Raw genomic sequence first — 144179 nt, 5'->3', positions numbered from 1 at the left:
CCTCCCTGTCCCCACCCAGTCTCAGCGGTCACTCCATATGGTCAAGATTATCCTATTAGTCCCTGGGGCCAGCAATAAAAGTCCAACCCTCAGGCCTTCACAGCTACTACCATACTCCCGATGTCAGCACCCCTTCCTTGATCCCTTAGTCCAAATCCATTTAGCCTCATCTCTTCCCAGGTCCTCTCTAGAACACAGGAGGAGCTGCTCCAGGATGCTCCGTTTCGCTCTATCACGCCCACTATTATGTGATTCAGCATAGCCAACTGATCCCCTTTCTTCTAGATGGTCTAAATAAAGACTTCAGCTTCCCCCAGAAGAATAACCAAGACCCAGATCTTGAAAGGTATTTAGGCATCTAATTCCCAGCAGAATTAAGTGCCTTAATACCTTTGAGGGTCTGGGCCAAACTGCCTCCATCCAGTGCCTTGGAGGAGAGAGAGAGAATTCCAGAACTGCCCAACTCTTGCACCCACTGGGATATACTCCATGCCACTGGATCCTTGCAGCTTCATTAGCAACACATGAGGCAATGGGGTCATTGTGCCCAGAACATCAGGTTAACCACTGGCCAGATTTCTCCAACCACATGGTTAGTATTCTTCATCCCAGTGCCTAGACAGCAACACATCTTGATAATAAAGTTGCTGTTTTGGAATAATTTAGAAAATGTGTGGGCTTGGTAATTTATTGTCTTGGCTGCTTTTGCTTCTGGCACCCTGCTTATTCACTTCCATTTACTGATTAGTGCCATCTCTCTGCCCTATCACACCTGTCTTTTTGTTTGGTTCCATTTATTCATTGCTGCTAGTACTCATCCTCCACCCCCCAGGAACCACTCCTTCCCTTCTTGCCTTCCACCTCACCAATCCTCCACTACATTGTGGTTTTCCTTTCTCAAACCTTATTCTCATCCATTGCTTCCCTACCTGTATCCTTTCTCTTGCTCACCTTGGAACTCAAATTCCAACACTAACACACTCACCACTATTCACGCCCTCTTTCCTAAGTCAATAGTATCTCCTCATGCTCAAAGGAGCCTCCCTCTATCTTCTCCATTTTTTTATATGGAGCCACTTCACTTTCAGTGGACTCATTTCCTCCCATTCTTGTCAATCAGAGGTGATAGACTAGAAATGTTCCTCTCTCCTTTTTGCTGCTGCCAACCCATTTCCCTCCCTCCTCCCTCTCCCTTCTTCCCTATCTTCAAAATCTAGTCCTTTTCTCACCTATTTCTCGATGGCCATAATCTATGGCACTCCAGATGTGTCATTGCCCTCCTTCAACTTTGACTTCTGGCTGCCCCTCTTCCCTCAATCTTCTATCCTCATTCAGGGACATTCAGCTTCCACACTGATTAACAGCCTGACCCTACTACCTCATACTTCATTATTGCCTTTGGTGGATCATCTTATTTCCTCCACCTCCACCCCACACACTTTAAATGTCCTTCAGGTTGTACTCTTTTTCTCCCTCTATGCTTGTCTGTTGGGTGAGCTCCATCAAGCTGTCCTGCAGTGACTCAAAAACATGAGTACCCTCCTCAGGCCAGATTATTAAGAAGCAAGGCACCAGATTGGGAATCTATACTTAGTTTTCAACAAACAACTAAGTGTAAACTCTTCAGGCACTATAACCAGGGCTGGCTCTAGGCACTGGCTAAAGAAGCAGGTGCTTGGGACGGCCAATACTAAGGGGTGACATTCTGGCCGCTATAGGAGTGGCATGTCGGGGTCTTTGGCAGCAATTCAGCGTCAAGTCCCTCACTCCCTCTCGGAGCGAAGGACCAGCAGCCGAATTGCCACTGAAGAGTGGAGCGGTGCGATTGCGCTGCCGCATTTTAAAATTTATTTATTTATTTATTTGGTTTTGGCGCTGCTTGGGGCGGCAGAAAACCTGGAGCCAGCCCAGACTATAACAGCCAAACCAAGGAGTCATAGATAATCCCCCTGATTTATCTCACCACCCATGTAAGCTTACCTTTGGTGTAGATGAACCTTACACCAAAAAAAATCACAATATTCATGTTACTCCCAGTCCAAAAGGACCAGTCACTCATCCCAGGTCAATTGTACCTTAGATCTTACACCAAAGACAACTCTTGTAGCCAGTCCTATAATTAGCTATCTAAAGATTTATTAGCTAGGAAAAGGAAATGAGGGTATTAACAAGGTTAAAGCAGGTAAACATATACACAATAGAGTTCCAATCTTAAGTTTCAAAAAGTAATAGATGCTATTATAATAAGTAAATTCTATCTACCCTTTAGGGCTAATCTATGCTGAGCACTGGGGATCTCGGTTTTATGCCTAGAAAACCTTGCCCTTCAGAGTCCAAAGTACAAAGATACAGTTTCTTCTTGTTAGGTGTTTTTATCCCATTCCCCATTTGTGCTTATCAGCTGATTGGAGAAAATCACTTGCAAGACTCATCTCCAAGGAGGAGGGAAGAGCGATCAGCAAAGTCTTTTGCCCCCTTTAAGGTTTGACAATAGTTTGTCTGACATTGATGGGCCTTCCCTGTTGAGCAGAATGTAACACCTTCTGCTGGACATCTGCATTTCACACTAGTTAAATCATGTTTGGTGATTTGCATAGTTCCTGAGGATTAAAATGCAAACATTGAAATATTACCTTATAATATGGCATATATTTTAAGTGAGATTAATGCATGCAGCAATTTACAAACATTCCCTAGAGTCTAAACACTTAGTTCGTCCATTTATCCGAGGAATTTTTGTTATAATGAAGTCACTTGCGCATCAGTATTGAAATAAGGACTGAAAATAGTATGTCTTATTCATCAGGCGAATATGTATTTGCAGCTCTGAATAGTCTGTGGAGGATCTGCATGTGAATATATGAAGGAAAAATTTGAACTGTAAGGTGTTCACATGTAAGAGCTGATCAGTAAACAAATAACTCCCTCAATTGGATGCATGCTGCATTATTCTAGGATTAAAATGAATGTTTACTACGTTGCTTCACTAAATGTATGCTGCAGTATTCTAAGAATTGTGTAGTAATAACGGGAGGACTTTAAAAGTGACTATTTGGTAATTTTGCATTTTTTCCTAAGAGTTTCTAGTGGGGTTGGGTTGTTGAGACATTTATAGAGTTCAACTATTCCTGACCCAGTCATATTTTAGGGGAAAAATCTAAACAGAAAGTTAATGGATAGACTCTAGAAGGATGGAGTGAAGGGGACTTGAGCAAACTGATAATCAAATAAAATTACTTTAGCTGCAGTGTGTTGAATACATTGGAGTGGGAAGAGATGAGGCTGGAAAGTGGTCAGTAGTCTCTATGTAACAACAATTCAGCAACGAGGGACAGGGAGGAATGCAGGGAGTCAGAAGATGTTGTAGAAGGTGAAGCAATGTGATTTGGTGAAGACCTGGATCTGAGGGGGGAATGACAAGGAGAAATTAGAAAGTGAGCTTGAGTGACAAGGAGGTTGCTGGAATTGTCTGTAGAGATAGAGAGTAATGGGGGCGGGGTAGGGGGGAGAGCAGATGCTTTAGAAGGGAAGATGGGTAATGCAGGTTTAGACATGTTTTATTTGAGAAAGAAATGGGAAACCCAGGAGAAGATATAGATGTGTCTAGTCATGCTATGAGCCTGGAGGGAGTGGGAAATGTACATCTCAAGATGTACATTTGAGAGGCAATAGCCTAAAAGTACTAGTTGAAACCATGGAGTCTGATGAGCTTGTGATGCTGGCAAACCACGTGCCAGCTTATGCCAAGGTCCCCATGCCTCACTTCCAATAAACACATAGCTGGAATCTGTCTGCTTCACCTGTGTTAGTATAGGTGAAATAGGCATTAGAGTTATAAAAATGACTCCTACTCAGGCATCTTTATTGACCACAACTTAGCAGTATTGCATAGAGAGAGAGGCAGTCTCTCAAATAGGCAAGTCCCCATCCAGTTCTATATTGCAAGTAAATAATCTCTCATCAGAATATGTGCTACTCATGGGTCTATCATATTTACCTTTCTTCTTGATCTCCTTTCCCTCTCACTATTGCCAGGAGTGGTCTCTTCCTTTCTCTAGCTCTTGTCTCAATTTGAATACATTACTTTAATTGCTATTCATTGAAATTGTCTCTTCTATTCATTCTTAGTTATGACTCTATGCAAATTGAAAATTAGTAAATTTTTAAGCAAAAAAGAATAACTTCCAAGGGCTGTTCATACAAGAATTTAATGCATGACCATCTTTATCTCATTAACATACCGACTTTCATGTTAATAACATAACTATTATTACAGTAAGCAGATCCACCTTAAAAGAAATCTAAAAGGAGACTAATTTTGTCTGTGAAGAATACAAACTGTTATCATAGAAGTTTGTGTATCTGGGTACAGTATTTAATTTTAATGTAAAAAAATCACAGAAGCAGAAAAAGGACATCCATAGCAAGCGATTAAGATGGTGTCTTTCAGTTGACAGCATGTGCAATAGTCTACTCCAGAAGAAGTACCAGGGCAGCCAGCATGGCAGGAAACAGTGACACAACAGGGTAAAGTGAGAATCTAGAGGGCTTCTTCCTTTCTCTACTAAATGTGTGGCAACAGGTCATGATCCAGATAGGCAGCAAGCATGGAGTGGGAGCCTACACTGCTTGTTTTTAGAGCAGCATTAAAGAATGCTGCTAAACATATTGTCCTCAAGCGTCCTTTAAACCACCCTGCCCTGCATATGCAGAATGTCTTAAGAACCCTCCACTCTGCCACTACCACCCTACTCTTGCCCTCTCACTTTGATAAGAAAAGCCAGAGTATCTACGGTATGTAACAAAACAAAGATGATGATGACAAAAGACACATTGGGTTAAAAAGAAAAAGTGCAGTACTAGAGAGATGGCTGAGTCCATTCCATTTAGAACCCTAAGGAAAAGTACTGCAAAGCACATCAGAAAATACCACATCACTGTGATCTAGGATATTACTGAGGGAAACAAGAGAATGAAACATGACTGGTGACTGGGAAATAGCAGATGTTCCCCCTCAAGGGCATGAGTGGAACTGTAATTGAACAGAACAACAGCATCCTACCAAGCAGGAGAGTATTAAGCAGGCAGTCTAGAAGAATACAAACAAACATACAAGTATTATCATCATTCCCCTTCACACTGAGACATGGAGAGGTAAGACCCAAGAACAACCCCATCCATTAAGAGAAGGACACAGAGCAAACAGCTATGAACATAAGAAAGGCGAAATATTCTGACTAACATCATAAGGACACAGGATGCCCAATAGCATATCGATCTGCAAAATTTTACACAGCATACATTTGAGATGAGACAACTCCATAGTCAGCTGAACAGGCTATTGGATGGAATTAATAGTAGTGACTATTCTACCCAAACCATTGGCTAATGGCTATATATCATTGAATGTTCCTGGCAGAGTCATATAAAAAGGCCAGATACTTCTTGCATAGAGTAGTCCCATTGGAGCTGCTTATGTATGTAAGGTTATTCAGGTTTGTGTTTGTAGTACTAGTCCCCAAAAATGTGTGAGTAAGGTCAAGTGCAAAGATATGAATATATTCAAAAATCCATTCTTTGCCTGGCAAAGAAAAAAGACTTCCATACCAAAGCAAGGCACTACACCTCAGTGGTCCCCAACCTTTTCGTCTGGCGGGCGCTAGACGAAGGACCACTGCGGCGGTGGAGCACCCGCCAAAATGCCACCGAATTTCAGCGGCATTTCGGCACGACGCCTCTTGATGACGCCACTTGCCGTCGACAAGTGACGTCATCGAGAGGCATCACTGCCGAAATTCAGGAGCGACGCCTCTCGATGTCGTCACTTGTCGATGGCAAGCGGCGTCATCAAGAGGCGTCCCGGCCAAAATGCCGCTGAAATTCGGTAGCATTTCGGCGGGTGCTCTCCCGGGGCCCAGGACGCGGGCGCATTAAGATGCCCCCATGGGCGCCATGGCACCCGCGGGCTCCGCGTTGGGGACCACTGCCTTATGTGTTATTCTGCACAAGTTCATTCTCATCATATATATTAGTGCAGTTTCCATCTCCACCAAACAAAAGTCAACAAACAGCCCAACATCTTCCTGAATGGCCACAGGCTGCACTATGACCCAAAGCTTGTGTATTTAGGTGCGGCGCCATAACATTCAAGGAACACCTTACCAAGTCCTTGCTGAAAATAAAGACAAAAAACAACCTGGTCAGCAAACCGGCTGATTCAACCTGGGGGAGCCAAATATGCTGATCCTAAGAAGCTCTGGGCTTGCCTTACATTATTCTGTAGCAGAGTATTGCTCCCCAGTGTGACTTAGTTCTTCTCACAGAGAACTGGTGGACATTCAGGTGAATTAAGCTATGTATTAAATAATTGGTAGCATGAGTCCAACCAACCTAGCCTGGTTGCCTGTACTCGCCCACATAGCCCCTTCTGACATCAGGCAACAAGTCATCTTGCAGAATCTGCTTCCTAAGGTGCAAGGCATATCACATCTACCCCTCTTTAAAGAGTGTCTAATCGACCAATCTACTATTTTAGCTGAAGGCTCCCATTTGGACAACTCCTTTAAAGAACTTCAATGTCATCTTCAGATGGTGTACTAAGCAGGGCCGGCTCCAGACCCCAGCGCGACAAGCACGCCGGCGGCAAGCACAGGCGCAGGCAGAGGGGGGCGGCAGGGCTGCAGACCTGCCCGTGAGGGAGTCCACCGAGTCCGGGACGGGGATGACACGGCGTGACGGCGCGCGGTGCGCTGCGGGTGGTCGGCTGGGCTGGACCTCCGCGCGCGCACACGGCAGCTCGCAACGCGCGCCGCAGGAGCAGCGCCGCGCCCAGCTTCGGAGCGCCCAGCGACGAGCCGGCGCCCCGCCGCCCACCAGTCAAGCCCGCCGCCTGTCAGCCGGCGCCGCGGCTGCTGCCTGCGCTCTTGATAGTACTAAGTGGCAAGAACAAACTTCAAACAAAGCCAATGCCTACTTCGCGACACATCCAACAGTCCAGCAACCTTCCACACCATCCGTGGGCAAAGCTCAATCACTTCAGATATACAATGATCAGATGTGCCGCAAATGACTATTAGTTGGGCCTCTGTAAGTCTCCCTTTTGTTGCTGTGGCCACCTAAAAGATGTATATCACATACTTGCGGGCTACATCCATCTGCAAGGGGTGCCTGTTTCCTTCAGGGACTTGCACAATGCTCTTCAATTTGTGACTGAAGGGGGAAAATTGTATGTCCCCTGCTCTGTTTTACCCACATTCTGCCATATATTTCATATTATAGCAGTCTCGGATGATGACCCAGCACATGTTGTTCAGCTATTGAATGATTAAGACATTGAGACTAATATGCTTGACTTGAATGTCCATGTAAATGCAATCACAATAATGAAAAAGTTTTCACTAGTTAGCTAATTAAAATGACGTTGTTTTATATGGATTCTCCACAGCTATGAACAGTTTGAAAACAGCAAATTACCAAATCCAGGTTTTATTTGCACCCGGGCAACCACTGATATTAATGAGAGTTACAAACCGACCACTCAACCAAACATCTCCTTTGGAACCAGAAGTATGCAATCAGGCAGCAACAGAGACCAAAAAAAGAACCCCAATAATTGCAAATACAGTTCAGTACAGTACTGTGACTGTGTTAAATGTAAACTATTAAAAAAAAGGAAAAGCAGCATTTTTCTTCTGCATAATAAAGTTTCAAAGCTGTATTAAGTCACTGTTCATTTGTAAACTTTTGAAAGAACAGCCATAATCTTTTGTTCAGAGTTATGAACATTTCAGTTACGAACAATCTCCATTCCCCAGGAGATCTTAACTGTGAGGATCTACTGTATGCAAAACCAAATGTGTCCATTTTACCCTTGGATTGTTGGTTTAGTTTGCAGGACTGGTGGTAAATTTTGCTTCCAAACTGAGCAAATTTAATATGGAGTCATTGGACACAAAGTGGAAAAGTGAGGTTTAAAAACAGAATTATTTTCAGAAAATGACTGTGTACAAATGGCATCTACTAATTCAATGGATCTGTCCCATCCGAGTACATAGTCATATCTGCTTACTTTAGTGGCAAAATGTTTGTTTTGACTTCTTTTGACTCTTTTCAGTATTGCAGGCCCAACATAGCTATGGGAGAGCTCACTCATCATACAGAGTGTGACTAAATTCCAATTGTGAGGTCAAATTCTGTCCTCCCTCATACTCTTTGATCTGTGATGACAAGGGAGTTGCAAGCTGCACAAATATTATTGAGGCCTGCAGAAACTTCACTAGCCAGTGATGCTGAATAAGGCTGAAGTAGACTAGCTTGACTCTCAGAGCCCATTGATAAGTTTGTAGGACTGGTAACTAGAAAAAATATGTCTGAGCAAATTTTATATTGGACACAAGAATCAGGGAACCTCATTCTACCAGTTTATGGTCACTTTTCAGAGTACAGCTGTGCTTTAAATTTAATTGATATCACATACATATCCAGGTAATAAAGCTGAAATTGGGAGGTTGCACTGGTACATGAGTGAGAAGAATTTGGTTCTATGTCCTTTAAGAAGTGATTGAGGCTGCTATTGTACTTTGTTAACCTTCATGAGCAAAAACATCCCCAAAACACCACAAAGAGAAAAATAAACCTGGAGCTGTTGTTTACATTTCATTACTGGGTCTGGCCACCCTATTTTCAAGTGCAATTGACAAGTTCAAAAAATAATACAAAACAAAAGAAAAAGCTCTAGTTCTGTAAAGTATAAAATAGGCAAATTTTACAAAAACAATATCCTAAGGGAGAGAGAAAATTTCACTGGCATTCTGTCAGCTGTCAATCATACACTTTTATTATCCTTGTCTAGCTTCTATGATTTGCCCTCTGTGTGATTTATTAAAGAAACTTAACTCTCTTTACTTCTTTTTTGCTTGTGAAACAGGGAAATCTCATTACAAGCTCCATACAGCTGATTAGCTATATTTTACTGAAAGGTGCAACAACAGTAGCACATAACACACTAGTACACTGGGAAACAACCCACAAAGTAAAATGACTAGCAACCCCATCTCAAACACAAATGAATTGTAAGCATTCATAAATATCTTGTGCTTCTTCTGTACTTAATTCTCTGGCAGCCCAATAACCATCTTCTGTTCTGCAGAATGCCTGATAGATAGCAAGAAAGATACTTTAGAATGGCAACCTATGCTATCTCTGTTAATAGTGCCTTTCAAATTACACCTTCCAGTTGACCTAGCATGTTGGAAATTGGAAACTATTGGATTTGAGATACTGTGAACTATGGGTAGAATTTTTAAAAGTGCTTGGGGTATGTCTACACTGCAAAATAAATTCTGCAGTAGAGAGTCTCAAAACCTGGGTCAGCTGACTCAGGCTCACACAACAGGGCTAAAAATAGCAGAGTAGATTTTCCTGCTGTGAGACCCTTCCTCCTCTCTGGGTTTCAGAGGCCAGGCTGCAGCCCCAGCCCAAATGTCTACACTGCTAGTTTTAGCCTCATAGCATGAGCCTCACAAGCCCATGTCAGTTGACCCAGATTCCAAGTCTCACTGCTGCAGGTTTGGGTTTTGGGGTTTTTGTTTGCTTTTTTTCCAGATGGGTTTTTTTGGTGTATGGATATAACCAAGTCTTATTTTCAGAAGTGACTTAGGCACTGAGGCACCTAAGTCTCATTGAAAGTCAGTGGGGTTTAAGCTCTGAAGAGACAGGATTTTAAAGGTGTTTGATACCTAAAGATGCAGATGAGTGCCTTGTGACAGGTGCTTTTACCACTCGGCACCTATCTGCATCTTTAGGTACCTAAATATCTTTAAAAATCTGGACCTAAGTCCCTTGGTTACATTTGAAATTGGCACTTAAGACATTTGGAAAACTTTACCCTAAGTTATTTTTGCCATTGTGGGAGGCAATTTTTTGCAACACCTCAGCATCATTACATTTCAGATTCATGACCAAACTCCAGCTCCAGCCATCTTCTTAGCTACTCTAAAAATTGTGAAAGAGCTTTGGTTGTCACTGTGTCAGGATGACTGCACTTCTATTCCCCTCCATGGTCCACTCCAAGAGTGCCCAGTCAGGTCTCAGGTCTCCTGTCATCACCTGTCTCTGGGCAGGGAGCTTGACCCATTCCCTTCTGACCAAGGGTTTAAAGGTTGCACCTTACTATGCTATTGCCAGCAAGCTAGTCTGCCTAATGGGCAGCACCTGTGTGTTGCTTTCTCTCTGAGGGCTATGACCTGTGTATTGCCAACAGTTACAAGGTATCGCACAGCTCTTTCTAGCAAGCACATTTACTCTTAAGGTGAAAGCATTACAGTGAAAACATAAAACATAACAAAAATAGAAGTTCCTAGACACATGCTAAAAGCTTACCAGAGGTTCCTCATCAGTCTTATGGGGCCTTAGTAGGCCAAAGTCTTTCCGACCCTTCTGCTCGGATTGGGGTTTCCCTTGGATAGAAAGTCCTGTGTGTTTGCTGGATCAGAAAGAAGGCCCCAAGGCAGTTTAAACCCAGACATTTAATATGAAAAGCCCTTTCTTTGTCTGTTGATCTCGGAAAACTAGGTTTGAACCAGTATGCTGAAGCCTTCCCAAGGGTTTAGTATCTCTCTGGAGATATTTACAACCTAAATAATTCAGCTCCTACTGCTTTTGGTTCCTGGAGGAGCTGTGATAACTCTCCCTACTGAAGTGCATACAATCCCTGGCCCACAGTGATATACAAACTTAACACAATATAGTCCCCAAAGATATTGCACGCGGTTGCAATATCTGTCACAAATGGCTCCTCCACATTCACTGTTCTTGCATTTAACCTCTTCTAAGCCACAATGGAACAAGTCATTCAAACAAAGAACAAGACTTGTCCATTCCCTTCACCCAGGATGGAAGTTTCCCTTCCATACATGTATTACACACCGTCACAGGGTCTACTCACTGCAGTGGCCATCCTCAGGATTAGCTCTGCTAGTTGGCTTGCCCTCTTCAGTGGTGCCCCTCCCGTCATCCTCTTGACCTGTGAACCTGCCTCACTCCAGGAACCGCAGCGTCCTCTTCATGTTTCAGCCCTCCAGCTGGGTCACCATCTATGTTTTTCCCTTCTGGGGTTACCCAAATTCTTGTTATGCAAACCGTTCCAGGCAGTCTTCTCCTGTGCTGCCCTGATGGTGCCACTTCCCCAGTGGTGAGTTGGGGAACCCAGGCCTGCCCTCTATTCTGGGCTCCAGTCCAGGGACTCTCAGCTCAGCAATTCTGGGTCTACCTTCTCAGCCCTCACTGCTTCTTCCTTGGACTGCTTCCTGTTCTTCCTGATCTCCTCCCTTTTCTGAGAACACATGTTCCAAACCAACTCCCTCCTCCCTCTTAGCTCTTCCCAGGGAGTAACTTCCCTTTTCCCCAGCAGCACTGTCTGTTCTCAGTTCCTGGACCTTATAGGCCCTGCCTACTTCTGCCCAGCTGAGCCTCCTTTAACCTACTTCCTGCGCCCTGGCTACTCTTCCAGGTGCAGCATGGGCAGTTAATTGACCTACCTGGCCACCTTAACCCCCTCTAATCCTGTGTGGGGTGAACACCTCATATCACACACAAAAAAACTACATTGAAAGCAGATATTCAAAATGTAACATTTTTATCAATTATCTGGAAAATATATAAAATAATTACTGATAAAATTTACAGATAACATAAAGATTCAGGGAATAGTTAATAAAGAAGAGGACAGATAACTGATACAGAGAAATCTGGAACACCTGATAACATGGGCACAAGCAAACAATATGTGTTTTAATATGATCAAAAGTAAAGTCATACATCTGGGAACCAAGGATGTAGGCCACACTTACAAGACGAGGAACTCTATCCTTGAAAGCAGCTACTCTGAAAAGGATTCAGGGAATATAATGAATAATCAGCTGAAGATAAGCTCCAAAAGAGACCAAAATATGATCCCTGGATGTATAAACGGGAATCTCAAGGAGGAGTAGTTAAGTTATACTCTCTCTGTATTTTGCACTGCTGTGACCTCTACTGAAATATTGTGTTCACTTCTGGTGCCTACAATTCAAGAAGGATGTTGATACATTGGAAAGGGTTCAGAAAAGAGCCACATGAATGATTAAAAGATTGGAAAATGTGCCCTATAGTGCTAGATTAAAGGAGTTCCATCTATTTAGTTTACCAAAAATAAGGTTAATGGGTTACTTGATCACTGTCTGTAAATATCTGTATTTAAATCTAGGCTAAAAATAAGGCACACATGTTTAACAGTGAGAGTAATTAATTGTTGGAACAATTTACCAAGGCATGTGGTGAAGTCTCCACCACTGGCAATTTTAAAATTAAGATTCAACGTTTTTCTGAAAGATATATTCTAGTTGAAACAGGAATTAATTCAGGGAAATCCTGGGCCCCGTGTTGTACAGGAAGTTAGAGCTATCTGATCACAATGGTCCTTTCCGACCTTAGAAGCTATGAAAAAATGTGTTTTCTACTCATTGTTCAATGCGTGGCCCCATGCCTTATTTACTGCATGCTGTTTAAACCCTGCTTGAAGTCAGAAATAGTAAGTTGTGTTAAGTGATAGAATTATGTGCATATCACAGATTTTCCTTATTCCTGTTACACAGGAAACTTCCATCCATTACTCCCCAAACTCTCTTCAGAAATGCATATGCTCATTCTTGACATATTCCGTATTGCTTTCCCATTGCTTTACTGGCTGTCATTATGCCACCGTCTTTTGAGGCAAATTGTTTCCCGCTGAATACTGTCCTTTTAGTGGAGATCCATTCATAGAGTTTAATAAGGGTCTAAGCTTTTCTTGAACAGATTCTGAGGCCAGGACCTTTATTAATGGCTTTTAGGATGTTAGAACAGTGGTTAGAAACAAATTCATTTAAAAAGATATTAAAAATGTTCATGAATAAGTTCATAATTCCATTTGATGAGGTTTTTTCCATGTGGGCAGTGGTCCTGGACAATGCTACATTATATCTAGAAGCAAAATCTTGTTAAACCTGGAGCTATTAACCTGAGCTGCATAGGTGATGGGTTGGAAATGAATAGTATGGCTTTGATAACCTTTTCTATGACTAGCCTAGCACTGCTGAATGTTTTCCATCCATGGAGAGGGACACAGCATCATTTGAAGACAGCTTCATGTCAAAGGTTTTGTGTATATTTAGAACATGCAAAATCAATGGAAATGCACAATGAGAATCCTTCTGCAGAATAATTTACATGCCAAAGTCATTTGTCAAGGTTTAATATCTAGTTATTGATATGTCAAAAGTGATTACATGCTGGATTGCTTTTTGGCAATTTTTTTTTAAAGAAGCCCAATTTTTGTGTTGGGGGGCAGATCACCTCTAGGGAACCTAAAATCCCACGTTTGGTAACTATTAGAAATGAATTCACTAGGCTAACCCTATTCCTCATTTGTCTGCATTGCAAAATCATCACAATCCAGCACAACATGAAATCTGTGTTTAAGAGAAGTACACCAGTGAAAGTTCAGAGGTGTTACACCAGGTCACAACTGACAAGCCAGGTACATTGTCAGAATTACAGATGAGAGGTTGCAGAACATCTGCTCATGCTTTGTATAGCTCAAGCCTATGCTATTAGTCTTTCTTTTTAATGAATTTACCCAGTAAAAAAGTGCAAAGAGTAGCAATTATACCTCAAGGGAACTGAAAACAGAATTGCTTAACTGGATTCCACAATGAATTCAGAAATATTATTCCCCATTTAACAATGAATCACCTTAAGTTCCTTCTTTTTCATGATCACTTCGTCTCAACATTGCCTCTTGACCCCCTACTGTCCTGCTATATTCACTTCCTTCAAATGAAGCTGTATCCATATCTTGTTACGGCTTTCTCCATAAGAAGATTTCGAAGATCTACCCATTGACTTCTGTCCAAGCAGCTAAAACTCTCATCCAACCCCTCGGCATGTCCTGATTTGATTGCTGTAATCTTATTCTCTCAAGACTACAGCTGAGTGAAATTATTTGGCCAAACCAAATTTCCACCAAAAAAATAACATTCAGGTCAATAAAAATAGTTTGTGAATTCACAGCAGATTTGCCAAATTATTTTGGCGGAAAACAACCTTTTCATTTAAACTTTTGCTTCAATTTTTTTTTAAGGTTAAAAAAATCCTTGAAAATTAAACAAAGCATTTTACTTGACCAAAAACAAAACATTCAGTCTAACCTGAAACACGTATTATATTTTATTTACTTTTTCATTTCTGGTTGACTTGAAACTTCCCTCCCTGCCTCCCATTGTTTTGGTTCAGGCACTGAACTGTAAAACTGGTTATTCATACACTTGTACACAAAACCTACATAACCATCTCTGGTCTATACAAAACATAGCTGATAGATCACCCTTGCCTATTGCTCTGACATCATCCATCTCTGTGAATCCCTTTCTTGGCAGCAAATTTAAACTTCTTATCCTCATCTTCAAGGCCTTTTATAACTGTGCCTCTAATTAGCCACTTGTCTCTAATCAAATCCTCCAATCCGCCAATGATACCATCCTACCACATCCATTTGTCAGCTGCGCATGCCATCACCTCTGTACCTTCTTCCACTTGGCTTCTTACACATGAAGGGCTTGTCTTCACTGCAGGCTAAATCAACACCGCTGCAATCGATGCTCTGGTGAAGACACGATAAGTCGATAGTAGAGCCCTCTCCCGTCGACTTAAGTACTCCACCTCAATGAGCGGTGGTAGCTATGTCAGTGGGAGAGCGTCTCCCGCTGACTTAGTGCACTGTAGACACTGCGGTATGTCGATGCAAACTACATTGACTTAAGTTACATAACTTAAGCTGCATAATTTACATCGACTTACCCTGCAGTGTAGACAAGGCTGAAATTCCCCACCCAACTGATCAGAAAGACCACTTCCCTTTCCTGCTTTAGATCCCTCATCAATACCTACCTCTGGCATCATGCCTAGGCTGAGCAGCAGTTGCGGAGAACTGACTTTTGCTTTATCTGTTTATGACAAAAGAAAGCAAATGTGTCTCTGCATAGGAAATGCATAGATTTGAGTATTTCTTTCATCCTTCGTATGTCACTTAGCTATAGACTGTAAGTCCTCGGTGCAGTGACTGACTCTTTCCATATATCTGTATAGCATTCATCACTCTCTGGCCTCATTGGGACCTCTAGGAATTGCTGCAGCATAAATGTTAAATGATAACAATAGTTATAATAATAATTGCCAAATTACATTTCCCAGTTTACAGCATTATCATTTCCCCTGTGGAACAAATCAATGAAGCAATATCCCAAGGCCTGCCTCATCTTTATTCCAAATTAAATTCATTCTGATAGCTGCAAAGCTGGGTGAAAATGAATGCAGCCTTGAATTATCTCTCTCCATAAGCACACACTATTCAGAACCAGTATTAAGCCTGTAAGCACTTGCAGTATAATGGGTATCTCCTGCCAGATGTATGTGTTCTTTACCTCATCTAGCCTTCCATTTTTTTTTCTTTTTACAAGTCATCCATATGGCAGGACCATTAAACATGTCATAAAAAGACTGCTCAAGTGGCAGTCTTGTTACCCTAATGAAATTACATGTTTTTTAAATCCTTATCGTTCCTACCACCATATGGTATGAAAATACAGGCTTACTAGGATGCCATTTCATGTAAAGTTCAAGTGTCCCACTAGTGAATACATTTAACTGTAACAGCACTTCTGTTAACCAAAGCTAGAATGCAAGTGTGAGGAATCTGCTAAGCAGGAAACTATTATTCCCATCAACACCTTCATTACGGACCTATCGTCCTCCAGGGTGGACACACAGGCACATCCCTGGCCAATAGGGAAAAACTCTATAAAAGATGTTGACGCAGTAAATAATCTTTATCTATAGGGAGGCAGTGGCAAACTGGGAGCAAAGCAGGGATGCTAACTACAGGTGGAGCTGCTGCAAAATCCAGTGAATTGGGCGGCAGCAGGGTATGTGTGGAGTAGACCAGTGCCTCTCAACTTTTCCAGACTACTGTATCCCTTTCAGGAGCCTGATTTGTCTTGCATATCACTTAAAAACTACTTGCTTGCAGCACACTATTACTGAAAAATTGCTTAGTTTCTCATTTTTTACCATATAATTATACAATAAATCATTTGGAATATAAATATTGTACTTACATTTCCGTGTGCTGTAGGTAGAGCAGTATAAACAAGTCATTCTCTGTATGAAAGTTTAGTTTGTACTGACTTCGCTAGTGCTTTTTATGTAGCCTGTTGTAAAACTAAGCAAATATGTAGATGAGTTGAACCACTGGAGTAGACAGTAACTGGCATGCATTGCAACCAGATTCAGGTCTGTGCAGTACTTGTGGGAAACAGATTTAATTTATGTGCAAAACAGATCTAATTTATGTACAGTATGCAGTTCTCCAATGGCTATAGTATGTGCTTTCCCCCAAACAAATGTTTCAATAGTGTTCCTATTCCAATAATATTAAGAAAACATTAACTAGCTAATCAGTAGTCACCTTTGAAAATCATAACCCCAACCCACTGGAGGTTTTATGGTCAGGGGAATTGCCAATTAACTTCATGTTCTCCAAGTCTGCACTGGTCCAATGTCTACTAGTAAAAAAAAAACCACATATTCTTTAGTGTCTCAATGATATCAGTATTAATGACATCAGTGGGTAATTTATGTGTTAATGTGACAGAATGCACCTCTGTATTCACACCCTACACACTATTTTAATAATCTTTGTACAAAATATGCCTTGTAAGGCATCATTTGAAAACTAATAACTTACTAGTCAATAATATCTTGGTGAAATGTATGTAACAATACTATATATAAAGTTATGAACACAAGCTGAAATCATGACAAGTGTGTTTACCAGGCAAGTTTGGGAAGTGGGTAAACCTGTTTCTCAAAGACAAAGGACAAGTTGATGCCTGGCCAATGCCCTCAAAGTGGATGGGCCATGACCTATCAAATGGCCATTCTTTGGCAAGGAAAGGGGGTAGCAACAAACAGATCTGAACAAACAATTTAGCAAACTTCCCCCCGACACACACACACCAGACTCCGTATCACCTTGCTCTCAGTTGGAAAGAACTTTATCTAGGGGTCACTCTCAGGGAGATTCATTTCAAAGGGTGACTGAACTATAAAAGTGAGGAGCAAAACCCCCTCAAGTTATCTCTTTCCCTGTCCATCTCCCTCTTTGCACTTAAGATAAAAGATACAGCTGTTGGACTTTGGGGGAGGGGTCCTGACTGGAAAAGTTTGGTCAGTAATGCTGTTAGAAGGATGTGGTAAGGACTTGACTTTGAATTAAGTATAGTTTATTAAGTTAGGTACTAGGAAGCATTGTATCTTTATTTTTCATGTAACTATTTCTAACTTTTATGCCTCATTACTTGTACTCACTTAAAATATATCTCTTTGTAGTTAAATACATGTGTTTTATTCTTCAATTGAAACTAATAGAGCGTGTTAAGTTTAACTGACTGGGTAACTCCATTTAAGGTGGCATTTTGTATTGTTTCCTTAAAGTAACAACAGACCTACTATCTCTGGACTGTCCAGGAGAGGGCTGGACAGAACAGAATAGAGTTTTTTGGGGGGAAATCTGGGACTGGGAGTGTCTTGGGGTCAAACTCAAACACTCAGGGGCACCTGCATGCTGGAGGCTGTTTGTGAGTGGTCCAGGTGGGGAGCTACATGCTGGATCACAGCCCGATATGTCACATTTACACAATTTATTTCTATTTTTTTTTAGTGCCTGCAAGCTCCTTCTTGAAACTTTTCTTGTTGAGTGCTACTGACCTCATGGCTCTTGATTGAGTCCATAAAAATGCATAGCAGTGATCTCAATCTTTTTGCCGTTATGCTTAAGTTTTGTTTTTATTTATAAATATATACAGAGAGAGAGAGAGATTTTTATTAATAAACATTGCTTTTCATGTCTGGTTAACATTTTTTGAAAAATATGATAGGTTATATGTGAAATGTTTAACCCAGCTACTGTACTTCCTAGGTCTTTCGCTAGTGATGGGGGAAAATCTTGATTTAAACTCAAAATTGAAAAAAAGATTTTTTTATATCAATGTTCAACGATGTTTCAAAGACATAAGTCAGTGGAGTTGTTGTAGCTCTGTTGGTCTCAGGATATTAGAGCGATATGGTGAGTGAGGTATTATCTTTTTTGGATCAGTTTCTATTGGTGAGAGACATAAGCTTTTAACCTGCACAGACCTGAGCAAGAGCTCTCACCAACAGAAGTTAGTCCAATAAAAGAGATTAGCTCACCTATCTTGTCTCTATAATTAAGTGGAGAAAGTTTGAGTATCAATAGAATTGAAGTAGAAGGAACAAGTTTAGCTGGCCAATGCTCCTCCATAAATTAGGCCTTACACTATGTGATCAATGCATATTTAAAAAACAATTAATTCATCTTATTTATTCAAGTCCCAGTTGAGTAAACATGAGTAGTCCCATTGACTACAATAACGCTACTCATATATTTAAATTTATGCACTGGCTTAATCACAGAACCATAGAAATGTAGGTCTGGAAGGGACCTCAAGATGTCTTCTAGTCCATCCTGCCATACTTAGGCAGGATTAAGAATACCTAGATCATCCCTGAGAGGTGTTTGTCTAACCTGGTCTTAAAAGCCTCCAAGGATGGGGATTCCACAACCTCCCTAGGTAATCTTTTCCAGTGCTTAACTATCCTTGGAGTTAGAAACATTTTCCTACTATCCAACCTGAAGTCTTTGCTGCAAAACAACATGATTCAGAACCACAATGCATGAGACAATGAAAATGGCTGAAGTTGGTGTGAAACTTTTGGAGACTATTTTATTACATATGGTCTGATTCCGCAACTCTTATTAAAGCTCAGCACCTACCCAAGAACAAGCCAACTCAAGATCCAATGGCTGGAAGCTAAAGCTAGAAAATTCTGACTGGAAATGAGAGACATGTTTCTTTTCACTGAGATGGTAATGAACCACTGGAACAACTAACCTGGGGATATAGTAGCTGCTACATCACTTGAAGACTTTAAATCAAGATTGTATGTCTTTCTAAAAGATATGTTGTAGTTCATCCAAAATCTATGTGTTTGATGCTGGAACCACTTGGTGAAATTATATGGCCTGTGCATACTAGATAATTACAATGGTCTCTTCTGGCTTTGGAATCTATAAATACTAAACAGAGGCTCTTATATTAATTGATCTATGATGTCACTGCACACAATATTTATGAACCATCCAAAGACATTTTAATGGAGATTTTCAGTAGGACCTGTAGCTTGGAGCGGAAGGGACTTCCTTGTTTTGTCCATGCTCTGTAGAACTCCCCAATGCACAGCAAAATCTTGTCCCAAAGCTGTTGCAATCATGTGGGTAACTTTATTTACATGAGTGTTCCTACTGAAGTTAATAGACCACTTGATTTAAGTGAGCCAGGTTACTTCCACGCACAAGTGTTTGCAGGGTCAGGCCCGAGAAACAAAGGCAAGACAAGGCATGGAATAACTGTTCAGGAAAGTGAGAATATAGGGAATATTAGTGAGGGGAGCAGCATTGCAAAGATTCCTGGAAGAACAGGGTTCGAAGGAGGGATTTTTAGGAGAGCTGCTCTTGGTTAGAGGTAAGAATAGGGAGCTAGTTACAAGCATGCAGAGGCAGGGAGGGGATTAATTGAAGGTACAAACCTGAGAATGAGAGGAGGACATGAAAGATTCAGTGAGGGGAGAGGATTAGGAAGATAGTGGAGGCATGTGGGAAAGCAGAGGTGTAATTGAGGACAATTTTAGGGAAAGGACTCATACTCTGTGATGGCACAAAAGAGGGAATCCAACTTATTAGATTCTTGACTAGAGCAAGACAAATAATTCAATTTTTTGTTTGGTGGTTAAACTGAAAAATTAGGGTGCGGAAGGAATACAGATTGACCCAAAATTATATTTTTTTTATGTTTCTCACTGAAACAAAAAACTGGACAAAATTGAAAAATAAGGAGGTCATTAGAAGACCCTAGCAGCCTTCAGGGTATTCCTTTAAAACTTAAATAAAAAGCATCTGTCCTCTCATTCAAGCTCTAGAGGTGAGTCTGCACAAAAATCCCAGAACCAAAGAAACCCTATATCGGGGTAGGCAACCTATGGCACACGTGCCAAAGGCGGCACGAAAGCTGATTTTCAGTGGCACTCACACTGCCCGGGTCCTGACCACCCATCTGGGAGAGGGGGGGCGGCTCTACATTTTACTTTAATTTTAAAAGAAGCTTCTTAAACATTTTTAAAACCTTATTTACTTTACACACAACAATAGTTTAGTTATATATTATAGACTTATAGAAAGAGACCTTCTAAAAATGTTTAAATATATTATTGGCAAGCGAAACCTTAAATTAGAGTGAATAAATGAAGACTTGGCACAGCACTTCTGAAAGGTTGCCAACTCCTGCCCTATATTATGAGATGTTTGAAATCTTTGGCATTTGGAATGTATCTGATTTTACATATGATTTCTGTGTTTATAGTGGTCAGAACCAAAACCATGGATCTAACCAAATCCAAAATTTGCTATGTTTACAATCCAAATCCTGTTATTAATTTTGTGGCATGAAACCATCTTTTACAAGGTTGCCAGCTTCTTTTTGCTTTACAAGTCACTGCAAATGAAGGGGTTGATCCTGCTCCCACGGAAACCAAGGATAAACCTCCCATTGAATTAAATGGGAATGGGATCAGTCTCTAGGATTGCTTTTGTCTTTTCCTGTTTATAAACTGAAAGACAAGATTATCATGAATTTCCCGATGCAATCACTACACACTTCATTTATTTACATTTATTTTAGATTTTTATAGCCCACTTGAGCCTACCCAGAAAATATGTGATAGTGAAGAATCCACATAATACACTATTCAACAATAATAGCTAAAACTGTATGTGTCACTTCTCAAGTCACAGAAATGACGGTATAAGACTAACTGGTCTAAACTAAACCATAGTCAATTGTCAGGCACGATGTCAGAAGAAGGGAAAAGATAAGAAGATAAAGGAAAAAGGAGAAAGCTAACAATGAAAGAAGGAAGTGGGGAGCAGGGTGGAGATGAAAGGTTCATTTTAAAGAAAAAGAGAAGACAATATTTTGAAGGAAATTAATGTGTTACAGTTGTTCCTGAAAAACAGTGTCAAAATCTGTGCAGTGTCACATGCTGTGAGACCAGTATGCTGTGACTGCATCTTCTTGATGCCATAGACATTAAAACTTGACAGCATCAAATTAGGCCTCAATAAAGACTGGGAGTGGCTGGGTCACAACAAAAAATAATTTTCCCTGTGTTGATATTCATCCCTTCTTGTCAACTGTTGAGAATGGGCCACATCCACCTGGTAAGGCAACTCCCATCTTTTCATGTGCTGTATATTTATACATGCTTACTGTATTTTCCACTCCATGCATCTGATAAAGTGGGTTTTAGCCCACGAAAGCTTATGCCCAAATAAATTTGTTAGTCTCTAAGGTGCCACAAGGTGGATTAAATGGCAAGAGGCAAAGAAGTTTGATTTATGGATAAAATGATTCCTTACGTATCTTTCAGTTTAGTGTCAAATTTATGTACGTCTATAAAGATCTCTGGGAACATTTTGAATGAAGATTGTAAATGTAAGTTATAACAGAGATGTGTGACCAATTAATAATGAACTCAAAATCTAAGTTCAAGGTATTTTTGCATTTCATTGTAAACTCAAAGTGGACTTTGCTTTTTCGAGAAAATTTTGTAAGGTACATGAATATTTCACGTAAAACTGAGCTCACTTTCCAGTGAAAATCTGATGGTGTTTAGCCAAAAAAATGACTATTTCTGAGTAAACATTGGCCATTTTTAGAATGATTTTTTTTCTCTTGATCTAAAGAATTCTGAACATTTCTAGTTTTGAAAAAAAAATTGAGGCCAAAAAAAAAAAAAAAAAAAGAGGCTATTTAGGAAGATAGGAATGGCCAGGATGGATCAGACCGCAGGTCCACCTTGTCAAGTGTCCTGTCTCTGACAGTGACTAGCACCAGATGCTTCAGAGAAAGGTGTAAGAACCCATGCTAGGCAGATGTGGGATAATCTGCCTCCCACATAGGTCTTATCCTGATCTCAGATAGTTAGAGATGGCTTAAGCCTGGAAACAAAAGGTTGAATATCCCTTCCACAATTTTTGTTGACATTAATTATAACTCTGGAGGGTCTTCAAAATTATGGATGAAATGATGTAAAAGTGTATCCTTTTGATATTATTATATAAGCACGGGGCCATCTTTACTTAGATTTAGGTAAACAAAAGGAAAACATTATGTATCTGTATATTTTTGTAATATTTAAACAGAGACCATTGCTTATTATGCTGACCAGTGTTGTCTCATTGTTTCCCTGTATTTCCCCATCTATCTATCTGCATCCATTTGTTATCTCTTGTCTTATCCTTGTGTTGTAAGCTCTGTGGGGCAGAGACTGTCTTTTTGTTCTGTGTCTTTGCAGCACCTAGCACAATGGGGTTGACATCCTGACAGAGATCCACTTGTTTGTGCACCGAGTTGACTTTCCACCTTCCGTCCAAATCCAATTCCTGATCAAAATGGCAGACATCGAGCACAGACTGGCCGCAGGTACAAGCGAGAAGATTCAGCTAAGCTCCCTTATTACTGCTGTTCAGGTCACTAGGGACTTGATTGTAGCTGAGGCTTAGGTCCAGTGGCTTCCTGCGAGCACAGTTTACACCCTCACCCCTCCCGCTAAGAAATAATCACTAGGGAAATAATAATTTACAATACTAAGTGGTAAAAAAGTATGACTTTTTCAGGGAAAGTTCTGTGAAACCATTTTTTTTTAAACTGCTTCTAACTCTAGTTATCACTTTCAACGAATGCACAAAAAAACCGCAGATCAAGGAGAAGAAATATGGCACTCACAAAATAGTTCTCTTTGCACATTATTCTCTCCATATTTAGCTTAAGTAACTTTTGAATTGGTGAAAATCCTAACCCTTAGTTAGCAGAAGTGCCTAGTTATATATACAACATGTAACACATTGCAGTTGCCCATTTTGCAGCATGCACTAAGACACAGTGATTAGAATCGTGAAAAAGAAAAAAAATGTTACAGGGCCAACAGCTAAGCAATTAAAATAACACCTATGTTATGCAAATGGAGATATTTTACATATGAATGCTCTGATTGGGAAAACAAGCTTCCTGGATAAAGTTCCCTATTGTATCTTAAATGCAAAAAGCTGCTTGACGCAGCAGATAAATGGTACATTGCTGCCACTGAACTAGCAAACTGAACACAATCAATGAAATCAAATGAAGCATTAAGCACCATGGCCTACCTGCAAGTGGCCTGATACTAATGTGATATGGCAGCTGAGAGCAGCTTCATACAACTTTCTCAGCCTCCCTAAGTAATTGGTAACCTCTGACCTCATCTCACATGAGTAGCTGGGGAGAACTACTCCCAGTTAAGCAGACAGGTCAAGCCAAAGCCTGATTGTCTGAACCTTCAAACATGTGACCCTCTTCCTCAAAACTTTCTTTCTCACACCTAAAGATCATGCCACTGGCCCCTGGTACTGCACTTTGATCACTGCTTGGAGTCCTTTGTTTACCTTATATATTAGCCCAGTCAAATGTGCCTGAACTGTACACTATCAGTTTTTCCCTGGTCCTTTAAGTTTGTGTAAAGAGAAACTAGCCTGATCTTAGCAAACTTCTATCTTGTTTAGCACTGATCTTAGATATCTGCAAAACTGACAGCATCACTAATATAATCCTGATGTTGGCATCTGTGACTTTAACACTTGGAGCATCTGAATGTAGTTTAACTGAAGTGATTCACTGAACTTTGGGTACCAGTGAAGAAAGGATTGCTCAGATTTGGGAAGCAGATTAGGTACAGTGATCTGCTTTGCATATTCAACCTCTAGATGGAATATGGCCATATGTATCAATCATGTACTAGTTCTGTGAAAGCAGAATTGTAGTCTAATTGGCCAGTATTCATTAGTACACACCGTAAAAGCATGCTCCCACTGAAGTTTTGCAGCTGACTTCAATGAAAGCAGGAGCAGGCCTTGGAATTTGAAAGGAGAACACAAAGGGTACATCTACACTGCATCTGGGAGTGCTTCCCAGCAAAGGTAGACAGACATGCACTAGCTCCGCTCCAGTTAGCACTACAAATAGTAGTGTGGCCACAGCAGCACTGGAAGTGGAAGCTGCTCAGGTTAGTTGCCCAAGTACATACCCAGGGCTCAGAGGGGTTTATACCGTAGTGGCTGGCCCAAGCCGTTGCAGCCAGTGTGCTGACTCAAGCAGAGCTAGCTAATATTTGCCTCCCTTGAATGGGGAGCAGGTTCCCAGTAGTAGTGTAGACTTATCCCAAGGTTTTGAAAGAAGCCAAGGAAAATTAGGTGCTCAACTCCTATCCAGTTCCAAAGGCTCTGGGTGCCTTTAGTCTCTTTGCAAATCCCATCCAAAATATCTATAAGTGATGCAAGAAAGTTTGGCATCTCCTCCTCCTTTCCAACATCCCCCCTTACTTGTGGGTAAGTGCTAGGTTGGAATACTTTGTGTAGATATGATTTAGTCTCTGCTCATGTACCTGCATTTAAAATAAGCTTTTGCTCTGTGGTTTTCTAATGCACAAACCCTCTCGTTACACAGAATCCTCTGCTGTGGCTCATGTTAAATAACTAATTTTCTTTAATAATTGAGCAGACATTTTGAAGGTAATTATTTATATTTGCTTCATAAAATAAGGAGAAATGATATTTGTCTGCGCTGCCATAATTTACTTTTCCTTTTTATAAATAGCTCTCAAAGCAGGCCAGTAATAAACTAATAAACAATACTGTTTGCAATGTTGTTAATAATCATTTCTGTTGTTACACAATGGTGAATTTCACATAGGCAATCACTAGTGGTCTTTATCCTCCTATGTCACATACTACTTCAGTTTAGCACAAATGCTATCAGCCTGATTTTACCAGTAAATATGAAACTCCAGGACTCCAAAAATTTAGTACTCACTTAAACTAGTCAAATCCTTTCATAGTTTAGAAAGCCAGCTGCCTTGCAGTGACCGTCAATTTTATTGTACGAATCAATTTGTCTCCACTGACGGAAAATAATTGCAAAGCAAACAAATTATCCATGGTACATTGAACTCCATTCACTCCAGGGACTCTGAGCTTCCAGCTTTAGAAGATTTTTCTAAGCATCTCTCAAAAAATGACCCCCTCTTTAAAAAAACAAAAAACCAAGACTCTTATTTCTGGTAGAGATCCTCAAGATTTTTATCCCTGCTTAATTTTACAATATTTGACCAGGCATAAAGATACTACGCAATACAACTAATCTGGATACAGTAAGTCCCAAATCTGCAGCTTTGTGTGGTAGAAGTTTTAGTAAAAGCAAAGAAAACTGTAGCTGGAAATGAAGAATCCACATGGAGAGTGAATGTTTGAAAGGCCACACTCAACCTTCTGTATAAATACAATCCACAGGCTGCATATAATATTACCTAACCTTGACTGATACAGGTTCACAAATATGGGTTTAGGTACCTACATTTCTGGGCCTGGGTCTGAACATTTTGGCCTTATAACCTATCTTTGATTGTTGAGTAGTACCACTGCAGGGTTCTCAGGGCACTCCAGTTTCCAGCATGAAGTCTTTAGCTCCACCACTCAGATTTCAATTGGTGGAGGTGAACTCATTCCTGGCTGCATGACCAGGTCACTTCCTGATATCAGCTGTGGGGGTCTATTTACTTCTAACCAACACCAAATGCAGGGGTAGAGGGAAACATATGGCATGTAGGGTGCTCTCTGACATTAGTTAATTAGAAGAGAACATTAAAGAGGCAGTGCCTTAAAAATGTATTTCAGAAAAGAAAAAATGCAAACATGGTCTCATTTCCATTCTTTGCAGTATACAGGCCCAGTCCTGCCATCCCTTTATAACAGTGGCAGTCTCTACTATCTACTGTGACAATTCTCCCCTGTGTAAGGACTACTCACATGAGAGTTATAGTAAAGCCTTCTCTTTGGTACTTAAAACTGAATTTTTGGGTGCAGCTTACTTTGAGCATCAGTGCTTCTTTAAAAAAAAAGTGGTTCTGTAAACATCTTTAACCAGCTGTGTATTTAAAATAAATAAAGTAATGGTATTTTTTACTGTTTCCCCGTTTATTGGAGGAAGTGTGATCTAGTGGTTAGAGCATGAGCTTGGGAGCCAGGGACTTCTAGACAGACTTCCATGGCAGTGGGAGCCAGGGCCTGGGTTCTACTAGTCTGGCACTGACTCTCGGTGTGACCTTAGGCAATGGATACAATAATACAGGTATAATAATAATAATTAATACTCACCTACTTTGCTCTGTGTTGTCTTATTTAGGGCCAGTTAATTAGGGACACATTTTGTTCTCACATACACTGATGTGAATTGAGCATAATTCCATTGAAGTCAGTAGAGCTACTCTGGATTTAGACTGATATAACTTACAAGAGAAAAAAAGTAGGTGATGCAATGCCTATAGAAATACAAAATATTAATAAACATCCTACTTCCAATCATCCCCTAAATAAAATGAAATATTGCTATAAACCTTTATAATATACTATATATATATATATTATATATATATAACAGTATATAATATATATTGTACACTTACTCCTTATTTAAGTGGTAACAGTTAAGGTGATGGGAATTTATTAGAAATCACTAACTGGCATACGAGAGCAGGTGGACAAACAGATAACCAAAAGTCATTCATTTCGTCTAGTCCTTAATTCCAGGAGAGGACATTCACTGACCTTATTATGGCTGTAAATTGATAATACTAAATATAGATATATAGGTTTAAGGATATTTTAAAATGTACTGGAATTAATTTTGATCTGTTCTGGGCACTTTTCAAGAATTAATGGTCATATATTAAATTATTAGGCATTTTTTATCCATCTTCCACCATTCAAATCAGCTGATAAATACAGAAACCTGAATTGTGTGGTGGTCATCATAGGTAACCCGACACTATTATGTAACAGAACCAAAAGGTGTCTGCGTCTAAACTCTGATATGTATGAAGTGAATAAACCACAATCTGGCAGATGGTACATTAGGGACTGATTCTCCTCTATGTAATCATTTACTGCTTTAAACCAAAAAACTGTCTCCACCTATGCTTTGTCAATGTCACTGGCTTATCTAAATCAGTTTAAAATGGCACCTTCATTTAAACAGCTAGGACTCTACATGGTGATTGTCCTGCTTATCAGGCTATTATAAGAATATGCTGGGCCTGATTATTCACTGATTTACAGCAGTTTAACATCAGCATAGCTCTATTAACTTTAGTGTACTGCAGTTACCCCTGATTTATACTTGCAAGAGTGAAATGATAATGACAGGTTTCAGAGTAGCAGCCTTGTTAGTCTGTATCCGCAAAAAGAACAGGAGTACTTGTGGCACCTTAAAGACTAACAAATTTATTTTAGCATGAGCTTTCGTGAGCTGCAGACCATTGTGCTCATTTCAAATTCATATTTATTTTATGGAGTTTTTAAAAAATAATTTCAGGGGAAACACTTTACTACAGTAATTTTGACTCATTTACCAGCATAAAATGAACAAGGAGCCAAACAATTACAAAATTAGTGATAGAAAACACCAATTCATGGCTCTTTGACTACTGTGAATAGACTACAGACAACTCCAGGAATGAAATTTAAACAGACTTTTCCATTGTTTAGAGTCATTGGTTTCCCTCACATCGGTTTTTACCCTAAGCACTCATCATAATTAATTGGGTGTGCCATTTATCATGGACTAATTAAGTGGCTTCTACTGTATTTGTCATTGCCAGCAAAGGAAAAGAGCTCATTTCAGCTTAAATTTTTATCACGGGCAAGCAATTTAAAACAAATAGCTTCACAATTTCCAGATAAAAGACATGTTAACTCCCAGCAATAAGCCCTGCCCATGGCAGAGGGGTGACAGCTCATTCCGATGCTCTGCATCTGAGCTATTTGCATTGCAAACTAATTTTTACAGCGTCACAACTTTCTGCAACTTTCAGCAGGATTCACTCTGATGGTGCTGCTATGGGAATTTTTCCCTGAATGCTCTGGTGTTTCGTTGTTGCAAAGTTAGAGGAGGAGATAATAACAACTACAAGAGTTGTAATAACAACTACAAAAGAAATCCCTACAGGTGACCCAGACCCATGCCTTGCCGCTGTATCGCTTAAAGGCATGGTGGGCTAGTGGTAACTGCTGCTACTTCTATTGCTCCTTTTGTAGTCATGACAAGGCAGTGTTGTTTCTAAGGGCTTGTCTACACTAGAATGTTTTACCCACAGAAGTTCTGCCGGCATACTGCTGTTGCCATAGCTATTTCACATTTGGCTGCCTTTGACTGTGCAGTGTGTACTTTCTCATAACATCAGGTTGGATCAGCAAAAGATGTTTGACACTGTGGGTAGGCATCCCAGTGTCCCCACTGTACCATCTGGTGCACTGTCTTTTGGGAAATTTGTGCAGTGTATTGTGGGATAGCGTCACTTCTCTCAGGGAACTGTGGTAGACTGGAGTCAAAATTCTCACAATTCTCTCTGCTTGCACTGTTTTAAAAAAAATTCCCACAGTTCCTTCCCATAATCCACTCTTTTTTTTCTGTTTTCTGCCAAAGATACGGATGCAGCCCAGATCAGAGGAGCTCTCTTGTCTATTTTAAGGCTCTGCCAAATTATTTTTATTTTCAGAACCAAAGCAACTACTACAGCAGACAGTCATACAACTGGGCTACTGAAGAGGAGTGGATGATAAAGACAATGAATGAAACTGACCAGCTGTGGATGGTGGAACAATGGTTCTGGGCCCATGAAACGAACATTGTGACCCCTTCCATAACCTTGCCTCTGAGTACATATGTTGAAAGGTTTCAGAGTGGTAGCCATGTTAGTCTGTATCAGCAAAAACAATGAGGAGTCCTTGTGGCACCTTAGAGACTAACAAATTTATTTTGGCACAAGCTTTCATGGGCTAAAAACTACTACATCAGATGCATGGAGTCGAAAATACAGTAGGCAGGTATAAATACACAGCACATCAAAAAATGGGAGTTGCCTTACCAAGTGGGGGGTCAGTGCTAATGAGCCAAATCAACCTAGGTTACACTACTTCAGTTACATAAGTTAGATAACAGAAGTCGACATAACTTAGGTCAACTGACAGCCGTGTCTACACTGTGCTTCCACCTCTCGGGGAGGTGGAGTACACACATCAACCAGACAGCGCTCTGCCATCTACTTAGTCTTCACCAGACCTACTAAATTGACACCTCAGTGTCGATCGCAGCAGTGCCGATTTAGTAGGAAGTGTAGACAAGCCCTCAGTATAAAGATGATTTATACTGGAATGTTAGTCCTCTTCCAGTATGGGAATAGCTATATTGATATAAAGTGCCTTTGCATTGATAGAACTGCCTCCAGACATGGAGGCTTGTATGGCTTTAATTATACTGGTATATTTAAAGTGGCAAAAATTTCTAGTATAGACAAGACCTCAGTCACAGTATCTTCAGTTCTCCTGTACGGTACAATTTATTTAGGGCTAGATTGGGTATCCTTTACTCACCTTGGACTACTTGAGAGTGTAAGTGTTCTCCATGGTGAGTAATGGCTGCATGATCTAGTTCTTTAATAATTAACTAATGATTTTAAAAAGACTTTTTTTCTCCATTACATTCATAGACTATATGTGCCACCTGAGTTTCTTTCTTTGTGTGTGTTCAATTCTATTTATTAGCAATTTACTCCTGCAATAGATTGAAGGTTTCACCTTTACAGTCAGATTTTATGGATTATTCGTCAACTGGGTTTTGAATGTGTGAGGCAAAAGGTGATTGAGCCAACCAGAATGTGACTTAGGAACATTCATTTGAATACCGGACACTTTAAAATTAAATATACATTTTGCTGTAATATCATTGCAGCAACCTTCTATCAGCATAACAGCGATAGTGCATGGTCTTTGTTTTAGCTTTGAGGTTTGCTATTTACTGTGCTAATTTGATTGTGATTTTTATCTATGCAGTTTTATCTTCTGCTGACAAAAGTTATCTTTATTTCCAGTTAAAGATGAATAAAGCAAACAGTGAGTACTGAAGTCATTTTTTATTACTCTAACTTATGTAGATTTTATCAGTCATGTCCTCATTAACCATATATTATTGGTGTCATCTGCAGTCACTGTTATATGTTTTGCTGGAATATAAATCATCATTTTTATATGGCCTTAAATGTAATTACGGTTATTGGACATAAATTTAATATTGTTTAGAACATTTGGACATCAGTCTGCAGTAAGAATTGGTTGCACCTGGCTAATTACGTCTTTTCTCTATGAAGCAGAAAGGAGATAAGCAGAAGGGTAACTATGGGGTTGTATTAGCTAACGTATCAGTTATCAGTTGGTTACTGAATAGACATTGAAGCAATGATCCTACTGCACCAACTTTGCTGAGCTGGGCATTGTGTGTGGATGCTAGACTCTTGCCTCCCAAAACAAGTCCTCTACTCTCAGCTCACCCCTGGTCAGAGATCCCATGGTGGTCAGAGGAAACGCTACAAAGACACACTGAAAGTATATCTAAAGAAAACGGATTTGGACATTGCAAGTGGGGAAGAGCAAGCCACCAACCGACCCCAATGGCGCCATAGCTTCCATCAGGCAGTGGCCCACTTCGAGGAGAAGTGCCTTGCCCTCCAAGCTGAAAAGAGAGAGAGGAGAAAGGAAAAAGAAATAACTTTCTCCCAACAGGCCGCTGGCCTGCCACAAAATGTTTGTACCTACTGCGGGTGGATTTGTAGTTCCAGGATTGGGCTCCTGAGTCATCTCAGGACCCATATGTAAATCTGTGGTAGAGATCATCCTCGAATCGAGGGATCCCCAATCACTGATTAAACAAAATCATTGACGGACTTACGTAATGGATGAAATCCCAGGTGTTTCGCCATTTACTTCAATGAGGCAAGGATTTCATCCAATAAGTTAGAATAGAAACTCATAAAAACATAAGAACGGCCATACTGGGTCAGACCAAAGGTCCATCCAGCCCAGTATCCTGTCTACCAACAGTGGCCAATGCCAGATGCCCCAGAGGGAGTGAACCTAACAGGTAATGATCAAGTGATCTCTCTCCTGCCATCCATCTCCACCATCTGAGACATAGAGTCTAGGGACAACATTCCTTACCCCATCCTGGCTAATAGCCATTAATGGATTTAACCTCCATGAATTTATCCAGTTCTCTTTTAAACGCTGTTATAGTCCTAGCCTTCACAACCTCCTCAGGTAAGGAGTTCCACAAGTTGACTGTGCGCTGTGTGAAGAACTTCCTTTTATTTGTTTTAAACCTGCTGCTTTTCAATTTCATTTGGTGACCCCTAGTTCTTGTATTATGGGAATAAGTAAATAATTTTTCCTTATCCACTTTCTCAACATCACTCATGATTTTATATACCTCTATCATATCCGCCTTTAGTCTCCTCTTTTCCAAGCTGAAAAGTCCTAGCCTCTTTAATGTCTCCTCATATGGGACCCATTCCAAACCCCTAATCATTTTAGTTGCCCTTCTCTGAACCTTTTCCAGTGCCAGTATATCTTTTTTGAGATGAGGAGACCACATCTGTACGCAGTATTCAAGATGGGGGTATACCATTGATTTATATAAGGGCAATAATATATTCTCAGTCTAATTCTCTCCCCTTTTTTATGATTCCTAACATCCTGTTTGCTTTTTTGACTGCCTCTGCACACTGCATGGACATCTTCAGAAAACTATCCACGATGACTCCAAGATCTTTTTCCTGATTTGTTATAGCTAAATTAGCCCCCAACTCAGACTTCATATAGTGAACTGAGCATGGGAACAGAATCCAGAAGCTCCCAAATTCTAATCTGGGCTCTAACACTTACTTAATATATATGGCTTCAACAAGTCATTTAACCTTGTCACTGGACCATTCATTGGAAGGATTCCCACAAATCAGTGGGAGTAGTTTCAGTGTGTGACACTGGCAGGCCAGCTGCCAGCTCATTATTAGGTCCCCATGTCTGAAATGAATACTGACAACTACATAGCTGGAATCAGTCTAGCTCACCTGTGTGTTAATAGTGTTAAATGGGTATTAGAATTAGAAGAATGTGTTTACTGTTTAAACTCTATTGAATATTTGTGAGTTGCTGCATGCATTAATCCAGGGGTTGGCAACCTTTCAGAAGTGATGTGCAGTCTTCATTTATTCACTCTAATTTAAGATTTTGCATGCCAGTAATACATTTTAATGTTTTTAGAAGGTCTCTTTTTATAAGTCTATAATATATAACTAAACTATTGTTGTATGTAAGTAAATAAGGTTATGAAACATTTAAGAAGCTTCATTTAAAATTAAATTAAAATGCAGAGCCCCCGCCCGGATGGTTGGCCAGGACCCGGGCAGTGTGAGTGCCACTGAAAATCAGCTTATGTGCCACCTTTGGCACGCATGCCATAGGTTGCCTACCCCTGCATTAATCCCACTTAGATAACATCTGTATCCCATACTGCAAGATAATATTTGAACGGTTGTATTGTAAACCTCTGTGACTATATTAATTAGTGTGAAGGGTTGATCTTCAACAGAAAGTTTTATGCCCTTCCCAAAAGGAAATGTCCATCAATACCAGCTGGACTATTGTGGGATGTTACAACTGGAATATCCTACATATTGTCAACAAGAGGACAAAAGCCTTTATTCTGCCCTCCTCCCTGTGAAGGTGAGTCATGCAAGTGGTCTCTTCCCATCACCTGAGCTTGCAGCTCAGAGCACGTGGCAGGTGGGGAATAAAACCCCTAACAAGAAGGAACTGATTATCTCTGCTGCTTGGACCTGGGGGGCAAAGTGTTTCTAGCCATAAGAGAGAGAGATCCCCAGCTGCTTAGCCTGGGTTAATCCCCTAAAGGACATAGAGAGCTTGCTTATTATAGAAGCTTCTGTTACCTTTTGAAACATAAAACTGTAAATCGTGTGTGTGTGTGTGTGTGTGTATAACCTGCTTTCATCTTGTAAATAACTCATTTATTTTTTTAGTATTGTTTTTGGTATAGAATCTAAGATGCAAATTGACCTGGGGTAAGTGACTGGTCCTTTGGGACTGATGGTAACCTGAATATTGCTGTGTGTCTTGGTGTAACGGACCATCTATCACAAAAGTGCACTCACCTGAGGAGTAAGATAGAGCAGAGTACCGAAGGGGACTGTCTGTGACTCCATGTTAAGACTGTTATAGTGCATGAGGCATTTTCACTTGGTAATTCATTTGGTGAAATCTAAGTATAGAACTCACAACCAATTTGGGGTTTGTGCTCTGGTTCCTAGCAGTCTGCCTTGAGGCAGGCATTCAAGCTTTTGAGTCACTGCAGGTTGTGTTGCACAGGGCCTTAACCTCTCTGAGTTAAATACATATATCAAATACAAACACGCTGATTAAGACTTAACTTCAAAAGAAGGGAAGGCCCATATACATAATTACAGTTGCCTTTCAAATATATACTATAGTTATATTACATCCCCTTCAGTAATTCATGTTTTCAGTAACATACTGCAGTGATGAGTGCCCATAAGTAATATCAATAATGTAACAAATTTTCTTCATTTCAAAATGTTGTTTCCCCGTTCAAATAGTTTCACATACATTTCTAATAACTGGCCTTTCGTACTACAAAAAGTTTGAGGAAAAAGTCAGAAGTGGAGGGGGAAGTGACACTAGTGGGGGAGGGATAGCTCAGTGGTTTGAGCATTGGCTTGCTAAACCCAGGGTTGTGAGTTCAATTCTTGAGGGGGCTACTTAGAGATCTGGAGCAAAAATCAGTACTTGGTCCTGCTAGTGAAGGCAAGGGGCAGGACTCCATGACCTTTTGAGGTCCCTTCCAGTTCTAGGAGATAGGTATATTGCCAATTATTATATTCTCCCAAGCTCTGCACACAAACCAATTTGGCTCACTCATGACACCAAAATGTGACACCAATTCACAGTATACTGTGCAGATCTTAATAATATAATCATCCCTCTTCTTTCATGCAGGCAACAGTGAAAGAGTTAATGGTGACATTTAGAGTAGCTTCACCTGGTTCTGGGGTTAACCCACTGAGATGAATAAGGACAATGCCCATCTCTCAGAGATATTTTTTCAGTCTGTTTGCAGCCATCATTGGATCAGTTTACATTCTGCTCATATTTTGAAGGCTGTCTTCACTGCCATTTAAAGCAATTATGTAAAAAAAAATTAAACTAAGATCCTAGCAAATGATTGCTTCTGGGAAAAGGGACTGGCTTGCTGAGCTGCTAAAAACCTGCCCACTTCAACAGCTACTTCATAGGATTTTATCAGCATGCAAATGGAGAGGTCATTTGAAAGCAGCCCAGTTCACCTGTGTGATGGAAGCAAAGTAGATAGGTGTGAAAATTAGGAGAGCTCTGCAAATATAAACATTATATATTATATTCAAAGAGAAGTGGTCAGTCAAAAGTGGCTAATGATTTTGGGTGCCTCCATTTTTGGATGCCCAGCTTGAAACATTTTCTCCTCCTTCCCTCTTTGGAAAAGCAAGAGAATCCTTCGGGAGACTGCAGGGACCATAACTGTGGCCACCTCCTGCACAGGGGGGACAAAAGAAGACATTTCTGCCTGCCTTCCCCCATCACATTGGTGCAAGGGACAAATATAATCTGACCCAGAGTTTCTTTGGAATAATAGGAGTTTTCACAATTCTTGTGACATAGAAATTAATTTTCCTTTTCCCTTGGCATTTTTGCTTATTCTAAATGATCTCTACTGTATAATTAAAAGAGAAACTTCAAATATAACATTAGCAAACACTTCTCCCTGTTCTTCACCTTTTTAAAGGCTGTTAATTACATCTGTATATTGTGCATCCATTGCGGAGTTTCTGCACCGGTATATTAATGCTGAAGCTCTCTGAAGAGTGTTCCCTAGACCTTTAGCAGTTCCAAATGCCTGTTAATGAAACAAGCTTTGTGCATGGCATCCTGCTTGAAATGAACAAAGATAACAATGGAGACTGGGAAATTAATTATTAAGGAGGATGCTACAAAAACGTAGGTCAATAATGTTCAATATGTGGTTGGAAGGTAATTGAAAAAACCATAGGCTTTGACTTAGAAGGAAAACGAGTCGCACTAGCATGTGCTGTAATTCACATATAAGATGAGCTATGTTTGGGTGTGGAGTTTAGACTGATAGGATAGTCCCTCTGGGGGACATGTCACACTCCAAAGTAGTTCTGACATTCTGAAAAAGAGACTTGCCAAGTCTAAATGGAGGCTGTCAGGTAACTTCCATTGCTCTGAATTTCTTTTCTGGGTTCCTAAACTTTTGAGCTGCATGAGGCCCCCAATTCATCAAAGCACTTAAACACCTTTGTAAATCCATTCCTGTTCAGAAAAGCAGATAAGCATGTACTTAACACTTCTCCCTGTTCTTCACCTTTTTAAAGGCTGTTAATTACATCTGTATATTGTGCATCCATTGCGGAGTTTCTGCACCGGCATATTAATGCTGAAGCTCTCTGAAGAGTGTTCCACTGGAAATTTAGCAGGCGCTTGAAGTTAAACACACATATAAGGGCCTTCCTGAATCAGGGCATGAAGTTGTTTTTCATAGTGTCCGTTCTCATGCATTTATTATAGTAGTGCCTAGAGACGCCCCAAATGCTGAGCACTACATACACATAGGCCAGGTCTACACTCAAGCTAGGGATGTGATTCCCCTGCTCGTGTACACGTACTTGTGCTAGTTCTCATCAAGCTAGCACGAGTATAAATAGCAGCATAGTCGCAGTAGCACGGGTTGTGGCAGCAGAAGCATGGCTGAGGTATGCCAAATACAAACCCGTCTGAAAACTGGTGGCTATGTACTCAGGAATCATACCCCTAGCCCACAGTGTAGACATAGTCATAATAAGAGACAGTCCCTGCCCCATAGAGTTTACACACTAAATAGATAAGACAGACCCAGGGTGGGAAATATCATTACTCCCACTTTATAGATGAGATGAAGATCTCAATTCTAGGGACTACAATCATTTTTAACATCTAACTGGTAATGCTCTGAAACAAATCGTCAGCTTGCTCAATAAGTGAGTTTGATGGCCTCTCATCACTACATTTAAGCCTGCTACTTAGAACATGTCCACTTGTAATTGTCAGGAAAAAATAGCCCTTCACAGATTTTAGGGTTATTGGCTATTCTCTTTATTTGTGGTCCTAAAAGAAAATCCTTTTTGTGCTTGTCTATTTAATGTGGAAGCTATTGCATTCTCAACAAGGCATGTCTATTCTTCTTGATTTTAAAAAATATTAAAAAAAAAATGAAAATGATTTTTTCCCCAGAAAATTGTTGTAACTGAAAAGTGAACTGTTTATCTTCCGGAGAATGAAATAACTTAGGAATTCAGGGAGGTTCAGGCTCCATTTCCAAGATTCTATCTGTTGTTTCCTGCTGGTGTGCCATAACCCAACCCCTGTATCTGGATTACCGTTCATGAAACCCATTAGAACTTCAGTTCAACTTAAAACTCCTGATTGTGGTCTGGACAGACATAGCACAGGGAAGGTTATCCTCGCTCTATTTCACACCTAATTCAAATTAGGAAACCCTTGAAATCTCACTCACAGGAAAAGCTTCTTTGCAATATTTTCTGTCAAATTATCTTGTTACATTTTTTGCTGCTGTTTGCCATTTCAGGGGAGGAAGTGGATTTTCTGACATGGTCATGGTGCTTTCAGGTTTTCTATGAGAGCTTGCAAAAGGTCTAATTAGCTCTGTGACGTTTTGGAGAATATTAAAATAGCATATAAGGGAAACTGCCATAGAGAAAGTGAGCAGCTAACAGTAAGTAGTTCTGTATAAGTTCTGAGTTTGTCAATTCTACCACTCAATAGGACGGTGGCATTGAAAACTCTTTTATAGTAAATACTCAATTGAAAGGGGAGACAATTTTTTTGTCCACTATAGGGAGACAAGAGAGCATTTTTAGTTTGGAGACAGAATCTTTTGTTTGCTTAGTTTTGTTAAATTTATGTTTCAATGATTCATCTCTATCTCTTAGCTAATCATGGGCAAATAACAGTGGTTTATATGGACTGCAGTGTGCTACAAAGTTCACCCTGTACACAAGTCAAAATGTTCTTTGTTGTTAACACTATAAAGTTGTGTTCTTTCCTTCTATCTTAGACTCCGATCCTGTGAACACTTAAGCACATGAGTAACTTTACACATGTGAGCAGATGACTCAATAATGTCAACTGGATTACTCAGGTGAGTAAAGGTATGCAGGATTGGAGCTATGAAAGCATCTCTCTGTGTCTCAGGTAACCAAGGCATGAGATGTGTGCACATACCATTCATCATGAAAGATACAGCCTACGCACCATTGACAGAGATGAGGAAACCAGGCTTTAGAGATGACAAGGTGATCTTGAGTCCAGTTAATAGAGCAGTATCTGCATGAAGTATAACAACTCCAAACAATCAGCTTTTTCAGAAACCATGATTGGGGCAGATCTGCACATGGTCTGAATTGATGTAGTTCCCCTGACACCAGTTCATGCCTGCTGAAGGTCAGGACCTCCTCGTTTCATCCAAATTAAAGATATTTTTAATGGTTCCAAAGAAGATACTTACATCAGCATGTCTTATAAACCCAGTATTCACCCAGCTTTTCTTGTGACTCTCTTGAACAGAAGTTTTATCTGATGATCTTGTAGATTTCTTTGATGTTTACTAAGTTCCATTAACAAATATGTTGAATCCAGGCACACTTCTACAATTAAGTCATTGATTACCCTGGTATGACATATGTCACATTTTTACCTAGTTCCCTCATGAATTAGGCCATTTAGTTTTCACCTCCTAGTACTTTTTACTAACAAATGTTTTCAGAAATACAAATATACCTTTAGTATTAAAACTATAGTAGGGTCAAATACTCTGACTCCCATGAATAGTACCATACTCTCCAAGTATTCCCATTTACTTCAGTTGTCTACTCACAATGTAAGGCACTAGGCCACACATGGGAGAATATCACAATCTGGCCTTTATCACTTTTATAAAATTGTATGGGTCCTTTTCAAGCATTACCAGATGGAAACTGAATGAGAATTTCTCAAATAGAATTTGGGAAAATGTGACTTTGTTCAATAGGTTTCTTTATTAAGAAATGTCTCTTTCACAAGTAGCTCATCCTACTGTAAATGTTCCTAATTCAGAAACACAGATTTCTTCTTTCCATATTTCTCATTTCTAGCGAGTCTTTTCCAAAAAATAATCCTGAGATCAAATGAAGATTTTTTTTCTCTAAAATCATTTTAATCTATGTTGGAAGATTTAATGTACTAAACTTAGTATGCAGAAATAATGTATAAAGAAGAAAAGGCTTTTCCAAATTTTCCTAAAGGTTGTTTTCAGTTTGCAATAATTAATGTGATAAGACATGTATGAAAATGCATTAAAAGATCAGGAAGATTCCTCTGCAGGTACTTTAGAATCTAATAAATAATAAATCTGATGATTAACTGCATGGGCATAAAGAAAGCACATTACTAGGAAACTGAATAGAACCCGTCCTTTGAACAAATGCGTACTGTTTTTTTAATATATAAAAGTACTTGAATATAGTCAATTCTATGAAAAGAGAGAAAAAAAGAATTACAGAAAGTGATATTGAGTTAACACTGTATTTCCAAATTAAACAGATTTACATATTGCCATTAGCAATCAGGGTATTAGGATTTTGATGGAACAGTGTCATAATAAGGCGAGCAAACCAATGATCTGACTTAACGCTGTTTGAGCAACCACAGTGGCTTGTGTTGGCCTAGAGAGCTGAAGTAAGACCACCACCAAGGCTTCTCATTGTGCCGTGTAGGCTGCCCTCTTCCTTCGCTTGCTTCAGACTGTGCATGTTGGGCATGAGGATCAAAATGTTCCAAAGGGTCGTATAGCTCATATATGTTTTCCATGGGCCCTCGGAGAAAATTTTTAGGCTTTGTATCTAGAGCTCGAAGGACAAAATCTACCCTCCCAGCTCTTTTCATCCTGGCAGGCAGCGTGACCCTCTTCATCACCTTGCTGTAGCCGATAGCATGAGCACTGATTATGTATCTTCCCGGAGGCAGGAGTCTCCAATAGTCTCCATCAGCAGCTAAAGAAGACAGGTATCTCAGTCCTTTGTCCAGCGGCATACATGCATAAACACATCTATACACAGATAAGCATTGGACATATAAGGGCAGATTTTGAAAAGAGCTCAGCACATTGGGTCTTCCCCTCTTTTAAAAATCAGGCTGCAAGTGTCAGAGTGGGAGCTGCTGGGAATTAAAAATCTGGCCCTTAGAAATAACTATATTTCCGATCTTGTGAATTGTATTAATATCAGGATAGATGCTGTGTATGTATTACACAGTAGTACACCATGGCAAACAAAAATGGTGCCTGATTCTGTTTTTGCTTGCAAAGGTATGTATACGAAGTAGCTCATGTGAAGTCAATGGATTTATACCTGTCTGTAGATGATGTAAGTGACAGAAGACTCAAGTCCAATATAGAGATGTATTGTATGTCCAAGGGCATAAGAAATTCCTATTTGTAATATATAATACACATGAGACATGGGGCCAGATCCTCAGCTGGTGTAAATAGTTTGTCTCTGATGCTGAGGTGAAAATGTCCCATGAAATGACTACCTTGAAATCCTGCATGTTGGTGGGCCATTGACTTCAGTGGAACTACAGCAATTTCCTCCAGCTGAGGATCAGGCCTGTGTTTTAATGCATATGCAAAAGGAGGCAGTGCAAAAATGAACATTTATGCATAACTTTATATTTCCTGGATTTTTAACGTTTATCAGCTCAGTGAACATTGTATTAATGCTATTTTTCATAGAAATTCAATGTCTATCTGTTTTGGTTTTTTAAGATGAAAATAAAGGAAGAGGAGGGGAAAGAGAGGAAAAAATCAGAGACATTCAGCTCCGGGCAATCATAATTTCCTTCATTCATAGGTGCTGGAACTAGGGGTGCTGGGGGTGCTGCAGCACCTCCTGGCTTGAAGTGGTTTCCATTATTTACAGAGCTTATAGTCTAGTTTTTGGCTCCCAGCACCCAGGGGCGGCTCTACAGTTTTGGCCGCCCCAAGCAGTCATGCGGGGCGGCGCGCGCAGCGGCGGCAGCAGCGGACCCTCCTGCATGGGCATGACTGAGTCCCCTGCTGGGGTCTGGCTGGGCGCTGCCCCCCCCGGGGCGGCGCCGGATCGTGGCTCCGCTGGCTCTCGCAGCGCAGTGCGGCAGCCTGCCGGAGCCGCGTCCAGCCGAGCTCCGGCCGCTCGCTCCGCTCCGCATGCTCGCGGCAGGTCGGTCCTCCCGGGGCGGCGCACCTCCGCGCGCGCGCAGGCATGCGCCCCCCCGCCCGCCCAGCCTGCGCCCCCAGCCCTAGGCACCAGCTTGTTTTGCTGGTGCCTAGAGCCGCCCCTGCCAGCACCCCCCACTCTACAAATTGTTCCAGCACCCCTGCCTTCATTTCAAATATTTTGGCTTTGCAACTGTTGGGCATATTCTCTCTTAACTAAAGCCTGGTCACCATGAAATTTCAGCTATACAAGCTCTTGTCCATTCGGAAATTAAACTTAGCACTCCTTTTTCCTTCATATGGGCACAATATTTGTAGGTTAATTCTTTATGGGCCTTATTCATAGCCCATTGATGTTAATGGGAAGTCGTTGTCTAGAATGAGGTTTAGAACAGGCCCTAAATCAGGGGTGGGCAAGCTTTTTGGCCCGATGGCCACGTCAGGGTTGCGCAATTGTATGGAGGGCCAGGTAGGGAAGGCTGTGCCTCCCCAAACAGCCTGGCCCCTGCCCCCTATCCGCCCCCTCCCACTTCTTACCCCCTGACTGCCCCCCTCAGAACCTCCAACCCATCCAACCCCCCTGCTCCTTGTCCCTTAACTGCCCCCTTCTGGGACTCCCACCCACTACCTAACCCCTGCTCCCTGACTGCCCCGCCCCTATCCACACCCCGCCCCTAATAGCCCCCAGGACTTCCACCCCTATCCAACCGCCCTCTGCTCCTCGTCCCCTGACCGCCTCCCGGAACCCCCCACCCCTAACTGCTCCCCGGGATCCCATAACACACCCTGCTCCCTGTCCCCTGACTGCCCTCCAAACCCCTATCCACATCCCCACCCCATGACAGGCCCCCCGGGACTCCCACTCCCAATCCTCCCTGTTACCCATCCCCTGACCGCCCCCCCAGAAACAACACCCCATCCAACCACCCCCTCCTCCCTGACTGCCCCCCAGCAACCTCCATTTCCTTACCCAACCCCCTTGCTCCCCGCCCCTTTACCTGCAGCAGGAGCTCACAGCTGCGACACCTGGCCAGAGCCAGCTGTGCTCCCCATGCTGCCCAGCGGGAGCGGTGGGTCAGAGTGTGGCCTGCACGACAGCGTGGCTGTGTGGGAGGGGGATAGTGCGGGAGGAGCTGGGGACTAGGCTCCTTGGCCGGGAGCTCAGGGGCTGGGCAGGACAGTCCCATGGGCTGGATGTGGCCCGCAGGCCATAGTTTGCCCACGTCTGCCCTAAATCACGCCCCAATTTCAGCTTCAAAAATTTGCACCATCTCCAGTTTTGTATCCACTCTAATTTTATAGGTTTACTCAAAGTAGTGCAGTATTCACTACATTATAAGCCACTCTGGCTTTCCACACTGCTATAACAGCCACCATCAGAGCAAAATTTTACCACACACGTGACACAATGTACTTCTGGGGTCTAATCCTATTCCTATTGAAATCAATAGCAAAATTCCCATTGATTTCAGTGGGAGTAAGACTGAGCCCTAAATGCTCAGAGCTTTACAACTGCTGAAAATTAACAGTTATGTATGTTATTGATTAGTTAATACAACAAACATAGTGTGTAACTCAGTATTCCACTCTTTTTGCCTCTGACCTACATACAGTCAATCATTCATATATATTTGTAACATACTATTCTCCTGTGCACAGAGACCAAAATATTGCTCTATCTGAAGAAAATTTCAGTTTACTTAGCCTAGCAAGAAATTTAATATGAAACTAGAGAGATTCTGCGAAAAATTCTGTGAAAAATTTTGCACTCAGTTACGCTCATGCAACTTCATTGGCACTGATAATAGTGGTGTGTGTGGGGGGGGGTAGATTTTGACCTATGTTTTTTCTCATAATTCTAAATAAAGTCACACAGCCAAATCCTTCAGGCAAAATGTCCATTGAATGTAATAGAACTTTTGCCTTAGTGAGGACTACGGTTTTTCGCTCATAGTACATACCATCATTATCATATGAGAAAGATCCAACCAAAATAACATTACCTGTGATAACATCATGTCGGATCCCTTTGACTGAAATTCGGGCATTTTTTATTGGGTTACCAAATTTATCAGACACAATTCCCTTTATCCCACGGTGCACCTAACAAGGAAAGGACAAGTTACATCAAATGGTCATATTTTTGTGCCCGCTCATCTTTTCCTGAAAGAAAACCTACAGGAAGAGGAAGTGTAAGAATCTGCAAGGGGTACTGAGTTGCTGCCACCTCTACGTCAACACAAAAGCATAGGCTAGGCTCTTGCAGGACGACCTTGTGAGGTGAGGCTGCACAGGAAGTACTGCCCAGCAGGAGCTGAGTGGCAGATCCTTACAGCCCAGTGATTGGCTGGCACTAGTACTTAAGCCAGGAAGCCATGACAGGAAGCTGTCTGAGCAACAACACAGACTGACTGCCTGTCTCTGCTTCAGACCCTGTGTGCAAGAGACCCCAGAGTCTGACTTCTGATTCTGCCTGTCTACAGATGCCTGACTCTTGGTTTGCCCTCTGGCCTGCATTAGACTCTGGCCTTCTAGTACCTGATGAGGCCTGACTCCTGCTCTGACCATTAGGTCTCACTGCCCATGTCCTGGTTGTGACAGGAAGCAATCCTCATGAGATTCTCCTCAAAATGAGTCAACATCCTTCTTATTGAGAAGGGTGGTTTGCCTCCTAGGGCAACAACTTAGAGGCCTGTGTACAATCTCAGATCACTCTCCCACTCATGGATCACCAACCTACGAGCAACTCTTTATGGGGCCTGGGGGCAAAGGGAGATGTGGAAGCAAATCACCCCCCTTTGATGATGGTGGAATGTGCTCTATGCATGGAGGGTCTCACCTGTATGTAGATCATGGGTGCATGACCCTATAACCATTATATTCAACTAATATTTTAAAATGTATGACTTAAACTCGACACAGAAAAGAAATTTAGTTAAAGTTTTTAAAAGTGACCTGATACTCCCTATGTAAAGGAAAAACACACTTTCATAAACTACGGAGTAAATGAGGCCAATTTACACAAGGTGAGGATCTGACCCTCTAATCTACCAATTGAATTTACTACAAGGAAAAATGCAGCATTAAAGGATATATAGAATAACTAAATAACTAATAACTAACAGTCAAACAGAATGCTGCCATCATGACGGTGCAACCAATTAATTCAGCTCACTGCTATGAATAATATTTGCATAAGAAAATCAGAGGCATTAAAACTTGTTGCAATAAAAATAAACAAGCAAATATTTTTCAGTTATATAGTACCTCATATTCAAGGATCTCAAAGTGCTGTAAACTGTGCATTAATTAACTGAACCCCTCAGCAATCTTGTGAGGCAGGCATGCATTATTACTATGTTAAAATCTCTCCCTGTCCAAGAGAACAGTGATGGAGATACTAGAACAATGACAGATGTCAATAAAAAAACCTGATGTGAATATTTATACTTTATAGAGAGAGAGAGAGAGAAAGAGAGAGACACTAGAGCAGCAAACTTGGACTTCAGGGTTGTCATTGTGCTGAACAACATGGCCACTCAGAATGTCATGGTAATAGTGGGTATAGGATTCTGAGGGCTTGTCTCCACTTACCGGTGGATTGACGTTGCAACAATCAATCCACCGCGGGTCAATTTAGTGGGTCGAGTGAAGACCCGCTAAATCGACCTCAGATCACTCTCCCATCAACTGTGACACTCCACTGGAACAAGAAGAGTAAGGGAAGTCAACGGGAAAGCATCTTGTGTCAACATAGCATAGTGTGGACCCCACAGTAAGTAGATCTAAGCTACATCAATTTGGGTCACACTACTAACGTAACTCAAATTGCGTAGCTTAGATCGACTTTCCCCCATAGTGTAGACCTGCCCTGATTCTCCACCTCTAAAAGTACAGGATCCTACTGCTTGAGCTAAAAGGAAATACCCCTATCTCCTAGCAAGACAAAGCTGGTGACATACATCAGATTAGTTTTACACAAGAGGGCAAAGGTGCAGAAACAAAATTGCCAGTTCATAACAATCTGAGATGGTCAAAAAGTGGGGGGGGAAAAATCATTTTTTTAGCATTTTAGTCATTTTTGTTCTGCAGGCTCCACAAATGGACAGTTTTTTATTTATTAGAAATTTTCACAAATATTTATTGAAAAAATTCAATTTCAAAATTCTTTTTCTGAATGTTTTCATTTTTCTGAGTTTTGTAGGTTTCCTATTTTCCACTCCTTTTTCTCCTCTTTTCCTTTCCCCTTCATTGTTTCTCCTTTCCTCTTCTTTCCCCCCCTCATTTTTCCCCAGGAAAACCCAGAAAAGCAGGAAAACTAATAAACAATGAAAAAAAGATGATTTTTTTCCCCCAGTGGAATTTAAAAAATGAAAATTTAAAAAAAATCATTAACATATACAATTTTTTAAAAAGGCCATTTTTTGGATGAAAAGTTTTTTTAATCTAAAAATGCTGACCTGTTCTAATTACAACACTTATTCAGAACCAGATTCTGCCGCTCCTACTCACGTTGAGCACTACCTTACCCCTTCCATAGTTTAATTTATTTGAATGGGACTGTTCAAGGTGTGAGGTACTATTGAACAGAAGGAACCAGAATCTGTCCCTTAAGAATTATTATAGCAGATTGGTGCAGTTTTCTTTCCAGTCATCCTGCAGCATCAAAGTATGGAAAAATCTTAAATCAGCAGGAGGTGTTAAAAATAGTGGGCCTTTCTCTCCACTAATTTGCACCCTCATCATTAACACTCATGCAAAGTGACTGGAAAACACTTCCAAATCAGAAGGACAGAATTTCACTTTCTGAGGAGCTGTACATTCTCTATACGGGGTACAAGGAAAAAAGAAAATCTGCCCCATAATGCAGCAATTCTATTTCAACTTTGCTTTGCTGGATTTAGGACAGATTCTGTTTTAAGTCCCTTTTCTGACATCTTTTTCTGACATTACTTCAATAATTACTAGGCAGTGCAGGTAAGAGTGACAGAATTGGGCCCTTAATTACTTTATTGCTATTGGGTTTATTTTGTTTCTATGAATACAGCCCTGATCATGTATCATTACAGACAATGGGAGTTTTGTAACTGCTTTCAATAGGAGAAGGATTAGCACATATAAATATATGTTTAACTTTTCCTTGTTAAACCAAGTAGATTTATGCGCACACCTAATAATCTGGTAAATATCAGAATGAGAAAAGTTTGAATTGCTTATGGCAGACTTAATCCTTATCAGGAGTAATTCAGTCAATCTTATCTAGAGAGTTTTCGCTTACTGTTCTGCATTTGCTCAAAAGGCTTTTCCAGCATAGACTTCTACAGTATCTCACACTATAAAAATCTTTACATCTTAAAGGCTTCAAGTGCAATATATATGGATTTAATCCAGTCCCATTTGGACCCACTAAAACTCATTTTCATCAGACAGCTGTAAAATGAAATGAGGTTGGTGGTCTGGATTGTAGTCTTTATCGAATGATGATACTTACCACAAGTAGCAAGAGGTTGCTTAAAAAGGCCATAAAAAAAGCTAACACACTCCTAACAACTTTAAATTACTACATAGTCTATCAATATAAGGCATGACAGAAAGCTGATCTGCTAATGGCTGAGAGAAAGATGTCTGCCTTGAGTCTCTGTGATCAGTTACCTGTTATTAGTGAGGCATTTGTTATTGCTGAGTGAGCCTACATAAATTTGGTTTGGTTGTTCCTCCATAAGTTCAGGGTCTAGACGTTTATCCTAACAACTTTTGTTCAGAAACTGAGCTGAAATATTATAGGAACAGGATTTCCAATGAATTGTTCAGTATTTCCTAGTTCCAGATGGGTCAAAAACAACACTTAAAAGGTCTCTGTTACAGAATAGTGGAACTTCAGACCAAAAACATGGAATCGGAGAAGCATGTAAAAGTGAAAAATTACCTAAACTTTATGGAAATTTAAATTAAGTTTGGTTTAGTTCTTTGAGAGAGAAGTTGAGTCTTATTTTTCTGAATGAGTTGGTCTGTCTCTAATATTGGATTTTGAAGAGTTATTCATAAACCCACCGAACTATTTATAGACATTTCTCCGGTCCTATTTTGTGTTGTACTTAAGCACATCTCAATCTTCAACCCACCCACATGTGAGTTAGGGAAATAATATCCACTTTCTTAGACAGCCAAACTGATGGTGTGGGAATATCTGAAGATCAAATGCTGTCATAAGCATCCTCAACAGGGAAAAAAATAACAATGGAATCCCACCAAAGAATGCAGAAGAAAAGCCACAAGCACTAAAGGAATATATATAAAAGTAGAACTCTACCATTTCCATAAAAGTCAGAAGGGATTCTTTGTTTTCATGCCAGGCTGAATACAGTTCCTCTTCCAAAGGAAACTTTTCACATCCCAGCTCCAAGGTGATTTCAAAACAGTTTGTGTGAAGGTAATTAAAATCTGCCATACCTAAATTAATAGAAAGGGAAAAGGGAAGATTATGAACAATCCATGTCACATTTAATTAGAACTATGTTGCTGCAATTAGTTGATTACCAAATGCAGCCCTGTGGACAAGGATGTATATGTTGTGTAGAATGACTGCATCTACCATATGCACAGTATTCGGTATCTTTGGAGTTTTACTAGCATTATTTTAAACATCAGTTAACTAATTAATGCTCACAACACCTCTTTGAGATGGGTAAGCACTATTATTATTAAAACTCATTTACATTTGTAGAAGCTAAGGCAGAGGGATGGGAGTTGTGCATGATCAGCTTTATACCATAAGGGACTGCCCACGGTCACAGGGAAATCAAGGTCAGAGCTAGGTTTAGAACTCTGGAATTGACTTCCAGGCCTGTGGTCGGAGAATGAGACTTGTTCTTGGTCTGGGGAATAAAGAAAATGTCTTTGCTGTCTTATGGTATCTTCTTCATTATTATACCATCTAGCAAAGGTACCATACCCTGTCAGCAGTTCCTTTGGTGGCAGCAAACCTCTAAGAGAAGCTAACATCATGAGAACCCTGTGCCTCTAAAGGAAAGCTCATGACATTATTATGTACTAAAATGTTAATCACAGATAACAGGCACAATTTTCAAAAGCACCCCATTTTCAAAAGTTATTAATCACTTAGGAGTCTAAATCACTTTTGAAAATAGGACATAGGTGCTTTTGAAAATTTTACTCACGTATCAAAAATTGAACAAGCTGAAAAACCAAATAATGCTAATGATAAAATAGCATTGGAAACTTGAACACCAATGAATTGGATGTCAGTTGTGACATTTTTGCTTATCATGCCTACTACTAATAATCAATTATAGTAGTCAATACAGATTAAGCACACTTCAAATCCATAATGTAGAATATATAAAATTCTGCATTATGGAGCTGAAGTCCAAATTCATGCTGCTGTTGAGGCATTAATGTTTCATTCCTATCTGCTAGAAAATTTCAGATTTTAACACCAGAACAGCATTTCATAATTACACAATGCCAAATTCATCCCATGCATAACTCTATTGATTTCACCGGAGTTACGTCAGGGATGAATTTGGCCTGCTCTATTTGAATATAGACTTTGCCATTAAAATCCTCTAACGACATTTTTGTGTACTGGAGGCAGGGTCTGATTCAAAGCCCACTGAAATTAATGAGTCTTTCCATTGAGTTCACTTGGCCTTGGATCAGGCCCTTCCTTGTCTCTCTTAAGGGTCTTACTCAGGTTTTGCTTCACATGACATAATGGCAAAGAGATTTACCTCCAGTAAAGCTATACCACTGAGCACCGTTTATAATGCCTCCTCGTTTTACGAAGTTTCCACCACAACGGGCTTCCGATTTGTCTGAGATGACTGGATGTGCACCTGCATATGCTTTAGCCAGCAATCTGAACATCTGAAATGAAGGATTTTGAAAAATATTTACTTCTTCTGTGAACTGTAAGCACTTCTTCCACTTACCTTCACATCACTGAGATCCACTCCAGCACTATCTGTTCCTGCCTGCCAGATGGTGTCCTCTAGACCTATGTGCACAGAGGGAACCTCTATACAAGGATATCCTTCTTAGATAAAATTGACAGAAGTTCCTGAGTCACCTAGGAGTCCAAATTCTGAGACCTAGGCTCCTAAGTCACCTAGGTGCTTCCAAAAAAAATCCATTATCTGCAATGCAATGACAAAGGATTCTAAATAATGGAGCCACTTTTACCCTAGTCTCTACTCATCTGTGATTTGAGGAATAAATAATAATAACAATAGTAACTTGTTTTCACTTTATCAAAAGTGCCAAATGCTCTGGGGTCTAAACAGTTTTTCCACAATGCCTGTAACTTGAGGTAACTAATGCAAGTTACAGGCCTCCTTATTTCTCCCGGCACAAACTAAAATGTTTATAACACCTCTAGCTTAGTGTCATTAATACTCGGTTGCATGAATGCCGCTAACAGAGACTGAAAAGTGTTACAGAGAGACACTTAGCAGTGCATGTGACCAGGTAGAAGATTCTGATGGTGAAGAGTCTGCTTGAGGGAACTCAGCCAATGCTATAGGCCCATAAAGAGCAAATGTGCCATAGTGATTAAGAAGTGGAGACAGCAAGTCTATGAGTACATGTGACTTCTGAGTCAAGAGCCCGTCTGCAGCTTGGAGGGAGACTGCAAGGAGAGGACAGGCTGCAGCAAGGAAAGAAGAGGTTAGCCTGCAGCTTACAGGGGACGTTTTCTGTGACCTTTCATGCTAAGTGAGGGGGAGTCAAATGGCCCTGTGGGTGAGAACTTGGGGATTGATTCACAAAGGTACTTAGGTGTCTGACTGACTCTTTAGGTCCATAAGTCTAACATTTAGGCACCACTGACATTTTCAAAATGACTGCTCAGGTGCAGCCTAACTCTGAAGGTTCCTGCCAGTAGACAGGTGCAACGCCACATAAGTCCTGCTGTTACCCCACAGTTAACGAGCTGCTGGGATCCCTAGCACAAGCTGAATCCCATTAGGAGTCTCAAGCTAGGGGTGGTTCTGCCTACCTTGCCTGTGGGGACCAATCCATTAGGTGTCTTCTGACCCCCTAATGCGAGTCTGAGAATTCCACTAGGTGGCAGAATGCCTTGGAGTCAGGTGTTACAATGCTTAAAGTCCCTTTGTGAATATAGGGATCCTCGTCCTTAATGAAATAAACAATGAGAACAGCAGGCAAATCAGGTGAAATGCAGGCTTCAGAACCCTGTCCCTAACCTCTGTTTGCCAGAGGCAGGAAATGGGCGACAGGAGATGGATCACTTACATAAGAACATAAGAACGGCCATACTGGGTCAGACCAAAGGTCCATCCAGCCCAGTATCCTGTCTACTGACAGTGGCCATTGCCCGGTGTCCCAGAGGGAGTGAACCTAACAGGCAACGATCAAGTGATCTCTCTGCTGCCATCCATCTCCACCTTCTGACAAACAGAGGCTAGGGACACCATTATCATCCATCCTGGCTAATAGCCATTTATGGACTTAACCACCATGAATTTATCCTGTTCTCTTTTAAACGCTGTTATAGTCCTAGCCTTCACAACCTCCTCAGCAGGGCCGGCTCCAGACCCCAGCATGCCAAGCGCGCGCTTGGGGTGGCATTTTGCCGGCAGGGCGGCAGGCGGCTCCGGCGGACCTTCCGCAGTCATGCCTGCGGGAGGTCCACCGGAGCCGCGGGACCAGTGGACCTCCCGCAGGCATGACTGCGAAGGGTCCGCTGGTCCCGTGGTTCAGGTGGACCTCCCGCAGGCATGCCAGCGGATGCTCCACCGGAGCCGACGGACCAGCGGAACCTCCGCAGGCACATCTGCTAGAGGTCCCCCGGAGCCACGGTACTGGCGACCGCCAGAGCGCGCCCCGCGGCGCGCCGCCCTGCTTGGGGCAGCGGGATTCCTAGAACCGCCCCTGCTCCTCAGGTAAGGAGTTCCACAAGTTGACTGTGCGCTGTGTGAAGAAGAACTTCCTTTTATTTGTTTTAAACCTGCTGCCTATTAATTTCATTTGGTTACCCCTAGTTCTTGTACTATGGGAATACACTTGATAATTACCTGTTCTGTTCATTCCCTCTGCAGCACCTGGCATTGGCCACTGTCAGAAAACAGAATACTGGGCTAGATGGATCTTTAGTCTGACCCACTATGGCCCTTCTTATGCCCACTAAACCCCTAACAGAAATTGGCTTTCACAGTGACTAGGGCAGAAGAGGTAATTGTCCTGGTTTATCAGCTCAGAGATCATTGCTTGGGACAAAAAAACAAGAACATTCCAATCACTGGCAAACAGAAAGCCAAGCAGGGGACTGAAGTGACAGATCATCTCTGGAAAAATGTGGGACCTTAGAGGTCCAGACAAGGTCTTTTAATGTATTCAGTGTAACATAGTTATCCACAAGGTTCAGAGTGGGATTTTCAGAAGCTCTCAGCGCTGACCTGACTTCACCCATTGAAAAGAGAGTTTTACCACTGCCTTTGATGGAAACAGAGTCAAGTGAACACTGAACATTTCTGAAAATCTCACCCTCGATACCTCATTGGGGGGCCAGACTGAATGAGTGAAGGGTTTGGGTTTGTTATTTATTAGTATTTCTGCTAACTGCGTATCAGTGTTGGCAAAGGGACAAGCGAGATAATTGTTGAATGAGGACAAATGAGTATTCATGTAAAATTTGAAGTCCATCACATTGTTTCTGAGTTACAGGACATGAAAAACTACCCCCATTTCAACATCTCAGACAAAATGTTTTTGAGTTTCCCTCACGCTTAACTGTGATTTGTTGCCACTCTGTGCACCTTCCCAGATAGTTCAATCTCCTTCATCGTTCAAGGCTCTGTTGGAAGAAAATAGCTAATAATTAAGTACATTTACAAACAATATTTGTGGATAGTTTGGGATCCAATCCTACTAACTTCTACTAAGGGAGTTATGGGCTCAATCCTGCTCCTACTGATGTCAATGGGAGATGTGGGGTAAATTTTTTAGAAGTGCCTGAGGGCTTGTCTACAGTGCCTTGCTAGTGGCTGGTGGCTGCCTTGCTGGTGGCTCCTACTCTGCACTGGGCTCAGCTGCTGGTCCCAGCTAGACTGGGGAGGATGGGACTTTCTCTTCTCCTGCACAGCATCCAGGGCCTGGTCAGACCCACCCCCAGATTTTCCCCTCAGTTGCAGGAAGCTCTACAAACTCCTCCGCCCCTCCGATGCCCCTCTTCCTGCACTCCTCACCTGCAGGGGAAGGGCTCTATGTACGGAGAGCTGCTCCGCATCTGCCCAACTCCCATACAGCCTGATCCCTTCATACCCAGACCCTCTCACTAAGCCTCACCCAGAACCCCCCAATGAGCCCCACTCCCCCTGCACCTGGACCACCCTGACAAGCCACCCGCACCCGGCTCCCCACCCCACCAAGACCCAATCAACTGCACTTGGATCCCCACGCAATTGAGCCACACTGTCCCTGCATCTGGACCCCCCCCATTGAACCTCCCCAGACCCGCGTGCTGAGCTCTATCCCCCCCCACACCCAGACCCCCTACTGCTGAGTCCCAACCACCTTCACCTGGACCCCTCTGCAGAGTCCCATTACCGTTGCACCCAGAACCCCCCAACAAGCCTCTGTGCATCCAGATCCCCCCCACACCCGGATCCCCACCCAGATTGCCCCACACAGAACCCTCTCAACCCACACCTGGATCCCCCCACACCAAGCCCCTCCACACCTGGATCCTGCCTTGCTGAGCCTGCCCGCCCACACCTGGTGCACCTGGCACGGAGGGGCAGGGCCCTGGGGTGTTTCTGGGGCAGGCCCGGTCCTTGTGCTGTGTCAGGATTGGGTGCAGCCTCACTGCTGAGTCTGTGTCCCGGGGTGGGAGCTGCATAGTGATCTCCCACCTCTGTGCAGCCAGTAGCCTGTGCTCCCCAGTCCCATGCTGGAGTCTCCACATTTATTTGAAAAATACATTTTGCAGAATTATAAAATAGTGTGCAAAAAATATTTTTTTGGCACAGAATTTTTAATGTTTTGGTGCAGAATGCCCTCAGGAGCTAATGAGCTAATCTGGCAGCTCCCTAGATAAACCAGATACAGCAGTGTCCCACATCCCCAACACCAGTGGAACCGGGAAGGGGTAGCATAGGGGCCAAAATGCCACCAGAGAATATATTTACATGGGGGGAGTATCACTGCCTATTTAAGTCTGTTTTAAGTACATTTTGCCACATTGGCTCAGCCCAGAAATGACTCAACAGGCTGGAGAACCTGAGCCTTCAAGTTTAGCTTCCGCAGTGCTGTGGTGCTTTACTTTTTGCTGCAACCAAGGATGCAAATTTGCCCTCTTCCTCCTTGCCCAGGTGACTTCCACCAGGTCAGCTGTCAGAACAGAGGCTACAGCTAACAGAACAGCAGCTAAAACAGAGCAACAATATTTCAGGACGCAGGTCCTCAGACAACAGCAGCTGCAGAGGAGATTAGTTAAATGCAGGTCACTTAACAGGTGTGGTTTTATAACTCTGACATTTAAAGGGATACTACTTACATTGCTCTCACACTGGCTTTAAAAAATTATTTTAATCAGAGGGAGATCAACATGTACTCTTCTGCCCACCATCTCTTTTAACCTGGTAACTTTTCCAGTCCTTGTAGCAATGGTGGATCTAGCAAACAGGGGCGGCTCTAGAGCCCAGCGGGGCAAGCACCCGCCTGGGCGCCCCTTTCAGGGGGGCGCGGGCTGCTGCGCCGACCTGCCGCAGTCATCCCGCCTGCGGGAGGAGGACCACGGGGAGACGGACGGGACCTGCCGCGCAGGCATGACTGGCGGGTCGCTGGTCGCCGGGCTCGGCTGGACCTCCGCCCGCGCATGACGCGCGGCGCTCAGCCGGCCCGCCGGACAGAGCCGCGCCCCGCAGCGCGGAGGCGAGAGCCAGCCGACGCGACCAGCCACTCATGCCCAGTCCAGCTCGCGCGCGCTGCCCGGCCCTCCGCGCGCTCCGGCTCGGCATGATTGCTTGGGGCGCCCAAATTTGTAGAGCCGCCCCTGCTAGCAAACACTGCTTTGGTGCCCCAGATTTAAATGAGACTCTAGGTGCAGAGTCCCTCACACAGAAAGGGGCCTGAGTCTCCGAGTGTGAGTCAGGAGTCAGGAATATCTCCGGTGCAGTCTGTGGAGTCCCATAGCTGGAGAGCTGTTATGTGAGGAGAAGGAAGCTCACAAACATCAAGTCACAGGTTACTGTTTATTTTAGGGGGATTTTAAATATTTCATTACAGCAAGTATTGGTCAATAGGGGCCTGATGCTGCTCCTTTGGAAACTGGTCGCAAAAGAGGGATATGAGGGTAATCTTGACCTAGACCTGAGCCTGCAAAGGGCTCAGGGTATGTCTACACAGCAAGGGAAAACCCACAGCTGCTGGTGCCAGCTGACTTGGACTCACAGGGCTCAGGCTGAGGGGCTGTTTCATTACTCTGTAGGCTTCCCGGCTCAGGCTGGAGTCCAAGCCCTGGAACCCTCCTATCTCGCAGGGTCTGGAGCCTAGATTTCAGCTCAAGCCCAGATACCTACACAGCAGTGAAACAGCCCCACAGCCCAAGCCCGAGTCGGCTGGCACAGGCCAGCCATGGATGTCTAGCTGCTGTGCAGACATACCCTTAGAGGCCCATGATGTCACTGGAAGTTGAAAAAAACCAATTCCTATGCAGGAGGCATTCAGCACCTGACCGTTTTTAAAGGGCTGTGACAACATTGTTCACGTGTAATGGTACCTTACTCCACAAGGCAGTGCCTCACTGACAAAGAAAGCAAGGCAGAGGGCTAAACATCTGAGTGGTGATTTTACAATTCCAGTCACTAAAACCTCAGCTCTTTTCTGTTCTCCAGTGACTTTTCTGAGGCTAGCTATGCTCACCTTCGATTGAAAGTGATTCGCAGAACATGCAGCTGGGTGCTAAGTTAGAAACCTTTACCAGAAATCAGTGATTTAACATAGAGAAAAAGCCAATAAAATCCCTTAAGTTCACTGGCTGTAAACCATCTGCTCCTTACCAGATAAAGAATGGATTTCCCCCTCTTCTTCATAATGTCCTGTAGTTTGCATTACCATTCAGTAACCCTATTTGTGACATTCTATGTGTGCTTCTCACTATCCAGCATCCCTACTTTGTGTGGCTTCCCCTGCTAAGTATATCGCTGAGTAGCCAAACAACAGACTTTATGCAGCTCAAAACAAGACACTTAATACCAGTTTCCTAACTGCAGATCTCTGGTGCCCAGCCTGCATAAGGAATCAACCCATCCTGCACTCCTCAACACAAGGATCTGTGCATCACATTAAGGAAAAGTGGTTTCTTTGTTTATTTGCAGCATTGGTTTGCTAAAGAAAGTGGTGCTTGTTAAGACTGCCAGGCATTTCTGACATAAAAGCACAAACTTTTCATTACTTATGTCAAGGACTAGTTTTAGGAAATCAAAAAGAAGTAGAGAAGAGGGCTGAAAATTGTGCAGCATATTTAAATTCCCAAAATAAAGAATAATCCAAACCGGGGACTGGAAAGACAAATATTCACTAATTCATCTTAACCTGGAATATCTATTACAATATTGCCCCCTTCTGGCATCCTGTATTTCCTTTGGTTTAAATGAAGATTAGAACTGTATGTTCAGGACCTGCTTCTTGTGAAGCCAGTGGGAGTTACATTGGGCCCTTAACTCCTTAAATATTAAGGGGCAGATTCTCTGTTCCCCTACACTTGGTGGATTTATTTACACCAATGCAAAGTGGGTGTAAAATGCTACCAAAGCAGAACTGTAAATATGCAAGTGACTCTAGAAGGTGCAGGACAGTGGACAGTTAGGCCCTCATGTGTTGTCACTGAAATGTTACATTTATTGGTTTGGCTACAGGAAGTAAACTTTCCTATGAGTAGATCTGTACATAGTTTAACTCTGCAAGTCTTATTCTGTATTCTCCCTGAGTCTGACAATAGGAGCACTCAGCATTAGCACATCTCTAGCCCCTTAGAAGCCAATGCATAAACTCCCATTGATTTCACTGGGGCCATGTTTACACTATGTGGCCTAATGTAGACACATCCTATATCAATGGAAGGGGTTTTTTCCTTCAATGTAGGTAATTCACCTCCCCAAGCAGCGGTAGCTAGGTTAGTGGAAGAATTCTTCCATCTATCAAACCACATCTAGACCAGAGGTTAGGTCGCCTTAACTCTGGCACTCAGGAGAATGAATTTTTCACATCTGGGCATGTGAATAGGTTTACCTAAATTTTAAGTGTAACCAGGCCTGAGAGTGATGTTAGACAAACACTGAGTGTTTGATTGCAGAATTACATTCACCCTTTCATGGCATATTTAGCGATATTGTTGCAAGTCAGGAATTCACAAAATCCACATCAACTGAGAATTAAAAGGATTGGTTCCAAGTAGTTCCATATCTGGAGCTGTACTAGTTTATATAGCCATCTGAAAGAAGTATTACCTTCTCATCGGCTGTAGGGGAGTACATTTTCTCTTCCAGTGGATGCCTTGAGAAGTCATAAGGATAGGTAACAACTAATTCACCTCCATGGAGACTGGCAGACAATACAAATGGTATAGCCCTCATCCACTTCATAACTGCTTTTGTCTCCGGTGCTACCTGAAGAGCAGAAAGAAAAATCACTTGAGTGAACATTCTGTTTAGAATGGATTCAGTTAAAATAATTTGGAGCCAGCATGACTCTTCTCATAGAAACACCTGCAGATAGCAGTGTGGTGGGGAAAAAAACTGTGTATGATTCCCAGCTGTCCTGTTAGAGGATGGTGTGGTGGTTATTTGTCCCATGTAACAAGCATGGAGTTTGGACCCCAAAATCCAGGGATCTTCCCTTCCTCCAAGACCAAAAAAATTGTTATAACAAAATTGAAAGTCAGACTCACAATTCCTAGCCATCCAGAACCCAAAGGCAATTGCCATTTTTGGAAAAAACAACACAACCTGGAGAAAAGACTGACCTGGACTATCTTTTTGTTCTGTGTTTGTACAACACATAGCACAACGGAGGACTGGCCCATGACTGGGGCTCCTAGGTGCTACAGTAATACAAATAAATAATAATAAGATGTGATTTGAACTAAAATTCAGATTGCAACAAGATTAAGGGCCATAATAGTGGCCACATTTTCATTAAAATGTAACATGTTTCTTTCAAAATTTTCCCTGGACATGCTGGGTCTCAACTGCAAAATCCTCATGTTCACCACTTGTTGAAAGACAAAGTAGAAAACAACTTTACATTGACTCTTGTAAGATGATTGAGGATACGATTTAGTCACAGAAGTCACAGATTCCATGACTTTTCCAGACCTCCGTGACTTCTTTGGTTTTAGCTGTCCATGGCTGTCGCCAGGACTGGAGCCGGGGCTGGAACCGGGGCAGTGCGCCTCCCCCTTCCGGTTTCAGCAGGGGCCGGTTCTGTTCGCCTGTGCCCTGTGGTTTGGGCTGGGGCTGGGACAATGTCCCCCCTTCCCGCATGGCAGAGAGGCTCGCGCTGTCAGTCCCCCCTCCACGGGGCTCCAACTGTAATTCTTTCCCCATCACCCCTCCCTCCTGGTTATTTTTAGGAAAAGTCACAGACAGGTCACGGGTTCCTGTGAATTTTTGTTTATTGCCCATGACTTGTCCGTGACTTTTCCTAAAAATAACTGTGACAAAATAGACGGAGAAGTGTCTCCCTGTCCATGATATGCACTGGTATAGCCATGCATTGCTTGCAAAAGAGTTCAGTGTGTTGAATCTAAGCCATAGGATTCTTCATGTTGCCATTTCATGCCATGAAGTAAACAGTTTCCTGCTGAAGCCGAGAGGGCCTTGTCTGGCCTCAGTAGTTACTGAGGAATAATTTCATTCAGCGCTACATTATAATTAGCTACTCCTTAAATGCAACAGTGACACCTGGTGGCCAGTTAGGGTAATCCTTGAAATACAGCTGTCCGAGTGTTAGTTTTAGGGAGGGATTCTCCTTCCATTTGCACCTTGTGGGATCATTGACAGCTGTGGAAAGTGAGTGCAAAGTGGCTGTAAAATGGTACCAAATGAGAACAGCAATGTGTTTGCACAAATGTCAAAGACTACACAAGGTGTAAAGCGAAGGAGGGTCAGGCTTTCTTACTTTGGGTCCAGTTGTGCATGGCTCTATGCAGGGCTGCTAAAGCCCTCTGCCACCTCATGCTTAAATACCATCAGCTACCAGAAAATAATCAAGGTTGGAGGATGACCATCCCTTGGTCATCTGGTCACTTGCATGAGTGACTTCCCAAGTGCACCCCCGTAAGTATTGCAGGAAATGGGTTGACACTTCAGTAAAGCAAGTGGCATTCTTATCCAGGTGGCATAGATACCACTGTGGAATACTATTATGCCATTTAATGTGTAGTAGGTGCTGGGTAACTGAGGAAGGCAGCTGAAGCAGCATTAGGCTTTATATCCACTGTAGACTAGCCATTGGTATGGATGCTTATAACATATTTGTTTAGCAGGGCTGCCATTTCATTTAATAGAGGGCAGTATGCGCAAGCACACTAACCAGTGCAGAACAACCTGAAAACACCTTTTCTGGTGATAGCCAGGGCAACTGTTTCCCAGGACCCATATGAATGGTCCTTTACATTGATGCCAGTTGCTGATTAGGGCTCTTCTGCAGAGCATGTAGCCATTGGTAGACAGTGGGGCTTCATTTATTTTGTGACAGTACTTTGCCTGGTGACATTTGCTGTATGTCAGGGTGCTAGGCTCAGAAGAAAATACTGGATGAATTGACATCAATTAGACACATCCAACATCTGGCTGTAAGACTTAATAATACCTATTCTGGGCATATACACCAACCAGCAAGGATGCTGTCAGCTGGCTTGAAAACACTAAGAAAAGTCAATAAAGCCGAAATCTGAAAAGATATTTAGGGGTTGGAGTGCTCAGTGTTCCAAAACTGAAGTGATTTAGGAGCTGTTTTAAGAGTGATTTAAGCACTTAGGTGCCTAAATCCCATCAACTTCCAATGGGATTTTGGTTCCTAACAGCGTAAATCCCTTTTGAAAATGAAATTTAAGCTCCTAAATCAGCAACACAATGCTGAGTGCCACAACACCTAAATACCTTTAAAAATCTGGGTCTAAGGGTAACAAAGGCTGCAGTGCTGGCTCTAGGCAGCTGCAGTGAGAAATCTGTCTGATTGTTTGATGTCTCAAAACAGTGAGGGTGTATTTTTCCTACGGCATTGCAGAAAAATTCATTAGTGAACATTTTATAGTCCCGGGACACTGTGGGACAAGCGGCTATGTGATAAGAACTGGGGGAAGGATAGTGGTGGACAGAATAACAACACTCCAGAAATCACAAATTATTTTTACTTCATTGTTGTTAGCATTTAGCTGGTAGAAGTACTGTGGAACTGGCAATTAAGTAAAAAACTAAAAGAAAAAAATTAAGTTGGTTCCTGTCTGATCTATGGAAATCGGTGTTATAACGATGGAAGAAAAGAAGATACAGCTAATAGAAAATAATATACTGAGGAGAATGGCAGGCGACCAGAGGATAGACAGAGTTCTCATGGAAGATGTTAAGGAGAAGATGAACTTGGAATTCTTAATGATAGAGAGGCTGGAGAGCACACTTTTGAGGTTGGATGGACATGTGATAAGAATGACCAGCAAAGAAAGCATGGGAGGAAGAGGACAGCAAGAAAGGGCATGGAATACCGAGGATACGATGGGAAGACACCGTCAAGAGAAGTTTGAAGAGAAAAGGACTGGAACTCCAAGACCTATGAACCTGTGCCAAGGACCAGAAGGAGTGGTGAAGAATTGTGGGCACCTCCGAGCCTGTGTAAACAGGAAAAGGATTAGGGAAGTGAAGTATTGTTAGCATTTAGAAAAATGCGTTTCAGGACTTGGCATGTCAAATTCTTCTGTCATTTATCATCATTTGAGATAACTGAAGTTCCACATCCCAGTTATTAGCTATGCTCCAGTTTCCAATACACAAAAAGCCATTAATACCTTTGCATATATTTGCATGCCAGTATCACTAAAAACTATAGTATTACAGGTGATCCCAGAGAGAAAGACATGCAAGGAGTGGATGGAAACTATCATCTCCTTACTTCCCCCACAATTGACTCTGTGTTTTAAAGTGAACCCAATGCCACTGATTCCTGTGAAAAAAGAAGCAGAGAGGTCCTTCAGAAGGAAGTTATCATTCTCATAATTCATTTGTAGCATTACAGTAGCACAAAGGATCCCTAGCAATGCACCAAGATAAAATTGTGTTAGGCAGTGTTGAACAAAAAGATGATCCCTGCCCCAATGAATCTACAATAAGACAAGAGATAACAGGTGGAGACAGTCAGACAGGGGAATACAAAGGAACAATGAGGCAATATTTGTCAGCGTGTCAGGCACACTGGCTGATTAATCATTGTCAAGTTTGGTAATATGGCAATTCCCACATATGTTCAAGAGCGCGAGAGGATTTTACTCATGGTGCAGAAGAAGGAGACCATTTGAAAAGCCCTGGGGAGTTGAGCTCCACGGGTAAAGGATGCTAGAGAAATCTTTCAGGCACACACAGGTACACACACACCAAAGGTGGGGGAGAGAAAATTGCTCAGAGAGTTTTGTGAGAATGAACTCGGGGAGTCTCTGGGGAATGCTCCCTTCTGGGTTTGCAGTGAGAGTGGGCTTTCCACAAGGAATCTGAGACCTGACTCCATGGATCCCATGAAATCAATAAGAAAAGTCAGACCCTTCTGGGCTGATTCCTGGGCTTCCTTCCCAAGCCTTGGCTCCCTTTAACTCCATCCCTTCTAAGAAGCAGAAACTGCAGAAAGAATTTAATACAGCCTGGAGAAGCACTGATGCCCTCATGGGTTTCCTCTTGGGATCAGCTGGGTGGCTAACGGAGCATGCTGTGGCAATTCTGATGTCTCCCAGCTCTGTCAGTGCCCACACAAAAGCTGTTGAGTAACTGGGAAGCCTGCTGCAGAGGGGGCTCAATTTGTCTTCTCTGGTTTCAGCACACAAAACTGTCTGCTCTTTGCTTTTCTCTGAAGCAGTGGATAGGCATGAACACAGACCCTGTCCTATTCTTGAGTAAACAGATACTCTCAGATTTCAGCAAAAGTCTTTTATTTAACTGTTATCTCAATATTTTCTGGGACAAGCCCAGATTAAATGTCTTATTCAAAGAACTTCTAAACTCAACGTCTCTCCATGTTTCTCTCTAACCTACTTCCTTGGTAGATACCTACATACTTCGCAAGATGGTGAGCCCGTTTGTGATGCTGGCACACCAGCTGCCAGCCCATGCCACAGTCCCCATGTCTCAACTGAATACGAACAAATACCTAGGTGGAATCAGTCTGGCTCACCTCTGTGTTAATATTATTAAAATAGGTATTAGAATTACAAGATTGCATTTAGTGTTAAGACTTTCTTGACTGCTGGTGAGTTGCTGTGTGCATTAATCTCACTTACAACACCTGTATCCTATATTGTAAGGTAATATTTAAGCATTTGTAATGTAAGCCTCTGTGACATTCTAAATCACTAGACAGGCGAGAGACATTAACTAGTGCGAAGTGCTGACCTCCAAAGCTATTACATCTTGGTCAACAAGGAAGGTCCATCAACACCACAAGGACTATTGTGGGACATTGAAGAGAACAAAAGTCTTTGTTTCTCTGCTATCTCACTCCACGCCTCATGAAGAGGAGTTATGCAAGTTGATTCCACCCATCATATGAGTTCACAGCTTAGAGCACTTGGGGGAAAGGGAATAAAAAACCCTAACAAGAAGGAACTGTATCTCTATGACACCTGGACTCTGCGGGGGCACAGCTTCTAAGCATAAGCAAGGGATCTCCTGATGCTTAGCCTGAGTTAGCCCTTTAGGACATATACAGCTTGTTTATTATAGAAACTTCTATTACCTTTTCAAATGTAAAATTGTGACTCGTGTGTGTGTGTTTACCTGCTTTCATCTTATAAATAACTCTATTTCCTTTTCCCTGTTAATAAATCTTTAGATAGTTTATTATAGTATTGGCTACAAGCATTGTCTTTGGTGTGAGATCTAAAGTGCAACTGACCTGGGATAAGTGAATGGTCCTTTGGGACAGACCGTAACCTGAATATTGCTGTGATCCTTTGTGTAAGGGACCATTTATCACAAAGGTAGGCTCGCCTGTGTGGCAAGACAGATTGGAGTATCCAAGGGGACTGTCTGTGACTCCATGGTTAGGCTGTTATAGTGCCTGATGAGTTTCCACTTGATAATTGGTTTGGTGAAATCTAAGTATAGAAAGCACAACTCATTTGGGGTTTGTGCCTCATTGCCTGCTTTTGAGTTACTGCAGAACAACTTGACACCATTATTATTTTATTGCTGCAAATTTTGTGGAAAACAATTAGGTTTTGCAACCCATATAGCAATTTAAAGAAACTATATTTTTAAATCTACATGCTTCTGGTTCAGCTCTGTCAATGGTATCAGACTCTACCCTTTGACTATTCATAGATTTTTTCTTTTATGTGACTTATTAATTCACCAGAAGTCCTTTGCCTTTCAGTCACAGACAATCATTCTTAAATTATCCATTTTGCAAGAGCAATTTAAGATACAATTAGAAAGGAGCTAGATAATTTGGCCATAAATACAGTGAATGGCCATTACCCTTTTTAAACCTGATTCCCATTTCTGTCAATTATATTGTATTTAGCCACTGTCTCCATGGTCTGTAAAGATGCTTTCTTTTTTTCTTTTAGAAACAACTGGACTAGATTTCCTACAGTTTCTGCCAGCCTCCACTATAAGCCTCCAAATCCTTTATGAATCAAGGCAATTTAATTTATTTAATCTCTGATAATGTTTCTCAATTTCAACTCTGACCATTTATTACAATAATTGGTAATAACAGAGAACAAAGCTTGTTGTAAGGGCAAGGATTATGGGAAGGGAAGGGTTTTTTCTGAGTTTATGTGACTGGCAAAGAGCTAAAGAGCTTGCTTTCAATTTTCCGGTCTCCATGTGGTGCTTTGGAATACCTGCATAATTACTTTAATAAGCCAGGTAATAAATACTATTAAGTAAATGACAGTTGAAAGGCTGGCTTTGAAGCAGACATATTAATGCACAAAGCCGAGTTCCATAACAGCGTCCCCTCACTAAGGTAAATGGTTCATATTCCTAGCAAAATTGATGCTCATTACATCAACAACTCATCTGGTTCTTCTGTGCCCACTGCTGCGGGAGTAGGTTAACTCCGGACTGAGAGAAGATTCATGCAGTTTCATCTCTTAGCTAAATGAAACTGTAGTTGTCAAGGAAGTTTTGCGTGTGCCTTCAAGGTCACAGGATGACAGGTTCTCTCATTCTCTCTCTACACAGCACACATCAGAAGGTACTTTGTATGTTGTTGAGCTGCTCGTTATGGAGGGAACAAGTTCTGTGTGCATTTGTGGTGTGTTAAATAGTCACTTCCTTCATGGCTAATTCCCCTGTAAAATGCAATGAAAGGCCCGCAGTAGAACGGTTGTAGCCTCTGGTATGTTGAAACCCCTCAGTAATTTTGTGCATTTTGTTCCTGTTCAGGGCCGGTTTAGACAACAGAGGGGTTAAAATGCCAGTGGCTGCCTATGCCTTTTCGTGTTATTAGGGGAACAGAACTTGCGGTAGCAACAGTGGGAATTTTGGGACAAAAATACTAGGGACAAATTCTGTTACCCACCCAGGCCTCTGTATGCTACTGCGATGGCATAGAGGGGCTGTAATGGCACAACAGGAGTCCGGGGAGAATCTGACTAGTGTAGAGCCTCTGTACAAGCTGCTCCACACAGAGCCTCGAGAGAAGTCAGCTGGGCTCAGGGCTCCAGCTAATGGGGTAGCTTGCAGGACCAGAGCATAACCAGCACGTTTATCACAGCTGTCACGGAAGTTGTGGGTTTGTATGGCCCCCATTACGGTAATATCTGAGCAACACACACTCTGTAATGTATTGATTCTCACAACACCCCTGTGAGATAGGGCAGTGCTATTATCTGCATTGTACAGATGGGGAACTGAGGCACAGAGAGACTAAATGACTTGCCCATGATCACATAGGAAGGTTTGCAGAGATGCAGGGACTCTCCAGAGTCCCCTGCTAGCATCCTAATTTCTGGATCATCCATCCTCTCCGGGACTTTGAACTTCTGGGATTGCATGCTGGCAAACAACGGAACCAATTTCACTGAAAAGCCACCCAGCTGAAAACAAGGGTTGCATGGGGAGTTGAAGCGAGAGCAGGAGCTCCCAGACTCAGGGCTAGTGTTTTGCCTCACACTTACAGTAGGTGATGGATTCTGTGTTTCCTCTGTTTGTAGGGGGATAAATTGCAACTGCAGCCACTGGAGCTGGGGGATACCGCCCCCTGCCATATGTACAGCCTTTGGTACACCTGTCCTGTGACCGGGGCTCCGAACTAAAACACTCCTGAGTATCACACTCTTACTATGCAAACACATGCCTTACTTAACTTGCTGATGATTAACTTCAGGCCCAGTGCTGCTTCTGCTGCTCCCAGTACCGGGGAGGAGAGGTAATAGCTGCTTTCTCACCCACCTTCCAGTACTGCTGCTGGTGGGTGGGAGTGTGAACTAGCAGGCACTGAGATAACAGCTTCAGTTACTTGAGCTGTTTGTTAAAATGTGAGCTTGGTCATTTCCAAGAAATGCTTAGGATACATAACTCCCAATGAAATCACTGCAAGCTTCATGGGACAGGGACCGGCTTGGTGTTCTGTCTGTTCAGCACCAAGTTACAACTGGGGCTGATAGGAGCTACCGCAATACAAATAATACATTTAATAATAATAATTACTTAATAATCAAGTCAATATGAGTTGTGGGTGCTCAGCACTTGTAAAAATCAGGCCCTCCCAAATGGTTTCTGTTGTACAATAGCGTATAGTTTAATGAAATACTGAAACCTGTGATTTGTGACATTTTTGTTTGCTATTCATTTGAGACTTTTGCCTTTTCTGCCATGACCAGCCATGACTTATCATACAAATCCTATGCACATCCAACTAGTCCTCCTTATAAGAAGAATAGCATTAAGCTAAAACAAGCATCAAGGATAACTTGGTATTGATTTTTTTTAATATTCATAATTATCTGAGCCTTTCGACAATATATTTGATAAAACGTCTGTAATTCATACCTTACCCTCCCAATAGGATTGTGGAATGGGGATGTGGTCTAGGCGTGCCCATCGGAGCCCAGCTCTGTTGTAAACTTCAGATGTCAAGTCAGGGAAGTTTCTGTTAAGATCCAGGTTCTGAGCAGTTTGACGTCCATTAATCCAACTATTGTAACCAGCTCCCTAATTTACAGTAAAGAAAGAAGCTAATTAAACAGATCCAATCCTGCCTGTCTCATAATGTTTGGGGTTTTAAAAATGTTATTTGCTAATGAAGAAGTGAAAGTTTTAAATGCCAAAAAAGCACCAGAGATTTGTTAAAAGTGTCCAGAGAGTGGAAATAATATATTTATTTATAGAACACCCTTTATCCCAGAGGACCTCAAAAGCACTTCTGAGCACCACTGATGTGACTCTAAGGTGGAACACAGCAGCGGTTAAACAGGGTTTAAATCAGGGATCAGCAAGCATAAGAAATATTAATATTTAATTACATCTGATCTTCTAGCTGAGGAAGAAAATATATTAAATGACAAGTTTGTACAAAATAGAAGGATCAGCTTCAATCATCAAAATTGACTCATTGGGCATTTTGCTCAAATATTGATAGGGCAGGCTACTGAATGTGCAAAAAAGACTTTCATCCGTATCAAACCTCCAGTGTACAAGCAGGAACAATGGAAAATCTGGTCCAAATTACCTGTTAGTTTTGTTAATCTGGGCACTGCAGAGCAGCTGCCCAGCAAATCAGATGGGAATAAAATCTGTTAGTCCACTATTGTCAAACCCCAAATTCCCCAAACCCCAGATTTTCCTCTCTCTTTTGCAGGGAATTTTATAACATATTCACTTCATTGTAAAAGGTCTTTTACCTCTTCTGCAGCAAGTTCATACCCATCTGGGTTCAGTGAAGGCAGAAGGTGAATTCTAGTGTTGTTTATCAAAGTCTGGATCCTGGGGTTTCCAAGTTGATATTCAGAGCACAAGTATTGTGCAAGGTATATTAACAATTCTTTCCCAAGAACTTCATTTCCATGCATGTTTCCAATATACTTAAATTCTGGCTTCACTGTGGAAAGATGGAGTAATGAGATGATTTGTTGTAATTCTGAAAACAATTGGATGCCTTCCGAAACCAGTGCAACGCAGATAGCTGACAGATGAGTCAGTGAGTTTTATTTACAGTAATAAAACATGCATAACATGCATATTCCTATAAACATCATGTCAATTCCAGATCCATTTGCACCAACTTCAAGTCAGTTAACAAATTGAATATATTTTTTTATACAATAAAGTGAACTATTTGTTAAGGATTCACAAATGTTATGAGTCAATCACTGTGGTTAATGATGAGAACAGCTAAAACTAACTATAAATAAGAGTATTTTCAGAGGACTGCAAACAAAAACATCTAGGAAAAGAATCATTGGCTAAGACATCAGCTAGACTACACTGTGATGGGATCTATCAGGCCTTCTCTGTCCTCTGCTGGAGGCATGAGCACCCTGACACTCCGCGCCCAAGGAAAAACCTTCTAGACCGCGTGACCAACAAGGCAGTCCTCCAGAGGCCTAGAAGGGCCAAGAGGAAATATTGACCTATCAAGAATCAGTAGGCCCATTAGGAGGTTTGGCCTGCTTTTCCTTGAGGGCAGAGCTGGGTGAGACTGGGACACAGGAGGAGCACCTAAGTGCTAACCCAGAGCCCAGACCAGGACCTTACTCTAAGCTCAGCAAGTAAGCGCTTGCATTCTGAAGGATTTTTTCTTCTTTGTTTAAGGTGACAGACAGCCGAATCCTGAGCTGAGAGTTATTTTTGCCCTCTTTAAAGTCCCATTATGCTGTTCAGAGTGGTGTAATTGCTTGCTAAAGTATCATTTTTATGATAAAACATGTTGAATTATGGTTTTATTTTAAAACATGTTTATTTACTGGTTTGTAGGCTGGTAGAGGGAACATTATATTATTAAGGACAGTGCTACCACTGTTCCTTTAACTGGAGGCGAAGGATGGCCTAGTGGTTAGGCTTCTAACATGGGACTTGGGAGATTAAGATCCCTACTCTGCTACACACTTCCTGTGTGACCTTTGATAACAGATGGCTCTTCAGTCTATCAGAGAAAGGTATAACAAGATTCAATGGCTGGAAGCTGAACTAGATAAATTCAAACTAGAAATAGGGTAAAAATATTGATGTGGGGGTAAATAACCATTGAATCAACTTACCAAGAGTGGTGGTGAATTCTCCATCACTGGAAATTTTAAAATCAGCACTGGATGTTTTTTTCTAAAAGATGTGTTCTAGTTCAATGACAGCTATTGGATTTGAAGCCAGAATTAATCTAGGGAAGTCCTATGCAGAAGGTCAGACTAAATGATCACAATGGTACTTCTGGCCTTAAAATCCATGAATCTATAGGGAACATGATAGAAGTGCGCCATATCTCACCCTAAGAGGATAGCTGTCAGAGTTATGTCTACACTGCAGCTGGGAGCATTATTACTCACTCGGGTCATGATGTCCAGGATTAGTTGAAAACTCAATCACAAAAAGGTCTCTCCCTTCAAAGCTACGGCCAATGCTGTAAGTTCTTGCAATGTGGGAGCACCTAGAAGCAGTCTTCTTCAAAATGCTCACCATTTTGGAATACGAATGATGGGTGAACTGAATTAAAGTTGTAGGCACCTCCACAAGTAAATCTTCCTCAGCTATTTCTGGCTCCCCTGCAGAGAAAAATTATAACTGCAACTAAGTGAGGTAAAAAAGTTTGTGCCAGAGTGGGGTTATCAAGTTACAGCGAACAAACACGTGCCCCTCTGTTCATAAAACATACATTTCCAATAATAGAAGTATGGAAATTAGAAATGAACCTGAATCAAAACCTTAGATCTGAACAAGAACCTCCTCCATTTGTTCTTCCGTGTGAGGTATGTTAGTCCAAGTCTCCAAAACCAGCTACTGCACTTGCACAATGACAGATATTTGAAGATGTGCAGCCATATTTGCTGTGAGCTTCACTGACTGAAAACTGGCCTGTAGTACACTGGTAAACTTCAGCCTTCGGCATAGAGACTGGTCCTTTAAACCTATTGGATCAAATTCATCCTTGGTGTAGCTCAACTGACTTCGGTCACCTGCACTATATACCTCTAAACAACAACAAAAAATAACATTCACAAAGGCAATTTAACTTCCATGAGCTAGTTAGTATTGTGTGTTTCCTGTTGTTCTAAAATTTCAGGTAAGACTTTAAGGTATAATACAAAATCTGTAGGTATATTATAGCGATCATGGATAATTTATTATTATGTGCCTGTATAGCTTCAGTTCTTACCTCGTAGCTTTGCCAGTGGATCAAAACAACCTTCTTCTTCACCAGCAAAGAAGCGATCGCAGTCTAAGAAGTAGGGCCAAGCCATGTCTATTGTGTCAAATGCAGGAAGGCAATTTTTTCTCAGGTTTTCACAGACATGCCTGCAGGGCTTTATCATTTTGTCTTTTTCACACTGTGGAGCCAGTATTGAGCAGCTCAGGAGTCTCAGATCAGGATTACATTCTCCCTGAAGCAAGTTGTGTAGCACACTCATGAGAATATATTCGGAGCTGAATTCAACCACTTGTCTGGACTTCTGATCCAGCAAATTAGGATACATTGTTTTGGTGTAGGGAACATCACTACAAGAGCCTAAGGTGATGTCCACGCATTTTGCTACAAGAAACGATAAGATGAACATGTGAAAAATACCTTGCTCATTAACCACACTGAATCCAATAAAGCTGTATTGAATAATAGGTTCAATTAATTTACTCTATTTGCTGTTCACAGATTAGCAATAGATCACAATATTCTCAGGTATATTTATTGTTTGAAACTATTTGCCAAATGATTCTTAGTCTGTGAGCTTTTTGTGAGTAGTTCACTGCAAGCAGCCAGTATTCAAAATTTCAATTAGATTTTCAATTTTTGTTGGACACATGGTAATATTTCTCTTCTCTGGTTGGCTGAGTCTAACTCTTAAAATCAGATTTCTGGTATTTCAAATTCAAAATTTGAAATAGTTAAATGGACAGATTCTGACCACCACAGTGGGTGTAAGTCTGGATGCCTGCAGACTCCCCTGTCATATGGAATCCCCATGGGGCCAGAATAGGTAGTGTGGCCAGAGAAAACAGTTGAGAGGGACAACTGGTGTAAGTTAGGGTAACCCCAAGACTGCTCTATATTGCATCAGGGACAAGATCTTGGGCATATCAACCCCAGCATGGTGGAGCTGAAAAGTTGGCTGACATCTGCCTTCTACCATACATTTGAGCTGGAGGATACGGGCTAAAGCAGATTCATTTTAAAAATTCTAGCAAGTAGAAATGTTTTTGCAACATTTAACCAGTTAAAGAAACAAAAGGATAAACTGGTATTTATCACCTATAGTAGAGTTATTGGATATTACGACATTGGGCAACTTGGATGTCCAAGTCTGAGTCTTACACTCTGTGCTGAGGTCCTGGGCTGGTATGAGATGATGTCACAGTAGTGGCAGCAAACTCTTACCTTGGGAGAGAGAGAACATCTCCCATTGCTCTCTAGTACCTGACTAGGGCTAATGCATGCAGCAGTATTGCCAGGGTCCAGGGGCAGCTGCATCCAGCTGAAGGAAAGAATAACAAGGAAATAACTAGGAAATACTCAGGGTGCTGAGAGCCCCAGGAGGGGCAGGTGGGGAGAGAACGAGAAGCCACACCATACCTTTTTCTCCTGTTTGGCATTGTCCTGCAAATAAAGAGAAGATAAATAGGGATTAGCATCATGAACAGGAGAAAAGGGCTGCTGCAATACTTGTCTACTACTGTAGTTCTTGCTGCATCTCAAATGCAGGGCTGGCCTTACCATGAGGCGAACTGAGGCGGCTGCCTCAGGTGCCAGATTGTGGGGGGAGGGCGCCACTAGAACCCAGAGTGTAGAAAATTGTGTCTGATGATGGTGCATATGATTCTCTCTGCTCTAGATGCACAGAGATGGTGGAGTGCTGTGCTGGAGGAAATAAGAGACATAACAGGCAGGCAGGAGAAAAGTTGAGACGGAATAACAGAAAGCAGCAGGAGCTGCAAGGAGAGAAAGCAGAAGGAGGAGCCTCTTATGTACCTCTCTAGCATCCCCTGAAGCCTGGACTGATTAACACCAGCTTCTCAGGGAGCTTCCTGTTTCCTGCTGCTTCCCTGAACCCACTTGAGGAGAACAGGCAGTCAACTGAAATAGTAGGAGCCAGTTAGGCCCTTAAGTTGATATCTTCCCTCACTCAGGCCCTGCTACCAGCTTGCTTATTTGTCCCCTTCAATTGAGTGTTGAGAGCCACTATAGCTGGCACAGAACAGCAGTCATGAGTGAAAGAAGAAAATGCCCCTCTGGGGCAGCATTCAGAAAAAGCAAGCAAGCAAAGGAAGCTTTTCTATCTAAGCAGGAAGGAGCTCTCCTGAGATACATAGACACAAATGTTCACGGTGAGCCTTCTGGCCCCAGTGAGGATGTGAGTGGTGAGGAGATGCCTGATCTTCTGGTTAGTCAGAGTGCAGGTGACCTGGCATCTACTGCAGCATCCATATCTCCATCTCAAATGGATGTAACCATGCAGAAGAAGAAGAAAAGTGTAGATCAGAGAAGAGTGTGGTGGAGGCACTAGAAACAGCTGCTGCTGAGTTTAGTTCCTTAAGTCTAGATACAGGACTGTGGATCCACCTGAGCAGTAGTCTGAGGACAAAACTTCATGTTCCCAAAGACAATGAAAATAGAAGTTTCCATCCAACACATTACTGGTATGAAATCCCCAATGGTGACAAAGTCCAGAATGCTATATGCTATTTTTGTTGCAAATTCTTCCAGTCTAATGTTACAGACACATTGGGTTCTACAGGAACAAAGGAATGGAAAAACCTTCTAGAAATCTGGCATGCCATGAGAAGGCAGCAAATCACCAGAGAGCATTCCATTGGTGGAAAGAGCTTGAGATGAGATTAAGGTTAAAGGCCACCATAGATGATCAGCATCAAGAGAAGATTGCATCAGAGTCTCTTTACTGGCAAAATGTTCTGAAAAGGCTCATTCCCATTGTCGTGGCACTTCAGATCAGCTGTAAGTGCCAAACAATGGAAATGTCCTTAAAATTGTGGAGCTGATGGCTGAGATTGATGCTGTACTCCAGGAGCATCTAAAAAGAGTCACCACGCAAGAAATGTACACACACCACTATCTTGGGAAAACAATTCAAAATGAGATCATACAGTTACTGGCAACAAAAGTCAAACAGAAGATTGTGGCAGATCTGAAGTCAGCAAGATATTACTCTGTTATTCTGGACTGCACACCTGACATCAGCTATACAGAACAAATGACTTTAATAGTGCTTTTTGTAACAACAACAGAACCTAGTGAAAATGTCCCTGCAATGGTGACTGTCAGAGAGCATTTTCTAGAATTTATTGACATTGATGATACTACAGGAGCTGTTATGACAAATGTGCTTCTTAAAAGCTAGAAGTCAGGGCTACGATAATGGTGCCAACATGAGAGGAAAGAACAGAGAGGAGTGCAGACACAGATCCGAGAGTTAAACCCTTGAGCTTTTTTTGTCCCATGCAGTTCTCATTTATTGAACTTGGTGGTCAGTGATGCAGCATCAGCTTCTAGTGAGGCTGCTGATTTTTTTAATATAATTTAAAGCATTTATGTATTTTTCTCTGCATCAACTCATTGATGGCAAATTTTGAAGCAACATCTGGGAACATCCTCTCTGATACTGAAACCACTGAGTGCCACACGATGGGAAAGTCTATCAAACACCAAATTGGGAAGATAGATGATGCCATAGTTGCCATTATGGAGGATAATGCTATGACTGGAACTGTTCATGGGAGAACAGTGGCAGAGGGAAATGGAATCACCAGAAACATACATAACTTCAAATTTCTGTGTGACTTAGTGTTGTGGCATGACATACTGTTTGAAATAAATGTTGTAAGCAAGAGACTCCAAGGTGTTGATCTTGATATATCTGGAGCAATGGAACAACTGGACAAAGCAAAGTCATACCTACAGTCTTACCGGTCAGATGACAGAAATTGGCAGAGGAACTTCACACTGAAGCTCTTTTCCCACCCATTCAAGAATACAAGAGTCACTGAAGAAGAAGACGACATTTTGATTATGAGGCACGGGATAATCCCATAATCCCAAACAACAATTCAAAATTGAATTCTTTAACCAGGTGCTAGATTGTGCAATACAGTCAGTTGAAGAACATTTCATGCAGCTCAAGGAACTGATACCAGTCAGCTCTGTGTTCTTTGGAAACCAGGGCGCAGTATCTAGCCTGTCTGACTCATGAAAGGACACCCCCTGCCCCAGCCTCTACTGGAACCAAAACCGATCATAGAAAAGACTTACAGAGAGCAGTGAAGGGCGGCGGGAGACACACCTAGACCCCTCCTGACAAGGATGACAAGATTAAGACATCCCATTTGCATACCAAATGGAGAGCAGAGACAACTCCCCTAGCCTCATCTGCATGAAAGATGGGACAGGGAGACATCTCAATTTGCATACAGAATGGAGAACAGAGAACCGCACTGAACTCTGGGACCAGAAAAAGCAGGGAAGCACTGCATCATGGGAATCTCTGCTCCAGATGTTAATGAACCTACGTCTGCCCACACTCAGCTCAGCAATTATAAGACCAATTGTAGTAATGAACCCTTGATTGATTTCCAAAATACTGAAGCAGCCTAGTTGCATTGTGAGCTCCCTGGAAGAAAACACCACCCATAGCCAAGGGTGATCAGCTCCTATTGTCTAGCCTAAAGAAAACCCTTGAGTCATCAGTTTACCTATAAACAAATCTAGTGTTCTTCCTTGAACCATTGTATTTTCTCTACAAAAATCTCTATTCATCCTCCAGTCAGGGTTCTGATGCTTAGATCCAAACTATGCATCAGTTCCACTGGGACTCCATATTCTCCAGACTGATCATGCTGGGGGCTTTGCCTGTCTCCAGCACTCAGGACCTTGAGCTATCACCATCACCTGGGAACCCCGACCAGTTCAAACTTCAGGAAGCGGTGAGATCCCCTTCTTTCTCTTTGTTTTCCTTTCTACCTTAGGTGTTAACCTTTAATAATGTATGTTATGTTGGTTTGGCCCTCCTTGTGTAGTTATCACTATTATTCAATAAATAACTTGTCTGGTTAAGCTGGTTGCTTCTCTCTCTCTTGCTGAACTTTACTCTTTTGTGTTTTTAGCTCCCCCCATATACTCTGCAGCAGCGCTTCTTTTATCTAAGCTAAAGATCCCTGCAGTGCCCAAAATACTGTGGGGTTTGCTCATCAAGTAGGTTACTGCCAGTACAATTGTGATGGGAGAGTGGGGATAGGGATGTGACAGCTTGAAAGCGCTGCTTGACCCAGTCCATAGAGCCCGGGGGCATATATAGGGGGCAGCTTGAAAGTGCTGCTTCATCCGGCCCAGTGAGTCCAGAGACATATAAGGGGTCAGCTTGAAAGTGCTGATTGACCCGGTTCGCTCAGACTTGCTCTGTTAATGTATGTGTGGCTGTGGGTGTTCATCCAGTTCTGGGGCTAGAGAAACTCAGCACTAGGGAACCTAGGTCCTGCAAGATAGCTCCATTGGGAGGGGACTTGCAGCAGGGAGATGTAGAGCTCCATATAAAAACACAAGTGACACAAGCAGTGCACTGATTACAGAATCCCCCACCCCCATCCCAAGAAGAGTAACCCGAATAAATGAGCATACCCCAAAGTAACGGGCAAATCTGGTAACAGAACACAGCAGTATATTTGGGATGTTGTATGATATTCCAAAACTCCTCACTATGCCTGAAGAAGACCTACACCTGCAATGCAGGGCACTAGAGACAGTGTTGACACATGATGACATGCGCAATATTGATGCAAGTGATTTAGGTGATGAACTGAAAGCCCTTTCAAGATACATTTCTGCAGGATCAATTCCAAAGGCTGTTCTGGAATATATGTACACAAATAAGATGACCACCCTCTTTCCAAATGCTTTTGTTGCTCTGTGCATACTTCTAGTGTGTTACGCTTCCTGTAACAGTTGCCAGTGGAGAATGCAGCTTCTCCAAGATGAAGTTAATAAAAACACATCTACGCTCTACAATGACACAGGAGAGGCTGGTCGGCCTTGCAACCATCTCAATAGAGCATGAGCTGGCCCAGACTGTGGACCTTTAGCAGGAAGCTGTTTAAATCTTTGTAACCAAGAAGGCATGAAAGCACCACTTTCATTATTCAGACAGATAAAAATGCCAGTGTTTACTATGCAGACAAGAAAAGTTACATTTGCTGTTCAGGTGTTTGAAAGTTAAGTGTTACTTAAATTTTTTGAACAAGGCAATTTAAGCTGTTAGTTCTCCTTTATTGGGGTAGGTAGCAGAGCAGTACCATGAGAGGAGTAGAACAGGAAGAAGGCAGAATTGAGACCTTTCAAAGTTTTGGCCCAAGCAAGGGGACATGGGGACGTCATTTGAGCTCCCCGCCTCAGGAGCCAAAATATGTTGGGGCCAGCCCTGCTCAAATGTTTGAACTCAGAATAAAACATGCCTAGTTAAGAGACTTTTTACAGATGCAAACAAAGATACGTGGCAATCAGTTAGTGGCCTCGAATACCAAAGGGAAACACAATGCAATATTACTGTGGCTTGTAGGGAAGGAAAGGAAAAGTTCCGTGTGATGTCAAAACCTCAGCTCTTCTGTGTCCCACTAACATTCCAGCCAGGAAGAATATGGCCATTATTGTCAGGCGTATCAATCTAATCCAGTGGTTCTCAAACTGTGGGTTGGGACCTGAAAGTGGGTCATGAACCCATTTTAATGGGGTCGGCAGGGCTGGCTTAGACTTGCTGCGGCTTGGGGCCCAAGCGAAAGCCTGAGGGATTCAGGTGGTGGGGCTCAGGTTACAGGCTCCCTGGCTCCCTGGCAGGGCTTTGGCTTTGCCCCCCAGGTGGTGGGACTCGGGTGGGCTCAGGCTTCAGTCCCCCCGTCCTGGGATCATATAGTAATTTTTGTTGTCAGAAGGGGGTTACGGTGCAATCTAATCTAATCTAATCTAATCTAATCTAAAGCATTTATATCATGCTCATCACTGTATAAACTGAGCTCCTAACAAATCTATCAACACCACAATATACAGGCCCACACACGATCTGTGTCCCTTTCTCTCGAAAGCAATTAGACAATTTTTATTTTAAATCTTCCACCACCTCATCTACCTTCTTATCTGTTCTAATTTTGGCAACTAAGGCAAAATGATGCTACTAAAATAAGACTCCAACTGTTTGGTTTTTTCAGTGCCCCATTGGAAGTAACAATTATGAGCAAGCCTCGTAAACATCAAAGGGTATGTTTCCACTGGCGTGTATTGGGGATCTAGCCATGTAGCTATAGTCAATGGGAGGCTGGCAGCTAGCTCCTCGTGTTTGTTCTTATAAAACCAAATGCATTATGTCTATTAAGAAAAGTGTGAATTACTACTCCCAGCATATTTAAGAGTTATTATCTGAATTCATTCTGTTAATCACTCTCTGGAAACCAAAGCAAAATCATTAACATGAAAACAAAATTAGCGCTGGAATTTGATCTTGACGATGGGTAATTTAATGGGAAATGAGTCTGGTTATGTATCCTGAGTTATCATCAATTAACATTACTCTGTAAACCATTTCTGCGGCTCTGAGCTATTATAAATATTTAATTTTTGACACCAGCAATTAGTGGTAACCAATAATCTTGTGGTAACTTTTTGAATATATACTATTCATATAGGCTTTTTGTCCTGGCTTGGTAAATAATGGTAATAACAATAAACAATACTTAGTGCATCTATATAGTGTCTTCCATCAGAGGATTTAAGTGTGCTTTCATTAAGTCAGCCTCACAATCTCCCTGTGAGGTAGGTATTATTAACTCTAGTTACAGATGAAGACCCTAAGTGACAGAGAGACCAATTTCCTAGATTTTGTTTTGAGAGCCTAAAATCTGCCTCTTGCATCCACAATGTTATGACTGGAGATAACTGTAGGTGCATTTTGTAGCATATAAGCTGGAAAGGAACAATCAGGTGGTCAGATATTTCATAGTAGGAAATGCACCAGCAATTATTTCTGTCTATATAATCAGAGAACATTTTTCAAAATCAAGCCTTAAGAGCCTCCTCTCTGCACTCACAGTGATTATTAGCAATAGGTCCCTTTGTTTCATGGGTTACCCATTAGGATGGATGAGACAAAAATCATTTCCAGAAAATGATTGTTCCCTGTCCACTCTAGCTGGTCAATCAGGTTCAGCAGCAGTGCAGAGGGAACTGCTACTGACAACAATTGCTGAGTGTAAATAAGGCTTCTGTGACTTGCCCAAGTTCATGTTCTTCATTGGTCTTGGTCCATAATCACAAATCCCCTGTGACAGGGTGTATATGGTCCTTCATTGCTCCCTGCTGGAGGCCAGGGCTGGCCTTAGTCCAAATGGCACCCCAGACGAGGAGCATCTTCAGCATTCTCCTCCCTCCATTTGTTAAATTTTTGAATATCTTATTTTTATTGCACCTGTAGCCCATTTCATAACTTGGATGCACAATTTGCATGCAGATTTATCCCTGGCATATAAGAAGATAAATTTGCACACTAGGTTCTGTAAATCTGTATTTATTCATGCCACAGATAAGCAAATAAAAAATGTGTTTCTTCTACGCTTATGGAAACTTTTAAATTTTAAGAATAACTGAAATGTACTAACATCAAGAAATTAAACTATGTACCAACTTTGGGTGAACCAGTATTAATAGTGTTACAGTAGGTGTTACAGTGGATGATAGGGTTAAAATGTTAACACTAGTCATTTAGTTCAAAGGGTCACTTTTCTTACCTTTGCCCTCACGAACTGAAGCACAGCATCAGAAAGATCCAAAGATTGGCCAATGGCATTTTGAAGCAATAAAATAGCAAGTGATGTCAGTCTCTCGTCAGCCATCACTGATCAAAGATATGTTTTAATAAGCTTGAGCTTCGAAAAGCTGTGCTCACTACTCACAATTGTGACCAACAGGGTGAGCAGATTCCTCAAAGCTTTCCACACATTAGGAAAAATGTCATTCAACTCTGCATCATGAATGAATAGTAGAACTTGGAGTGGAAAGTGTTTCTTGTGTGGCAAAGTGTGATGGATGTTGTCCAATTCGACATAGAGGTTTTTATCATTGACGTCCGAACATTCCCCATGGGTCAGCATCCGGTGAAACTCCATACAATTGTGAAAGAGTATTTTCCAGTCCACCAGCAGCTTGCTAAGGTCATACGAAACCCCCCTGGTCTTTTTGTGGTGCTTCCTTTGTCCAAACCTGTCTTTGATGGACACTCGAGCAGTGTCAACACGTGAGCAAAAAAGCTCTCTCTTGAATTTTTCTTCCAAGCTTCCCATCAACCCATCTCTACTCTTGTAACCAAACTGTCTCTTCTTCTGATGAATACGAGTTTCCTTGAAGACAGGCTCAACTCCTACGTTTACCACCATTTCTTTGGCAGCAGTGATGACATCTTTGAATCTGTTATTTCTTGTAGGCCACAACGAAATCAAGGCAGCTTCTCATCAAAATAGTAGCAGTCATGATGTCCATTGATTGATTTTGTAATGCCTTGCTTGGAACAGGATATTGTGCCAACCCACAACTGAGACCAGAAATTTAAAGTCTGCTATATGGTTTGCCAGGCTTTGCACCTTGTCTCAGATTCCAGCCTTGGCTTTACTCGACTGCACCAGCTCCATCAGGGCATTGTAAACATCAGTCACTTGGTACCTCACAGGCCTTACGCAGTCAATGTGGCTCTCCCAGCAAATGTCACTTAGTGGCTTCATGGTCAGATTTGTAACATTGTCTGTGAGGCTCTGCAGGCTCAGATAAAAGGTGGTGAAGGGCCTTAGCAGGTCAGTTACTGACTGGGACCAGAAGGGTGAGGAAAGGTGCTCTACTCTGGCCACAGGCACTCATCTGGCTACATTCACTATTCCTGGGGGAGAGAGGCCTTTAGAATGCTAACCCCAAGGTAATGACCACAGGTAAAGGGACAAGGTGGGAAGAGACCCTGAGAATGCAGTAGCACCTAGTCAAAGGAAGCAGTACATGACTGCTGTTCATAGGGTCCCTGAGTTGGGATCCAGAGTAGTGACCAGGCCTGGATTTCCCCACCGGCCACTGGGAAAGTGGCCTATGCCCCAAGAAAGAGAACATAAGAACGTCCATACTGGGACAGACCAATGGTCCATCTAGCTCAGTATCCTGTCTTCCGACAGTGGCCAATGCCAGGTGCCCCAAAGGGAATGAACAGAATAGGTAATCATCAAGTCATCCATTCCTTGTCGCTCATTCCCAGGTTCTGGCAAACAGAGGCTGGGGACACCATACCTGCCCATCCTGGCTAATAGACATTGATGAACCTATCCTCCGTGAATTTATCTAGTTCTTTTTTGAACCCTGTTATAGTCTTGGCCTTCACAACATCCTCTGGGAAGGAGTTCCACAGGTTGACTGTGCATTGTGTGAAAAAATACTTCCTTTTGTTTGTTTTAAACCTCCTGCCTATTAATTTCATTTGGTGACCCCTAGTTCTTGTGTTATGAGAAGGAGTAAATAACATTTCCTTATTTACTTTTTCCACACCAGTCTTGATTTTATAGCCCTCTATCATATCCCCCCTTGGTCGTCTCTTTTCCAAGATGAAAAATCCAAGTCTTCTCAATCTCTCCTCATATGGCAGCCGTTCCATACCCCAGATAATTTTTGTTGCCCTTTTCTGAACTTTCTCCAGTTCCAATATATCTTTTTTGAGATGGGGCGACCACATCTGCACACAGTATTCAAGATGTGGGCATACCATGGCTTTATATAGAGGCAATATGATATTTTTGCTCTTATTATCTGTCCCTTTCTTAATGATTCACAATATGTTCACTTTTTTGACTGCTGATGCACATTGAGTGGATGTTTTCAGACCTGATCCTGTGCTCCACTTAGGAATAAATCAAGACTTCCCTCTCTTCTTGTGGGTTCCAGGACTAGCTGCTCCAAGAAGCAGTCATTTAAGGTGTCAAGAAACTTTATCTCTGCATTTCGTCCTGAGGTGATATGTGCCCAGTCAATATGGGGAGATAGTTGAAATGCCCCATTATTATGGAGTTTTTTATTTTAGTGGCCTCTCTAATCTCCCTGAGCATTTCACAGTCACTATCACCATCCTGGTCAGGTGGTCGGTAATATATCCCTCCTGCTATATTCTTATCATCCAAGCATGGAATTACTACCCATAGTGAGTCTATATTCGATATTCTATGGATAAACAGACAAGGCTTGTTTAGAAGCCCAAGTGAAGGATGGGATTTAAAGGGCCCAGAGACTGGGCTTAAGACCCAGGTGAGGGCTGACAGTTTGTTGAACTCTTTACTACGCCGTAAGGCGTTCATTCCTTTTTGACTGTATGACTTGGCTGGAGGGCCGAGTCACCAAAGACCCGCATAGTGAGGTTGGCAACCTACAGGGGGAGACAAGATTGCAGCACCACACCCAGCCAATAAGGGGCACTCATGAGAGATGAGAGTCTCTGTCATATTCCCCTGGTGTTTTTCTTTCTAACAGACCTCAATCATTAAATGAGACAGTTGGGCATGCACACTTTGCCAAACTCTATTCCATCGCTGACCAGGAATGTTACACCCATGACTGAGTGTGATATGTGGCATAAAACTAGTCTCAGTGGAAACTCAGTATTCTTCCCACTCAACTGCAGTAAACAGTATTCTAGCAGCAGCTGGGGACAAGAGGAGAAACCCAAAGAGAAAAACATAGCAAGCTGAAACTGCTATAATACTACTGGTTCCTTCCTCCCTGGCCATCCAAGAAGCAGCAGACTTGCTAAATTTAGCAGCTACCTAATCCCTGCCTTGCTGGCCAGAAGGAAAGTTGCCATGATGGCAATTGATGGAAGAGATGGAAACACTCACCAAGTTATATACAGTGGCTGGATTCACACAAGGGCGAGATAATTTTGGGAGCAATAATATATGTATATATACATTTTATGAGAGGGGTAAACTAGTCTTGTGCTTCAGGGCATAAACTGATCATTTACAGAAGTCAGAAGGGCTTCTCTCCCCCATTATATACAACATTGAATATTTGCTAGATGCCTTATGGATTGGTCTTGGACTTCTTTTCTTCACCTGAAACTTCACATACTGACTAGAGTTGGTCAGAAAACAAATTTTCTTCCCGTCAACAATGTTGAGATTTTTGGGAGGAAAAGCATCACACATTGGGATGAAAAGCCAAAAATTTTAAATTTTTCATGGAACAAAATTCTTTTTTTTCCTCAGGTCAATCAAAAGCTTTTGTTTTGATAAATTTTAACTGTTTAATTTCACTTTCAACCTTTTTAATTCTTAATATAAAATAAAGTAAGTTTAAACCTTTTTGTTCTGAAAATATTGAGAGAGAACATTTTAACATGTTCATAGTGCTTTTTCCATTTTCTTCTAACAATTTCATCAAATCAATACAATTTCTCACAAAGAATCGGATTTGTTAAAAAAGCATTTTCCGATGGAAAACCGTTTTGATGAAACTTTTCCAACTAGCTCTAACGTTGACCAATGTTCGGGAGGTTTCATAGACTTGATGGTCCAGAAATATGATCTCCTACAACAAACTCTGGGGCATATTCCCATGAAAATGAGCTAATTAGGCAGTTAAGTTAATGAATTAAGTTAGTTCTCATGCTGTTGGTTGGACAGTATGGAGGACAGCAAATGCATTATGTCTCTCCATCATTTTCTGTCTTGATCCTGCTAGAGCACATTATGGGATAGAATGCCATCTGTTGACATCATCCTGCCATCGTGTTTTAAGTCTTCCAGGAGTCTTTTTCCATCCTGCTTTCATTGGGTCAAAGTTAAAGATGATTCGCACAGGGAAGTTGGAAGGAACTCTGAGCAAATGACCACACTGCCTTAGAGAGCGTTGAGTGACTGTTTGAGAGAGCAGGACCTGATTAGTTAGAAAATGGATCTCTTCATTCTATTGGAATTCATACCATTTGATGCTTCATCTGTGCCCAACTTCTTTTCAGTCTTGACAGTGAGAGACCTTTTTTCAGTCCCATCGGTCAGAATACTGACTACCAAAACATTATATATCCTCAGCTTCATCTCTATACTTATCAGGGTGTCCAGTTAGCAAAAGACATTTCTGATGAGACACCCCATTACTGATGACACTCAGTGCCACCCCTATTATTAACACTAGAGTGGAGGTAGGTGATATCACCAACAATCTTGACTGGGTGGTCACCCACTAGGGGGCTAGTGCCTACAGTCTGTTGAAAATACCTATCTGGAAGAATTTTGGTTTGATTCCAATTAATTTTGAGGCTGACTTTTGTCACTGACCTTTCAGGGCTTTAATTGCTGCAACCAGCACTATATTGACAGCAAAATCAGTGTCAGAGAGGTTCCTGTCATCAGAATGCCTAAACTGCATTTACTTAATGTGTGGTCTAGCATGTAATCTATGCCGGCATTGAAGAGATTTGGGGCAGCAATGCATCCTTGTCAAACACCTTGTCAAACACCTGACCTACTTCAGAAGATGGAAGTTCTTTTCCCACTTACAAGAATGCAGCTTGAGGAGTTATCATATAGAAGACAGAATATTATGCAAAGCTTGCCAGGGTGGCCTACAAATTTCAAGCTCAGCCAAAGCGATACAGAGTCAATCACGGCCTTGATATCCACAAATGCCATGTGAATGGGTCCCTGAATTCTCATGCCTTCTCGATATGCTAGTGCATTGTGAAGATTTGCTTTGTCATGGAATGAAGACAGCTTGTTGTGGTCTTCTCTTAACTCCTTAAAATACCATCAGCTCAGAAGAACAAGAGAGAAGGAAAAACGTTCCCTGGGACAGATAGAAGAGTAATGCCTGAATAGTTATAAAAGTCTTATTTGCTGCCTTTACATTTCCGAAGTGGTAAAATATTACCTTTTTGCCAGTCAGACTGGACTGACTCTTCTCCAGATGATAATGAACAGTGTCTGCAGCCACAAAAGAATAGTTGGTCCTGTACTTTTTAATAATGCCACAGGAATTTCACAGATTCCTGCTGCCTTATTTCACTTCAGCGTCTTTACAGCACTGTGATTTCAGTGATAGAGATTTCACCAGCATGGTTCTGTGCAAAATGGGTCAACTTGGCAACAGCCTTAATGTCAGGGTCCAAAGAAACTGGGGTGCATTTAGCAGCTGTCGGAAATGTTCCCTCCAACCTGCCATGAACTCCACTTTTTCATTGATTAGCTGACAAAAACTGGAGTAGACCACACCAAGTTAATGACCTTTCTCATGAGTGAGGTTGCACAGGTGTTTATAGAAGGGAAGCCACATTGTTCCTGGCAGAAGCTTCCTCAAGTGAGATGGTGTAGTAGGGTGGTCCCCTGCTCCTGCCCTTTGGGGCTTAAAACAGCCCAGGAGAGGGCTATGGCTGTGGCAAGAAGCCTGGGCTGATTAGGGAAGGCAGGCTCAGCTGTGGCCATGCCCCAATCAGGCCCAGCTGGCCCCTATAAGAGGCTGTGAGCCAGAAGCCCAGGAAGTCTCCCTCTGCCTGTAGAGGGAGAAGGGCCTGGCTGCAGGGAGCTAGAGACAGGGTACCTGAGTGAAGCAGGGCTGGGGAAAGGCAGAGGAGCTGGGGAGCTCCAGCCTGGAAAGCCCCAGGCTGTGGCCTAGCATAAGGCCAACAGGTACTGGGGGTTGCAGAGGGCAGCCCAGGGGTAGGCAAAGGCAGCAGGTCCAAACCCAACCTTGCTTCTGTAAACTAATCACAGATATACAGAAGGATTGATAATGGCTCTGCACACATATGTAAACTTTACTGTTAAATGTTTACTTCTATGAGTAGGCTGATATTGCAGTCTGCCCCAGGGCACACAGGCTAGACAATGACAGGCAGTAGCCATCATTGGGGATAGAGGGTTGGGGGGGGTCCTCAGGGAAGGGAGACCCAGATTGGAGGGGTTACTGCCAGGGGGCAGCACCCCAGGTAAATGGGGCACTGGGGTCCAGGGAGGGACACGGGGGTCAGAGGACAGGCAGATCACCGGCCTGCAGAGGGCACTCCAGAGCTGGAATGAGCTAATTCCCAGAAGTCACCAGCAGAAGGCGTCACAGGGGTGAGTCCGCATGTCTACAGATGGCTTTGGCTTTCATAAAAACTTTTCAGTTAGTGCGTATTGATTTATTATGAGAGCCATTTAGCTTACGACATATGATCGTATTACCTCTCATATGTGATGCTGTTCAATGATGATTAAGATATTAACAGAGATTCAGGGCTTCCTGGCTTTTTGGGAGGTAATAATGAGAGTCATGTCAGCATCAATTATCTGAGATCTAAAGTCTGTCCAGGTGGATTCAGCATCAATATATTCTGACAGCCTCTCCAACGTGTTCAAGATTTTAACTCCATAGTGGTTATGAATGCTATTGATTTCTAGATTAGATCATTCAAATTTTGGTAACCCAATGGTTGCTTTACCTATGCTCTTTTGTCTGAAATTGGTAAAGACTAATTTGTGGTCGGTGTTAGTGAGTGCAGCAGACCAATAAGTACTGCAGTTTCTGATGGATGATTTCTTGCAACAAGAGATTATAATGTAATCAATGATCATCCTTGTTCATTGCATCATTCAGCCAAGTAAATCGGAGATTTTGCTTCCTATAAAACCAGGGGTTTTTAATGACAAGCTCATGAGAAATGCACAGCTGTACAAGGCATTTGCTGTCATCCAAGATCCAGGTATCCAGGATAACTGGTCCAATTTTTTTCCCATGCTCCACTCGAATTACCAACAGTAGCATTAATGTTACCAAGCAGAGTGATGATTAGATAGATCTATTAATAAACAAATAAAGTTGACCCCAAAAGATATTCTAATTTTTAGATAACGAGCAGAAATCTGCTATCAGTAACATGGATGCAATGCCCAAGTCAACTTAAGTTACTTATGTCATCATTCAATTGGCTCCATAGATAACTCTACAACAGAGATGGCTAGATATTTGCTACTTAATTTGCTGTGTTTCTGATAACGAGATTAGTATTTCATATACATAAAAACAGAGGACAGAAATGTTGCAAGGCCCATCCCAAATGTGCATTTCTGATTAAATAGTTCTTTGGAAACTATCATGATCCCAAATTCCAATGCTTGCACATAATCCAGAAGTTATGGTTCAGCATGGGACAAAAATAATTGTCCAGGGCCCATGCTTAAAAATAATCAGGGATGCACTTACCTGTGTCAAACCCTCCCTGAAGTTGCTGCTGTGCACTCTCCTCCCCGGGGAAGGGTCTGTGGCCCCTGATCCCCACACAGAGCCCAAGGATCTGTAAGGAAATAACACAGGTCCTGGGGCTCTGCACAGAGATGACCTACATTGCAGTGCTCCACCTGCTGTGTTCTGTCACACAAGCAGTGCCACTGACCATACCAGATCAGCCCCTCCACACAGACTCCATTTCAGAGGCCCATGAAATTGGAGGTGATGCACAGAGCATTGATAACTGCCAGCTCCTGTGGTTAACCCTGAGCCCTGCTCCTAGTGATCCCAATCTTTACAGGTGTCGAGGAGGGATTCCATAGGGTGAATGCTGCAGAGACATTGTTCCCTTTCACGTCATTGATCCCCAATTTTAGACCCTTCCTCAAACAGAACTGGATGGATACAAAGAACCATTTGTCTTCCAGATCCAGTGGACCCTGTATGTGTTGTGTTTGTTGTTATCCCTGGCTGCTTTCCAGGAGGTGCAATATAATTTGGGACAGTATATCTTCTATTTAAAAATATGGATAAAACCCCACTTGTGAAGAGCTGGTTGGAGCTGCCTGAGTGCTTTCTATGATATACTCTTCTGCTTTCAATTTGCAAAGGCAAATTTTGAAAATCTAGAATGCAGCATATACACATTCTAGCACCAAGCTTAAATCAGATGATTCAGTGGTGAAAGACGCAGGCTGCTAGGATTAACCCTCACCCAGCCAATGTGACTCTATATTTCCAGTATCATGGTTTAGTGTATAGTGGATTTTAATGCAGTCAATAGTGAAGCCAAGGGGATCTTGTGTGAAGAACGGTTGCAGGTTCAGTCCCAGAGTTGTTAATGAATCTAGACCCACAGAAGAACCTCAGCGGGATAATGTAACGGTGTCATTATGGTTTACAGAATAGGCCAGATTAGCTCATTTGTGTTATCATGACTGACACATCCACTTCTTGGGTCACTGAGTTTCTTTGTGAGTATGAGAGGAAAACCCTGGGCTTCTGTTGTTGGAAATATTCATTCCTTTTCTAGAAGGGTTTCTAGACAAAACATCTGCTTTTCAGAATATACACAAAGCATTTCAAATTCCATGGATATTAGCTTTTGTTTTGTTTTGTTTTTGCCAGACTATCTCATTAACCAGCTCAGTTTTCACAATGAATGTTTTCCTTGAAACATTATGTAGACAAAAGCTGCTATTAAGCAATAATACACAACAAAACAAATACCGTTGGGTAATTCTGCTTTGCAAAGGAAAGCACAGAACAGCAGCTGGAAACAATAAGTGGAAGGCTGCCTAGCTACTCTACATGGCCACTGATAATAATAGGGGAAACTGAAGAGACAGGAGCCACTTTCAGGGACCAGAGCCACCAGTGAGAATGGAGGTGACAAATGCCAAAGAGAGAGGAATTTCCAAGAGACAAGGGAATAAGGCAGCTGGGCAGGGAGAAAAGGATTAGGTGGCCAAGCAGTGTGTCCAGGGCAGAAGGGAACCAAATGGCAAGACAGCATGTGCAGGGAGAGAGGAGGAGAAAAACACAAGAAGCAGATAAATATTTCCTGGAAAATAGGGCGAGTGAGGAACAGAGTGGAGTGGGTATCACAGGGAAGTGGTGTGATTGCAAATAAGAAGGGGTAGGCAAGATCGTGAATGGCAGGCGTGAAATCCATGAGAGAATGTCCTCTCAAGACCTGGTCGACAGTATGAAGAAGTTTGAGAACCTGAGATATAGATTAATGCCTAATCTCCCTTTGCTTTGAAAAATAATTCATAGCAGTATGAGAGGAAGAAGTAATTATCTCTCCTCTAAACCATACACATTTGGAAGTTTTCCCCACATTATCCCTTATTTTATTACCACTCATTTTAGGACCCTCCGGAAGCCTAGCAGATCAAAGACCAAAGATATTGTGGGTTGGAGACATGGCCATAGTCTCTGTCCTCCTTGAGGCCAAAGCAATCACCCACCCCATTGCTTAACAGTGTTGCAGTTACTCTTTCCCTCAAACCACCAGAGGCATTTGCCTCTCTCCTCTTCAGTCTGAATGCCTCCAGAAACAGGTCCCTGGGTGCTATCCTCCATGTCTGATTGGTTCTCAAAGTCACTCTATGAGGAGCTCTTCCAGCTGAATCTTTTAAACAGAAAACAACAGCAAAATAAATGCATTTTGGCCTCACATAAGGTGCTTTTGAAATCTGTGCTTGGGCAACTACCAGTTTAAAAACAGGGACTGCCAGATTGGCTGGAGCTTTTGACAATGACGCATGTGGCCAGGCTGCTTTTTAACATGCATTTTCCATGAACAATGCTAAATTTGAGGCCTGCAGATCCTTTCTTTTAATGTTTCTTTCATAAGGGAAAGTTAAATCAGCTCAGCTGCAGGTGTAACCGATTAAAATAACAGGTGAGAAGGGGTCAGGGAGCATTCAAAACCCCAACAATTTAGAAAGGGATCTAAATAACATGGTGTTACTGAAGAGGAGGCACAGTCTTGTGGCTCAGGCATCAGACTAGGACTCAGGAGATGTGAACTGAGTCCTTGGCTCTGCCACTGTCTTACTGTGTGACCTTGGGCAAATCCCTTAACCTCTTTGTGCCTTATTTCTTCAACTTGTGTTCCTTTCTCTGAGCCTTCAGCCTTTAGCCTGAACCTCTCTAAGGTTTTCAGGGCAGGGGCTGTCTGTACAGTGACTGGCACAACGGGGTGTTCTCCATCTTCCACCAACTGCATGGAAGCACCCCAAGTCCCACCTTGGAGGCATGAGTTTGTAGTATGAATTCTTTGGTGAAATCCAGGCTCAGCAGCACCGGTTTGCTGCAGAAGATGCGCCTGAGTGTGCCAAATGCATCTAAGTAGCCTGAAGTCAAGTGGACCTTTCGGGGCAGCCTTATCCTTCAGGGGGTCCATGGTGGGGGGAGCATGATACAGTGGGAAACCCAGGGAGAGACCACATATAATATCTTGTTAGCTCCAGGAACGACTTCACCTGCCTTTTGGTAGTAGGGAACTGGGCACTCTTATAGGGCTGTTCCCTTGCTGGCTAAGGGTCAGATTCGTCCACTCCCCAGGGCACATCCTAAGTATTTTGTTTCAGCACAGCCCACCTTACACTTTGCAGAGCTAGCTGTTAGGCCTGCCTACCTTCGAGACGGCAGGACAGTGGCAGTCCACTTGAGATGATGTTCCCTGGTGCTACAATAGACAACAGTGTAATTGAGATAGGCCTCAGAGTACTGCCAGTGGGGCTGCAGTACCCTATCCATTAACCACTGGAAGTGGCGGAAGCCCCCATAGAGTCCAAATGGGAGCGTTCAAAACTGAGAGAGGCTAAAAAGGGTGGCAAAGGCTGTATCATCTTTAGACTCTGGTGCCAGTAGCCTTTCATAAGTTCTAGCATGGTTATTAAGCAGGCCCTACCCAGCCTTTCCAGCATCTCATATATTCTGGGCATGGTATATGTTCTGAACCTCGACACGACATTACCCTCTCTAAGATCAATACAAAAGTGCACACACTTGTCAGGTTTGGCTACTAAATCAATGGGGCCACCCCATTCACTTGGTGACTCCTTGACTACCCCTAGCTCTAACATATTTTCTAGCTCCCTTTTCACCATCTCTCACACTCAGATCCAGAATTTTCCTTTCTGTCCCTAACATCTGGGATAATTTGTGTAAGGTGCTCAATGAGGTGCGTCCGCCCAAGCTTGATGGTGAAGATGTCATAAAAGCTATGGACTAGCTTGCGGGCTTGCTCTCTCTGCAGGATGGTGAGGTTGTCTCCCAGAGTTACAGCAGGACAGCCCCCCACCTCTGGTATTTGAGGGCCTTAGTCTAGTTCCTGTGGACTGGGTGAATAAACATTGCCTTTCAGCCATTCCAGGGCTTCAGTAAGTTCACATGGTCCATCTGGATGCCCTGTCTCTTTCAAGCTAACCAAATCTCATAATCTTTCCCCACCCAGCACTATCTCAAAGGGCCCCTGCCATTTAGCCAGTAATTTACTCTCGGCGCTAGGTAGCAATACCAGAGCTTTGTCCCTAGACTGATAACCCCTCTGCCTTGCAATGCTATTGTAATACTGCTCCTGTGTGTGCTTCACAGCCTGTACATTTCTGCTTGGCAAAGGCCCTCATTAACTACAATCTCAGAAGATTCAGGACACATTGGACTACATTCGCAGCCTTGGTCCCCTTGATCTTGCCAGGCTCCCTGCACAAGGAACAGAATTCCATGGGGTGACCTTCCATATAGCAACTCAAAAGAAAAGAACCCCGTGGAAAATGTGGGCACCTCTCTGACAACAAACAGGAGCTGTGGCAGCAGTCTGTCCTCTTTGGGGGATTCAGCTGTGATGAACTCGCACAGTATTCCCTTTAGGGCCGGTTACAACACTCCACCAACCCACCTGTCTGGGGCTGGCAGATCGAGGTTCTTATGGACTTTAAGTTGGGAGCAAACTTCATTCAGTAGCCTTAACATGAAGGTGGTGCCTTAATCAGTCAGCAGCACCCAGGGGATGCTTACCCGAGAAAACACCTTTAGCAACTCATCTGCAACCATCTGAGCTGACACTGACTGCAGGGGAATGGCTTTAGGATACCAGGTGGTGTAGTTCAAGGTAAATAAAATATAGTGGCACCCCCTGGCCATAGGCTCCAGGGGCCAGACGAAATCTACCTCAGTGCAGACAAATGATATATCTACCAGGGGAAGAGGAACCAAGGGGCCCCTTTGAATAGATTGGGGACTCACCAGCTGGCACAAGAAGTGCAATAGTTCTTAATCTCTTGACATATCTCTAGCCAAAATAAATTAGCCAATACTCGTTTCTGGTTTGGTTTGTTTTTTCATGCCTAAGTGACCAAACCAAGGTATTTTGTGGGCCAGCCTGAGGAGCTGGGAACCAGCAGTTGTGACTGGCATATCCCAGTTTGGACTCTTTGACCACCTGAATCAGAACATCTCCCTCTAGTTCAAAGTGAGGGTACTGTGCATCCTATACCTCATCCACTAGGGTCCTGTTCACCCTGGCTAGATGCCCATACAAACGGCTACACTCCAGCATTTGTTCTTGCACAAAATCACTGGAGCTGGTGAGAGACTAATTATCCATCAACAGGGTCACCAAAGGTAATAACCCTTGTGTGGATCTATCAGGGGTGTCCGAATTACTCTGGGTCACTGTGCCCTTCTATATTTGTTGCACTGGATCAGGGTCTGTAGGGCCCCTGGGACCTTGAGTTGCCCTAGCCTGTGGTATCTGGGAGTCTGACCTCTGCAGGGTTACCCACAGGGGATTCGAACCACAGTGGGTGGCAGTGGATTTATGGGCCCACCTCCTCAGACCTTATGTGGTAGCAGAATTCGCTTCTGGGCAAGGTTCTCCTTATGGGTTTTCTACATTAGGGTATTAGGTCAGGATCAGCAAAGAGGAAGCTCTTCCCAAGCGGTACATCAGCCTCCTCCTGTGGGATGGGATCCAGGCAGGATTGGTTTGCCTCCTGTAGCAGGCCCATTACCGGTCCCCAGGCCTGACCCAGAACCACTGGATATGACAGTTCTTTTGCCCCAGCCACTACTAACTTCACCGCTCTCCTGTTTATGGATAGCTTAAGTTGGATAGTGGGGTTGGGCTGGAAATCCCCATAAATACAACCTATCAGCAACACCCCCCAACACCCAATTCTTGGGGAATTGGGTCCCAATAGCTGCTCATGGAAAAATGTCTGGTCAGATCTGGAGTCAACCGACCCCATTGACTGTAATGGGGATAACTTGAGCACTGAGCTCCCTGAGGAGTGCTGAGGTCTTGGAGAAGCAGGCTATGACATCATCACATTCCATAATGGTGCAGGAGCTGTAGCCATGGCCCTCCCGCCCAGAGCCGAAGCAGATCTGGGCTCCTTCCTGTCCCTAAGGTTTTACCAGTACCCCTCTGGTTGGTATTGGCTGTCAGCCAGGAAGCAGCTTCTGCAGCTCCTGTCTGCTCCCCTTCTCTCATGGGCCCCTTTAATCCTCACCCAACTTACCCTTTGGGGACCATTGCCCCAAAGGAGGAGGAGTCTCCAGTGGGGGGCTGTCCCAGCCCATGGAACAGCCTTCCCATGAGCCTCTAAAATCCCTGCATTGTCTCCTCTTTCATGACACCAACACCTTGCATGGGGAAGCCAGTGGACCCACTTCTCCTGATTCAGGTCAGGCAGGTGACCCACAATCTAGTTCAGCCTCCAAAAGTTCTCAACCAAACACACTGCGGTCTCCAGTTTGTCTGCCCCATTCCAGTAAATTCACTCCCAGGGTCCCAGTGGCATGATATGACAGAACTGTTTGAGAACCACCTGCTCGATGATTTCCCTGGGGAACTCAGATTCTGGCCTTAGCCACCAACAGCAAAAGTCTAGGAGAAATTGTGCTGCAGCCCAGAGTGAAGGTTTCAGCCTGGTACTGTTGGTGGTAACCCTCTACAATGAGACCCAGCTGGTTCAAAATAGCAGCCTAAGGGCTCTATAATCCCTGACCATTGTGCAGTCTTAGGCCCTATATGCTGCCTGACCATCCTGTCAGACAGGGGGCCAGCTGGAGGGACCATTGCCCCTGGGCCATTGCCAGGGCCAGCTACTAAAATGTCTCCAATCATCTTCCTGATCATCTTCCGGTCCCATCTTGGTCAGGGCCCCTTCCGCACTCAGGTCTATAGGGACAATGTATCTACCCCTGCTTCTTGGACTTCAGGGGATCCCTGGTTCACAAGACAGAGGAGGATTTGTAAAAAAAAATCGTGTCAAACTAATCTGATAGCTTTCTTTGATAGGATAACGAGTCTTGTGGATAAGGGATAAGCAGTGGATGTGGTATACCTAGACCTTAGTAAGGCATTTGATATGGTCTTGCATGATATTCTTATCAATAAACTAGGCAAATACAACTTAGATGGGGCTACTATAAGGTGGGTGCATAACTGGATGGATAACCGTACTCAGAGAGTAGTTACTAATGGTTCCCAATCCTGCTGGAAAGGTATAATGAGTGGGGTTCTGCAGGGGTCTGTTTTGGGACCGGCTCTGTTCAATATTTTCATCAACAACTTAGATATTGGCATAGAAAGTACGCTTATTAAGTTTGCAGATGATACCAAACTGAGAGGGATTGCAACTGCTTTGGAGGATAGGGTCAAAATTCAAAATGATCTGGACAAATTGGAGAAATGGTCTGAGGTAAACAGGATGAAGTTTAATAAAGACAAATGCAAAGTGCTCCACTTAGGAAGGAACAATCAGTTTCACACATACAGAATGGGAAGAGACTGTCTAGGAAGGAGTACGGCAGAAAGGGATCTAGGGGTTATAGTGGACCACAAGCTAAATATGAGTCAACAGTGTGATGCTGTTGCAAAAAAAGCAAACGTGATTCTGGGATGCATTAACAGGTGTGTTGTGAGCAAGACACGAGAAGTCATTCTTCCGCTCTACTCTGCACTGGTCAGGCCTGAGCTTGAGTATTGTGTCCAGTTCTGGGCACCGCATTTCAAGAAAGATGTGGAGATATTGGAGAGGGTCCAGAGAAGAGCAACAAGAATGATTAAAGGTCTAGAGAACATGACCTATGAAGGAAGGCTGAAAGAATTGGGTTTGTTTAGTTTGGAAAAGAGAAGACTGAGAGGGGACATGATAGCAGTTTTCAGGTATCTAAAAGGGTGTCATAAGGAGGTGAGAGAAAACTTGTTCATCTTAGCCTCTAAGGATAGAACAAGAAGCAATGGGCTTAAACTGCAGCAAGGGAGGTTTAGGTTGGACATTAGGAAAAAGTTCCTAACTGTCAGGGTGGTTAAACATTGGAATAAACTGCCTAGGGAGGTTGTGGAATCTCCATCTCTGGAGATATTTAAGAGTAGGTTAGATAAATGTCTATCAGGGATGGTCTAGACAGTATTTGGTCCTGCCATGAGGGCAGGGGACTGGACTCAATGACCTCACAAAGTCCCTTCCAGTCCTAAAGTCTATGAATCTATGAATCTGCTGCAGTTGGTCCATAAATCACTGGAACTGGAGTTGCTGCTGCTGCTTCACAAGCCATTGGAGATGGGATTCCTTTTCCATCTTGGCAGTACTGGTGTTCAGTTTCAGGCCAGATCAGCTGCCCATGTTCTCTACCATATGAGATCTGGTGTCATTTTCCCAGCCCAAATAAACAGTCAGATGGCCAATCAGCCAGTCCTGGTCCCTTCCCCTCAAGAACCCATTTATGGGAACTTATAGAAAGTTCAGATCAGCACAATAGTAGCAAACCAAGGCAACAGCGACATTCACCTTTGGGCAGTCCCCACAGCTCTACAAACCTGAGGGCACCAGTGCAGCTCTTACCCAGTTATTTTTCCCCATTGCTTTCTCCCAGGCAGCCCTTTAATCTGCTTCACCTAATAGGTCAGGGTTAACTGGCTGCTGCCCGAACCCTATAGGAGCTGGGCTAAGGAGTGCCCTTGTACACGGTCACAAGTTATAATTCAAAAATCCATGACCCAACTTTGTATAAACATTCAGAGGAAAATGTCGTCACTGGGCTGAAATCATACTTGAAAAATTTCAGCAGAAAAGGATCTGTTCGGAAATTAAGATTTCCCTATCAGGCAACTTCCCCATATAGTTAGTAGTTTCTATTCCTGCTTTCCTTGTTAAATGTAAACCATAATATATTACTATTTATATTATTTAATCTATACCAGTGGTCCCCAACGCGGTGCCCATGGGTGCCATGGCGCCTGCTGGGGCATTTATGTGTGCCCGCCTAGTGCCCAGCAGGGGAGAGAAGCCGCAGCCCCACGTCTGCAGGGGACAGAGAACTCAGGCTGTGGGCACGGTGTTCTCTGTTTCCAGCAGGCGTGGGGCCTGCCTTGTGCCCAGCAGAGGAGAGAAGCTGTGGCTCCGTGCCTGCCAGGGACAGAGAACTCCGGGGCTGCAGGCTGCGGGTGCTGGTGTTCTCGGTCCCCGGCAGGCGCGGGGCCGTGGTTTAAGCCAGAGAGAAGCTGCGGCTCCGTGCCTGCCGGGGACCGAGAACTCCGGGGCTGCAGGAGCTGGTGTTCTCGGTCCCTGGCAGGCACGGGGCCGCGGCTTAAGCCAGAGAGAAGCCGCGGCCCTGTGCTTGCCGGGGACAGAGAACTCCAGGGCTGCGGGCGCCAGTGTTCTCTGTCCCTGGCAGGCACGAGGCCCACCTAGTGCCCAGCAGGGGAGAGAAGCCGGGGCCCTGCGCCTGCTGGGGACAGAGTACTCTGGGGCTGCGGGCACCAGTGTTCTCTGTCCTCACAGCTTCTCTCATCTCTCTGGATTCATATATTCTGTAATATTAAATATGATGTTTTTTGTATTATTTAATGTAAAAATACAAAATAAGCCTTGAAAAATTGTTGGCGCCCGCCACACTCTTCTGAAAATATGAATGTGCTACTGGCCACAAAAAGGTTGGGGACCACTGATCTATACCATATATTGCATGGGATGTCCACTGTGGCTGGGTTAATATTGATGTAGAATTATTGGGCCAAATTCTCCTCTGAGTTACAGTGGTATAAATCCAGCATAACTCAAATGAATCAGTGAAACACTCCAAATTTGAACATGTGTAACCAAGACCAGAATTTGGCCCATTAACTTAAGTATGTTTGAGTTCATAACTTTAGCATTAGCATTTGTTTTCGCATGTTTTCATCTCTGTGTGTGTAGATATAGACATCAAGGGAAAAGTAGTTTTAGAAATACCTAAGGCAGATGAATCACTATTCATGTGTACTATACGTACATTCATTCACACACAGAGATAGGGCCTTTTCCAAAGCCTATGGAAGGCAATGATTTTTATGGGCTTTGGATTAGGTCCATAGAGAAATATATGTTTTGAAAACATTTTTATAGAAATAAAATATAATTCCAAAAATATTTGGTTTTACCTGCCTTCTCTGTGCTGGAAAGGGTCATCGGAGTGGTGGGGACTGTTTTTGATATCAGGGGCAAAGTCAAATTGGCTCTGGCTGTCCAAGTTTATTATTTAACTAAGCTTTCTGAATGTGAATGTTCTGGCACAGCTGGACAAGGTTATCTGTAGGATGTGTCTGGCATATTGTTAATAGTGAGATACCTGAATATAGATTTGTGGGGGAGGTTTTCACTGAAAGTCAGTGGGATCTGGATGGCTAAATCTCCTTTGGAAATCTCCTGCTTAGCTGCCTAACAACTTTAGGTATTTTATATCACAAATTGTGATAACAATAGCTAACACAATTCTGCCCTTTAACCACTAGGTGGCACCAGAGACAGCTGCGAAGATAGCAGTTACATTTTCTTCAAATACACATACACAAAGACTCCTTCCTATCCACCTAAATATTGTATATATTCTCAGAAGTAGCACTAGATATTTGGATGAGCAAAGTTTTTGCTCTAGGCAAATTGCAAAATGTATGCCTCTCACAGCTCAGCTGCACTCATAAATAACCATTTAGGACGGGCTTTTCAGAAACGGTCAGCATTGCCCTAACTCTGTTCCCACTGAAGCTGTTAAAGCTCCCATTTACTTCTTTGGGAGCAGAGTTAGGACAATGCTGAGAACTTTTGAATACCCCATTCTTAGTAAGCATATTATCTTCATTAATTTGCCCCCTAAAGCTTTATTGCCTATAGTGTCTCAATAGCAGAGCTGGCTCAATCTCCAAGGAAATCATCCGCTTTTAGTATTTTAAGCTATGTGGATTGCAGATGGCCTCTGTTTTGTTTTGATTTTTGCTGACACTAATGATAAAGTGATGTATTCCAGTTACAAGTGAAATATACCATTTAGCTAGGGCGTTATCCACGACCCTCCAGGAAACAGGCTGTGTGCCAGAATGGAATCTCTTCCTCTCAACTCCCTGTCTTGTTCTTGGTCTAGTTTAGTCCCAATTTACAGATGGGGAAATGGAGGCACAGAGACTTGTCCAAGGTCACAAAAAAAGATCAGGGGCAGAGCCAGGGATGGTATCCAGGTCTCTAGAATTCCAGGCTAATGCTCTACTCCTTTGCCAGTGGCAGATGCAACTCCCTCACACGCCCCTCCACAGGGAACTAAAACCATCTTACTTTGGACCCATTGGCCAGTTCCTTTTCCGTCTCTACCACCCATCCGCATTGCCCTATTCAGGGCTGGTGCATAGCCTAGATCACCACATGCAGGGTGTGCATAATCTGTGAGCCTGACCACCACTACCTTCCCCTTCTACTCAGAAAGGTGGCAGTTCTGCTGCAGTGAAGGCGTTTTGCAGGCCCGTGCGGCCAGTTGAATTTTATGTATCATGCTTGCCCACACTGAAGTCAATGGCAAAACTCGAAGTGACTTTAATTGGAGCATAATCAGATCCTACGAAGCAACTGTATACTGTACACTATATAGACTCTTCCCATAACTAGCTCTGAATATTCTGTGATTCTTATCTTTGAGCAACATGAGACAAAAATAAACCCCTTCAGTCTATGGTAGACCTCACTTTGAGGTTTGTGAAAGCTGCACTGACAGATTGTATGCAGCATCGCCCATTAATTGTAGTGTCTGCCATTTCAGCCTCAGAATAGAATCTATGGGTTATATTTAAAAACTCAAATTGTAGCTGAACTTCTGTGGGTAACATTTAGGTCAATTTCAGGTTAACTTCCTTCCTCCTCTGACAAATTCCCAGTTATAAAACAAAATATAATGTCTTTTATAAACCATTTTAAATTGAAATCTACCGGATGTAATTTCCACTCCCTTACCTTTGGGTTTTCTTTGGTGTAACTCTTGGTTCTACTAGAATTACGCTGTATTTATGCCCATGTATATGAAATCAGAATTAAGCTAATTTTAAAATAAATGAATAAAACACTGTATACATTTTTGTAAAGGCTACTAAAGTTTTTCAGCACTGGTCAGTTTTAAGTGTAACTTTAGTTTCTGAAATAAAAGGTTTCATTTCATTTTAACCAAGTGCTCCTCTATAAATCTAGCTTTTATTTCAGCTTGTGTAAAAGTGTCTATCAAATCAATCTATCCAAACTTTGTATAAGTTATAACATGCTAAAATCTACAGCTATCCAGCACACTTAGCTCCTCATACAATTCATTTGGACTAAATAAAAGTTCCTTTGGACTTAATAAGTAACCAAAAAGTAAATGTGAGAAGATTTTCATAAGCACAAAAACACACCCCAGATCGAAAGTTCATCTTCCAACAATCTGAGGCTCACTTTCCTAGAAAGAAAGGCCAGAGCGAGAGAGAATCTTCTGTGTTCCTCAAAGCAGGAATTAGAGGGTCCTATTATCAGGACTATCCCAACATTGAGGGCTTTGTCTTATATAAGCAACTATACCCCCCTCCCGGAAAAAACGTGTCCCAATTTTTCACATTTGTTATCTGGTCACCGTAGTCCTATCAATTGTAACTTTGTAAGTACTTCAACAAAGAGACACAGCCACACATGCTCTATGAAATGCTGAGGGGAAAACATTTTACATCCACCAACATCAGATACTTGGTTCGCAACATGCTAAGAACATAAACACGTTACTAGCATTGGCAGTTTGTGTGTCTTTCCAAAGAGCAATCCGATCCCCACATGGGGGGGTGGGGGGTTGTTCATTTCTCCCCCTCCCTCAGCCTGAAGTTTGCTCCCTGTCTGTTTACCTCCAGAAGCAGGGCTGAGGGGAAGGAATGAAGGGGTGCTTGTTAGTTTTTAGCCTTACCTAAGGTTTCCTGGCCGGGTTCACAGCGTGGGGCAGGCTCAGTGACCCTAACCAGGGCACCAAGGAGCAGCAGGAGCTTCAGGAGCATGCTGGAGCTCCTTTATGTGCAGTCAGAATAGTGATGTGGCACTAGCTGCTGGAGGAGTTTCTCCACTTTGAGCCTCCACGCCGCGCGCTCGCTCGCTCGCTCTTTCCAAGCTGCAAAGGAAATTAGTGCAATGCAAGTGCATGCCCACGTCTTACAGGATATACGGCCCAGGCATCATATTACAGTTGGCCTTAGTGTTTTGAAAGCAAAGGGTTTGAAGCCAGGAGGGAGAGGCCCCTCCCCCCTGGCAGGCTGGCGTTTGATTTTGTTAAAAGCTTCAGGGGGGTCCCACAAGAATCCAGCCGCCCGCTCCTTGAGTGAGGGCCCCTCCAGCGTGTTTGCTCTTTGTGCAGCAGAGCTCCCCAGGGAACTGAGAACTTCCCTCCAGCGTGTGGCATAAGAGCTTGCTGAAAGTAACTGACTGCAACTGCCTGGGAAGGCACCGATTTAAAAGAGAGAGGAAACACAATGGACTCCCGTCCTGTAACTATCTTCCCACAAATGATATGTCATGTGCTAGACTAATTACACATTTAAAACAGACTGCACCTTAAACAATGCAGAGCCTTGATGTGGTTACCGATAAGAACGGCCGTAATGGATCAGACCAACGGTCCATCTAGCCCAGTATCTAGGGAGAACATGTTTCCCAAAAAGGAAAATGGAACACTCCCTGGGGCTAGCCCCCAAGGGCTCCCTTCCCCCCCTCTTCCCTCCCCCCTCCCAGCGCAGGGCTAGCCTGAGCCCTGCATCGCACCCCGCACGGGGCTAGTGTCAGTCCCTAGCCTGACCTCGCCCCCAGGCAGGGCCAGCCCAAGATGCTCCCCAGACACACACGGGCCTGGTGTCGTCCCCCGCCATCCCCACAAGTTCCTGCCACGGGTGCTTTTTTGGCAAAACTGGGCATTTGTCCCATTTGTTCTTGCCAAATGCTGATGATCAATTAGCAAGAGCAAATGGGACAAATGCCCAGTTTTGCCAAAGCAGTTGAGACGGCCAGGAAAGGGCGTTGAAAAGGGACTGTCCTGGCCAAAACAGGACATATGGTCACCCTACCCGTATCCTGTCTTCCAACAGCAGCTAGTGCCAGATGCTTCAGAGAGAATGAACAGAACAGGGCAATTATAAAGTGATCCATCCCCTCTGGCTTAGTCAAAGGTGCTGGAAATCAGAAGTTTAGGGACACCCAGAGCAGGCAGTTGTGTCTGTGGCTATCTTGCCTAAATTGATGGACCTATCCTCAATGAATTTATCTAATTCTTTTTTGAGCCCACATATAATTTTGGCCTTCACAACATCCCCTGACAATGAGTTCCACATGTTGACTGTGTGTTGTCTGAAGAAGTGCTTCTTTATATTTGTTTTAAACCTGCTCCTTATTCATTTCATGGAGTGACCCCTGGTTCTTGTGTTATACGAAGGGGTAAAACACGCTTTCTTATTCATTTTCTCCATGCCATTGCTTCAATGCAGCTAGAATGCAAAGCTATAAAATAGTGACCAGCTTCCTTCTGTGCACATCCCTCATGCATATACTGTTTTGCTTAATATAAAGGCCACTTTACATTGTTTTTAAAAGTCAATAGGTGTTTAATAGGAATATTTCATGTCTACTTTTTCCAGAAGCTGGAAAAAAATCTAGAAAAAATGTTTTAATTGCTGTGTAGATCTGTATTAATTTCCCTTTTAAATTATTTTGAGTACAATTTTATTTTAAAATTGAGAATATACCTTACATATTTTACACTGATCATAAGTAAGTGTAACCTGGGAACTAGAAGAAGGTTTCTAACCATCAGTGGAGTGAGGTTATGGCACAGCCTTCCCATAGCAGGAGTGAGGCAAACAAACTGAAATGGATTTTGATAAATTTATGAACAGAACTATATGATGGGGTTGCCTACGATAGCAGGGGAATAGACTCAAAGACTCTTTCCTGGCCTATGTCCCTATGTTCCCATCTTAAAAAGTTTACATTAGAAAAATTTTTAGGGCTATATTCTCGGCTAGTGAAAAGCAGGTTAGTGTCATTAAAGTGGAATGGACCACCTCCAATTTATAACAGCCAAAAGCTCAAATGGAAGTTATGGGTTTGATGGAGAAAGTATTGGATGAAGGTCTGTTCAATTAAGTTAGATAGGTTATATGGGCTAAAGGGTTAACATAACCCAGTCAATGTTCAGCATTAAACAGTGTTAAACAAGGTCCTGAGCCTGGTATACAGAGACCTCAGCTGCTTAATTCCATGGCAAACACACCATTAAAAATCCCTTTCACCTTTTATTAAAGATGCAAAAAAGAAAGAAAAACAATGAAAGCATTTGAAATAGAAAGTATTCAGTAAGGCTTTCATTTTAACAACATCCCCTGTTCCCTTTCCCTTAGCTGGAGAGAGTTTTATCAGGAACAATCCAGTCTCAGAGATGGTTTTAAAGATAGTAATAACTGTCCTTTTGGGTAAAAGAGAAGAAATGAGTTGAGATGGGCTGGAGTTGTTGTTAAAGTCCGACCCTGTTTCATCCCAGATGTGTTTGGGATTTAGCCAGAGCAAGTAGGGGTGGCGATGTTGTCTGGGTCCCTCTCTCTGGCCCAGTCTGGTCAGGACATCCCTCAGGATTAGGACAAAGAAGGTCCAGAGTCCCAGGAGCCAGTGGGGGCAGCAGCCATGATGGTGAAGCTCTTTCCAGTCGCGTTTGTCTGTTCTTCCAATTGTTCTCAAAGTCTCTTTCTTTAAGGACCCACAAGGGGAGTGGTGGGTGGAATAGCCCATTTCCTGGTTATTTAGCCCACCATTTAGGTCTAATAGTCAGCACACCAATTTTGGTTCATTAATTTCCAGTTCCACGTCTTCTGTTTTTACCAAGCATGATTTTAACACAGTCCTTTAGTTATATCAGCAGGCCTTTTTTGTTTAGACTAATTCACTTTTTCTGTCTGCTTTACGTAGCTTTTCCCTTTAACATTTATTATTATATGTTATTGTGACATTTTATGAACTTTCACATACTTTTTACAGTTGATCTTACAGGTAGGGTTAATTTGTCAGCCCAATCATCAATCAGTTCTATGGCCTGTTTTCTGCAGGAGATCAGCTTAGCTGATCACAATGGTCCCTTCTGGCCTTAGGAGCTAATAAACTATAACTTCTAAAACAGTGATTCTCAGCCAGGGGTAGGCATACCCCTGAGGGTACACAGAGGTCTTCCAGGAGGTACATCAACTCATCTAAATATTTGCCTAGTTTTACAATGGGCTACATAAAAAGCACTAGCGAAGTCAGTACAAACTAAAATTTCATACAATGACTTGTTTATACTTCTCTCTATATTATACACTGAAATATAAGTACAATGTTTATATTCCAGTTGATTTATTTTATAATTACATGGTAAAAATGAGAAAGGAAGCGTTTTTCAGTAAGAGGGTGCTGTGACGCTTTTGTATTTTTATGTCTGACTTTGTAAGCAAGAGGATTTTAAATGAGGTGTAACTTGGGGTTAGGCAAGACAAATCAGCCTCCTGAAAGGGGGTCCAGTAGCCTGGAAAGGTTGAGAGCCACTGTTCTAAAATAACTTCCCTGATGCTGTGATAAAAGGAAGACAAGCTAATCATCTGCTCAAAATTAAATGATGCATTTATCTGTATCTTTCTGAGTGAACCCTTGGACATTTGAGGCAGTATAACAGAGTTAGTTACAGTCAGCTATATGATACGGATAGTTACAGTCAGTTTTATGACTGACTAATTAATTACGGGTAGGTAGTTGCAGTTAGAACATACATTCAAAATTTAAAAAAAAGAAGCAAAAACAATGTGGGACTAATGATTTTGTGAGCACCCTGATCGTGTTGTTCACATGTGGCATCGTATTCCCTCCCTTTTTGTCTTTCAGCTTATAAAGTCTATATGGCAAGGACTGTAACTTCATAAATGTCTCTACAGTGGCTAATATGCAGTGTAGTTGTACGTACAGTACACCGGAGCTGGGATATTAGCGAGAAAAGGTGGATGAAGTGATCTCTGACCTAGCAGTCTTCATCCTCAAAGGGAACCTGCACAACACTTTCAAAAAGATGAGCCTGGGCACTTAAATGTATTGCTCAGCTAGACACTGAAAATAATAGACTGAACAGAGATACTGGCTTTATGGCTTATTACAACAATCTGTAGCCCACTTAACCCTCCTTTGTCCTGTGACTGCAGAGAGGTTAATGGATAAACATTATGGGGCAGATTCTCTCTCCTGCTCTGGCCCTTCTATGCCATGATGGTGATGCAAGAGCCTTGAATAGGCCATATCTAGCCAGGTGAGAATTCCCCAGCTCTATGGGAGATCTCTGGTGGTGTAAAGCTACTTTCCTCTCCTTGCCCTGTGTAGGAGACGGTGGGGGAGGGAGGAGTGCTGTAATAATTGGGGCCTCATAGGGCTACCCCAACTGTTGGAAAGTGGAGAAAAGTTTATAAAATGTTCCAGTCATCTATAACAAAAGTTGATGGGAAAAGGGAAGCAAAAGGTTTTGTTAGTCCAAACAAAAAGTCTAGTGATATAACTTAAGGACTGTACTCGGGTCATGTCTGGTAAACAAGAGTGGCGTGGGACTCAACCCCATGCTCTGAGTGTCCCTAGCCTTTGCTAGCCGGAAGTTGGGAATGCGCGACAGAGGATGGATCACTTGATGATTACCTGTTCTGTTCATTCCCTCTGGGGCACCTGGTATTGGCCATGGTCGGACGACAGGATACTGAGTTAGACGGACCATTGGTCTGACCCAGTATAACCATTTTTATATTCTTAAATCAATGGACAACAATTGGTGTGTCAAAAATTAAACCTAATTGTTCAGCAGAATAATGAGCCCATGGGCTATTCCAACCATCACTCCCTTCTGAGATCCTAAAAAAAAACTTTGGAGGAGAACAAGCAAATTAACTGGTTGGTTGGTGGAGACAGGGGTCTGGGAAGGAGCAAGCATTACCATAATGGCTGCCATTCCCACCATCTTCTGGGTCCCAGAGATCCACCATGGCATCATTGGGCCTTTGTTGACCTGATCCTGAATGATGTCCTGATCAGACTGGGCCAGTGAAAAGAACCCAGATGTCATTGTCACCTCCATCGGCTTCTGCTAAATCCCAAATGCCACGTGGCTGTCACACACCCCTGCATATGGCCTTTTCGTTCCACACTTTATTTCTTCTCTCTCCTTTCCCTCTCCTTTTGCTTTCTGTCTAATAAGAGCCTGTCCTAGCCAGCCAGGTCTGTATATTTTGCTACACTGCTGTGAGCCTGTGACAAGTAAGGCAATTAAAAGCAATGCCCTAAACAGCCCAATGCAAGTATGACTTTGCCAGGTTTCAAAGTGGCTAAGACCATATGCTATGTCAATGTTTTTCCAGCAGCGAGGTTGCAAGTGAGAGTCAGCAGCGGAAATGGAATCTGTGTTTCTCTCTTCACTGTTCTTCTCTTTTCCCTTTTGTGTGTGTTTGTCTTGTTTGGTCTTCTTACAAGTGGGCTGGACTTTAACAACAATAACAATAGCAATGACAACAGCTCCAGCCCATCTCAGCTTACTTTTCCTCTTTACCCCCAAAACAATGATGTTTTCCTTATAGAAACTCTTTACCGTTAAAGGGAAAGGGAATAAGGAATATTGTTAAAACAAAAGCCTTTACCTAATACTTCATATTTCAAGTACTTTAACTGTTTTTCCTTCTTTTTTGTATCTTTAATAAAAGGTTTAAATGATGTTTAATTATGTGTTTGCCATGGTACTAAGCAGGCCGAGGTCTCTGTATTTGAAACCCTGAGCCATGTTTAACTATTTAGTATTGTATAGTGACAGGGTCACGTTAACACTTTTGAATCTTGAATGTTGATCATAATAATGATCACAACAGGGGCATGGAAGGGATGTGGCCAGAGCATGCTGCGCACCAGCTAGCATATGGTCCACTGGGGACAATAACCTGCTTGCAGAGTGTAGAATATCCCTGTAGTGCTGAGTGGATCTTGGCCTAACAGAGAATCAAGCCCTCTAATCATAGTAGACTGACTCACACTGCTGACTATCAAATATAATTGTAAGTAAAATACGGCACAGTATGGTAATGTAATCAAAGGGGAACTACCCCCTCCCACAGATAAGCCCACAGAAGGGGCCAACAGGACAGGAAAATACCACTAGCGTCTGCTGAAGCATATGGTTCCTCTTGGAATTTGGAATGGGTGAGGCAACCAGGTAGGTTCTGGGGATCAGCAGAATAGGAACCCCTGTTGCTCCCCAAATGTGCAGAGGCAGGAGACATTTACATGAACATCTCCTGCTTCCTTGCTGCTCCAATACTTCCTTCTAGATCTGAGGAATGCAAGAACCATGCTGGGTACCAAAACGCTATGGTGAAGTGCACCATAGACATGTGATAACTACAACAAAGGTCATAAGCAATTAATTAAAAAAAAATTCTAGGGAGAGGCATTCCATTTGTATGGCTCTTTTCCGATCATCTCTGGGTATGCTCCACTCTAAAAGAGCTCCACTCTAGCCCTGGTAACCTCCCTGAAACTGATGGGGTTGCTCAGATTTTATCTGATGGTTGAATTTTGCCCAAATTGCCTCTAGAACTGTTGATTTTTTCCCCATTAAATCTCTTAGTTTCCACCAGTTAAAGGGGCAAAATCTACAACCCTTACTCACCTCGAGTGGCACCTGATCACATGATTAGAAGTGTTCATTTCAATACTATTCAAGGTGAGTAAGGGTTGCAGAACTGATCCCTAAATGTTTGGCTCCTAAAAGCTTTCCTATGTCCCACTGCTTTTTCTACAGTGCCTTCTGATGTCCTTCCCATTGTCTTTCATTATTATGCCTGGACCAAATTTCTTCCCTGGATTACTTTTTCCTCTCCACAATACAATTTTTCAGGTTCCCTGCACATATTTACATACCACAGATTCTGTAATATACATTTTCGGCAGCTAAGCAGATCAGCAAAGAGAAGCCCAGTTTATTAGGTTCTCCCAAATCATTCTGTAAACCACTGTATCTGGCTTTCAGCAGCCGCATTAGCTCTGCTTTTTGTTTTTATAACAACTTGACCCTAATGTCAAATACTAATAAAATAAAGTAATGATTGCCTGTCCTTCTGGGAATACTTATTCCGATTATTTTGGAAATAACCACAGCTATCAATTATTTCTCCGAAGGAAGTATTCTGGGGAGCCACCACATTAGATCAGCTTTCTTTCTGAAAAAGATTTTATGCATTTAAAATTGTATTGTATGTTGTATACAGTTCATTTGCCTGTCCCAACAGACAAGCTGTCATGTGCAGTGAATGAGATCCAGATAGCAGTAGCAAACAGAAGACAATAAAGGGCCAACTTCTCAGCTGACTTCAACAGACCTCTTCCCATTTACACTAGCTGAGAATCTGGGCCCCAGTGTTTTAACAGAAATTCTGTACCTGGTTTGACTGTCTTTGTCTTGTGAGCATCCGACACTCAGAAAGTTAAAGGGCCAGCATTCTGCATTACAGCAGCACTGAGAGACCCCAACAGAGACCATGTCCCCATTATACTAAGCACTATACTAAACATGTAGTGTGAGACAGTTTGTTCACTTTCCTTTTACTTAGGGGAATTAAGCTCAGTGGATCAAATTCTGCCCTCATTTATATACATTCACCCCTTGAAGGCACAGTGCAGGATAGGTCAAAACACATTCAAGGTAAGTAGAAAACAGTATAACCCAGGCATTGCACTTCCCACAGCATGAGTGGGACCTAAGGTGTATGAAGGGGATTCAGTTGTCAGAATTAAACTCTAAAAAACATAAATAAATAAATACCCACTTTCCCCCAAAGAGACTGAATTGTAGGAATGTACGTTTAAGACCGAGAGAATCATTTGCAGATAGACCCAGGAACAGTTATACTCATGTCTGGTGGATTTTGGCAGTTTGCAGGAGCTCCAACAGTTTTATTGCTATTTCATCAGCATTAAAAATTGGCAACAAAACAAATTAGCCCAGGCAAAAATCTGTTACCCAGCACCTCCACCATAAATACAGGTGTCTCCCTTCCTCAGGCCCAGGCACCCCCTACCTACTGCACACCTCTCAACAGACTCTCTATGTCTCTCACTCACTCACACCTCTTATGTCACTCTCAGGCCTTACACACCCACATACACATTCTCGACTTTCTTATGTGTGGACGCATGCTCGCACCTTGACTATTACACACAAACATGCACACTCCTCACATCACAAAAACACACTTCCCATATGTTTCTCACACACATCCACCCCCCACACGACACCACCTCATCTTTCACTCACTGATTTGACTCACTCTGATTTACCCCATTCGTTCTCACCCACATAGTCATAGGTACACAGGAATTGTCACACTGGATCAGACCAAAGGCTCATCTAGTTCATATCCTTTCTCAAACAGTGGCTAGTACTGGATGCTTCAGAGGAAGATGCAAAAAACCCCACAATAGGCAGAAATGGGATAATCTGCTCCCATGGAGGTCTCATCTTAACCCATAATACCGAGAGACTGTCTTAAGCCCTAATGCATGAGATTTAATATTCCTTCCAATATTTTCTTAGCATTAACCATTATAACTTGGATTATTCTCGTTACTGTACGAATGACCAATCCCTCTGTGAATCTTGCTAAATTCTTGTCCTCAACAACCACCTGTGGCAATGAGTTCCACAGTCTCTGCATTGTGTAGAAGTATTTCCTTATATCAATTTTTAATTTGCCACCTTTCACCTTATTCTTTTTTTGGGAGACTGGGAGAGCACAAGCTCCCAATGTCCCTTCTCTAGGCCATTCATTATTTTATATACTTTTATCAGAATGCCTCTTATTTGTCTCCTTTCTAAGGTAAACAATCCTAATCTTTATATCCCAATCCCAATATCTTTCTATAGGATTGTTTTTTTCATTCCCCTACCATTCTTGTTGGGTCCTGCTCCATATCTAGGGCTCCTATGTGCTACAGAAATAGAAATTGTTATCCTCATCATCTGAGATGGGTGACCCGGAATCATTACCAGCCTAGTCACTTACTCCTCCAATCATCCAGTATTTATCCTAATCTAATAAACCATTCTTTGTTATCCAGATGTGACACTGTATGATTGAAAAATGACCAGTTATGTCATTAATCTTGCCACTGTTTTACAACTGCAACAAATCTTATACAAAGTATGTCATGTAAGATATCAATGGAAAAGTTACCTCTGTCCTGCTCTGATCTCTGGACTATGGACGTACACTAACAGGAATATTACAACCAAAGGACTGAGGACCTTTCAATCTTTTGGAAGTTATCAGAGACTTCACAAGCCGGGAGTCTGTAACATCACTGCTGCAAACTTGATCCAAGAACTTTGCAATGATTATATGTACGTGATTTCTTTGACCATTTCAATGCTCTCCTTATTCTTTTCTCTTACAAGTAAGCCTTTAGATATTAGATATTAAAGGACTGGCAACAGTGTGATTCTTGGCTAAGATCTGAGTTATATATTGACCTACGTATGTGGCTGATCTTTTGAGATCTGAAGAATCCTTTGTTTGATGAAATCGGTTTTAAGTAGCCACCCATCATAAAGTCTAGGGTCTGGGTGGTGAAACAAGGGCTGGGATGCCTAAGGAGACTGCAGTTTGGACTTCTTGTGAACCAGTGTGGTGAGACAGAAGTTTACTTTTGTTTCTGGCTTGGTATATCTAATGATAGAATAATCACCAGTTTGGGGTGAGTCTGCCCTATTTCTCAGCAGTTTGTCCCAAATCTGGTATCCTCAGCAGTGACCCACTGAAGCATGGTGACATTTGGTGTAGTTGGCAGGATCCATAGAACCAGGTCAATTAAGCTTTGGATCAGAACCCCATGCTATTCAGACACTTGCAATTTGATATTGAGAGTTTTGGTGGTTGAAGAGGACTGACAATGAGTGAATCACAATCATATTCGGATTGTGACTCAAAGAAGTTTAAATAATTATGTAAAGAACGAAAAATAACCCTTAAAGGGGATAGCTCAGATCAGAGAATGAGAGATTTGCTTATGGACAATGACCAGGGAGCTGGGGTTCTGCCCTCACCTGCCCCAGATGCAGATGCTGAAGCAGAAGCAGTGAGAATGCTATTAGTGAAAAACAAGCTATGGTTTGAACATGAACAAAAAGTGGCAGATCTTCGATTGCAGGAAAAGCAAAATATAGCTGATATGGACAAAGAAGCAAGCCCTGATTTAGGGGGTGACCCTAAACTGAACCTCACTTGCTAACCAGGGGGTAAGGATGCCAAATCCCAGTGAAGGAGAGAGTTGGTGGGGGAGACAGGTGTTCTTATCTGGTAGCATAGACTTTGCCCAGAGACTCCTTTCCAGAATTCAATGATAGAGCTGATTGGACTCAATTGAAAGTCCATGTTTCAGGCTGGTGATTCCCAGAGCTGACATCAAGGCCTTGTGTGAGGACAGTGAAAGACAGCATAGAGACTGTACTAGCCGTGAAGTTCCCCACTACTTGCTGAAATCACTGAGAGCAGGGTTAAATGTTAGAACCTCAGAAAGTGCTATTGTGGGAGGACCAAGCAGCAGTGGCTAGTAGCAGCAGAGAGACAGTGGCAAGCAGTGTCAGGGAAGCAATGGCAGCAATAGCCAGCAGCTGCAGAGGGACAGCAGCCAGTGGTGGCAGCAGAGAGAGGCAGCAGAGGCATGGCTTGATTCTCCTGCTCAACCCCTGCTCCAGGAGACGGAGGTGAACCCCCATGAGCTCTCCTCCTGACCTCTGGGTCTTCACTAACCAAGGACCACCAACTGTGAGTGGGGTACCGCAAGAGAGAGAGGAGTGATGTCTGAAAGGGGCATTTATTCGTTGGACTGAGGCAAAGGACAATGCCAGTACATGCTGGGGTTGAGTTTGCTTACAGTAACATGCGTTTGCAAGTGGTTGTGGTGTTTTCCCAAATTCATGCCAAGTTCCCTTTCCCTCCTAATAAAAGTTCTTTTGTTATACACAGACTCAGTGCTTGAGAGAGGGGAAGTATTGCCTTGTGGATGCACCCAGAGGTGGTGTTAAGTTTTCCCCAATTATTAGCTGGTAGCTCAAGCCAGTTTGTATTGTTAAGAGGAACCCCGGTGACTGAACCCAGCCATGTTGCTGCCAACTGCACCTGGCAGAAGGATTACACATGCACACAAGTGTTTGCACGTTTGAGACCTAAAAGTGTTTGCACTAAAAGCAATGGTGTCCATTTGCCCCTCTAGCTACTGCTAAACCTTCCATGCAGGGGAATTCATTGATATCTGGCTCTGGCTTCAAGTTAATTGCATTACCAATGCATTTCCCAGCAGTAGCCAAGAGAATCTTAAATAAAAAGGTTGGATTGTCTCTGGTTGGATGCAGCAGAATAACTCGCAGCAAGGTCTGACTTGAGCAGAGCCACTTGCAGGTTATTGCAAACATGCCAGGAGACAGTGTTACTAATGCTTGTTACTGACCTATGTCACCTATGCCAAATCCATTCCTTTCCCTCTGACAAGAGCCAATGGGCTGTGACCATCATTAAAGGCCACCTGAAAATCACATTAGGATTCCTTTGCTGCTCCATACTTCACAACACTGCAGCCACAAAAAGGGCTTGGTTCTTATTTACCCAAACACACTCCTCTGGCTGTGCAAGGGGGGCTTGTTTACACTCCTCTGGCTGTGCAAGGGGGGCTTAATTCTAATTTATTCCCACTTTAAGGCCCCTTTAGATGGCCAGAAAGACGTTATATAAATATTCAGCTGGAGTACTGTCTCCCATTCTGGGCACCACACTTTATGAAAGATGTGGAGCAACTGGAGAGAGTCCAGAGGAGAGCAACAAAAATGATAAAAGGTTTAGAAAACCTGACCTATGAGGAAAGGTTAAAAAGACTGGGCAGATTTAGTCTTGAAGAAAGAAGACTGAAGAGTGACTTGATATCAATCTTCAAATATGTTAAGGACGGTTATACAAACAACTGTGATCAATTGTTCTCCATGTCCAGTGAGAGTAGGACAAGAAATAATGGGCTTAATCTCAGCAAGGGAGATTTAGGTTAGATATCGGAAACACTTTCTAACTAGAAGGGTAGTTAAGCACTAGAATAGGCTTCCAAGGGAAGTTGTGGAATCCCCATGACTGGAAGTTTTTAAGAACAGGTTGAAGAAACACCTGTCAGGGATGGTCTAGATTTACTTGGTTCTGCCTCAGCATATGGGACTGGATTCAATGACCTCTTAAGGTCTCTTCCAGCCCTACTTTTCTGTGATTCTATAAGAATTAGGCCCAGAATATTTTCCCCTCTATGACTGTCTGCAAAACCTGTATAGGCCACTTGTGCTCAAAAAAATCACACTTGTGAACATTAGGGGAGGAGAATCTGCCAAAGCCAAGCAGTCTAGACTAGTGTTTCCTCGATCGTGGTTTATGGACTACAAGTGGTCTGAGCAGGACTAGCTAGTCACATGGCTCTGGCTCTCCTCTCTGCTTCCAGTTGCTAAATTGTGTTAAAAGTAGCGAACAACCCATGAAAGACTTGCTCATTTAATTACCATTTCTATTTATTATTTAACATGATTAAGGACACCAGAATCTGGACCTGTTTATTCTACGGCACCCAAAAAATGCAGGAAATATTAGAATTTAGACCATCCAAAGGACTAGAGAAAAATCCTGCACTTGCCAAAAGAGAGGCAGTCGGTGTTTTGGTCAGTTCCCCTCCGCCCCACACATCTCTGCCTTCTATGATAATTTTCACAATATTTAGCAAGGTTGGAATTTTTCTGCAAATGTGGCTTTGAGCAACGTTTATCTCAACATTCTGTTTATCCTCCTTTGTGAACCATGCCATTGTCTCATTCTTAGAAGTTACTGCATACAAGTATCTGTAGCAGAGGAAGAAATTAAAATTTAATTTATGGATTAAAATAGGAGGGTATTAGAAAAAGAGGAGTAGAAGAATTTGCTTTCCCTAAATTGCACCTTAGGGTTTTTACCTCTAATGGATCATGGGCTAAAATCATCTACTCATCTCAATTATGACTCTGAATCTCTGTCAACTAGTAATTATTTTTATCATTATTGACCTGAGCCCATATTTGAATCAGTTCACTAATGGCAAAAGGATAACTGTTCTGTCAGAAATCCTCAGAGCAATTTAAAAATTAGATTTTCTGCAGTGAGTTTAAAATATGACTGTAACCATTTAATTCTTTTACAGTTTTTTCCCTATTTCTCTTCCCCTGAATTTTCTCATATATTAGAAAGGAAACCAAAATAAAATTAATAATAATAATAATAATAGGCACATTGAATGCTAGGATCAGAAAAAAATTGGCTCTTTCTGGATAAATGTCATAACAAAAAATGAATTTACCAAAATAAAATAAAATAAAATAAACTCTTAAAATAACTCCATCTCATCTGAATTCAGTAAAAACACCTACCATGATAATTATATTTTATTTTGCATTCTCTGCCCAGCTGGTCACAGATTAACAAATAAATAAATAACAAATAAATGACCCTCAAAATAAGGTCCTCAAACCCACTTCCTGGTGGTCCACAGAGCTGATTCCTGTATAGTGCTGAAGCATGCTATTAAAACAGAAAACTGTCTTATCATCTTAGAAAGATTCAATTGTGCATATGTCAGTCTACTGGAAGAGCCCCAGGGGTGCCAGCCACAGTTCCCTTGTACTTGTCTGCTTTTTTGGGCTGATGCATAAGAAGTGAAGTCTCTTAAAAGGTCTTTTTCTTTGCCAGATAAAAATTCTCTATGGTGAAAATTCAGCTGCAATCAAATTTATGGATGACACCAAAACTGGAAGAGGAACAAACACATGAGGACAGAACCATGCTGCAAAGTGATGCAGGATGGGCTTTAAATGACAGTGAAGAAACATTAAGTATTAATACATACAAAGTCTTATGCCCAGAGAGATTAAATAAGCAGCAGAGATACAAAATTGGAGGACATCAGTGTGACCTTAAAAGCAGCCCAACGCCAGTTGGCACATTGGTGTCATAATATATACCAAAAAGATGGGTCATAAACATACAGCTAAGGGTAGCATAAAATCCCTCTTTACCTTGTAAAGGGTTAATTCCTCTTTTACCTGTAAAGGGTTAAGCAGCTCAGATAACCTGGGTGACACCTGACCAAAAGGACCAACAAGGGGAGAAGATACTTTCAAATCCGTGTGGGAAGATGTTGCTCTGTGTCCCTCGGAGCCAGCCAAGAAACCAGGCAGGGAAATTACATCTTCTTAAGTATATCTGAACTAAGCATCTAGTCTTGCAGAAATAGTAAGTAATAGCAGAAAAGAAATGCATTAGATTACCTTTTGTTTTAGCTTGTGAATTTTCCCTGTGCTAAGAGGGAGGTTTATCCCTGTTTTTGTATCTTTAAGGTTTTGCCTAGAGGGGAAATCCTCTGTGTTCTTGAGTCTTTCGTTACTCTGTAAAGTACTTACCATCCTGATTTTACAGAGGTGACTCTTTTACCTTTTCTTTAATTAAAATTCTTCTTTTAAGAACCCGATTGATTTTTCATTGTTCTTAAGATCCAAGGGTTTCACCTGTACCAATTGGTGAGGATATTATTATCAAGCCTCCCCAGGAACAGGGGTGTAGGGGTTTGGGGGGGATATTTGGGGGAAGGTAGAGCTCCAAGTGGCTCTCCCTAAATGTTTGTTTAAATCACTTGGTGGTGGCAGCGATATTACGTCTCGAAAGGAATTTGTGCCTTGGGGAAGTTTTTAACCTAAGTTGCATTTGTGCCTTGGGGAAGTTTTTAACCTAAGTTGGTAAAAATAAGCTTAGGGGGGTCTTTCATGCAGCTCACCACATCTGTACCCCAGAGTTCAGAGTGGGGAAGGAACCATGACAGGTGGCATTGGAAAACTAATAACTCACTGATCATTCATATTCTTGCATGATGTCTGTACAGTAACCCCACAGATGAACTGATAGACGTGCTGGTAACATGTTCTTAAAATGTATTTGGCAAGCAGTGCCTAAGCCATGCCTGTTGCAGGCCAAGGAATGTGGTTCCATTTTCTTGAATGTGTCTCCGATGTAAATTAGGCAAGATGTGACCAAAGAGAAAAGAAAGCACATTTACATGCCAGGTAAGCAAAGCGATCAGGAAAGCAATTAGGAAGGATGACTACTTAACAATCTGTATGGGGGATGGAGACTGCACTGCCCCAGTAGTTATTCTGCCTCTTGGAGCAGAGTCAGTGGACTTTGGGAGGCTATAAGGAGAGAGAAAAAGGCGTTTTTGCATCCATCATTTGATGGAGTAAAGAGGCCAGAGCCCTGGAAATCACAGAACATTAGTGCCTCCAACCAAGGGAGCTGAAGTCTCTGGGAACTGAGTTTAGATGAGAAATCTTGTCAGGCTGAAATTAAGTTTTAGTCTTAGAAATGTATTTTTACTATTGTTTATATGTAATCTTTCTATCTTAATTCCTCATGTGTGGTATCACTTAAATCTGTGCCTTTTTTGATTAATACATTTGCTTTACTTTTAACATAAATCAACACAGTTATGTGATTGAAAGAAGAGGTGTAAGTCAAACCTCACTTAAATCAATGAGATGCAGTTTGCTGTCTCTTTCAAGGAGCAGCAAACTTAGTAACTTCTGTGAGTGTTGCAGGAAAAGGCTGGACACTACACCATGGACAGTTTTGGAAAAATCTGGGTTTGGGAGGGTGTTGGAGTCATGCTGCGAAAGGTTACTGGGTGGTGGAAGCCAGGGTGTGAGCTTCATGCGTGTTCACTGGCTGTTGGTGTCCAGGCTGTAAGAGACAGTACCATAGCATTAAAGCATCCATAGTTGCATGGCAGGCAGTGATACAACTCCGTACTGGTCTGGGTTTCAGGCAGCTGAGCAACATGTGTTATTATGTGCATTATAGTAATACTTAGAGGCTGCAGCTCAGGGCAGGGCCCCATTCTGCCAGGCATTGTATCCATAGCATGAAACAGTCCCTGCCCTGGGAAACTTACAATTTAACTGAAAAAAAAAAATCCAACAGATGAAGGGTGGGGGAAAGGAATCAATATTATTTACTGATGGGGAACTGAGGTCCAGCGGGAGAGAGAGTGATTTGCACAAGGTCACATAAAAAGTCTGTGGCAGATAAGGTTACTACATTGCTTTTTAGATGCCTAAGGGCTTGCATGAACATTGTTAAGGGAAGTTGTGGGCACCCAGTTTGGGTTGTTAGGAGAGATGAGATCCATGAGTGACAAATCTCTATCTCCCTTAAAATGTGACTGAAAATTTGAATACGTCTGAGCACCACAGAACTAAACAAGGGGAAATAAGTATGTTGAAAAGATTTGTGCTGAGAAACAAAGGTCTTTCTCTTCTCCTGATCACAGATGGAATATTAAAAATTAATATCAGCTGTACCAGGAAAGAACTTAACAGTCCTATTTTGAGGTTGAGTTCAATTACTCTCTCTTTCTCAGCTCAGAAAGCTTTATAGCCAAAAGATGTAAGAACATTCTCCAGGGCTAGCTTGGGATAGTGCTGTGACATTGGCAAACCTGGTGCCAGCTTATGCCAAGGCCCTTAGTTCTCAGCTGAACACTGACCAATACCTAGCTGGAACCAGTCGGGCTCACCTGCGTGGTAGTACTGTTAAAATAGGTATTAGAATTATTAAAAGAAGAGCTTAGTGCTTAGACTTTATGGAATGCTTGTAAGTTGCTGCATGCATTAATCTCACTTATAATATCTGTATCCCATGTTATAAGGCAGGGTTTCTCAAACAGGGGTTACCGCTTCTGTAGGGAAAGCCCCTGGTGGGCTGGGCCGGTGTATTTACCTGCCCCATCCACAGGTCCAGTCAATCGCGGTTCCCACTGGCTGCAGATCGCTGCTCCGGGCCAATGGGAGCTGCTGGAAGCGGTGGCCAGTACGTCCCTCATCCTGCGCCGCTTCCAGCAGCTCCCATTGGCCCGGAGCAGCGATCTGCAGCCAGTGGGAGCTGCGAGCGGCCAGACCTGCGGATGCGGCAGGTAAACACACCGGCCCGGCCCGCCAGGGGCTTTCCCTACAGAAGCAGCAACCCCTGTTTGAGAAACCCTGTTATAAGGTAATATTTAAGTGTTTGCTCTATAATTGCAGCGCACCAATCAGGAAAGAAGCATTAACAAGTGTGAAATGATAGTTTGCCACAGGAGGTGTGATATCCTGTCTAACAAAAGAAGGCCCATCAACACCAGACAAAGCATTATGGAACATCAGAGGACAAAACGACTTTGTTGATTGTTTCCCCCTTGGCTCCACCCCTGTGAAGAGGACATATGCAACTAAATTCCTCCCAAGAGCAGAACTTGCAATTTGAAGCATAATGGGGAAGAAATAAAAGGCCATAACATGAAGAAACTGTATCTTTTATGCTTCTTGAACTCTGAGGGGAAAGGATTACTAAGCATGTAAAAGTTCCCCAGTGCTTAGCCTCAGCAAAGGACACGTACAGCTTGCTTATTATAGAAGCTTCTATTACCTTTTGAAACTTAAAACTGCAACTCATTTGTGTTTATATGTTTACCTGCTTTAACCTTGTAAATAACTCACATTTCTTTTTCCTAGTTAATAAATCTTTAGATAGTTTATTATAGTATTGGCTACAAGCATTGTCTTTGGTGTGAGATCTAATGTGCAATTGACCTGGGGTAAGTGACCGGTCCTTTGAGACTGGATATTGAATACTGCTCTGATGATTGGTGTAGGGGGCCATCTGTCACAAAGGTAGGCTTCCCTATCCTAATCAATGAGAGCTTTTTGATTGGCTTCAATAGGCATTGGGCCAAACGTATATGTAGCACCTCTTCCCTCCAAAGAAATCATGTGTACAATGAGCTCCAGATGCAGTGATTCTGGTCTGAGCATTAACAGGAAGCTCATTAGGTCCTGCACCTGAAAAGAGAAAAAATATATTCGTTGTAATGATATCAAGTAGACAAGCCATGACTCCTGCATCAAGCCTGTTACACAGCTCTGAAGGCAGGGGACCAACATGTTCCATGTCTCGTTGGACTGAGGTCAGCTCAGTGCTTTATATCAGAGCCTGGTGCTTCGAATAATCAGATATAGCAGTCAAGACTTATTTCCCAAACCAAATGCATTGAAAATAGATTGGAATGTCTGTTATTGCCAAGAAAAAAAATGGCTTTACTGGTCCCCTTTAAGTTTTCCCTTTGCCAGTTGTACTGCAGCATTAACACACTGGATACCTTGAGTGCTTCAGCAATCCCTTGGCCAAATTTAGGGCCCATCTCACCCTTGTGATCTCTCTGATCAGTTAATTTTCCCCACACTTGCTTGGAACAGTCTGAATAAAGAGGCAGTGTTTGTTTAGCCTGCAGGACAGATTCAAAGCTGAATTCCGATCTGAGCTGTGCAAATGCAAGGTGGGTTGTAGGCTAGTTCCATTGCACAAAAGTCATGTAGCGCCAATTAACATTTCTACTGGTTAAGTACAAGTCTAATGTATGAAGTCAATGGTGTAAAAAAAATCAGTATTATTGTTGAAATACCTGGCCAATCAGCGAGCATGCTGCTGCATTCTCAGTGTAATTCACAGGACAGTTATTTACTGTGTTTGAACAAAACAGTCTGAAAATGAGCTGCAGCATGTGGCTGCTGCAAACAAAGAAAACAGGGTGATTGGGTGCATAAATAGGGGAATTATAAAGTGAAGTGAAGGTGCTAATGAGGCTGCGGTATAAGGGCCTCATCAGGCCTCATTTGGAATATTGTGGGAGTATTAAAGCTTGAGCTTAATACTTAAAAAAATACATTTGAATGTTAGAAAAATGTGTCTAGAGAAGTGAAGCAAAGCTAATTTAGGGTATGGGAAGAATGTCTTCTTAGTAAAGATTTCACAAATTGAACATATTTATCCTAGAAAGAGAAAGGAAGCTTAGTTGCATAGCTAATTAAGGTTTGCAAACACCTGACATGATGCCACAAAGGCTCGAATAACAATCTGTTCACGCGATGTGAAAGGGCAAGATTCAGAGTGTAGCCCATGTTAACTCCAAAAAACACAGGCAACAAGGGGAATGGACACAGGATGCAGAAAGAAAAGTTTAGGCTGGATAGCAGAAATGACTTTTTCGCCAAGAGGGTCTTTAACATACACAATAGGACTCCTAGCAACCTAACAGGGGCCATTAGTGCTAATGGACTGAAATCTAGGATGAGGACTTTTTCAGTAATCAATAACATTTCTAAATACACCTGCTTGAAAAGGAGAAGGCAGGAGTGGACTAAAATGATTGATGGCTCTCTCTGTTCAAACATGTTTTTGTTCCCAGTTATACACACCAAAAATCCTAACTACTTTATTTACAATGAATGAACACGTTTCTGGTTAAGAGCCACTGAAGTTTTATTGCATACTCATAAAAGTCACCAGAAATGATTCAGCCCCCACTCTGCATCTGCTATCATACTGACCTCCCTGCATGTCTGGGGAAAAGGGGAATACCAATGATGGGAGGAGGACTGGGAAAGATGGGAGTGGGACAAATCGTAGCGCTCTCCACTACTGCTATTCTAGATTGTGTCGCTGCCGTAGGTAGTGGGGAGAGGCTGCTGTAACTTAGAGCATCCCCTCAGCTGCATAAATTATGTCCGTTGCCATTTTGCCAACGCTGGGAGGACACAAAGGTGGTTTAAAATCCTTGCTTCAGCCTTCTGTGTTTTGTCAATGTACAGAACAGACTCTGACCCACAGAGTGGAGAGATTTACTTGGACCTGCTTTTCAAAAAATCAGATGCACAACTGTGCACCTAACCTGCTCGTGTAGTTACCATGATAAGATACACACACTGGCTATACACATTAATTACAAACACATCAGGACACTTGCAGATAGGAATACCTGAATCATGCTGAGTGTCCATGAAATTGTACAAATAACTGTACAGGCATTTCTGTATGCACAACTGCATATGTAACTTTTTTGGAAAAAAAAACATGCTCACTGTGTCATCTAGTCCCCATCTCCCTGCTAATACAGGCTTTTTTCTCTACAGTATCTTTTCAAGGGCTTTGTCTAGTTGAGTATTAAGTAGCTCACAAAATGATGAACTGCATTTCTAAGGGTAATTTTAACACATTAAGATTCAAAGCTGCTATTTTTTTCCAAGCAACCTTAAGTTTAACCCCCACTCACCAACCTTAAGATCACTTTCTAAATGCACTGTAACACGTGGGTTAAAATGATGCTTAAAGAATTCTGATTCCACTGTAGTTTTCATATAGACAGCCCAAAACAGAAGAATGCTGCATATGTCTGTAAAAGTGAAGTTAAAAATCTCTCTGTGTTAGTCAGACTAGGGTGGGATAATTCCATATTCAGTAATCATTCTGTGATGATGATTATTCACAAAGGTACATCAAGTGCTAATTTATACATCGGAATTATCTGCTTTTAGGGCTCCATCCTGAAAAGTGCTTAGTAACTTCTGGAATTGAAGATCACGGGAACTGAGGACACTAAGCATCTTGCTGCATTGAGCTTCTATTACAAAATATATGCCTGACGCTCTATCCTCAGCTGGTATGAATCCGCACGGTTCATTTGACTTCAAAAGAGGTGCACCAGGCTGCACCGGGTTCTGGCTCTTGATTTTTAAAAGAGTGCTGTCTGGATTTCAGATATTGTCAGAATATCTTATGTTTCTCCTCTCATATTCATTTAACACTAGAAAATGTAAACACAAATAATATTTTTATTCATTTCCATATTGTTTTGGAGGTCACATTTTTTTGCAATACATTCAGCTAAGTATGAAATGTAATACTCAAAGGGAGCAGCATTTTCTTTAAAAAACTATAGCTCAGCTAAACATTGCAGCTATCATTAAACGCACTGAAGTTTACAGATCAATGTCGTAGTGACAGATGTCAGAGCACATCAAAACTTTTTGGCACAAAAATGCTTGACAAACAAATTAGCATTCCTCCAGGAGAGATGTCTAATTGTTACACTGCTGATGCAGTTGCTATAAAAGATTTTTTCCGAAATATTGTATTTACACAAAATTTGAGAGAGTATAAATATTTTACTAAGTAGGCAAAATCATGATAAAGCATATTAAGCTTTAACACTAGCCAGCTATAGGTGCAGAACATGGAGACCTAATTTACTTGCATGGCAATAGAGCATTAGAAAGACCTCAGCTTTTGAAAGCAGAGGATAACATGATGAAACTGTATTTGTTATGCAGTATGAGCCTTTTCATTGACTTCAGTGAAATTTTAATAGGGCCCTATCATCCTCTCAGATTGCAGATAATAGGCTCAGTCCTTCAAGCTGCTGAATGCTTGACCCTGGTTCTGCAAAGTGCTTAAACATATGCTTAACTTTAATCATGTGCATAGTCCCATTGACTCCAATATGACTTACGTAAGTGCTTAAAGTAAATCACATGCTTAAGTACTCTGCTGAATCAAGATCAGAATTCTCAGCTTTTTGCAGGATCAAGGCCAATATTCTATCCCTAATTTTAATGCAACTATAGCCTAAAAAATAAAACAAACACTATACTTTGTCTTATAGGTATTCTTCTTCTTAAAAAAACACTTTAAAATTGATTTTGTTTGGTTACAAAGCATTAGTTTATTGAGCTCCACAGAACACTGCTCATTTGTATCCATTATAGCATATAATTGATGGACTACTGTTCATAATTTGTTCCAGTATTTTCCAAAAGACTTTTTAGATGAATAATAATAATAATAATAATTAATAATAAGTAATAAAGTAATTAAATAGGTAAATAAAAGGCAAAAGTTCATACCATATTGCTGCTATTCACCAAATTTACCTGATGTATGAAAGATTTTTCCCCATTATATTTTCTTTAAAAATAATTACTGTATTTTATCCTGGTATATGTTATCAGATAGCTCTTGAACAAAAAATATCTTAAATATAGTGGCACTTCTACAAACTAATTTACCTGATTTCCTCCTAATGAAAGGTGTGTTGAGTGGACCTGGCTCAGTGACATAAATTACAATGCTAGTTAACTAAACTCTGATTATGTCTTTGTTGCTGTCACTGCGATTATTGTAATTATATGGTATCACAAAAGTGCTAAATATTAGTAAATCAGATACATGGTAACAAGATAACTTTGGTTATGCTTGATAAAATACTGGTATACTGAATACACATACCACTTTTAAAGTCTATGTTACAATCATGTTGCCTTATAATAAATAATAATAATCATCTCATTTTCAAAGTGCTCATCCATAATACCCATTCTAGGCATCAATACAACAAGCCATCAATTAAAATACTCTTTTAAAATGGTCTAAAACTAAGATGAATCCAGGATTGCAGATGCAAATATATTGTACAAATGGCGCTCCAACTATCTGTTCATGCCGTAGGCTCCAACAGTCCCATAATCTTTGCTTTAAGAGAGTAGGATGCTGGATCCTCAGTAAAATTCCAGGCATCTGGAATGTTATAGGCTTTAAAAGTTAAACCCCAAACCTTGAACTTACTCCACTTGCCAAGAAGCAGTCAATGCAGAAGGCAAAGCAGTAGCTAGGCAGAATCACCTCTGCCCATCCCTGACAGTCTCTCTGCGGCCACATTCTGTACTAAATGCAGACAATGGAAGAGCCTGTTTTGAAAGCCCACAATCAAATGCATTGCAGGAATCCAGCTTTCATATCCAAAAGGTATGCTTTACCATTGTCCAGTCAATGTGATAGATCAGGTGATATTCTTTTCATACACCTCTACCCCGATATAACGCTGTCCTCGGGAGTCCTTCTGGTGGCAAAAGTCAGACCTAACTTGAAGACTAATGACTGTCAGGATGTTAGCATGTTCTGTGTAAGCAATAATCATTTTCAGTGTCTAGAGAGCTGTTGTAGCCAGATGAAGGATACAGATCCCTTTTAAGTATCCTATTGACAATGTTGATCATGACTTTCTTGTACTGTTGACGTAAAAGAGAATAAACAAATGGATCTGATGCAGCCTTACTGTAGGTGAGGCACTTGCTTACAATCCCCCAGTAGTAGTTTATGGTAACAAAAGGAAGAAGTTCTATCAACCTGTTAAACATTAACAAAGAGGAAAAGCTGAATGATACATCCACACTAGCAAACCGTTCAACTCACATTTTCAGGCATAATAGCATCTTAAGAATTAATTTTTATACTATGCAGCACCCGAGGGGATGATCCTGCAGTCAATACACAGGTAAATTTACGGGCGATTTTCCTAAGGACAGCCATGAGGACGAAAAAGTGTATTAACTATATATTTAAACACTGAGGTCACATATTCCCATGTCTTGTATACAAAGAAGTGTAGCAACTTATTGCAAAACCTGCTGCCTAATTCTACTTGGTGAGCTGTCCTAGCAATTGGCAATATATTCAAGATCTCAGTACTGTCTGACAAGGTTTTGCCTTTCTGACTGCTTCCCTCTCCCTAGGCAAGCTGTAGAAAGACATGTAAGATGTACTACGGTGCTATATATTAATATATCCTTATGTAATGATATTGTGAAATGTTACGTACACCTCTACCCCGATATAACACGACCCGATATAACACGAATTCGGATATAACGCAGTAAAGCAGTGTTGCGGGGGCGGGGCTGCGCACTCTGGAGGATCAAAGCAAGTTCGATATAATGCAGTTTCACCTATAACGCAGGAAGATTTTTTGCCTCCTGAGGACAGCGTTATATCGGGGTAGAGGTGTATGAAAAGAGAATACATGATGCACTGGTGTGATATAAAGCACCTCAAGATAATACACATTGTCTCCTGGACATTTGCTCTCATTCTCGATCATTCAGACTACTTCCCCTCTCTTTTGCAATCACAAGATATCCGTGGGAAAACTACTGCAATTGCTTACTTGGAAAAGTGAAACTGGGAAAGTATTTATGCATTTTTAACTGTCTGTTAATATTATTTAGCAGATGGAAACAAGGAAGAGATGTCATTGCTATGTGACCAGCTACCTGTCTTTACACCACCACCACCATGTGCTCTGTGAATCACCAGTAGTCACTGAACCACGGGTTTAGAATCTTGGGCATAAAGACTTTGTCAGCATGACTTTGGGATGGGTGCGTTAATCATGAGTAAGGCAGTGAGTCTGTCATGGAGGTCATGGAAGTCACGTATTCTGTGATTTTCTGGGATCTCTGTGACTTCTGCAGTGGCCAGTGCGGCAACTCGGCCTGCCCCCGGGCCAGCTGCACTGATGTGTGAGGGGGCTTTGATGTGTGAGGGGGCTCAGGGCTGAGGCAGAGGGTTGGGCTTTGGGTGCGGGAGGGGGCTCAGAGGTGGGGGGCTCCCCGGAAGCAGCAACATGTCCCTCCCTTGGCTCCTAGGTGGAGGTGTGGCCTGGTGGCTCTGTGCACTGCCTCCACCTGCAGCACTTCCCCCTGCAGCTACCAATGGCCACACTGCCGGCCCTCACCTCCTCCTCAGCAGCAGCGGGAGTCCCATGTCACTACCCCAGAGCACCCGCAGTACCTCTGGGCCTCCCAAGTTTTAGTCAGGGGTATATAGTAACAATTCATGGACAGGTCACAGGCCGTGAATTTTTGTTTAGGGCCATGACCTGCCCATGACTTTTACTAAAAATACCTGTGACTAAAATGTAGCCTTAATCATGAGTGGTGAAACTGTAACTGAGTTAAGCAGGTCATCTCAAATGAGTGACAATAAACGGCATACAGAACACCATACTATAACATCTTGTATTCTGCCTATGTCACATCTGCTACTGAAAAACTCTTTTAATAAAGTGGAGAGGTTTCTTTACAAAATTATTTGTACAATTTTTCATATCTATTCACCCACAAAGCCTTAATTACCATGGGGCCAACTGCACAGAGCTCAGAAGACACCATAAATACCTTTGAGACTGACCTAACCTAGCTTTTCTATACATTAAAATGTAATGATTTTGAAGTGTGATCTCCCAGGCATTCCCAGAGCTAGGAATGAGGTCTTAGTCTCTTTAGGAAGCTTGGAATTTCCTTTTTCTTGTAGTACAAAGCTCTCATTTTCAGGGCTGAAGAATATTGGATTTTAAAGTTATATGCCTATAAAACCTGGCACACATTCAGGACTGAATCTTGCCGATCCTGGGCCTCAGATAGGTGAAATACTGCAGCAAATTCCACAGCTGTGTGTGTGTGCATAGGGTGGGGAGGGGAGCACACTTCTCTGGCAAGTGGATTTAAAGAAGGTAGCTGATATCTGTAGCTGCTCCAGGGCTTGGAATGTCAGAACAAGTCTCAGGGAGATGGATTAACGACATAAAGCAGGCAAGGAAGTCAAAAAGTGCATTATAAATCAGTGTATCATGTGGATCTGCAATTTATCACATAGTACGTGGTTCTTCAGTTTATCCTGTATTGGATATCACCTCCACATATGGTATATATGCTTGATCTTTACAAAATGAATATTTTTGTAGAACACTGTCAAACAGAAGAACTGTATATATAGATATACTTGAGTATGTCTGTGTATTATATAATAGATTATGGTCCCAATCCTAATCTAAAGTAAATGGAAAAACTCCCATTGACCTCAGTGAGCTAAAGGGTAGTGATGATAGCAATGCTGTTATAGCAAGGATGAACTTCGTCCATTGGGTTTAGTCCCAACAGACAAAATTTATTGTTGATTTCCAAAATCTCATTAACATTTCTGAAGTTAGGGGCAAATCCTGATCTCAGAGCATAACCTGAGTAGCGAGGCAATGTGCTGGGGAATCCTCTATCCCAGAGCATCCATGAAGACTGTTCTAACTCAAAGGCTGGTGTGGTCTCTGTGGACCCGACACAGCCCATCAAGTGGGGAAAGAACGGAAGGTCTGCATGGCAATAAATATTCCAGCCCTACCTCAACCTTCTCCCTGGCCTAACCCTGCAAGGAGCCCTCATAGATGCCTATGTAGCCCTCCCCAAATCCTTTCCATTCTGCTGCCCTCTGAGGCCATGGGAGCAGGGACAGAATTCACCCCTTGATAAGTGCATTTTAATTTTCTTGCTACTGACATATGCAGTGTCACTTAGTGCATTAAGAAAATGCATTATTAGCTGACATTTACATAACACCTTGTCTGGGGAATGGAGTGGCTTTCTGTTTCAATTGTTTATGGGAAATATTTCAGAATTAAAAAGTGTCTGGAGGCCGGGATTTGCTGAACAGGGTATAATACAGCCTGAATGAAGATGGCAGAATCCATCCTTTGCTTGGTATAGAGTTTTAGCTTGATGGTCACAATAATGAACAGAAAATGACTCATAAGGTACTGAACATTAATCAATTAACCTTTTAACTTTCTGGTGTCGAGTTAATATTTGTAACAATTCTTCCAGAAGAAGGGGAAATGCAGCTGCCTAGCCAATCGAGCAAGAACCTTTCAACTAATAAAAAAGTGAAATAATAAAAAATGTCATCTCAAAAGTTAAAACATACATAAGCTAAGGCTGGAAAAATTGAGAACAATTTATATGGTCTGTCCTTCAAAGTTTTCCTTGGTCCAGCTGTCCCATTGAAGCCAAGTGTGGTAGGAACAGGATGAGCGAAGATGATGGACTAAGGCCCTAATTATGCAAAATCAGCATACTAAACTCAAGATTTTCAGAAGTTAGTAGTGTTTTCAGTGCCTCAGTGTTTGGGTCTCCAGCCTGATGTGTTTCAAAGGGCCTGATTTTAAGAAGATAGATGCTCAACACTTTCTGAAAATCAGGTCCCTTCAAGGTATCATAAATTGGTCACCCAAAAAAATTCAGGCTCCCACAAAAAACAAGTCACTTTTGAAAATCATGACTCAGTTTCATCCATGTTAAAAATAATGGGCTGGATTCTCAGTTGGTGTAAATCAGTGTAGTTCCATTGGTTTCTACTCTGCTGATTTACACTAGCTGAAGATCTAGTCTGCTGACATTTTAACTAACCTCTGATTTAAACTGGATATTTTTTAGTGTTTAGGAGCTGACACTTCCTGGAAAACTATCCTGCACCATTGAAGTTAGTGGGGGTTTTGCCACTGACTTCCATGGGCACAGGATTAAATCCTAGATTATTTCATCAATAATATTTCCCGGCACAACAACTATGGGCCAGATCATCAGCTGGTGAAAATCTTTGTGGCTCCATTTAAGTCAGTGAGCTTCAACCAGTTGAGAATCTAGTCATATGCCTCTAAAAAGCACACGCACACATACATACATACATATATTGGAAAAACTGTCCCTGCTTTACTGTTTATTTTAACCTTCAGTGCCTGAGTCCATCTTTGGACTAAGTAATGGAGGTGCTGCTGATAAGCCAGACTGCTAAAAAACCCCAATGAGATGTGATGAACTTCTGGTTTCAGTCCTAAAAGCCCACTCTTTCTGAGAGAGGCATCTATACCTTGTTGTAAAAAAGCAAACAAAAAGATCTTATAAAACTGCACGGTCTCATATTACTTTATCAGTTTACCAATTAATCTGGTTTAGCTTGATTTGGCTCCCTATGTTTATATGTTCATATTTCCCCAAATCTATCACCCTTCCTCCAACCCAGTATCCCCAATGACTTTTAAGGTTTGTTTGTTTATTGTTATCATCTCAATGTTTTTTTGCTGTCCCAGGAATCTTGGGGTAGCTTATTCTTGATGGCATATTGCTCCCAAAGGCTCCCGGAAGAGGCAGGGAGTACTAACCTGGTGATAATGTAAGGAGCAAAGCAGATCACGAAAGACCCTATAAAAATACTGATTTTCTTAGTAGCCCGCTGCCGCCTCCTTTTCTGCTCATTAAGACAACGCTGTTTGACGCTGAAAAGGGAAAATAACAATCACTGCGTTAAGACAAGAGGTGAGGAGACTCTTGAGACAACAGTAAAGTCTGCCATCGAGACTCGGTTTCAGGTGCGGGAACTTGTCAAATGAAGGGTATGCAAACATGCCGAACAAAAGCCCTGAACCCACCAACCCTCTGGATACTGTTAGCGATATAAACACCCGTGAGGGACTCAGCCATTCAGTGTCCTGGCTTTTCTGGGAACCTTCGCTTCCCGTTTAAACAAAGCTGCCTATCAATATGTAGCCACAGGCTTCTGACACTAAATGAACAGATGAATTAATTAAACAGCCTTTGAAGTTAGAAAAGAAACGCTGCACGAGAAGGGGCCATCATGTCTGCAGGACATGAATGAAAGCGCCAAAAGGTGCTCAGGAAAGCAAGACATGGCTTTTGGGTCCTTAAGGGAGAGGGTGATTTCAAACACTGTGAACATATCGGAATTAACACACACACACACACACACACACACACACACACACACACACACACACACACACACATTACCTGGGATGGATATCTACCAGCAAAACCAGCGTTTGCATTGTAATAATGTCTATCCTTTTGCAGTGGAACCTGGCCACTTTAAACACCTTTAAGTAGGTGAAACACAGTATCACCAGGGACAGCATGAAACTGGTGGCGTGAAACACGATGGTGAACACGGTAAACCTCCTCCTCTCTGTCTCTTCTCCCAGGTGCAAGGTGCAAGAGGCATACACGTTGCTATAATCTACCCACGAGAAAAACAAGGAGACCAAAGGGAAGGTCAAGGAATGAATCCAGGAATAGCTCATCAGAAGCACGGCGTCTTTGTACCGCATCTTGCTGGTGTAACTCAAGGGGAACACCACCGCAATCCACTTGTCTATGCTGAGGGCTGCCATGCTCAGCATGGTGTTGGAGGTGAGGAAAGTTTCTAGGAAGCCCACCGCCTTGCAGATGCAGTCACCGACGGGCGGCTGGTTTCTCAGGATCCCCAGCAAAGTGAAGGGCATGTTTAAGACTGTCAGGAGCAGGTTGCAGAAGGACAAGTTCACCAGGAAGACCCCGGGGACTTGCTTGCGGAGCTCGGTACTGTAGATGAAGCATAGCAGCACCAGCAGGTTGGACAGCAGAGAAATAACGAGCACCAGCACCAGGAAAAAAGCCAAGAGAACTCCTGCCAAGTCCATTTCTTACCAGGTAGCCATGCGCCCCTTGGTGAGCAGAGGGTAGGCTTCAGAGATGGAGCGGCAAGGGGACATGGCAGGTGCCTCTCGGGGGGAAATCCAGGGATCCCCAGGCATGTTGGTGGAGGCTCTGGGTGGATCTGAAGCTCAGGCTGCCGGAAAGCACAGGCGACCGGCCAGCCGGCGCTGTCCAGGGTCCTGACACGATCCCACCTTCTCCCTAGGTCGCGCCCGCCCTGCCCGCTTCAAACCGCCCGCAGAAGTTCCTCCCTTCCCGTTCCCCGACCGACCGACCCGGGCACCGCGGGGAGGCACTTGCTCAGCTCCCAGCGAGCCCCTCCGGCTTCTCTCCGGCCGCTCGGCAACTCCGCTGCTCAGCCCCTGAAATAGTCAAACCTCCCCAGCCTCCCGGGGTGACTCATGCGCAGACGGGGAGCGGCGAGCCACAGCCTCACCCAGGGAGCGCGGAGCAGCTTTGCCTCCCCTCTTCGCGCGGCACCGATCAGCCGGGAGAGCCGCCGGCCAGCAAGGGCGAGACAAACTTCCCGCGAGCTCGCGGCAGAGGGGGGAGCCGTGCAGCCAGCTGCCAATTAGTTATTAACCCTTTAGCGATTAATAATGCTCGTTCATCACCGGCAAGGTGCCTGCTGTTTTGCAAGGCACGCCAGTACCCTAGTAGTTATGATGACTGTGTGAGGGAGGGGGGTATTGCATTTATTATTATTTGGGAGGGGGGATGTGGCTGTAGGCAACTTGGCCCTCATGTCCCATAGCAGGTTTCCCTTGCTCGTTTTGAGTGATGTCTTCTCTGGCACCATTTCCCCTACTACCTCCTCAAAGAGCCCACAGATGCAGTCAGCATTCAGGGACGGGGATCATCTCCCAGGGGTCATCACCAGAGCAAAGAAATCCAGCAGTGGGGAGTGTTAACGTACCGCACAACCCGAACCCTGCTATCCCTGGACTAACCCTCCTATTAAACCTGTAGACCCTGTTGGCTAAAGAAGTGACAGGCCCAAGGCTGTGATAGCACTTTCAGTAGACACCTAAAGTCTCTCTGAAACCACTTTCAAATCAACCTGTTAGTCGATAGGGAAAATATTTCCATAGTTAGAAGACTCCATTCTTTTTCTTTCGTCTAATAGTCACAGGGGAGAGCAGAACAAGATTTTTAAAGGCATACTTAAGGAGGACCCACAGTACTTTAGGGAAAGTTTGGGGGCTATTGGCAGAAATGACATGTGGACAGAGACTGTCCCTATCTGCCTCACAGAAGGTTGATCACACAGAGACACCACAAGCCCTGTCCTTACATAAGAGAGAAATGCATTTATTTTGTTGCATCAAAACAGAGGCACAGAAATAAATTGCCAGGTCTAACCACTGTCACAATTGCCAGGTCTAACCACTATCACATTTTTCAGTTGATCTCCAGTGCTGAAAGGAAGAAAGAAGAGAGAGAGCTTGCTTGCCACCAAAAATGAGCATTATGATCCTAAGAAGATGGTGCAATACCTATGCAATTACACAATGTAGACTTGTAAAGTACATGTTCCCACAGCAGCAATAATGTTATTTTTAAAATGCTCTTTAAGGACCTGATCTAAAGCCCATGGAAGTCAACAGGAATCTTTCCATTGATTTCTGTGGGGTTTGGAACAGGTCCTAATTGAAAGGGTTGCCATGGTAAGGTTTTATGTTTTAATGAAAGCACAGAGCAGGGTAGCATGAAGTGTGTTATCTGGAAATGTGTGCTGTGTTATACCTGAGGACAACACTGAAGTAGGATGAATGTTTTCTCTCATTAGTAAGGCGTCACTTCCCAAGCCACAAAATAGTGAATAAATTTGACTGTCAATATAGTTGTAAATTCATATCAATGTTTCAAAAAATTCTATGAACGAGAGATAATAACATGAACACCTTTGCTGCACAGCCTGTGAGTTGGGCTGCTAAATCTGTAGCTTCAGGGGGCCACTCAAAGCCATAGCTGGTAGAGGGCCTGCAGGGAAAGAACCATCATTTAAAGAGCCTTGTGTATCCACAAAGAGCAGTGGTTCTCAACTTATTACATATCATGATCCCTTTTTCCACACCAAGACCTCTCCAGGACTCCACTCCCATCTAGTGGGGGTTAGCCATGACCCACATCCCATTTAGTAATATTGGAAGGGTAGGGTGCTTGTAAATGTCTGACACCTGATGTTAGTGACCTCCTGTTTAGTAGTGTGAAGTGAAGCAGCTCTAACTTTTAATTATGAGAAGGCCAACTATACATATGTATAACACTCTCCTACAACATCTTCAAGAGCAGCCCTTTTCTGTCAGTTCCAACTGGAGGAGTTGAGAAGCTGGAAGGACAGCTGTAGATATATAATCATGTGTCTATACAGTTTTTGAAGGTTTCCCTCTAAAACCTTTTGTCTAAAGCAGTGATACTCAGACTTCAGTGGTTCAGGACCCAAATTAATGATCAACATTACCCAAAAGAGCCACAGTCGTGTGAATTCATTGTTTCATTTCATATGGTACTATATTCTCATATTTAAACAGTATGATAGGAAAATATTCTCACAGCAAAAGGACGGAACCAAGTATTATTACTTTATCAACTACAGTTGGTTAATAACATAGTAAAACCTTCCTTTTTGGTTAATGACTTAGATTGGTTAATAATTAAATCACACAGTGGTTTAATATCGTGTGCTACAAAGAGCCCCTTGCGGTTCCTGAGCCTCAGTCTGAGTGTCACTGCTCTAAAACAAGCTTTTCAGAGGAAGAATGGATTGTTTCTATATACTGGTGATGAGATGAATAAATTAAAACAAGCTGGGAAAAATGGGAACAGTAGCAGGAAGTAAAACAAAGAAATTCAAGTTCTTGTTAGATACGTATGTCTCCACCTTGCAAAGACTTATGCATGTACTTCACTTTATGAACCCCAAGTAGTCCCTTTGGGTGAAATTCTGGCCCCATAGAGATCAATGCAAGTTTTGTCAGTGAGCTAGGATTTCACCCTTTGACATTTGTGGGATTACTCACAGTGTGTAAAGTTAAGCAAGTGTATAAATTTCTGCAGGATCAGAGCCTTATATTGGACTGTCTATATTAATCCATTCACACCAGTCACTACAATATTCATTCCACTTCACTTCTGATTCATGCACACATGTAACATAAGACAAGGGTCACACTAAACAAACCCATACACTATTCAGAATGTCTTCTCCCTGACCCACCCTGCAATATTTCAGCGTGTTTGTGTTCTTTGAACCCACACCTCTCTGTGTGTGTCCCTCTGAAAGGCCTGAGGCTGTTGCTCATTTTCCCTACTTTACAAAAATTTCCCCTACTCTGAAAAATTCTGTTCACATAATTTCCTAAAGGTATTTATTGCAGTTTTATGATGTGCTTCCTAGTTTTGTTACCGTTTCCTTACACACAGATACTCAGACACAAACACAAAACTAAACCCAGAAGATTATACTTAAATAATTTTTATCAATGCTAATTGTTAACTCACATAAATATAACTGGAAAGAGACTGGAGGCTGTTTGGGATAAGGATGATCTCTTAGGCCTTATCTACAGGGGGTAAGTCGACCTAAGTTACTCAACTCCATCTACGTCAATAACATAGTTGACATAGCTTAGGTCGGCTTTCTGCAGTGTCTACACCACGCTGCATCAATGGGAGATGCTCTCCCGTCTACTTCCCTTACTCTTCTAGTTCCAGTGGAGTACTGGAGTTGACGGGAGAGTGATCTGAGGTTGATTTAGTGGGTCTTCACTAGACCCACTAAATCGACCCCAGGTCCATCGATCGCCACAGTGTCAATCCCCCGGTACGTGTAAACATGTCATTAGGCCCTAATCCTGCAAAGACTTATGCACTTGCTTCAATTTATGCATGTAAACAGTCGCATTTAAAATCGACAGACTACTCATCTGAGTTAAGTAAAACAAGTGTTAGCAGGATCAGGCCCTTACTGTATGTTTGTTCAGCACTGAGCACAATGGGCCACAGTCTTCACTGGGGTCTCTGGAGAATACTGTAATACAAATCATAAATAAGAACAAGTTGTTTATAATTAAGTATTCCTTAAAAGTAGATACCATCCAGTAGACACAAATCAGATAATTACTTTGTTCTTTTTCTTTTAATGGATGCAAACATTCTTAAATCTTCACACTAGTCCATTCTAAATATTAACTACATTTTATTCGATTTAGTGTTAATGGACCGCATTAATTGGAAAGGAATAAGGGATGATTCAAATTCCCTTTGAGTTTCACACCAGGAGAGATGTGTCATGCAAAATTCCAATATAGATCACAGCTGAACATAATGTAGCTGTAATCCGTGCGTTTGCAATAGCTAGGAATGCGTTCAATTTGCTTCTATTTTTAATGAAGGACAGTGAAACAGGCAGAAGACCTCAGACAAATTGCATCAAATTATGTGCACATAAAGGCAGAGACGAGGACGGAGGGGAAACTTTTCACTTCCTTACAAATTCTTTTTCTTTCTTTCTTTCATTGGCAGGGTTAAATTAAATGAACTGTATCGTGGAATGGAATGACTCAGGAGACTGTTAGTGAGAACAGTATCTTTAATCCATAGGTCACTGGTTTAAATATGGCCCAAGTCAGGAGTGAGCAAAAGTTGTAACCATGTGACTGGTTTTCAGATGTAGAATGATGGAGTGGTCTCAGTGCACTTACCAATAGACAGATGTGAATGTCATGTAAGCCTCATCACCGCCATTATAACAAGGCATGTTGGCATCGTATCACTGGCTTTAATTAGTGCTACAGCATTAGCATCGCTAGCTTAATTTGCACAATCCCACCCAAGCAGCAGCAAGGCCTTGTTCTGTGTACTACTTCCTCTATTCCAGTGTCCTGTTTCATCGTGACTGATTTGGATTGTAGGCTGTTTGGGGCAAGCAGTGTGTCCTTATCTGCTAGGTAAAGCACTATGCATACCTATAATGCTATATAGAAATATGAAATAATAAAATAAATAGCAATACAATACATAATGATAATGGTATGCTAATTAACACACCAGCAACTGCAGTAGAAAATCCATAAGCCTTATCATCAGTCTAATGCAATTCCTTTACCTTGCACTCCAGCCCACAAACAGCAGATTTAGTACGTGGGGAATAGCCTCAGTGTAAAGATATTCCTCATGTCATGTACACAGTGTAAGACCTCTACACTGTCCCTCTTGCAAACCCCAGCACAGGATAGGAAGAAGAGAAGCAGAAGAACATACACATATATTCTAAGAAACAGTCTTCTCTAATAGGGAAAGGAGAAGAACAGAAAATTCATGAAGTCCACTATGCAACTTGCCATGCAGACTGAATTTACCTGGGAAATGCTTAGATATTATACTAATGTGCTCTGCGGAGACAAAATATAAAAATAATGAATTATTAGATTTTTTAACACAAACTAAACTAATTTTGTTGCCTAAATCATTCAACAACATCCTGTTATTTGCCAAAGAGTATCCATTTTGTTGACAGAAAGGCTAAAATAAAGAAAAATCCAAGTAAAATGTGCATTATTTGATATAGAGGGCCTGATTCTTATCTCATGCCAGCTTTACGCTGTCCTTACCCCTGGTTTACAATAGTGTCCAAGACAGCAGAATTAGTTCTTTAACTGGAGGTCATTACTTTACAAAGTTAAGTGATACTGTAATAGTGAAGAAAAAAATAGAATGATCAAGGAATTTCCCTGAGATTCAATAGGTATTATAAACTGAAAGTAAAGAATATGTAGCTTTCCTTCCTTCTTTCTGGCTCTCAATCATGCCAATTCTGTAGTTCCTAGGTGCCTCATATTGATTTGTTTAAATCAGATAGAAATATATTAATATCCCTCTTTCATACCATTTTTCTGCCACTGCATCCCAGAAATACAATAGTTCATGCTAACAGCTTTGTATTGTCCCAGTTTGTAACAAAAGTATTGTGACTGCAGGCATGCTGATGAAATTCCCAGGGGTCTACTTTTTTTTTTTTGTATTTTTCAATGAATGTGACAATGGTTAGCACTCCCAGGAGCCAGCAAACATTAAGTGGCATTTTCTGAAACTGCTGAGACAATTTATTTACTGTAGAGCGTTCCAGGAGCTGGAATATGAGGACGCAGCCTATGAACTCCTATCCGACTACATCATCATCATCATGGCAAATCTGAAAGGGACATGGCCTCCTTGCAAATGGGCTGCCTCACAGAATAATCTCTGGTCAGGTGCTTAAGGTGGTCTGATTGTATATTCAGTTTATTCTATCACTGGCAGTCTTGTCATGCAACCAAAGCTTTTGACAACCCCATAACTGATAGCTGTCTAGCTGCATTCCTTGGTACACACACTTCAGAATTTGTTGGTCTTCCATTTTTATAACATGTCCATGCTAAGAAAATCACCAAAACAGAACTGTTACTAATGGAGTCAGTTTCTGAGTTTGACTTCAAATATCCACATTTCTGATCTTCTCTTATTACAGACTACCCTAAATTCTCGGCATAAACCACACCGTTCTGCTTTCATAGTGCTAGTGTAAATCAGGAGTAACTGCATTAAAGTCAATGGGATTACACTGTAGAAAGCCAAACCAGTGTAAATGAAAGTAGAACCAGACTTGTGGTGCAAGGCTGTGTTGTAAAGAACACACCTGTAAACACAGAATGCAGTTCGGAGCATGCCCTGGACAGAGCACAGAGAAAGATCCACCCCTGGATTTTCAATTCTAAGGGGCATGTTGGCAGAGGCCTTTGCACCTTCCCTCACTGCACAACCTTTCAAGGGCTGCTCACAATATTAGTATTTCTGAACAGGAGCAAATTGGGGTGGGAAGAAGAAGAGATATTAGCAGGGCCAGCTCCAGTGTTTTTGCTGCCCCAAGTAGTGGGGGAAAAAAAAGACATGATTGGCAGCACTTTAGCGGCAGGTCCTTCCCTTTGAGAGGGACTGAGGGACCCGCCGCCGAATGGCCGCCGAAGACCTGGACGTGCCACCCCTTTCCATTGGCCGCCCCAAGCACCTGCTTGCTGAGCTGTGCCTGGAGCCGGCCCTGGATATTAGAGTGAGGCCAGAACACAAGGGACATAGGCCTCATGGGTAGAGCTGATGGCACAATTTCTCTGGTGCCATACTGGGCCAGTGCAGCTCTATACAACCCCCTATGCTGGGCAGTGACATAAGTGTTGTCATCTAGCCCTATTAAGTCATAGATTTCATAGATTCCAAGGCCAGAAGGGACCGCTGTGATCATCAAGTTTGGCCTCCTTGTATAATACAGGCCACAGAAATTCCCCCCCAAATAATTCCTAGAGCATATTCAGGCCAATGAAATCACTATCCCTCAATATACACAATTAACCAGGTTGCTTTTTCCCCCTCCTTTAACCCTCATGTTTTAGTCTTGCAGAGGTATGTCCAGGAAAGCATTTGCTTGAGCCTTCTAAGCTATAGCTTGCCTCAGAGGTGCTGGAACGGCGGGGCCAAGAGGCGATGGGCCTCCCATTTTTGAAAGTGAACCACCCAGTCCCCTGCCCTTGTCTTCTCCCCTGAGGCCCTGCCCCCTGGCCAGCCTGGAAGCTGGAGCCCGGCCCAGGTTAAAGCAGCCCAGGGAGTCTGGGCAGCTGTGGGGAGCTGCAGACCCTCCACCTGCCTGGTGTGGGGGTGCTCGAAAGCAGCCCCTGGCCCGTGTCCCTGCCTCTGGGTCCTCCTGCCCAGGGCAGGTGAAGAGTCCGTGGTTCCCCACAGCTGCACAGGTGGCTCTCTTACCATGGCCCGGCTGCAGCTATTCAGCTCGCAAGGCCCCTGAGGCCCGTCCCCCAGGCCAGGCAGGAAGCTGGAGCCAGGTCAGGGTAAGACCCAGCCCACGCTGGCTGCTGTGGGGAGCTGCAAACCCTCCACCTGCCCTGGGCAGGGGCCCCAGGGGTGAGGACATGGGCTGGGGGTGCTCATAGCCCCTCCCCCCCCCACACACACAGGTAGGTGGAGGAGCCTGGGATCCCTGGCATGACTCCAGATTCAAGCTTGGCCAGGGGGCAGGTCCATGAGGGTAAGAGGAGGGGTGGGGTGGGGTCTCATCCCCTCCCTCCCCACATTAGGAAAAATCCATCGCCCCTGGCTTGCCTTCCTCTCACTAATCACTGTAGACTGGTTTTTTCACACACCCACTGATAGGTGCAGCCTCTGTTGGTGAAGGTAAGCAATGGGCATTATCTGCTTCATGAGAGAAATAATGAGCTATTTTCAACCTAAATCTTTCTTGTGATACCTAAGTATATTCCTCCCATCATCCTCCTCCAGCCCCACCCACTGACCCGCTCTCACACATACACGAACACATTCTCATGGGAAGATTCTAACTCAGAAATGACGTCAGTTTAAAAAAATGGGATTGGCAAGCAATAAATCAGTCTATAATTTGCTACTTTCATAAAAATGCTCTAAGTGGCCAAGGCATTTAAATTTAAATAGTGGCTATTGTGTACGCACAGCTGTTTCAGCAATCACTATTGTCATGCACCTTTCCCGGTATGTTTCCCTGAGCCGTTTTTTTTTACAAAAACTCCATCCATTACAGTAAAGAAAGAAAAACAAGGAAGTGCCAGGTTAAGGCTGACACTCTATAACAAGCTACTGTGCCTTGGTATAGCAGGGGTTCCAACACATTGTGTGATGTTGCCTAGGAACAATAAAAGTGCTAACAATACAGTCCCAAGTCATCCCCTCCATTACTGCAGAAGGAGAAACTGAAACCCTTGCCAGGAAGCATAGAAGCAGGGATCATGTCTTTCGCAGCAGCATTGTTCCTTCCCTCGGATTCTGCTAACGTCCCAGCTTTGGTCTAGGGCTCTATTTGTGGAGGGTGGATGGACTCCCACACCAGCTATTCCATGAATCCACCCAAAAGGTAATGCTGCTGGTAAGCTTTTGTGCAGAGCCCCTCATGGAGGTCACACGAGCCTCTGTTCTCATACAGTTCCTATTCAACAAGTGTACTTAAAGCAATCTATCTAGATATAAGCTCCTGGGACAGATCTCCCACCCCTTTGAGCCCCTCCACACATAGCTAGTACTGTTTTATTGAGAGGAAGGACTAGGTGTCCCCCTCCAGCTTCTTTCCCATTTGATGTGTATGTGGGGATCACCTCTTCAATTCTTGGTCATCAGGGTCAATAATGACCCTCTCATACACACTAAAAGAAGAATCACCACATGGCTCTTCTCTCCTGAGATCACCAACACTTTGTTTGAACTGGCTCAGGGAGATCACATAAAATACAGTCACTTCCTCTGAGTAACTGAGTCCAAATGGCTTCCACTAACCAATCACAGCCCCAGAAAAAAATACTGTGTGGCTTATTTGACCTTACTTTGTTGAGAAACTCATTATGATTTAGTTTATTTTCAGCAAGGGGTTTCTTCACTTACCTAACTTTATACTGACTCTCGAAAAGGTGTTTTGTCTGAGCTATCTCATAGAGCAGCTTTTGTAATTTATATTGAAACAAACTGGTAAATTATTGATTGATTATGAATCGTGAAATTCATTTTTGCCCCTTTGCAGGTCACATTTAGCCCCTGTGTCTGGACTGCACAGTCATTTTCATTAACACAGCACCAGCTCTGGATCTGGATTTCTGTAACCACATATCTAGCAGCAGCAGCCAGTGCACACCTTTATCATAGCAAAAAGGGTTATGGAAATTCTATGTGGCAAGACAGGCAAGTGAAAAATCACTGTTCCCATTTTCTCCTGTGAGACAACACCAGACAAAGGTCTTCTAGGACTGTTTTGCTCTACCGTCTGTATTCAGAAGAATACTGAAACTGCAGCTAGGTTTTGGTTCCCCTGGCTATCAAAAAGAAAGAGAAAATGTAACTGATTCAGAAATAGAGCTCTTCAAAAAGTTTTTGATGGAAAAAAGTGTCCTTGAAACTGAAATGTTTTGCAGAATTCATCCTGTGTAAAACAAAACAAATAAAAAAATGTTGGGAAGGTATGTGTAGCTGGAGAGTGAGACTCTTTTGAGTCCAGTGGTTAAGGTACTTGGGTTCAGGTATGAGAGGAGAGAGGTTTGAGGACCTGCTTCAGAGTGATCTTGCATATAAACTCTGCTCTGACTCAGTCGGAGCAGGGATTTGACCTTGGTCTTGCACTTTCCAGACTAGGGTCCTAACCACCAGACTATAGGGACTTCAACCCGCTCATCTTTCCCCCTGCCAGACTTTCACAAAATTTTTGAAAGGTCTTGTTTTCATTCCAGTGGGAACAAAAACACATTTCAAAACCTCAACATGTTTTGAAAAATGAATTTGTTTGCCAGCCAGCTCTCTTCAGAAACAATCAGGCTGACCTGCCTACTCTCTGGTGCTGCATTAATAATAATAATAATCTCAAACTCTTCCCCATCCCTCCTTTTGTTAGTTTAAGCAACTTGTTGTGTCTTGTCTGATATTTAAATTGTAAAATCTTTGGGCAGAGACTATCTTTCAATTTAAATCTACCCAAACCTACACCTATTACAATGAGGCCCTGATTCGGATTGAGGTGACAGGCACTGCTGTAGTATAGATAATGAATTATTATTGCTGTTGCTATTATTATTCCAGTAGCTCCAAAATGTGATTGGTACTGAACCAACTCAGAAGAGTTTATAGTCCCTGCCCCCCAAAACTTACATTTTTGGATAATATATTGATAATATACTGATAATATATTGACCAGTCACATCTTTAGGCCCTTAAACCAGAAAATTTTCAGGAAATATTATTTTTGCATATGCTTAGCTAAGCCTAGTAGAGAATATAACAGCCAGTTCTGTAAGCTATTTTGTATAAGATATTGTACATGATTTAAGGACGTATAAATGTTATTGCACTCAAATTATTTTGCAAAAGTGGCATTCTAAAACCTGGATGTTCATGAACATTACTAATTTTAGGGTTATGTAGCATTGTAATGACATTTAAAAAATCGTTAACATTAAAAATCAGTAATCAAGATACAAACTGGATTCTAGAGGAGATGCCCATTCAATGAATACGTATATTAATTTTCATAGTAACCAGGTAGTATGTAAAAATTGATAAGCTTATTGTACTTTTTGGAGAAAATACCTTTCCAAACTTTAAGCCTTCAGATCTGATCATTTATGTATTCAGAATCCGCAAATAATAAGATGTGATACACTCTGACTTTAACTAACTTAGGCTGCAAAATGCATAAGTCACTAATAACAGGTTCTTTTATTCAGGCGGCTACTTGACTATTTGTTATTGGAAATGAGATTGGTGAGTCATATAGAAAGAGACATGAAAAGTTTATTTAGTACTTAAACACATACACATATAATAGCAATTATAGAAAAGTAAGGTAAGCATAGCAAAATGATCCCCTGCATTGTGCATAATCACAGCCTTATGGAGGTCATCAGAAGTGAAAATGGAAAGAACAGGAAATGGAAAAGCACCATATGTGGGAATGATGATACGGTTTCCACTGTCCTGTCATCCCAATTAGGGGTTGTTCTGACAATATTTTATAACCGTTTTTCATTATATCCCCATACATCTGGGACTATATTTGATTAGGTCTCAACCTCTTTCCCATGTTTATTATTCTGGGGGACCATAATTAAGGTTCTGACTGCTGGCATCAACTAATTACATCAATACATTTCCCAGTGGTTTTGGCACATAAACTCCAGGGTTACATGTACCAAAAAGTCCCTAAAAATCTGCTAATTTAAACTCAGTCTGTTATTTTGTTGTTTGTGTGTTCATCACCAGATACATATTGCTAAATCTTATAACCTTAAGTCAAACACTTAGGCTGTCTATTCAGGCCTTATATAAACCATGAGGCCCTATGAGGCCTCAAGCTTACTGCAAAGTTTATTTCAAATACTTTTGCATCATGTTTTCCCCTACTTGGGTTATAGCTTTAATTGTTTTTAGTATCACTTCCGTAAGCATTTTAGCTTTTCCTAACATATAGATGATAGTTTGATCCTAGTCATGGACCGCCCAAGAACCATTCAGGAGTCAAAGGTCAACAGTATAATTATAGCGGGCAGTGATATTTGATACTGTACAAGAAACAGCTGTAATCTAATAAACAGTATACATTATTGCCTAAGGCTGAGATCAGTGGGAGCTGGATAGCTAACTTGGAATATCCCAGGCTAATGTGTTGTAAGCACTTTTTATTTTTATTCTTAATTCACGTAGTAAGACAGTCCTGTATATTATACAACACGTGACATTTGCATTTACAATAAAACCATTTACATTTTTGAAAATTATGTTCTATATGTTTGAAAGACAAGTGACACGATCATAATCATAGCTCCTTTCTCCTTCAAGTGAGTGCTGGTTCTGTTCCTTTTCAGCAATGATTAGGGATAGTCACTCTGAAGCAGCCTCAGTTTCCTTTTTCTCACTTTATATCACTGTCCCACACACTCAGCGAGATTGAGGTTGAGTGACTAAGCATATGCCCTGCCTTTCCAAACCGGTGAGTCTACATTATGTGACAAGTGCAATCCATCCTTTCTGGTAATAAAGCTGGTGCTGACTCATGATGTAAGCAGCAAAAATAAAAAAGATGAGTTTAGAATCGATATGCTGGAAAGAGAGGAGAACTATGTGTTAACCAGGAGACATTTTTATGCTACACAAAATGTGTAATTCATCCATTTTATCAAGTTCTTTTGTTTTTATTTTTTGCATATGAAGTTATGCATATGGAACAAAGTTTTTCAGAAAAAAAACCAAGAAATTGCTCTCAATCCATGTATATTCTTGGGTGCACTATGAATAAACTGCACCATATTAAAATATTCTCTTCTTCATTATCGATTGCCTCTAATTATTCTCAACTAATAACATTAGTGCTGAAGAGTAAGGGGTTATATTTGGTGTCTCTTTCCACTGGGCGAGCACTAATGGGGAATGATTAACAAGAAAACCACTCTGTCTTGCCAATCGAGTCTTAAAGCAAATTGGCCATTTGGCCAGTGTGTTTCATGATATTGCACATCTGAAAAGTGAATACTATTAGGATGTAGATATATAAATGTATGGTGAGTTAATTAATATGGGTAACCCAGGGATCTGTTTTACCTTTGTTCCTCTTCCAGATACAAGTTCAGATTTTAAAATGGATTCAGCATTCACCACCATTTTATCCTCTTTAGTTTGGGTGAGAACACATATGAAAATATATATTTAAAATGTGCATTTTATCAAACTGAATCAAAATAGGAAATTATAAATCCTGGCTTTTCTGGTGAGAGGAGGAGCTGTAGAACTGTAGTAGCTCAGCAGAGAAGGTCGGGGCAAAGGGCTCTGCAGGACAAATTAAGCCAGAATAAATCTGTGGGTGCAATTAGCAGTGACATTTGTTGCTGCCCTAGGACGTCAGTCCACTCCCACTGATGTCAGTGGGAGCACAGAATGCTCAATAATTTGCAGGAGATACTTACCATCTTGTCCAATCATGCCCTTTCTTCAAAGTTTCATAGGGACCGTTATGATCAATTAGTCCAACCCACAGTATAACACAGGCCACAGAACTTCCCCAAAACAATTCCTGTTTGAACTAGAGCATATCTTTCAGGAGAGAAAAATCCAACATTGAGTTAAGATTTGCTAGTGATGGAAAATCCATCACAACCCTTGAGAAAGATACAGCTAGAGCATCCTCCTTTGCCTATCACAAAGGTATAAAGGAGGGCAGGGTCATGGACATAACCCATTTAGCTGGCTACAAGCCTTTGGGGCCATTGGAGCACCTCCAATCAAGCTATCTGACCTCCTCAGAATACAGGAAGTGTAATGTCAACATTATGCCTGGGTCCTGCATAAACATGCTCGAGGGGAAGAAGCTGTCTGCACCCTCTCCCTGCATTTCCCTCAACAGAGCAGCCAGAATTTAATCTTGAGTTTAGTTTAATAAATACATTACATTGGGCCAGATGTATCCCTGGTGCACCTCCACCGTCTCCAATTGTTTTATAACATATCCAGACTCCCCATTTAGCCCAGCATATTGACCGTTTAACAAACAATTCTTACCTATTTTCTAGCAGGCCTACCCAAATTGTGAGAGTCAAGGAACATTGAGGTGGAAAATCTCATTTCAATGCAGGATTATTTACTATGCAGTGATATTCTAGTCAATGAGGCCTTGCACCACCTCCTTGACAGACTATTCCATGTCTTGAAGACTGTAAAATATTCCTAGTACTAAATGCAGACGAGATTTTCCCTCTCTTAATTTTATCCCATTGTTCCCATTCTCCTAGAGTTCCCTAGGTCATTCCTTTTGATCCTTGGAAATTTACATCCATCAATAATTTTAGATTGTTTGCTCTTCAGGGCAAGTATTAGATCTGCCTTTGTGTTAAAAAGACATTTAGCACATTTTGAGTGCTGCTGCAACCTAAATAAATAAATACAAGCCAGCCTCTGCCACACTTGTTCATGCCAAGTAGTACTTTCCTTCACGAGTAGTCCTATATAGTCCAATGGTGTGCAAGTACAAGGAAAGAGGAATCTAGCCCCATGTTTGCAGATTATCATCATATCCATATTGTTTCATCTCTACATGGCTCAAGCTCCACATATTTGGCTCTTTCAGTCTTTCCCCATAAATCAGTCCTTTCCATCCCTGATCATTTTTCATGTTCTCCTCTGAAATTCCTCCTACTTACTAATATCGTCTGGTAATGTGGTACTCAGAAATAAATGCCGAGTTCTGAGTACGCTCATACCAAAACTGTATGGAAAGGCATTGCCTTGGGGCTCTAGTCATGGACCAGAGCCCCATTTTGCTAGGCACTCCACAAACACAGAACAAAAAGACAGTCCCTGCCTTGAAGAGTTTACAGACTAAATATAAGATCAGAGACAACAAGTGGATGCAACCAATAGATGGGTTGAACATAAGGAAACAATGAAACAATACTGGTCAGCATGCTATACAGTGGTCACAGCTGCCTCTTTAGTTCTTCCCTAGTCTACAACATGCCTCTGCAGCTCCAGATTTCATTGGCCTGTTTTGCTCTTTTGTCGTGTTACAAACTCCAGTCAAATATGCTCTTCACTATTAATCCTATGTCCCCTTCATCACTACTGCTCCCCTGCCTTCTTTAGCCCATTGAATATCCATGTTTCTGATTATTAAGCCGACAGGAGAGCTCTTGTCCATTGGCCTAGAGCGGCTACACAGCTGCACCGCTGTAAGCTTTCTAGTTTAGCCATAGCCTAATTCTTAACTTGTTCTTTTCCTATTTTAGCCTCAGATCCTACCCCATTTACACTGATGTTCACTATGTTAGTCATCTAATCACGGCTAGCTTTTTTGGTAAAAAGTGAAACAAAAAAGTCATGTTAACACCTAAGCCATTGCTGCATTTTCTGTTATTGTCTCTCTCTCCTCATTGCATAATGGGCCTAACTTGTCCTGGGTCTTTATCATGTATTTGTAAAATGCTTTCTTGTTACTCTTTTGTCACCTTGCCTCAGTGGGTCACAACTGAGGATGCCAAATTCAGGACAAACTGCTCAGAAATGGGGCAGACTCACCCCAAACTGGTGATTATTCTTTCATCAGATTATATCAAGACAGTAACAACAGTAAACTTCTGTCTCACCACACTGGTTAACAAGAAGTTAAAAATGCAGCCTCTGTAGACATTCCAACCCTTGGCTCACCACCCAGACACTGGACTCCTAACTTCAGATACAAAGTTGATACATGCATATAAACAGGATAATCATACTTAGCAAATCAGAACTTTTCCATTGACACCTTACATGACATACTTTGTGCAAGATTTGATGCAATTGTATAACAGTGGGAGCAACAATGATATAAATGGTCATAATCAATCATACAGCATCACACCTTTATACCACTAGCTTGTTTTATCTCATTTTGTGCTTTGGCTTTTCTAATTTTGTCCCTGCATACTTGTGTTGGGCTTTTTTATATTCATTCTTTGTAATTTGACCTAGTTCCCACTTTTTATAGGGCTCTTTTTTGAGTTTCAGGTCATTGAAGATCTCCTGGTTAAGCCAGACTGGTCTCTTACCATACTTCCTATCTTTCTTATTCACTGGCATAGTTTGCTCTTGTGCCCCTAATAATGTCTCTTTAAAAAAAAAATCTGCCAGCTCTCCTGAACTACTTTTTCCCTTAGACTTGCTTCCCACGGGATCTTACCTACCAATTCTTTTAGTTACCTTTTTCCTCCCTGTTTGTCAGAATCAAATCCAGAATACCCTCTACCCTAGTTGCTTTCTCGGCCTTCTGTAATAAAAAGTTGTCTCCAATGCACTCCAAGATCTTGTTGGATAAATTGTGCCCTACTGTATTATTTTCCCAACAAATGTCTGGTTAGTTGAAGTCCCCCATCGCTACCATGTCCTGTATTTTGGATGATTTTGTTAGTTGTTTTAAAAAAGCCTCATCCACCTCTTCTTACTGGTTAGGTATAGTGGACACCTACCATGACATCACCTTTGTCCTCCAACCCTTTTATCTTTATCCAGAGACTTTCAACAGGACTTACTCCCACATTTATCTCAACCTCTGTGCAAGTGTGTACATCTTTGATATACAAGCCAACACCTCCTCCCTTTTTTCCCCTGCCTCTCCTTCCATAACAAGCGGTATCAACTATGCCAATATTCCAGTCTTGTGAATTATACCACCAGGTTTCTGTGATGCCAATAATGTCATAATTGTGATTATTGACTAGTATTTCTAATTCTTCCTGTTTATTCCCCATACTTTTTGAATTAGTATATAGACATATTTCCCCTCATAGTCCCTCTTTGTCTCTCCTTTGTCCCTGCTGTGATTGTCCATGTTCCCCCCAGATTCTGACTCTTTACCCAATCTCCATGTTTCTGACTTACCTGTGTACTTTTGTCTCCTGCCCCATCGAACCTAGTTTAAAGCCCACTTCACTAGGTTAGCCAGTCTGTATCCGAAGATACTCTTCTTCTTCCTTGACAGGTGGACCCCACCTCTGCTTAGCAGTCCTTCTCAGAACAGAATCCCATGGACAAGGAAGCCAAAGCCCTCCTGGTGACACCATCCACTCAGCTATATATTTACCTCCAGGATGTGTCTATCTCTCTCGGGCCCCTACCTTTGACTAGAAGGATTGATGAGAACACCACCTGTGCCCCCAACTCCTTCACCTCACTCCGAACCCATAGTCACTTCTGATCTCCTCAGGGTCATACCTTGCAGTATCATCAGTACCCACGTGGATGAACAATGTGAGGTAGTAGTCAGAGGGCCAGATGATCCTCGGCAATCCTTCTATTATGACCTTAGCTGGCAGCACACCTCCCATGATGCCAGGTCAGGCATGCAAATGGATGTCTCCACCTGCCCTTGGAAGGGAGTCAACTGACCACCATCACCCTTCATTTTTTCTTGGAAATGGTGGCTGCAATCCTCCCAGTCTTAGGGATACATGGCTTCTCCTCTTCTACCTTTGGGAGAGATGCCTCATCCCTCTTTCCCAGGGCAACGTACCATGTTTTTATCTCTATGTATAGTGGCTTCAGAGCTAGGGTGCTGCACTGACTGCTGCCCGAAGTAACCAGCACACCCATTCATCCCTGTGAAGGAACAGTTTCCTCCTCTCCACCTGGTGCTACTGCTGTCCTCTTGAGCTGGATTTCTTCCTCAAACTTGAAGGTTTCCATATACATGTGTACGGATGCTCCTCAGCCTAGCCATATCCTCCTGTAGCTCTCCCACCTGCTTCCTGAGAGATTGTACCAGTAGGACCTCTCACACAGGATGGTCTCCTCTGCTTGTCTTTCTGTGAGGGGGAAATGCAGGCCACAGTCTTTGAAAATCCACACCAGGACCTGGTAGAGGCCTTTATAGTCTGATTCTCTGTCTGGACATAGGTG

The 144179-nt window shown here is 42.3% G+C and overlaps 2 protein-coding genes and 2 long non-coding RNA genes across 5 annotated transcripts; 2 read left to right on the top strand and 2 right to left on the bottom strand.

The window, feature by feature from the left end:
- Positions 1–28489: 28489 nt before the first annotated feature.
- LOC120405534 lies at positions 28490–37550 on the top strand. The gene is made up of 3 exons (XR_005598648.1): positions 28490–28568; positions 30223–30244; positions 37389–37550. It is a non-coding gene; the product is annotated as an uncharacterized LOC120405534 (long non-coding RNA).
- Positions 37551–38783: 1233 nt separating this feature from the next.
- Positions 38784–97663, bottom strand: CPZ (carboxypeptidase Z). Of its 2 annotated transcripts, XM_039539170.1 has the most exons (13): positions 97615–97656; positions 96978–97175; positions 69534–69557; positions 69339–69435; positions 68124–68498; positions 67297–67512; positions 65659–65855; positions 64808–64969; positions 56051–56209; positions 48314–48449; positions 46873–47012; positions 42566–42665; positions 38785–39360 (listed from the first exon to the last, which is right to left on the bottom strand). In XM_039539170.1, exons 4-13 carry the CDS (start codon positions 69355–69357, stop codon positions 38996–38998), a joined length of 1869 nt encoding a protein of 622 aa, XP_039395104.1. In that variant the 5' UTR covers positions 69358–69435; positions 69534–69557; positions 96978–97175; positions 97615–97656; the 3' UTR covers positions 38785–38995. The 2 variants fall into 2 exon arrangements, with proteins under 2 accessions (XP_039395103.1, XP_039395104.1); XM_039539169.1 differs by lacking the exon at positions 69339–69435 and having other exon boundaries at positions 38784–39360; positions 97615–97663.
- Positions 97664–120002: 22339 nt separating this feature from the next.
- GPR78 (G protein-coupled receptor 78) lies at positions 120003–126193 on the bottom strand. The gene is made up of 3 exons (XM_039539171.1): positions 125526–126193; positions 124880–124993; positions 120003–120240 (listed from the first exon to the last, which is right to left on the bottom strand). Exons 1-3 carry the CDS (start codon positions 126191–126193, stop codon positions 120003–120005), a joined length of 1020 nt encoding a protein of 339 aa, XP_039395105.1.
- Positions 126194–134948: 8755 nt separating this feature from the next.
- LOC120405552 lies at positions 134949–136234 on the top strand. Its single transcript, XR_005598665.1, has 2 exons — positions 134949–135141; positions 135799–136234. It is a non-coding gene; the product is annotated as an uncharacterized LOC120405552 (long non-coding RNA).
- Positions 136235–144179: the final 7945 nt, after the last annotated feature.

The sequence above is a fragment of the Mauremys reevesii genome, linkage group 5 (assembly GCF_016161935.1).
Source record: "Mauremys reevesii isolate NIE-2019 linkage group 5, ASM1616193v1, whole genome shotgun sequence".
In the NCBI taxonomy this organism is placed as follows: domain Eukaryota; kingdom Metazoa; phylum Chordata; order Testudines; family Geoemydidae; genus Mauremys; species Mauremys reevesii.
Note: the sequence above shows the minus strand (reverse complement) of the source record. Positions and strands in the feature narration are given on the sequence as shown.

Coding starts and splice junctions, on each gene's coding strand:
- GPR78 (XM_039539171.1), bottom strand. CDS start 126,193: ATGGACTTGGCAGGAGTTCTCTTGGCTTTTTTCCTGGTGCTGGTGCTC. Junction 124,994..125,525: donor CTGGTAGATATCCATCCCAG/GTAATGTGTGTG, acceptor TTCCCTTTTCAG/CGTCAAACAGCGTTGTCTTA. Junction 120,241..124,879: donor GCTCCTTACATTATCACCAG/GTTAGTACTCCC, acceptor AATGTTTAACAG/GTTGATAGAACTTCTTCCTT.
- CPZ (XM_039539169.1), bottom strand. CDS start 97,065: ATGCTCCTGAAGCTCCTGCTGCTCCTTGGTGCCCTGGTTAGGGTCACT. Junction 65,856..67,296: donor TCCTGGACATCATGACCCGA/GTGAGTAATAAT, acceptor ATCTTTCCACAG/TGAAGCCAGAATTTAAGTAT. Junction 47,013..48,313: donor GTGGTATAGCTTTACTGGAG/GTAAATCTCTTT, acceptor CTATTAATTTAG/GTATGGCAGATTTTAATTAC.